The sequence below is a fragment of the Ischnura elegans genome, chromosome X (assembly GCF_921293095.1).
Source record: "Ischnura elegans chromosome X, ioIscEleg1.1, whole genome shotgun sequence".
Taxonomy (NCBI): domain Eukaryota; kingdom Metazoa; phylum Arthropoda; class Insecta; order Odonata; family Coenagrionidae; genus Ischnura; species Ischnura elegans.
Genome location: NC_060259.1, coordinates 43,698,970 through 43,829,624, shown reverse-complemented (window position 1 = coordinate 43,829,624; position 130,655 = coordinate 43,698,970). Strand labels below are relative to the sequence as shown.

The 130,655-nt window shown below is 37.9% G+C and overlaps 2 protein-coding genes across 3 annotated transcripts; one reads left to right on the top strand and one right to left on the bottom strand.

Annotated features, from left to right (window-relative positions):
- Window positions 1–33,511: 33,511 nt before the first annotated feature.
- On the bottom strand, window positions 33,512–73,301 carry LOC124170874. Of its 2 annotated transcripts, none has more exons than XM_046549887.1 (10): window positions 73,200–73,301; window positions 72,774–72,976; window positions 72,458–72,503; window positions 65,519–65,620; window positions 63,471–63,599; window positions 63,152–63,302; window positions 57,825–58,033; window positions 56,347–57,212; window positions 52,357–54,377; window positions 33,512–34,115 (listed from the first exon to the last, which is right to left on the bottom strand). In XM_046549887.1, the coding sequence occupies exons 2-9, from the start codon at window positions 72,828–72,830 to the stop codon at window positions 52,362–52,364; spliced, it is 3,576 nt and encodes a 1,191-aa protein (XP_046405843.1). In that variant the 5' UTR covers window positions 72,831–72,976; window positions 73,200–73,301; the 3' UTR covers window positions 33,512–34,115; window positions 52,357–52,361. The 2 variants fall into 2 exon arrangements, with proteins under 2 accessions (XP_046405843.1, XP_046405844.1); XM_046549888.1 differs by having other exon boundaries at window positions 56,347–57,209.
- A 92-nt stretch (window positions 73,302–73,393) lies between these two features.
- On the top strand, window positions 73,394–75,767 carry LOC124171658. Its single transcript, XM_046550883.1, has 2 exons — window positions 73,394–73,652; window positions 74,032–75,767. The coding sequence occupies exon 2, from the start codon at window positions 74,142–74,144 to the stop codon at window positions 75,210–75,212; it is 1,071 nt and encodes a 356-aa protein (XP_046406839.1). The 5' UTR covers window positions 73,394–73,652; window positions 74,032–74,141; the 3' UTR covers window positions 75,213–75,767.
- The last annotated feature ends 54,888 nt before the right edge of the window (window positions 75,768–130,655 follow it).

Below are 130,655 nucleotides of genomic sequence, written 5' to 3'. Positions count from 1 at the left end.
GCAGAGGCCTCACTTTGGTCCGCCTATGTTCCTGGTAATTCTTCATCAGTTTCGTACTATAGAAAATGATAATTGTCATCAAAAAGAGTAACTCATTCATTTGTTCTTTCACATGAAAATGTCCATAAGTTCACTTACAATTTCGTCAGACGTACCCGTATAGTCGTTTACAGAAGTTTTAGGACAAAGTTTGTGGCACTCTTTCTGCTTCTCAAGGAAATTTAGTATCCCCTTTCGTAGTTTTCGACTATCAACTACACCACTACTTCATCTACTAAATGACATACTCTTATTTGGGAATACTGCGGTTAGTATCTTTCTTATTATTTCCGATGAAGCGTTCGCGAGCATATGAACCGAAAAAACAAGTTTTCTCAGGAAATCCATCACCTTTATATGCTCAGAACAACAGAACTCTCACGGTAACACAACCGCTTGCCAGACAAAAGCTTCGCGATTCATTCAAATGCAAACCCACTTTTAATCCCATCTATTGAATTACGTAGAACGACAAGACAAGTGAAACAGCACACAAGTTGTATGCCAAGCATTTGAATAACAATTAAAGTAACTGGGATCAAAAATATAACATAATAATGGTGTATAGCAGTAATTAAATCACGAGTCGTTCTCTCATCAATTCTTTCTCCAAGTCGCTAGACTTCACTGCCGTCGCTAGCGAAATTTGCTCTTGGCGAATGTTTACATTCGTTACATGCTCGCCAGACAGAACGAGAATAACTTTTTCGTAGCTAGAGGGACGAAGCGAAGCTTTTCTGGCGAAATAGCTAGCCAGTGAAAATGAGAATACGAATTCAGTCACCGTTTGCCAATCTTTTCGACAAATCGCGTTGGCTGTAGCTAGAAAGAACCAGAATCAGGCCCCTGTTGTCAATTGTGCTTATTTCCAGTGTTGTATGGTTCTGGAAGGCGCCGGAACGCCGTTCCGGCAGTGGTTAGCTAAAGACATAATACTCAAATAACATTTTTATCAAATTTGTTGCCACAAAATTTCTAAAATATAATTCGTAACAAAAAAAAAAAAAACTGTCATAAAATCTAAGTAATAACTTGTAATAAAAAACAAAGTAATATTTCACTCCTGAAAACAAATTAAGGTAATTTATTTAGGCTATTTTGGTCCTAAGCTGTACTTATCCACGACATACGCTCTCATGCGGATCCGAGATATGCCTCCTCGTACTTGCGCATTTGAAATGAGGCCCAAAGAGGAAAAATGGCGACTTTTGTCTTAGCATAATATGCATGCTTATTTTGATATTAAACGCAATATTTCTATGACCATGCGATGTGCATGAGGCGGTTCTCTTGCATGCTACATGTTGTTGATTGATCACCTGTCAAACACCCTAGAAGTGGCTCGCAGGGTATTATGTGGCTATAGATTATTTAGGTCGCCACAAAATGAAATAGGGTTCAAAATAACCAGAAACTCTATCTGCTAATACGTAATTACCTACACTTCTAAAGGGATAACGACCCAGCCTCATCAGAAGAATTATTTCGCTCTTTCTAATAAAATCAGAAGAACTAAACGTGATGGAGTGGAATTTTTCCATATTGAAAGAAACACATCCAGTTTTACCGTTACTGCATCTACCGCTACCACTTCAAGGTACCAAATAATTCAAAATGGTGTGTTCTGCATTCAATTTATACATTTCTGTTACTTACTGACCACCACCACCTTTTTCTCCGGTTTTTCCGGGCGTCATCTTCCCTCTCGATCTCGTACTCTCCTCTCCATTCCGTTCACTTTTTTCTTCCGATTGTTCCATCTCCTCCCATCCTCTCCTACAGCTGAAGTCGACAGTGGGTGAATTCACTTCGTGGAAGCTCTAAAAGTAATAATAAAAGTCACTTTGAACTTTCCACTGATTTAATACTCGGCAACCGGTATCAACGTATTCTGCGTCATTATCAAGCACAACTGCGTTGTGAATTTTGTCAGTTAACAATATCAGTCATAGTCAATAGTAGCAGGTGTAACTTTGCGGAAATCCTTTATCGTAGGGAATTGAAGAAACAAAAACTTGGCTATTTCCTCATGGAGTTTATTTGTGACCGACCATGTGGCCGACCTCGGTGGAAATAGCTGTGTTTTTATTTCTTCAATTCCTTATAACAATCAATAAACGAAGTTGTGCTTGATGATGACGTAGAATACGTCAAAACCGGTTGCCGAGTATTAAATCAGTGTGGAAAGTACAAAGTTCCTTTATTATTACCCATTATAGATAACAAAAATTTATGAATGCACATCGCACCATTTTGAACTATTTGGTACGTTGAAGATAATGTAGTAACATCGAAACCTAGATCGGGAGTAAAAGTTGCAATCGTGGAAAGTGAATATCAAAGTAAAAATCGTGGAAAATTGCATGTGCTTCCTACTCATTCTAAATTGCTTTATGTTTTACACGGTGATCTTCCATAGTTCGTCGGTGACCGCATTTTCAGTTTCAATGCCCAGCTTTCGCTTCTTATTCCCTGCGTGCTTCGACTTCAAAATTCGGATACGAGCACGACAGCTAAGTCCATATGCCGAGTTATGGCCTATGCAGGTCATTGCTATCTGGCACACATTCAATAAACAATACGTTAAGCATTCGCCGAATGGAAATGAAAAGCAATAGATACGTAGACGAATTTCGTGCAGGTTAACGGCTAAAAAAATAAGAGTGCTTATATTAAAATAAAAAAAACTCATAGCTAACGAGAGTTTCGAGTGGAAAAAAATGAAAAAAAAATCCCCATCAATTTTCTCAAACGCAGCGATGACTATGAAGTGAATAAGATACAACTTTATGCCAAGCGTTATGACCAAGCACTGTGTAAAAGGAAATCAAACAAAAAATTATGTGGTTCTAAAATAAATAAAATATCGCCATGGTTACGCTCTCTACATGCCTTTACGATGATTTAGCCGTCATTGTCAACGCTAGCTAAACAGAAATTGTGGATCCTGAAGTAATCAACGATTTTTCTTAAAACAAAGTTTATAATAATGGCTAGGGCGCATTCTTAACCCGTTTCCCCAGTAAAGTTTTTGCCAGCAATATTGAAGATATTTATGTACTTATTTTGAAGCAATATTGAAGATATTTATGCACACATATAGATCCAGTAATTAAATTAATAAAGTGAAACCCTATTAACAAGTGATATATGAATATGAAACCATTTCCGCTAAATGAACCGTAACCATATAATCTTCTACGCTACGGAGGCTGGGAGGTGATGGGGACAAAATCTAGTGCTATACAGTTTTTACTTCTGCAAGAAGCTTCAATCTAAAATAGGTTAGCATTTAGGAATTAATTAATTAATTATTTCCTAATTATTTAATTAAATAGTAAATTAATTTCTTCGTTCAGTTCTGTATTTTCTCTTACTATACTTGCATTTATTGATCACAAAAAATGGCAGGAAACCCGGAAAAATGACGATTAAAGGTTATCCATGAAGAGCCTACATTTTTCATTCTGTATTTAAAAGATTCTACAGCTACATAATACCCTGCGAGCCACTTCTAGTGTGTTCGACAGGGGGTGATCAATCACCAGCATGCAGCATGCAAGAGGATTCCCACATGTACACCACACGGACTTAAAAATGTTACGCACAGTAACAAAAAATGCAAGCACATTCATGCATAGGGAAAATATGCCAAATACTCATGAAGGCAATCTGCCAATAAAGCCTAAACACACAAAAAATGCTGTTAGGAATACTAAAAAAATTCAGAAACATGCATTAAGGAATAATTTTGTTAATAGGCTAAATTACAAGTCAACTAACCTATTTTTATGTTCTGACGCTGCCATTTTAGTCTCTTATTGATTGTGAAAAAATGACATTCTGACTTTTTCTGTTCTACGCTCTGTTTCTCTTATTTATAAGACCTGATATACCGTAGTATGTTGGCGTTCGTAAGATATGGAATAATTAATAAGAATGCTTAAGTGAACGTGTTATTTTCAGGCTAGACGAATGAGTTTTGATATTTTTCACGGCGAATCCATCAGGAAGCGCAACGTACAGACAACATTATGTGCGTTGATGCCTCATCATTGATAGAGCCCCTAAGTTAGATGTCATGTTTTCAAAACAAAATAACACTATGCCACAAAGAAAACACTGTATATCTTTAAACGTGACATTTAGAGCCTCATAAAATATCTTTCGCACATTTGGTGAGTCTTCGGATGGAACAGACGCGGTCAAAAAGGAAGTCTAGCTGGGCAGTGCTTGATTCATGCGGCACAAGTGGATGAAATACGGCAGGAAAACTAATTTTCATCGTGCAACTTCGATCAAAAGATGCGGGTCACTGTTTCGGGTTCATCGATGCGGCGACAAATTAAATTTTATGGCAACTGCGTTTCACGTTCAGTTTTTTTTTCAAGTGAGTTAGCTTTGTGTCCGCCTCTTGGGTATCTTCCCTCAGCGTGGGTCTGACGTTTACGAGGGACGAGGGACCGGCAAAGGTTCAGACTATTTAGGGCGACGGCAGGGAGAAACCCTCCCGAAGTACAGCGGCCGTGGGATCACAGACGGCCGGAATGTGACCAAAAAGTCTTCCGACCAAAGCTAAGAAATGGGATCCTGAAGGAGAGCACGGCCGGCAAAGCACGGATGACGACTCAAACAAAACAGTCGAAAATTGTAAGTTTATAAGTCACCCCAACAAAAAAGTTTAAAAGACTATAAAAAACATGACAGAAATATATGCAAGAAAAAAGTAATAAAAAAACGTATGATTTACATTTAATTCCGCTGACTTTTTTACCAAGAGAGGTTGAATTGTTGAGGACGTTGCGTCGTGCATAAATGTCTGAGCACATCCCGTGAGATTCAAACAGATTCTATGAATGGCATTACACGAGGAAGATAATAATAATCTTAATCATTCATCAATCATACGCCATACATTTACAATACAGCATCTAACTTCTGTAAAACCCGTACACAAAATAGACGTTACCAACCGAAAAAGTTAATGATTCATTTTGTCTGCCAAGAACAAATCTCTAATTATATACTCATATCCAAACGCTCTGAATCAGATCCTTTGAACTATTTTTTATCAACGTCAGAGGGTAGATGGGCTTGAACTAAACTACAAAGGCTTCGTCCAATTTGACGGTGGTTGCCACAATCTGACTGTGGAGTGAATAGGGAGCAGTTTCAGCATATTTATAGCATAATATAATGATAAAAAATTTATATTGCCTTAAGTTAGAGTTTTTTTAACTTGGAGAATCCAATAAATTACACGATATTTCCTAATCAGGTAGGAAATTTCATAATGAAAATTACAAAAAATAACAATTTCATAGATTGTATTTATCAAAGAAATACATAAAATACACCCGTAAATTATCAATACACCTAAGTAAAAGTATAAGCCATAGATTTGAAGGTACTTGAATATTCCGTTGAGTTAAGCCTCTTGCAGCAAATGGCTCCTAATCTCACTTAGAGGACATCCCTAGAGATTCAAACAGGGCCCAGGAATAGTATTATACCAGTAAAATAAAAATATTCGGACCAATGCTAAGAAATAGGAGCCTGAAACAGGTTGTAGATGGCAAAGCACGGATGACGACGAGTCAATGTTGACTGAATGAGATAAATTAATTGCGTATGCATGATTATCACGAAAGTTGTGTGCGATTACTCAATCCTATCTTACTCAAAGGCACACATTTAACGGGATAAACTGATTTAGAAGGTAAAGAATTAAACAGACAACGCCCATGAAAGCGAAAAACTAACCTGACAGTAACCCATTATAACCCAATGTTGCTTCTAAGTAACATCAAAAATGTATAAATTTTCAGCTCAATCCAGGAAAGATTTAAACTACATTTTGTGCTGTAAAGTTTAAAGGCGAAATATTTAATTTTTCAAATATTATTAGGTCACATAATTCTCCTATTTATAGTTTAGGTGTCCTATTTATAGTTTAAATTTTACTTCCGTCTTTTATAAATTTTTTCTTAAACACAATTTAACCATGGTTTACTGTTTTTAAAATAGCTTTTCTGAGGTGACAATGAATATAGACTTAACTTTTATCACATTATTAACATAAATACATGTTATTTCAGGATCCAGAATTTCTCACCAATAATTAAGTTACTATTAGGATGTCAAAGTAATCTTACTTTTGTGTTCATCAATCAAGTTCTTGTTGATCAAGGTGCGTTTATGGTGTACAAATGAAGAACTGCAAAACTTTGTTCTATTAAGAAATTTTTACGTTCATTCAATAGGAATGATTTGTGATCCAGTTTCTTTCTTGTAGCCAATTTTGAATAACTGTGTTAGGCACCTCATTTCCGTAGTAACTCCTCTTACTGGCAGTAATGTGCTAAAAATTGGGCCAGAAATACACAGGTCTTGTGTCTTTTTGATAGTGCCACTGGGACAGGTAAGCATGCAACCGGTCTTATGGTTGATTCTCGGAGTGAGGGTAAGTGAGGTAAAAAATTACCGCTTCATTTGCTTTCAAGGCCGTTTTTCATGGGGCACGTAATTTTGCAGGTTAGAACTGCATTAATCTCTCATTATTGCGTGCAATTGCTCGAATGGACGACCGACATTAGAACAGGCTAGTTTCCCATCTCACGTCCACGCACACGCTCGCACGCACGTCCGTCGCATGCGTTCTAGCAATTCACCGCTTTACACAACGCAATTTTGACTGCGCCTTCGTACACTCGTCAGATTGCGCAATTACGTGCCCCGTGTAAACCGGCCTAAAGATGACGTATCACTTCCACTCGACTGTACATTGCTTGTGCCCTATTTATAATTAAAAATTATTGATATCATCTTAGGTATATTAGGCGGACCCTTATTAATATTTTATAGTATCTCACATTTGAAAATTTTATATATGTTATTTCTCATATGTAATATTTTTAGGTTTGTGATACTGAGGAATGGTCTATCCTAAAAATTTCAATATAGCAACCTGGGTTTGTAAAGAGGAATTCGTCGTTAAAATGGATGTCGAACGGTCAAGATAGGAGTGGCGCGTCCTCTTAACATTCTCACACTTTTAGCTCTTGACTGAGCTGCACCAAGGAGCTCCGACCTCTCTGCGTTTTGAGTTTGGTTTGTACAGCCCCGAGGGGAGTTCATCGAACCAGACGGGCGGTGAGGCGTTAGCCCATTGGAGTCGGCTAGAAAGGCTCCCTTGTCACCAGCAACTTCTTATTTGTTCATTTTCGAAAGGGCCCGCTCAATGGTTTCCAGATGTGAAGGGCTATGTGGGAATGCAAAGGAAGGAAGCCTGAACTTCGATGAAGGCTTACCCGGACAAGGGCGTACCCAGGATCAAAACTAGAGGGGGGGGCAAGCCTTGATCGTTCAAGTTGTAACATTTTAGCATGTATAAGGTGCATGAAACCAACATTTTTCATTTATTTATTATATTATTAAAAAACAGCCAAAATGGCCTTTACATTGAATAAAAAACATAAAATCTGCAGCTTTAACAAATATAAACTATAAAAAAGATATAAAAAAGAAAAAAAAAAGGGATTCAGAAGATGGCTTTTCGAAGCTGCCTCTTGAATAATCTGATGGGCATTGTAAGATCCCGGGAAGGGTGAGTACTCGAAATGGTATTGAAGGAGGTAGGGAGTCTGTAAAAAAGTGATCTCTGAGAGAAGAGAGATTTTAAGAAAATTATAACAGCGCTTTACAATTTTGAAAAAGTATTTGCTTGACAAAAATTATTTTAGCTACATGTATTATCCCAATATTATTTTTCGTGAGTTTAAAGAAAATTTGTTGAAAACTTTCGTTTTAATCCAGCCCTGATTCTCCTTTGAGAGTTTTGCTATTTTTTGCTTCTAGAGGGGGGGGGGGCAGCTCCAGGAGTACTATTACGGCTTTCAAGTTTAAAGAGCTTAACAAATTCATCAAATCAAAGACAAAGTTCTCATTCATTGGTGAGGACATCCGTTTTCTAAAAAATTGTAAACATAACAATATTTTCCCTGAATTCATATTTCTCTTCCTCTTTACGAAAAACGTAACGAATCTGACACTAAAATACGGAGGAAGATCTTACTTGATGAGATTAATTTCCTCTTCGTTACCCCCCACGTTACGGCTGTTGGAGCATTTCATCTTACAATTACTATACGAAAGTAATTACGGCAACTATCTGGGTATCGCGAAAAATGTAATAGAATAGTCTGTTGTGCTTAGATTAACGTTTTTTGCGTGTGATTTATTTTTCGTGACATGGAACGTATTTACTATTGTTAAAACAAGAAGTGGTTTCTAATATTGTTTTCTCCTTCGAATTTCTATGCCATGTAATTCGTTTGTGGGTTGGGTTTTTTTAGGTAAACATGATACCACTCATACTGTCACCTAGTCGCGGATGAAACCTTGGAATTCTGGGGGAAAAGCGTCATTCAGGCTATTCGCCTTTTACCTTGGCTAAGCATATTTAATTATGGTGATCCAATTTTTTCTTCGTATGCTGATGCTTGCCTTTTTAGGCTTGATTGAGCTTGGTATTCTCCAGAAAATTTGATTGATTACGTAGGTGTATAAGCAATTTCGACAGTTATGCGATTTTTGTAATAGTTTAGTTGACGCTGCATGGTAAATTTATGGTCAATGGATGATAAATGATAGACACTATTTTTATCTTACTAGTGTAATGTTATTAATGGACCCTATTTGAATCTCAAGGGATGTTTTCTAAGTGGAATAAGGAGCCATTTGCTCAAAGAGGATTAAGCTCAACTGAGTATTCAAGTACTTTAAATTCAATGATTTATGCTTTTATGTACTTACTTTTCATTATATTATCGGTTATATTGTTATTATGCTTCATATTCCCATGATAGCGAATAAAAAATTGTTAAATTCTTCTCTTTTTACCATTTCTAACCCTGAGCTGCTTCTGAGAGAAATTAAATTTCAAGAATTTTCATTTTTTTTAAATCGAAAATTTTCAACTAAATCATAGATATTGTGCAGCTACATAATTAGAAAAGTTAAGCCAGAAAAGTCAAGTGTATATTCATTGTCACCCCATTCAAAGCAAAGCAATTAAAAAAACCGTAAATTATGGTTGAATTATTTTTAAGAAAAAAGTTATAAAAGACGGAAGTAAAATTTATACTGTAAATAGGACAAACTAAAATTTTGAAATTTTAATTTGTTACCTAATTTTATTTGAAAAACAAACCAAAAATAGTTAACAATTTCCAAGAAAATAGTTAAAACTTCAAGGCAAGTTTGGATTAAAAACCCCATCGACCAACGATGATGGTGATTCATGTCATTAATAATTTTTTTCAACAATTAGCGCATATGCTTCCCCTAATGCAAAACATTCGTTATTTAACCCCGGAGTAGTTAGCTTTGATGTTATCCTAAAATATTCCTTCAACATAATTATTATGCAATTTATATTTAATACCAGCACACCCAATGCACATGAATTGAAACGAGAAAAAATTCCCCTGAACTGCGAATGGAACCACGGACCTTCGTTTTTCCGTAGCGCACTACGTTATTCAGGTTTCTGATCTCCCATGGCAATTATACCGATAGCGTAGTGGTCTACGCAGTGGCTCGGAAAGCTTAAGGTCCGTGATTCGATTCCCGGTCCTGGGGAATTTTTTCCCATGGAAATTTATGTATATTTCACCACCACGCGGCAGGTTTTGAAATATTACACACCCAATGTAATTTCAAACTTGAAGTTATATTCCACTGAATGCTGTAATACTTTCATTTGGGCTTTCCTTGTGCTCCTTCCATTCACAGAGTATCGCCCAGAGTCCACTAACTTTTTCGTTTCCCATGCAGCTTCACTATACTGATTAAATACTGACTATGGATCATGTTAGCAGTAAGTGGAACAAAGAAAGCATTATTGACCCATAATATTCGATATTCGCATTCACTGACAATGAGTGTAGACAGAAGGTACCCAATGTGATCATCGCCAGGCAATTTGCAACCACGAAAAAAATAGTGCCATCTCTTGCGCCGCTATACAACGGCCTTCTTTCGTCTCCGTTTTACGAAGGATTGCGGCATCAGCGAAGAGCATAGAATCCTATCCACCTCATGACATAAGAATATTAGGTCATAGTAAAAAATAGATGGGACCGTTTGCTAGAAACTCCCTGGGACGAAAGCAAACAGAGAAGAAAAATTATTTTGCAGATGTTGCTGGAATTATCCTTCATAAAAGTCGCACCGATGATACTGCTTGTGAAGGTATACCGATATTTCTGATAACTTGAAATATGAAAACAGCATAAAAAGTACGGAGAAGTCTTCAGGAGAGATTTTTTGGCTTGAAATAGAAGAATACGTTATTTTGAACGGTATTTGGGTTGCAGCTTAAATATTTGTAGTGTGAAGCCCATCCATTAAGTCCTTCACAAATCTTAGAATGAATGCTTAGAGTCTTTTAAAATAACACTTGGGAACATGCAATTTGTTGTCTTAGATCCGAGATTCGTTTTTGACGAACTTTTGGACTCTGGGTAAGAAAATAACCTCAGTTTTTATCAATCACGTCAAATTTTTAAGCTATTGGATACCCTCTCTTTGCATCATGTCACACAAATTTTGCATGTGAATGACTATTAAGGGAAATCTTACCTCATATACTGGCCATACAGAATGATTACCGATGAATTTTTTGGCACAGATGAATGATAGGATTACCGATGCGTGTGGATTGACAACAAAACATCAGTGCATGCAAACCGCTCACCACCGGAGCTCCCCACGAAGCAAATTTTGGACTACGTGCCAGCGTCAAACTATTGTTAGAGATACGTGAAAATAGCACTTTCATTTTAATTTTAAAGCACTTTCAATCACAGTATATAGCATTTTGTAGCATCTATTTTTTCTTTATTTCCAGTATTTATCACTAGTAGTTGACGACAAAGTGGGATGAAACACATTTATTTATGAAAGAATACGAAATAGTTTAAATAATTATGGGGCATAAAAATAATAAATTAAAGAATAAGATATAAAGTAAATGGTTAAAAATAATATCAGTAGACTGAATATAATTTACACTAATTGAACATCAACATTGAACAAGTTACAACACTTTCCTCCTTCAACTAGCTGCGTTTGTCAGCCACAACTAAATTGTACTGGCTGAAAAACCTCTATGCATCCACGACGCTAACTAGTGTTCATATTGTGTGGAGTGCAGAATTACAAAACTCAGTTTTTTCTTGGCAGATGACAAGATATATTTGCTTAACATCGCAGAATCTACCAGGGTTCTCTCTCAACCTCTCTAGTAACTGCCGACGAAAATACATCTATGAAGCAGTAAGGCCCAACATCCAGTAACGTACAGAGGGTCGGGCTCGACTCTAAATTTACGAATTTTGCCATCGAAAAGGCAAATTTGCGGTTTAAATACCATAAAAGTCCAGTCATCGCGCCTATGTCGCATTTATTCACGTGTATCGCATTAATATCGCATATGCGATTTTCACGTATCACTAACTATACTATGTCCTGCATATTTAGATAACCTGTCGCTGGTCTTCTACAGCTTTAATCACTTGTCGCGAAAGTTAAACGTCAGCCAATTGAAGAGAAATGACGCATCTTGTGATCGATCCAGAGCGTGGTCACAATCGCACTAGGTGTAGTGAAAAAACTTGACGTGGTTGAAGAAAACTAACTACAATTGTGAAATCAGCATGCCTATTTCACCCTAAAGCAACTCAAAAATTGAAGCCAGCGGAAAATATGTTGAAAATTGTTCCTCAGTGCATTCCTTTTGAAAAAAACCTCTCGTAGAGGGTTCTTGCAGTTGAAACAAACATTGGAGCACAACGCCACAAAATTATGGCAAAATTAGCAATCGCAAATTGCAAAGGGAGCGGGGAAGAGGATATAACGGGGGAAATCGAGGGAAATAAATGGTTTCCAAAAAAAGGTTTGCTTGGATTCAAGGGCCCAACCGATTCGTAACAAATTTGATAAAAAAATAAAGAAACGTTAATTCGCGCTATCCAGAGTAAACGGGATGAATGCATGGGTAATTGACGATATCTACTAGTGCATAATCCTGTTGCGTGCTGCATGCCAGTACTGATCTATATGTGTATAATATGTAGTACCTCTTTGAATATGTTTTGAATATGTTGTATTTTGAATGTATCATAACATTAGTTTTCACTCAGTAGGTTTTAGCAGGTTTTTTACGCCCCTCCTTCTTGTGTGGGCGTTTTCTTACAGTGGATTTTTTGGATGAAGAATATTAATTCCTTATCCTCATCTTTTTTTCCCACAAAACAAATCTTTTTTACACATAATTTCCACATATACTTGTTTATCTTGTTTGACATTTCACTAATAATGTATGTTGTAATTGTACGTTTTGCTATTGCAAATGTGTATTTTTATATTGAAAATGTTTATGTACATTTATATATGTGTTTGTATTGACGCTAACGAGGGGTTCGGTTGAAGAGGGGACTTTTCAGTCTCAAAATCGCCCAAATAAAGGCATATATTATTATTATTATTGGTCACCCCATGGCCAACACAGAGGCGGCTCGCACGGTATTATGAAGATTTCGATGTATATGTGGAGAACATTTCCAAATTACCGTTGTTTCGCGTGATAAATCGAGAAGCAAGGGACAAATCATCATTTTAATTTGAAAAATGCATTTCTACGATCAACACATTCAATGGCGTTTCGGTCATTATGACCGAATCGAGTACTTCATCTTCACGCCGCTTCGGTCATAATGACCGAAGAATGAGTCACTTTTTCTGGCCTCTCCCGGTGCGCCGTTGATCATTGCTGCTTCAGTGCCGCGTGACCGACACGGCGCACGTGGCCGAATACACACGGAAACTCAAATGGAAATGATCCAAGTATTAAAACGAAAGAAAAATGAAAAACACTTCTGCACAATGGGTGAATTCGTCTAAATATTCGCGGCAGGGAACGTGTTAAAATGCAGGAATGGGAAGTTGAAAAACATTGGGGGTCAAAGCTATTTGTCAATTCAATCGGAAATACTCAGACGTGATGACCACGCATTGGAAACCAGGCGAGGAAATATGCTTACTGGAGGCGATAGGAAGGATATTTTACGTGACGCAGACCAGTAAGTATTTCCAGTAAATATTTCAGTTACAGCGTTAGTAAGTATTGAGTGCGCCACATAGCAAGAGGATTTCTCATCGGTGAATGGGAAGGAATTTTTCTCGGGGGAGTAATAAGCTAGAAATAATGAGAAACTAGGTAGCCCGTGCGAAAATTTCGCTCTTTCACGCTATCAGGGAATAAGTAAGGTGCATCATAAAGCACTTTATTTATTCTTGTTGTCTTGCAAAAATATACAAAACATATGAATACAACATAGGCAAGAGAGTTTGGTACCAGTAGGAACAATAACGTCGCCTGTTATTGAATAATGGCACGCAATAAACACAACATCTTCAAATATAAAATTTAATATCATTCATTAATACCATGTACAATGGCTATGTGCATTTCGTACTATTTTCATTTTTTTAGTCAATTTCTATTGATAATAATTCTTGAATACTTTCAACACGATATTTTTACTTATTCGTGATACACGTTATCTTTTAAGTTCCTTACACACCATTTCTCAATTAGAGAACGTTTAACATCCTCCACACTTCTTAGATTTTATTCTAAAAAATTTTTCCTGCTTATCGTTACCTCCACTGCATACACGCTCAACAATCGCCCATCGAATCAAATCCGCTCATCCAGTACTATAAGGGCTATCTATATGAGCAGATTTGATTCGGTGGGCGATTGTTGAGCGTTTATGCAGTGGAGATATCGTTATGTTACGTTTATTTGGTTTAGTTATGGATTGAACGGGTTTTTAAATTTTTTATTTAAAGTTTAGAATAATAAAAAGTGTGGAGGCGATATTCCTCGAGTGAGTAATCGACATGGAAAAATCGAAAATTTTGATTCAAATTAATATGTAAATATTGAATTTTGAGGTTGAGACTGTATTTTTCATCAAAAGCCCTTGATTCAACGTTTTAAATGATACCTCATTTATCACTGTAGGTGCAGTATTCATGGAACATACACGGAATGACAGAAAACGATCATTTATATATGATGAATAAAGGGAACAATTTTCACGCAGCCTTCTTCGGGATGAAACGCTTTCTTTCAGAAATCAATTCAATTAAAGTTATCATCGAGCGATCATATAATACGAGGAACCAGTGATCGAATTGAAGCTGGGCCTTTAATTTCAGTAAAGATACAGTTATGAAAGACACAAGACATCATACGCTCGTAGGACAACATGGGAAGGCAGATTAAGTGCGATTCAAAGTTTTTGAGCGTCAATTTTGACAGTGAGGGCTGGATAACCTCTGGCAATGCCTTTAGTGAGAAGTCAGGGGTGCCAAACGAGTACCCACGATAAAAAACTACAAATGGTTCTTTCCATAATTCAATACAAAACTCTACTGCCAGAGTGAAAGAACGTAGAAGTTTTATATACAATGACGGAAAATCTTGTTTTGAAAATCATTTGTGCAGGAGCAATCATTTTAGCAATTTTGACAAAGATATTTTACATTTTAACGGCAAAGAGCTTAAGGTGGATTTAACAAAAAAAATTGAAATTGACCAAAACCCGGATGGACTTTGTAGTGACGTTTTATTCAGTACCGAATCAACTTTGTAAAGCAACCCCACGACACAAAACTTTGACCTTCACTTACACATCACTTATTGTCTGTTTCTTGGTATCGGCCTTCATCCATTTGTTCACCCAAAGTATTCCCCCTACCCCTCCCTTCACGCCACTTCCATATACCCCCACCTCCTACCATGGCTCTGGGTATAAATACTGAGAGAGTGCTGGTCATAATACAAGATGACTACTTCACAATAGGGTAGTTTCCTTCATCAGAGAAAACGAAAGGCATTGATTGCGATTCCTTACTCACCATTAGTGTATTCATAATATACAAATTATTTGGTTTTTGAAATCCCAGTTTAGACGAATGTTAATGGCCAATTTTAACCTCATTTGAAAAAGGCCGGATTGACGCCCATGCGATGCCACTCCACGTGACGTCACAGGGACCTAGTTTCTATACGAGTAGATAGGAGTTTTAAATCGTATGATATTACCAACGCATGCATGAGGTACTCAGGGAAACATCTCTTAATGATCACCTATTAAAACTGCCTAAGGTCGGAAAGTTTCCTTCGTTTGATATTGTAATAATAATCCTTATTTAAGCCAAGCGCTACCTGATAGCTGGGTACTCTGCTACCTGCTAGCATCCTGCATCGTAGCGGCGCTCATTGCCTCGCACCAAGGTCACCCCACACAACGGCAGCGGGAACCAGAAATACGTCACACGGGCTTTTCCCATCATTCATACTTAGCCGTCGCGTTTTCGCGCGCTTGAAAATGTTCACTTTTCATTTAATAGCGAAAAATAGATATCGTCATTTAAAAATCTAAGAGCGTGAAATGCGTACTCCAGGAGTACTAATATTTCGATTAAGGCAATAAAAAAATAATAGGAAACCACCCAATTGAGTTTCAGATGGATGGATTGTATCACATTGAAAATGACATGCCTAGAATATCGAAACGATGGTATTTTAAAGTAGTTAAGTTTGGTTTAAAGCGTGGGAATTACTATTTTTAGTTTTTAACGCGGACACTTCCACCAAGTCAAGCATAAAATGATTTTGTTCGCCAAGCGAAGGTTTCACGGAGGAAAGTGCAAAAGTTTTCTGAGGGTAGAATCTCGTGAAAATGCTTTTTTTTAGAGGAGGTACCAAATTGGGATGGGTCGTTCACGATCGATCCGTTCAAAGTTATTGAATCACCGAGTATATATAAAGACTCATGAGCAGTGGTGGATCGAGGCTTGGACCAAGTTGGGGAGAGGAAGGGGGGCAAACCGGGGAATTCCCCTCAGCCGAGATGGGGCTCGAGGATTTTAGAAATTTTGGATTTTCGAGAATAAAAAATGACGGTTTTAAACTAATCTGTCGATATGGGAAAGAAGATGTTTTTCTGGTCACTATGCGTTTCCATACGGCTGCACGGATTGCAACCAAAGTTAGTGCGAAGGTTTATCTCATGCTCCCTAACCCCGAAGTACTACTTTCGGTTACGTCCGACGCGTGATTATTTCTCCGGCTTCGCAAGTAGGCAAGTTTCGATTCCGACTCCAACATACCAAAATCGTGTAAAATAGGCCCAAAACCTAAAACTAATTCGTATTTAATTCATTATGGTAGTTAGACTTATACATAATTTTATAAACACACTTTCAGGTCTGAAGAGATAACATGATTCTCTTTGCCCTTGGATTATATACTGCTATATCGGTCTTAAAATAACACTTAAAAGCTATGGAAAAAGCAGGCATGGATAAAAAATGGTTCACCATTACGTTTGAACGAAAAGAAAATGATTATGGCGATGAAAATTTTCGCTCACGGTTCATGTATCTCATAGAAAATCTAATATATCATCACAGTTTCTCCATTTGAATAAATATAATTTTCATACCCTCCAATTAGCAAAATTGCTCAGCCGTAGAGAAAAAGGGGGGGATGAAAGAAACGGGGAGAGCCTACATCCGCAACACCTGATGGCGGAAAGTGGTTTATGGGTTCAAGACTAGGATTGGAAGGTTGTAAAAATACTGTAAGGGAGTGGAAAGATAGATCCCAATCAGAAGAGGATATTCATCGGATATCTAAATAAGGATATATGAATTTTTATTTGAGACAATTAAATAATCTGTTCGATTAATTGCTTAAACTTATTTTGTTACAAAATTCATTATAATTTCAGTTCATGTTAATTTTCCTATTACCCTATTCTAATCGTATTTTGTATGTTTTCAAGACTGTTTACATGCACATGGACAAATGTTTCTATGAAGGACTCATAGAAGAGCCACTTTTGTTTAAAGGTTATTATAAAATGTACTGCCGAGCATTGCCTTATTTGTATGTAATGGCAACCCCTAATCAAGACTTATCTTAAGGGGTGTCTAATTTCACTGTTAATGTATGCATATGTTGTAATATTTTGGGGCAGTGAAATAAATATCTTTATCTTTATCTTATATCCAAAACACATTGTTATCACGCGGTGGATATTTTGACAACCTTATCATGCACCTTATCAACATTATATATCATATTTCCAACATCCAATATGAGTTATGAAAATAACGTTACAAAGATATCCAAGTTGTAATATCTGGGATAAATAAAACAGTAGTTCTAAATAGTATCCATGGGTAGCATATGTTCTGTATAAAATTGAACAGCACGCATGCTTGCATGTATGTCTTGGGATTGCCAAAAACCATTATAAGAAGAGAGATCTGATGTTTTCCCGGAGTATGCTGGTAGTGAAGGCTGTTCGGGTCCTCCACCGGGTAATCTCCTTCATGGCTGCTTTTGACGTTTCGGGGTACGAGTCGTACTCCACCCTCAGGGCTGAATGTCGTTTCTCGGAAAGTGTTCGTCTTGTATAGCGGTGCCGGGATCTCAGGTTCCATGCAAGAAGGAGATTACCCGGTGGAGAACCCGAACAGCCTTTACTACCGCAATAAGCACACACACTCATTAGATGCTGCGAATATATTCAAGAGATGTTGTAATATGGACCTCAATATCCACTGTAGGACATCCCTGCAACGTTTGGCGGGTCCTTTGTATATTTGACAGATATCTATAAAACTTTGATTGAATTAACGTGGATATTGCACGAATGCTATATCCTAACGCCGACAAGGCTGTCTGGATGTTTTTGGGATATTGATTGCTGCTTGATATAGATATTACAACACTTTGTGTGAAATGAGCGTAATATTACGCCACGGGAAATCCTTCGATTTCTGCTAAAATAATAATACTATTTTTGCACAAATCAAAGGGCGTAATATTACGACATTCGTCTCCTGAAAAATCATACTTTGCCATTTTTTAACAAAGCGATTTTTTAAATTTTGGTTCTAAACTCTAAATAGACAAATGAAAAAACAAAAGCAATATTCATTCTTTAAAATGATGCCAAACACCTATTCCTCACATCAAAGGTTGTCTTTTAAGAAGTAATATAAAAGTATTGAAAATGGACTGCACTGGGGTATAGATCTACAGTACAGCACGTAAGTTGCTGTAAGTGTAGGTCAGCACGGTAAGTTATATGGGAGATATATGCATCATCATTTACTTAATGCATTCATTTCTATGGGAGAGAAGAATTGATAACACATGATGAAATATAAAATTAGTAATGTACAGGTCAAATAATAGTGCAAGTACTTCTTCTTTACACCAATTGAATATATTTGTGCTCTTTTTAACAATGAAGCGATAACTCCGAAAGGTCATGCGATTTACAGCGCGATGTCAGTGAGCTGACGTCACAAAATTATTGATTCTCAGCTCCATGCGCACTTCAACAGCGTGTTTACGTCACCGAATAACTTTTTTCCGGTCATACTGTCTCAGGAGCAGCAAGAAACGAGATCAGAGAAGGATTTAATACATTCAAATAATGAAATAATTGCATTTCAAATGCTTGACTCTGCTTTAGATATCCTATCTGTTACATCTACGACAAGCTGTAAAAATAACTTTACACAGATATCGAAGTTATAATATTCACGATATTCTTAATTGACATGAATAGATGAATTGACATGAATAGAGTCCATGCGTATTAAACCAAGGAAAAACCAAGGAGATATAAAGTGTTAACACAATGAGGATTGATAAAATAATTAACGTGGAAAAAAATGTGCTTAATTTTACTTTTTCATCACCTTTACTAACAATTCAAGAATTAGTAACTATTACCTTGAAAAAAATTATTTCAAACAATATCCATAGTTAACATATGTTCTGTATAGGATTGAAGAGCACAAATGTTTTGTCTGTATGTCTGGAGATTGTCAAAAACCATAATGAGCACACCCATTATCTACTAATTAGATGTTGTGAAGATATCTAAAAGATGTTGTAATATGGACCTCGATGCCCAGTGTTGGACATCGCAGCAACGTTGTATTGTGGATCCTTTGGATATCTGACACACATCCATACAACGCTAACTGTATTAACAAGGATATTGCACGGATGCCATATGTTAACGCCAACAATGTTGTCTAGATGTTTTTGGGATTGATTGCTGCTTGAGAAGCGTACATTCTAGGGTAAAAGAGTAATTTTTTTTTAAATCACCGATAAATAAATAAAACCAAATGAAACTTCACTCCTACCGCTCATACGTGACATTTATATTTACTGATTGTGAACTATTTACTGATAAAAAAGTTATCTGGAGGATTGGTACATTCGATTGATATGGCCAGAAGAAAGTTCAACCAAAGCTGAAATGAAAGGTGAAGGTTAAAGTATAAATAAAGTTCGGTCAAGAGAAAATTTTAATTATTTCTAAGAAAGGTTAAGAAATACTCGAAACCAATTTATAGGACATCGGCTTCATTTTTTACAGTCGGTAAAAATTAAAAAGCATGCGCTAATGTCTAAAACCGTATTATTCAATATCGCAGGACGATCGGGTTTTAGTGAATATACTTTCCACGGCTTTTTTGATGCAGGCCTTCAGTCATCTCACATCATGTGTGTCAGATTCATCGTAGACCTTCGCTGGGATGAACACATTTCCCCTCACAAAGAAAAATTTAACTGGCTGGATATTTCCTCTCAGCGGAAATACCTCCTGTGTATCTTTTTATTTGCTCTGTTCAAAAACAAAACACCAAAATATTATTTTACCTCTTGCAGTCATCATCATCATCACTGGTCAACAATCCTAGGATTGGTTTGACGCAGCTCTCCACTCAGTTCTCCTATCAGCTAATCTTTTTACTCCTACGTATTTCTTCTCTTTCACATCTCTCTTTACTTGTTCCATATATTTTGTCCGAGGTCTTCCTTTTCCATTCTTACCTTCCACTTGCCATTCGACGATTGTCTTCATCAGGCCATCATGTCTCAAGATGTGGCCTATAAGGTTGTTCCGTCTTCTTATTAAGGTTTTCATGAGGCTTCTCTTCTCTCCTACCCTTCTTAGGACTTCCTCGTTACTAACTCGGTCGATCCATTTGATTTTCATCATTCTTCTGTAGCACCACATTTCAAAGGCCTCTATCCTTGCTTTCTCCGCTGCGGTCATTGTCCATACCTCACTTCCGTATAGGAGAATACTCCAGATGTAGGTTCTTATAAATTGTTTCTTTACTTCCATATTTAAGTTTCCCGCTGTAAGCAGGTCTCTATTTTGGTGGAATGCTCTCTTCGCCTGGGCTATTCTGCTGATAATTTCTTTCTTGCTTCTCCCCCGTCACTAGTTATCTTGCTTCCCAATTAACAGAATTCATCCACCTCCATCAGTTTTTGCCTCCCTATTTTAATGTTGGTCTTGACTTCTTCTCTTCTGCTGCATACTAAGATCTTGGTTTTCTTCGTGCTTATTTTCAGCAACCTCTTGCAGTACGCGGCTAAAACCAGATCAATGATAACGCGGGGTGAACCGTCTAACCCTTACTTACCGTTACATAAAACTACAAATTACGATAAATCGTTCGCAGCCAGATCTAAAATTGCGCAGAATAAAATTTGCAGCTATACGAAAACATGTGCGAACGTGGAATCTTTTAAGAAAAAAAATGTTACAAATATTTGCTGCATCATTAATCAAATTTGTTATTTTTACTTTAAGTCACGGTTATATTAAGAGTATGTAATCATGCATGTTCTTCATTATTTACATTATATTACGTTATTCAGCATTTCTTTACCTAACATTAACTCAAATATCATGTTACAACATGTATTTGTTGTTTTAGGGGTATGCACCCAGAACATTGAATAAATTCCATTTCATTTTTGACAAAAATTGAAGCTATGAAACGGATAACTTCAGCTTCGTTGCCTGAATCAGGTACACATTCGAACCGGTTTGTCCGGAATTCCTGCTCATATGAACTGCCCCGTGCTAGCGATCAACCATGGCATGGATAGTGAAGGCGCGCCACGCAGGTTGCGGCAACCGCAGGAGCCGACTCTCTAATCATTGGCGATTGAACCCAAGGCTGGGCAATATTTCAAAAACAACTTCTCTGAAACACGCATTTGAAATACATTTTTAATTTGTGCTTGGTATTTCAAATGTACGACTTGAATGTATTTTGCATTTCAAGCTCAGATTTTTGGCATTTCCCTATTCTCTTTTCCTATTTCTTTTTAAATAATACTTTTGAAGTAGCTGTGATAACACTTTTGTAACATAATGCTTCAGAGATTATTTCGTTTTCGTTACAATCGTTTTCTTCATGTTTGCAACAATATCCGTAACGTATCAAGGCAGGTTATAATTTTTTAAGATCTTTTAGTTTCCATACTAATATATATTTTTATTTTAAAAGGTATTTAAAATACTATTATGTAGTTTGGTTTTCGAATAGCCAAGTCAAAGGTTTATTTCCAATAAAAGTTTATTTTGCATTTCAAATACTCCTCGGCTCGTATTTTTCCCTGCCCTGGTCGAACCTCGGTATGAGACAACATTTAATTATCGTTATTCAATCTCCAGGGGGTCTCATTGAAGAATGAAAGGACAAACACTAGGGATAAAATAAGTAAATTAAAACACAATCTGCAAAAATAATTACAACAGGATATTCCCAATATATTTCTCACCTCGTTTTTAAGGATAACTTCGATTTGAAATGTTTTTAGTAGCGAAATCCTTATGATTCTTGCGGATATGATTCAATTCGCTCACCCTAATAGTTTTTCAAATTTGGATCACATGCTGCCTTTAAAAGCAAGGGTGAGGACAATTTGGTGGCCAAAATTCTCATTATTCCTAACCATGGAAAATTTCTTCCATTTCACAAATGCTTGTTAAAAAGGGGCAACTTTGAAATGTATTTATCTTCCTTCGAACTAAAAAATGTATAATGAATTTTGAAAATAATTAAATGCTAACCTATATTGATCCAGAAGATATGCAGGTGAAGACCAAGAAGCATTTTGAGAGAAAATTCACGGGAAGGTAAAATATGGCAATCTATTTCCGTCAAAATATGAAGGAGTGGTAACTCGAGTCAGCCTTTAATTATCATATTTTCACTAAAGAGATAATACCAAAGCAGCAATCAATATCCCAAAAATCATCCAGTCAACGTTTTCGGCGATAACATATAACATCCAAGCAACATCCATGTTAATCCAATTCACGTTGCGTGGATATCTGTCAAATATCCAGCGGACACGCCAAACAACGTTGCAGGGATATCCAACAGTGGACATGGAGGCCCATATTACAACATATCTTAGGGATCTTCACGGCATCTAATGAGTAGGTAGATAATGGGTGCACTTATTATGGTTTTTGGTAGTCCGCAGATAGACAGACAACACATTTAAGCTCTTCAATACTATGCAGAACGTATGCTACCTATGGATACTCTTTGGAATAACAATATTTTAATCTCACGAATTTTACAGCTTGGATATCCATGTAATGTTGTCAAAATATCCATCGTGAAATAACAACACATTTTGGATATATCAACCTTATTCATGTATTCGATTGATATCGTCTGCTGCTTGGGTAAGGTTTCCGAATGCCCTCCAAGTAGATTCTTCCTCCGTGAATGCGGTCTATAGGTGTTATAGCGCTTGTTTTAACATGTGTGTTATTCCACTTCAATTCAACAAACGATTGACTCTTAGGGTGTTAAATTTAGATCAAAAAGCCAATGTTGGTACACAGTTAATATCCCGAGATAGCTTTTTGAAAAAATGTGCTATTTATGTACATAAATATTTTGTCACATTTTTTCAAAAATGTTCCCTGAATCATACGAATTCTCTCGTATCTCTCCACTGATTAGTAGTGAAGAAATTATTTATCTCTCATTTTAAATCTAATATTTTTCTTGAGATATTAAATATCTATCAAATGAATTAAATTCTATTATAAATTATTACCGACTCAAATGAGGAGACGAGGCAACTCAATTGACCACATCATGAGACATGAATACCCGTTGAAGAATTTCATCGAGGAACTAGTGTAAGGGAAGAAGTGCAAAGGACGGCCCCGAATGAATTGCATGCGGTGTGTCAAGGATTTTAAAAAGAAGAAATATATAAATAACAAAAGGTTAGCAGGAACCAGTGGAGAGGTGGGAGAACTAGCATTTCTTAAATATTCCATCTAAGATTCGGCGAAATACTTTATTTTATATTCTAAATTTAACCTCCTCTATTGCCCAACAATAAGTAAAATGGCTGCTCGTAAATGAATATTTTTTCATTATTTGAACCCCTACATTTTTCTCCAGCGCGGTACCTTGGTGCCGCCTTTGGATATAAATGCGATAGACGTCCTGAGGAGCTGTAACTGAAAACTTGAGTGACTTTTCCCAAGAAATTATAGCCTTAATTCCTTCTGATCAAATTCTACTAAAAAACTAACTCCGCGAAAGCATTCATCGAAATTTGAAGGTAGATAATATAAAAGAATTTATGCGTAAACTTCTCCAAATTCAGTAATTCACGCGTGATTTGAAAACAAAAGCTCGATAAAATTGCTGTCACCTCGAAAAGTTCATGGCACCTTGAGCGATGATGGATGGGAGAGGGAGGGAGACGGCTGCCCGACGATTGGCCGGAATCAGCGAGTGACGTCAAAAACTCTCCGTGAAATGGAACGAACTCAAGATGTTTCCCTGCCGTTGGCCCAAAGAGATAGAATTCGGATCAAAAAATGAAAAAACCCTATTTTTTCAATGTTTCAAACTATATAAGTTTCAAAATTGAAAGCATAAGGCAGAAGGGCCGACTCATTCATCCAACATCCTATTTATAATTCCTATCTTTTTTGCCACGGTTTCTACGAACTCATTGCATTCCATTTTTATTAATTTAAATGAAAAAATTCCGGGAAATTATCATGATCGTGATTCCATCTCTGAACTAGTTTCCCAGGTACTGCATCCACAGCAATCCATCCATCTGAACTCACTTATCTCTAGTTTGATATCTGTCAGCACTCCGCGCCTAATATTTACCCTCTAACATATCATGATAAATTTCTGAACACTTTTTTCCTTACAATAATTCGAATCAGTTTCCTTTGCTAATTTCTCTTGTAGCTAGGCTTCTTCCCCTCTGAATCTCAAAGCATTCTACTCCTTCAATCTTAATTTTATCTTTCCATCGAATCTTCTCTGAACGTCACCGTGCCAAAAATTGAAAAAATGTCTTGGTCCGCTCTTGATTGCGAGGAATAAAGCGAAATTATCCGCTATCAGAATAAGAATTAAGATAAATATAACGGGCTTAGGAGTAACTAAGGATCCTTCGCTGCAGGGGCGGATTTAGGCCCCCCCAAACGCTTAAAGCTATACAAGATTTTTAATACTGTTATCATAACGCTCCTTTTTGTATTTTACGGAACCTCAGTATGTTAATTTTATATAAATACATTTCATATTGAAATAAGAGAATATTTCGTACTCTAATAGTTGTATGTTATTTTTAATCTCCAATATAACAAGACCGTTTGCTTGTCAGACCCTTGTGCCTCACCCCTCCCAGAAAAAATCCTACATATACACTCTTGCTTCATTGTATAATAAGAAGAGTTAGAATCAAAACAAGTAGCTATGAAATGAGGTTGATGAAATTCCCCTGTGGCAGGAAAATGAAATGAACTAACTTTGGAAATTCCTTCCTCGTCTATCTGGAATCGAAATTTTCCACAAAGTATGCCAGTATACATATTTAGTCCATGGTTTTACTAAACCATCATAACACATTGCTAGTAGTTATATTATCCTATGTAAAGGCGGCATTGTGCTGCTTTCAGGAGTCTTGGAAACAAATATATAAATAAACAAAAGATAGTGAATAGGCTTAGAGTCGCAGAAAAAATATTCAGCTCGGTATAAAACAATAAATCAAAGATAGATATAGAAGCGGTGAAATGATGTGATCCATCGCATTCATCTTCGAGTTCTCTGATAAATTATGAAGCCAATGTGAAGGGGGAAAGCAACCATAAAGGATTTACACGAGCCCGGGAAAAAGATGACGTAGAAAGGATGGCGATTTGATTCAAAAAGGAAAAAGACACAAACGAGATGCGCAAGAAGATAAAAGTAAAATATTCAGAGATTTGAATTGTTATGTGTGAACTGTATCGTAAAGAAAGACACACAGGAAGAAACTTCATAACGATTCATCGAGAAGCCCTTCCCATAAAAACCGATAACATTTGGTAATTTTTAACCCTCCAACTTTATGGGATTCTTAGCAGATGGTCCATTTACTGCTCCACTTTTATAGGGAAAAGGGCCTACTTCAATCAAAGGCTACTAAATTTACCCAGTCATTTCACAATAAAAATGCTCAAAGTGATTGCTCTACGAGAGAAATACTACGGAAAGGGAGAATATATAAGTCATTAATAGTCAAATCAAAATTGATTTATCACTATTATCTTCAAGACTTTTCAACGAAATATTGTGGAGATAGGGTTGGTATGGCGGCTATGTAAAACTGGTTTCCCACACTGTAGGTCAGGATTCGAGTCCCAGGGATGACGGAGATTTTTTAGTGACACTCAGATTAAGTGATATGTGGAGGTAACCAATCTTGGTTTTGTTGACAGGTGATGACGATTGACAGGGCTGGGTAGAATTTCAAAATACTTATTAAAAATATATTTGTACTTTGTTCTTAAAATATTCCTCGGCCAATATTTTTCCCAGCCCTGATGATGGATACATTCTCTGCTGGTTGCTTTCACCTTCAACGTCACTACGGAACGACAATAGGGTAGTTTCCTTCATCAAAGAAAACGAAATGCATTGATTGCGATTCCTTACCCACCATTAGTGTATTCATAATATACACTTTATTTGGTTTTAAAAGTCCCAGTTTAGACAAATGGCAATGGTCAATTTTAACCTCATTTCAAAAAGGCCAGATTGGCGCCCATGCGATTCTACTCCACGTGACGTCACAGGGACCCGGTTTCTATAAGAGTAGATAAGAGTTTTACATCGTCTGAGATAACCAATGCATGCATGAGGCACAGAGCTCAGGGAAACATCTCTTAATAATCACCCATTAAAATTACCTAAGTTCGGAAAGTTTCCTTCGTTTGATATGGCAATAATAATCCTTATTTAATCCAAGTTCTACCTGCTAGCAGGGTACTCTGCTACCTGCTGGCAGCCTGCGTCGTATCAGCGCTCCAAGCCTCGCCCCAAGGTCACCTCACTTGCGGCAGCGGGAACCAGAGCGACGTCACATGGACTTTTCCCATCATTCCTACTTAGCCATCGCGTTTTCGCGCGCTTGAAAATGTTCACTTTTCATTTAATCGCGAAAAATAGATATCGTAATTTAAAAATCTAAGAGCGAGAAATACGTACTCCAGGAGTAATAAACTTTCGATTTAGGCAATAAAAAAATAATAGGAAACCACCCTATTAAGGTATTGTAAATTGTATACATTAGATTTCACGATCGCAATTCCATAATTCTTGGGAAAATAAATAATAATACTTTAAAATCATTTGATATGTCAGAGACGAAAATGAGGATAATGTAAGTGAAAATTATAAAGTTACAAATACGTAGCCAAATAGAATAAAAGTTTTACAGTGGTGCGTGGCTAATTCAAACATCACTCGGTCCCTAGCATTTTATGTAAAAAATGCTAAAAAATCGTGATTAATTCGAATTTTGCGCTGGATAATTAGAAATTTTTATGTGTTAAAATATTGTAAAAATATGAATAGTCGCATAAGGAATTTCCGAGAAACTACGTTCGGAGTTTCCGGGTGGAAGGCAGGCCAGATACGCAGGCAATATGTTATTTTATTTAAGGCGTCTACTGCAATTTTTTAAAGTTAATTTACAGATAAAGCGACTGTATATTGTAAAAAATTCCTCTATTAAGATATTTATGTTTAAAATTGAACTTTGAGTGTTTTTCATAGCCTTTATAATTAACTTCCCTAATTGGAATTTTTGACTGGTCCTTTGAGGTCCGAAGTATTCAAGCTCCACGGTATTACATGTAGCTAATATATCAGTAATTATTATGATATGAAAGGAAATTGCTTTATAGAATCATAAGAGAAATTTATCCCTAAAATCGGGTTGACACATTCGAAAAGCAACAATCACATTAGTGTAAAGAAGGAAAATATTCTTAGAAAAACGAAAAGAAAAGATACCCTATCTTATGTGCATGTTAAATATTAGTCAAGCTTTACCGGGAAGCTTTCATATCTCATTATGACTCCATAACTGTGACGACTGATGAATGCATCTAAAGCCAGTGAAAGCATTCTCTTTCTTGGTTCCATAAAATACGAGCGAGATTGAGGATGGGATAGATATGTTCTAAGCACGAGGCAGGAATGATTAAAACGCTCATGGTTTACTCATGCCGCCATAGCCAGAATCAGAAATGCATCAAGTTCCACTTCATTTTCAAGTAGATACTCAGAACGCCACTGCTATGAATGTTAACATCATGAGTTATCTCCCGTCATATCGCGGCAGAAGGCTTAAGCGTGACTCTCGCGTCTCCCAGCCCAAGTCACCGAGGTCTGTTAACATTCCGTGCACTCGCTTGCTTCCGAGTGTGTGTGGACAAGGGTATCTCCCTCACATGAAAATAGGTGCGCTTACCCCTTCCCTTTCGGTCCCTCCACCCCCGACTCACCCAGAACTTATGTATGAGAAGATCTATCAAATGGGAAAGTAAATCAGCTGATTACCCCAACTCACCACACACCCCAGGGCAAAGGGTTCGGGGGTCCTCCGGTTAATTTTGATGATGACAACGTGATTTTCACGACTTAAAAACTCAAAATTTTTGCGAGTATATATTTTGCAATAAAGTATCATCATCATTAGTCCATAATCCTAACATTGGTTTGACGCAGCTCTCTTTTCCTCTCTCCTATCCTTTTCATAGCGGCGTATTTCTTATCTGTAACATCCTGTATAACCTGTCCTATGTAACTCATTCGGGGCAGTTCCTTGTCCTTCTTCCCTTCCACCTGTCCTACGATTGCTTTCATCAGCCCATCATGTCTCAGAATGTGGCCAACTAAGTTGTTCCGTCTTCTGCCTACGGCTTTTAGGAGACTTCTCTTTTCTCCCACTCTTCTTAGCACTTCCTCATTACTTACACGGTCAATCCATTTTATATTCATCATTCTTCGGTAGCATCACATTTCAAATGCTTCCACTCTTCACTTCTATGCTGCTGTCAATGTCCAAGTCTCGCTTCCATCGAGAAATATGCTCCATATGTAGCATCTGATGAATTGTATCCTTACTTCTAAGTTTGTATTCTCTGCTGTAAGAAGATTCTTCTTTTTGTAGAAAGCCCTCTTCGCCTGCGCTATTCCACTGCCTATTTCTTTCTTGCTTCGTCCATCGTTGGTAATTCGGCTTCCCAGGTAAGAGAACTCGTTCACCTCTTCAAGCTTATGCTTTCCTAAGTTAATGTTTGTCTTACAATTAGCCTCCTCTCTTTTGCTGCATTCTAATATCTTAGTCCTCTTTTTGTCGATTTTCAGCTGATATCTGGCCATTATCCTCTTCACATATAATATATATAAAATAAGGTAATAAAGGCTCATTGGGGGTTTATAACCCGGAAGCCACCCCTGTGGCTACGTCACTCCCCCGAAATATTTGTAGTTCAACCTGTCAATCTCCTGCCGCTTAGGTCTATCATATTAAATCCATCCATTCGACTAGCGCATCGATATCCTTATTTAAATAAGAGGCATTTAATAAGAGTCCGAACTTTAAGTTAACAAATCGTAACGATTAAATAATTACTGAACACCTTTCTGCGCTATATTTTTCAAATGCTACATTTTTAAATGCGGTTGGTGTGGTGGATAGAGCGCTGGCTTCCTACTTAATGGAACTGGGTTCAAATCCCGGCGGTAGCAGAGATTTTTCAGAGGCTGCCCGATCCCTGCTTAAATGCCTAGTGGAGGGCATTTCTAGTGCAGCACTTACTTAGCCCGTCAGATGGGACGCTAAGCCTTGGTCCCAAGGAAGTTGTAAATATACTGGAGGGGGCATAACTGGTTCCGAGCGTTGAGCGCAGTGTGGCAGGAATGGCGGTGCTTGGCTAGGATAGCCACGCCTACTTTGACCAAAACATTGATAATCCCATATTTGGTGAAATAATCGGTCATGATCGTTTTTATGCTAAAATAAACCATCGCAAACGAGCACAGTAAACATTTTTTCTATAAGTATGGGAAGGCTTCGTGAAAATATGCCTCAAATATCTTTTCCCAAGGAAAAATTATTGTCAATCACTACGGTTCCGCTGCGCAACTAGCTTAGCCGAAAATAACATTTTACAATTGTAAAATATCCATTCCCCTGCACTTCTACTGGTAATTAATAAGATTACAGCCCAAGGAATAGAATACTTGATTATATATCTGAACTGTTTGAGAATAAGTCCGAAAATTGTCAAACCAAGATGGCGGAATTCTGACCACGCTAAAAACTCTTATAAAGTGCCTCCAGATATTTACAACCTCCTTGCTTGGTCCTCTTGGCACCTTCCGTTGAGAGTAGGCTAATGGCGATGCTGGATTTCACTCCACCCTTCCTTCCCTAATGGCGCATATGACCTTACCTGTCGGTCGCCTTCTCCAAATACCATACTATACCTTTTTCATGCATTTATATGCTGCCTATGCGCGCAGTAAATGTGTAATATCCGCAGCTAAGGAAGCAAAAAGGACGTCAACGGCTTCCTCAGTACTACATGGCGCGTTGTAAACGTGATTTCCGGGGATTATATAAATACAAGAAAACTTGCAACTTTCGATCTTCCATGCGATATATTAAATGAGAGAAATTTATCAACATCGATTCAGCCCGAAACCTAACTTTTAGGGTTTCTGATGAGTAGCTTATTTATTCTACGTGTCATCACGATATGTTACCCACCTTTTAAAATCAGTTGATGTATCCAGCCTTCTGTATTTTTATGTTGTTTACATTTTGATTGAGCACTTACTTTTTTGTGCTACGCTGGAAATTTATTTAAAGTATTCTTAGCATTCTCCGAAATGCTGAGATTTGTGTATTATCTGCTATTACCCTTATATGATTAAATTTCACCATGTTACATTTCCGTAAATATTCTCTCACTAATTATGTGCTTCATACTATTCGGTGCATGAATTGTATTTGTTCTTTACATATTCCTGGATGTATCAATTAATGATGTTTGTTATATGCATTCTTCAATGAACCACCATCAATACAGTGTGTGCAAGACCAAAAATCTACTTTACATATCCTTAAGATAATTCTTAATTGACAAGTTTTGTTCTGTTTTGATGACTTTGGTTTTATACTGTACCTACTCCTTTATTTTTAGTTACTTTTTAAGGCATTTTTTCCTCATTTTATTATTTACAGTACCCTACATTTTCATTTACGTAGTTAAATTATGTAAATTCATACTTCATATGTTCTAGAGGATATTATCCTAGGACAATAAACCTATTATTATTATTACGGTAGAGCAGTGATATATCGAAACTAATTAGTAGGCATTGATAGCAATCTTACCAGATTTCCTCCAGAGATACTCATTTAAGCGACAAGGTTTTCAAAACGGCATCGGTATCCGAAGCTTACAGGGTAATTTTGATGCTTGACCGGCGGAATACCCAACAGGAATTCACCCATGGCACCGACAACTGGAGTAACTTCGGCCCTTTCCAGGTAACTTTAGCTCAGAAACGTAAAAAGATTTATTGTTCTGCATTTAAATACTTGCATTGAGATATCGACTTAGTTCTTGTAGTAGTCGACAAACATCCTCACCAGCTTCACTCCTCAATCGTCCCATAAATGGAGCAGAATAAATTAAATGTATAGGTTAAAATCAGTGAGCACTTGAAAACAGTGTACTAAGAGATATTTTGCCGGGGGTATATTTGCTCCGACTCATGCTCGAGAACTAGATTTGCATGTTTTTATTAGACTGGGTCAAAGTTACCAGAATTTAAGATAACTTTGGCCCAAATAAAAAAATCCCCGGTTGTTTAGAGAGTTAGAGGTTCATATACAGCCTTAACTTGAAGGTTCATGATCTATTAATTAGTTTAACCACTTTATATGCATCAAATAATAATTCTAAAGTAAGATAAGTTTGTTTCTTTCAAAGAAATCATAAAAAGTTGGGCCAAGTTGATGGTACCCTTATACCCAGGGTCGGTAACGACAAGAGATAGCATAGATATAAGCGGTAGAATCAAAGGAGAAGCCTTAAGATAATTCGAGAGACTACGCAACCAAAATGAGTAAAAAACTTCCAAACCCAAAGTATTTCAAAGAAAAATAATAAATAAATAACTAATAAAATATCAAATCGTAAAGCTGAAATCACAGGATAAGACATTTCGCTCCATGTTAATTGCTTTTCCCACGAAATGAAACCGAAGTCTTTACTAATTTTAATTAACCCCACTTTGGAGGACAGCAAAGATTCTTCCATTGGAAAAAACTCGTATACAAACAAGGCTACCTACAAAAAGGTCACATGCACGTTAAATTACGGAATTAAGTGATTTGTCCACGACCCATGTTCCCCAACTCTCTGTCCCGTTTGCGAGAGGCAAAACATACTTGTATGACATCCCAGCTGAACTCGCTTGATTAAGAATTTGAAAATATGCAATTCGACACATCCACTAGTTACGCAAAAATGGATTTTGGGTTGTAGCATATTCTGCCTGTGGATACGCACAAAAATTATTTCTGCGAATATAAGGACGGCCTTAGAAAACTTCGTTCCTTGACCCCGTAAAGGCTATTTTACACGAAGCACGTAAATGCGCAGGTTAGAATTGCATTAATTTCTCATTATGTCGTGCAATAGCACGAATGAAATTATAACGGGCTATTTTGCCAGCTCTCGTCCATGCATTCTCGTAATTCACCGGTTTACACGGCGCAATCTTGACTGCAACTTCGCGTTCACACGTCAGATTGTGTTATTACGTGCAGGGCCGGATACAGCATCAAATGGAATATTTCCGGGCAGAGAAGAGACGAACTCCCGTGTAAATTTTTTTCAGGGAATGCTACGCTCTGCGATAAATACAGCTCAAATTTCTCTCACGACTGGGACTTGAAGCCATGCATCTGCAGATGCACTCCCAGTAATCCTTCGCTAGGATACAAAAAATTCAACATTTTTGATTAAATTTGGGGAGGGGCATAACCCCTGTGATCCCCCCTGAATCAACCACTGATTACGTACCCTGTGTAAAACGGCCTAAAAAATTCTCACACGCGCCGGAGGTGAGAGTTTCGGCCCTCAATCCGTCATTATAATCGCAGGTCTAAACTTCTTCCTTCGTGGGCTTTTTCACCGACAAGTGAGAAGGCCCTCGATCGACGCTCCAAGTGTTTGCTATACTCTGCAGCGGGGATGTGGTTCAGCGGCATTGCCAATTCGGGACTTGGACATTTTTCGGCTTCCGGGTAGTTAGATTTTTCTGTCAGGTACTGTGCCTCCAATACCACGGCAAACATTAAACGTTAATACACATTAATTTTGGTCCCGTCAATTTCATATTACGTAAAACCCTGCGCTGGAAACAAAATTAGTTGCTGGTAGAAATTAAATGTAACGCTGTATGACCTATATCATGATTGATTCCTGTTCACTCATAGAGATAAAATAATCTATTTCCACTCCCTTTGATCATCAAAAAATAACAAGGCGTGAGGACGAAACAAACTTTTGTCAAGAAGAGACTAGAACTGATAAGAGATTTTTCTTCCGCATTTCCTTTCATCGATCATGATTCAGACAACCTTACCTCCCAGTTTTCTACTACAAACAAAACCATCAAAAATGATACGCAGATGGTTGGATCGATTGATAGCATTATTTCCTCGAGTTCATTCAAAAATTCAATTCATTCAGGGGTTCGTGCTGGTGAGGTGGCTTGAGTGTTGACTTCCCATTTAGTCGGACCAGGTTCAAATATCAGCAGTGGCAGAGATTTCTCAGAGACTGCCCAATCCCTGCTTTAGTGTTAAGCGTAGGGCACTTCAAGTACAGCAGCATTCCGTCCGCCAGATGAGACGTTAAGCCGTGGGCCCCTTGGCGCCTCTCCTTGAGAGCAGGCTAATGCTGACGCCGGGTTTCTCTCCACCCTACCTTCGTATCAAAAATGACCAGTTGTTCCGAGGCCTCCTCCATATACCATAGCAACATTTCATTTAGTCAGAATTACCAAATCAGTACAATAACTTAGATTAGGAGGGTGAATTAATACTATATTAAAGACACAATAAAGACAGTAAAAATGTATTTAGTTACAAATGGGGTTGAGAGCTGCCAGCACAGAAAATGCATATCAATGCTGTAAAAAATTCTCAAGATACCTAATAAATACCAGCTTCCTAACAGACTACTCGGCACAAATAATTTGACTAGAATTATACCCTCAAATAAAAAGGATATCAAATTTTACCCTACACATTTCAGGTACCGACACAAACACTTAACACCTCGAACTAAACACTGAAAGTAGGAATGTTTGACATGCAGAGAAATGAAAAATTTACTCATTTCTGATATACCACACTCAAAGTCATTCCAATACACCTGTCACAAAAGTTGATATGTTGACTTTCTAAAGTTCATTAACATTGATAGCTTTCATATTTTAGTTTAAGCATAAAGGAACCAAAAAAATTAGAAAATTCAATGGCTTCTTTTTTATGGTCACAAAGTAGAGACTAATGCCAATTGGCTGAATTTGAAATACTACAACATAGAGGTTATAGGTCGCTGAAGTGACAAGAAGTAACCAACCATTCAGTCCACTGAATGTGTATCATCGTGGCTGGGTTCCTCCTCACAATAAGTACAGCTGCTGAAGATATTCACGACCTGAAATGGATAAACGTACTTTTATTCCCAAGTTTCAGCAGATAGCATCCAAAAGCCCAATAGAAACACCTTTTAAAATAATAATAACATGTAATAGACACAACACTGATAGCGAATACCATCCATATATTTTGATCCAATAAATTAAGAATTCATGCCACAGATAAGGATAAAGCTGTATTGCACTCATTTTCCAGCGTTCCTCCACTTGTTAAGTCCACTACTCTTCATTTTAGTCATAACGAAAACGAACCATTAACTCAAAATAAAATATGTACATGTTAAAATTGTGCCAGCATATTATTATTCATGAGAGTAGCAGATGAAACTCGACCTGAAACATTGACAGAAGTAACCATGAATCAATCGACAACAGCTGTTAGTTACTAAGAGTGTCACCATAGTATTCATACAGCCCATCCCATGAAATAATTGACCATTAAAAATGCTGGAACAATCTCATACGTCAAAAATGGATCATTATATAAATAGGATGTACATTAGGGCGGATCGCAAAAATCGATTTTTTTCAAATCCATCTGGCCCAATGAAAAAAAGTTGTGGGACCGATCAAAAATAAGGCCTGAAAAATTTGAGACCTGTACTTGAACCCCTGACCCTCGCTCAAATGCAATTTAGGGGGGGAGGGTCAAAATTCGAAAAGTACAATATTTTATGGTCATTCCCTATAGATTTTGTCGAGTTACTGTCCTTCTAGGACAAAAATTTCGTGCATTTTGACGTATCTGCCACCGTTTAGCCACAAAATGCCTAATTTGAGTCCGCGTCCGCGAAGAAAATATTCCAACGCCCACGCAGCGTCGCGGATACCAGAGCCGCAGGCCGATCCCTTCCCCTCCACGCTCGCTTCTCCCCCTCCCACGCCTCTAACACAGCAAAATTCATCCCGCGCATGCTGCTAGGAGGTCGTTTATCTTTGATAATATAAATCAGAATATGGTAGAAGGTAAAAAACGATGCGTAGTGAGACGACTTGTCCCTCATTTGGCGCCTCGTCGGCGTTAAACAAATAGATGTTACCAACTTTTAGAGAAGTGATGAAATAATTTTAGACCTGCGCACGCAGGAAAGGAGACTACGGTCTTGAAGACGCCTCTCGAGTGGCTATGAAGGTTTGGGAACTTAGGTTATGCACTTCTATTCCGGTACTGTCCGACAGCTGTGACTAAATGGATGAATAAGGGTGAAGGCCGCCGGCGTACCCTCCCCGCTCCCCTCTCGAACGCCCCAGATGCAACAAAATTCACACCAAGTGCGTCTTTCTTCGTTAGTCTTACTAATATTTGATGTATCAGCATCGTCCATTGAGGAACAATCACGAAGGAATTACTCAGTTACCTGCTTTCCAGTCTGTATTTCTTATGTTAGTGTCATTCCTCGTCTTTTGCTGCTGTCAACAAAGTTTTGGTAAATTCTTTCGCGAATCTCTCGTCCGTATGTATAATAAAAGGAATATTGAAATTTAAATTTGAACTTTCATCAATAGATTTTTAAATTCCACAGTGCTAAGCTCAGATATAGCCGAAGGAACCGGAGTCTCTCTCCAATATATCATCAGCCTTTAAGTCGTTATTAAAATCCAGCAATTAAAAAAATCTCGGATTGGTCGCCAAACGCATCCTTGCAGAAACGCAAATTGGGTCCCTAGATTTCCCTCCCAACGTTTATGTCGCCAATCCAAGTCAACATAGTGCAATTAGCAAATAGACCACTGTAAGGGATGAAATACGATTTGATGCTTTCCCGGCGAATGATGTGGGTAAACTCTTTTCGGGGTTCAACAAAATTTATCCCTTAGGATGAGCCCCCTGTCGGAGCTTGAAATGTTGGCCATTATGGAAAAATTAACCCGGTGGGAATCCCGAGAAGAGTCTACCCACACTGCAAGGGATGTTGGAATTATGCTTATAGCAAAGGGATGATGCCTCCTTTTTGGGCGGTATTCGCTTGGTACCATCATAATCAAATCCTATTTAATTCTGTGTATCTGATTTTCACTCAGAAAGGAATCGATAATAGCATATTTTATAACTTTTGCTAATCCTCCGACGGGGGAGGCAAACCTCCAAAAGTGGGACCCTGTTTCTTCAACTAACACCACACATTCCCCTCTAAACTTGTATTGATAAGTCCTCTTCCCTTTTTTCATCACACAAGAGAATAGTCTTTCATTCCAATAAAAAAAGGCCCTTTAATGACACCTCTCTTTTCTCATTCACAGTAATTTGCATCTTTTTCTGTCTACGTAAGTAATTCTGGTACAGTAGCTCTGATATATCTTACGAAGTTATGACTTTTGCGTCAGCTAAAGTTGCGGGAAAGATCATTGCTGTTGCTTGGTTCTTGCATATACCTCTATCACAGTTGGAAGACGCATTTTCCCCGAAGAAGTTCCAATTTGAGGTTATAGTCCTTAATGTTTATTTCATGAGGAAAGTAGAGATACAAATTAATTTCTAATTTCTCGCCAGTTTAATTTTCTTCGGATGAATTGATGAAGAAAATTTTTGATACTATTTTCCCGTACAAGAATTGACGATGATGACTCAACGCTGTCCTACGATTCCCTTTTTTCCTCAGTTGTTGAGTTTCTTTAGGGTTCAATCCAGCAGCCATCATCTTTCTTTTCGTCAGATTGTCTCTCAAAATACTTCTCATTGGGGGAACCTTATGCTCCTCCATGCACTTACACGCAAAAATATCGCATAATTTAAAATGTTCCTTTAAAATTTTTTGAGTCTTATACTTCAATAAAACCCTACTTTTGGCCTATTATTAGTATTAGATTTTCCGTAAGTTTTAGTACTTCCTGTGGTACCGCTAAATCTATTTAGTCATATTCATAATGGAAGAGAAGCGCGTCACCATAGTTCGCACACCTTCATAGCCACTCGAGAGGCGTCTTCATAGACCGTAGTCTCCTTTCCTGCGTACGCAGGTTTAAATTATTTCATCACTTCTCTAAAAGTTGGTAACATCTATTTGTTTAACGCCGACGAGGCGCCAAATGAGGGACAAGTCGTCTCACTACGCATCGTTTTTTACCTTCTACCATATTCTGATTTATATTATCAAAGATAAACGACCTCCTAGCAGCATGCGCGGGATGAATTTTGCTGTGTTAGAGGCGTGGGAGGGGGAGAAGCGAGCGTGGAGGGGAAGGGATCGGCCTGCGGCTCTGGTATCCGCGACGCTGCGTGGGCGTTGGAATATTTTCTTCGCGGACGCGGACTCAAATTAGGCATTTTGTGGCTAAACGGTGGCAGATACGTCAAAATGCACGAAATTTTTGTCCTAGAAGAACAGTAACTCGACGAAATCTATAGGGAATGACCATAAAATATTGTACTTTTCGAATTTTGACCCTCCCCCCCTAAATTGCATTTGAGCGAGGGTCAGGGGTTCACGTACAGGTCTCAAATTTTTCAGGCCTTATTTTTGATCGGTCCCACAACTGTTTTTCATTGGGCCAGATTGATTTGAAAAAAATCGATTTTTGCGATCCGCCCTAATGTACATATGTATCAGGAAAAAGCTGAGGTCCAAGAGGGCAGAGCGTTAAGGCCGTTTTACACGGTACACGGAATTGCGCAATCTGACGTACGTGCGAAGGCGTAATCAAAATTGCGTCGTGTAAAGCGGTGAATTGCTAGAACACATGCGGGAATGCGTGGATGTGAGACGGCAAAATAGCCCCTGCTCTCATTTCGTTCATGCATTCGCGCAATTCCACGCCATTTTAGAAATTAATGCAGCTCTAACCTGCGCAATTCCGTGCCCCGTGTAAAACGGCCTTTAGGCGACAGACAGAAGGGTTCCGAGTTCAAACCCCAGGCGAAGCCTTCAGACACTCCGAATATAATTTCTTGGCCCAGAGAAAAGACCTTCAACTCCACCCTGAATGTGTAAAATTCACATGCCTTTGGCGTAGTCTGCGGCAAGCTCAACCCTTTCAGATCCAAAACACCTTCAGGTCGAATCACTGAAAGCCTATGCACAACTCTTCTGGAACAAAAATCGTCATATCCATCACAACGTCACTTGAATCATCGTATTAATTGACTCCCAAAGAAGAATGCCATTAACGAAGCTTAATTTGCGAGCAAAAATTGTGTATATAGCTCACTCCATATTCGTATTGAGGAAAGAAATACGCGTTCTGTTGATAAACGATGGCAGCTAATAGAAAAGTCAATCCAAAGCTTGAAAATAGCCAATATTCTCATTTGAGAGAGATATCGGCATTTACGGAGACTGGTTAAAAACATTTTACCCAATTCTCCACTCAATTCAAAGTTCTGGTATGGGAGTTTGAGAATAGATCAGTCGTGATTCGTCGCGTACTCGGGGGTGGTCAGGTCGGCTAACGCCGAAGGCCCCGGCCTTCGACCCTCCCCCCCACAACGCTCGCGACTATCGTGAAGCGATAATTAAAAGTGCAAAAAAAGACGCAGATTACTTGAAACAAAGTTTTTTTACAATTATAAAATCCTACGTTTCCATTAGTTCCTTTCACTGCATGCATACTCAGTGTAAAAATATTTTGCAAAATAAAAAAGTATCAGAAGATAAAAGAGAACCAGTTGCTTTTATGTAAGGATTATTCTAAAAGGTAATTTTAGAGTTTTTTAGATTTCAGCAAAGTTTCAAAGAACAAATTCACTAATTAATATACAATGGGACCATAGCACATGAATAAAATTTATGAGCTGTGAAATTCTCACTTTTCATTGTATTTTTTTACAAAATTGCATTTTTTTACTAAATTTAATCCAGTTTTTAAGAGCCAGAACAGCGTCAAAATCCATTTCAGGACATGAAATTTCCTGAAATTTCCCGAGAGAGGACCCCCAAATCCCCTGATATGGGGGGCCGCCCCATCATGAACCCCAGCCGAGGGCCCTCAATCAACCCACACCGCCCCTGCGCGTAGTGAATACGAAAGTTAGGTTTCTAAAAGAAAGGCAGACAAAGATTCACTTAAAAGCATCCAATGACAAAACAAGATTCAGAGAAAAACTCAGATTCAAACGTAGCTTTTCACCACGACGAATATCGGGGGCAAAAGCTTCTACTTCGTAAATTATATCTCGTAATAAGAAAATAGCTTTAAATACTAGACCTGTACGCCGCTGACACTGACAACAGAGAAACGATGACACCCAGAATCGGCTCAAAATAATATCGTATATCTCCCAAAATTTACTCACACAAGGATGAATGCTCATTGTTTTGCCTTTATTGAGCACAAAATAACGATTGAAACTCAACTTTTGGTCGTCACTGCCTACATTGAGCAGTGGACACCACCGACGTGGAACCCGGATCGGTCTACACTAGGGGAACAACATAGAGGATGGCCAATTCAATTCAACGAAAGGCAGATTTATGTAGTCACTTCCGTCGCAATTTAATCGGTTTTCAAAATTATCCACGGCGCGGTGAAGAGTGCAATGCAATAAACTTTTTTTCCCAATGTTTGTTGTCGCGAGGAATAGTATACTAAAGTTATGAGTTTATATGTTACATCATCATTAATATAAATTTCAGTTTACACCCCTAATTATACCATATTTCCCGTGAAACTTGGATAAATTGGCCCGTCAGCGACGCGAGTGGCGACTTTAGTAAGCCCATTTAAATTCGCGGTGGTCGACCAGGGGCGCAGCTATGAATAAAGGCTGAGGGGGGTTTAGGCACAACTAATACTTAAGGTTGTGGGGGGACTGCATCCTCGCCAGGTTAAGCGGGAGTTGCGGGGGCCCTTCAGAAAAATTTTAAGATTGATGGTTGAAAATGGCGAGTTTTACGGCTTTCTGAGGGATATTTGATTAATCCTAACTATATTCCGTAAGTAATATGAATCCAGTTAAGTCATATGGAATAAACTTAAAAATTTCTCTGCGGCCTGGGGTGGGTTTTATCTCCCAAAACCCCTCCTTCGCTGCACCACTGTGGGTGACAACACTTTCAGAGGCCGACTTGAGGATCCTCTTTTGTAATGTTCGTGGGTCTACAGTTGGCGCAGAGATCCCGGCACAGATCTCACATACCATCATGGTGATGAGCAATGAAAATGACAGACACACAGGGGCGGTCTGGTCATGTCGGCAGGTCGGCAATCGGCGAGGGCTCCGAGCTTAGTGGCCCCCTAAAACGCTCGTGTCTATCTTGAGGCGAAGGTGAAAGGTGTAATACAAAGACTCGGATTATGTTATCCAAAGTTTTTTTTGTTGCGATTATACAATTCTACGTTTTAATTAGCTGCTTTACACTGTATGCATACTCACTGTAAAAATACAGGGACCGGAAACATGATTTCCCTTTTTCAAAACTTATTAAATCCCATTGTATCAATCAGACATTATCTACTTGTTCATTACAATGTAGGCACACATCTACAGTTCTGTTTCACACAATTTTGAAGACCATGCCAGGTAGGTGACTTCCCCCATCTTCCAGATACTGAGTACACCGTTCTCTGGCATTTGGCATGACTGTTACCAGCATATCAGAGGTTATGCTGGCTAATTCATCCCGAATGTTGGTATTCAAAGCTTGCAGGGTCCTTGGACTGTGCACAAAAGCACGGAATATCAAAACATTCCAGAGAAAAAATCACAAGGCGCCAAATCAGGAGAGAGGGGTGGCCACTTCTAATCGCCCCTAGTTGAGATGAAGCGCTCAGGGTTCCTTCAAAACAGCCATCTATGCTTTTGAAGTGTGAGACGACTGATCGACGCATGATAGCGATTGAATTTTGTAGAAACAAAACTTTATAGTCACGCCTCTCGGACGAGACCACTGGCGCTCCGCTACGACAACAACCGACTGAATGGCACCCATTTTAAAAATAGAAGTTATGTTGCCGCACACTGTATTATATAAAAAGTACATAAAATAAAAGTGTCAGAAGATAAAATAGGGCCTGATGCTTTTTCGAAAGGATTATTCGAAAACGATTATTTTAGTTATTTTTTTCAGATTTCAGCCCAATGTCAAGGAACAAATTCACTAAATACCTAATTGATATTATATCCATCGTTCTTTTAACTATTGTATAAGCTGTGAAATTCTCATTGTTCATAGCATTTTTCTCACGAAATGGCTGTTTTTAAACATTAACCTGTGTTGTTTTTGAGAGTAAGAATAGCGTCAAAATCCACTTCCAGGCATGCAATTTCTTGAAATTTTCAGAAGGAGAACCCTCAAATCCCCCGGTAAGGGGGGCCCCATCATGAACCCCAGCCGAGGGCTCTCAATCAACCCAGACCACCCCCGTACAGACATACGAAATTTAAATGCTCAATTCTTACATCTATTTCACATTTTTTTGAATCAATTAGACTAATACAAGCTAATACACCTTACGCTGAACGCGACAAATTTCGATAGATAGCGCACCTATTGCCAAACAAAAAAATATTATAATATCCATGTTAAGAAAGCGTCAGTACGAGCTCTCGTGGCTCCTTATATTCTCCTTCCGCGTTTTCTAGCCGCGTGGGTTGTCTGAGGCGACAAGAGGTTTCTCACAAGATATGCCTTCAGGGAGGCTTAATCTGCGCTGCAATTCTGTACGCTAAGGAGAAGGCGTGATGGCTGGTAGCGAGCGCTCTAATTGACTGTAAATTTACTACGCAAATCACAGATAACGGCAGGCTACCATTACTGGATTAGATGGGGAGCTCTGGAATATCTGGAAAGCTTAGGTAGACTGAACTACGACGATAACTTGGCGGGAAATATCACAAAAAATACTCTGACATTAATAGCAATGATAAAATTAAACCAATTTCACTATAAATGACTTTTTGACTCCGACATAGATTGCCATCTTGAGGCAGGAGTATAGAGCTTGGTCTCAATACATCGTCAAAGAAGAATGGGCAGGGGTCGAGTTCTTGATTGACTGATTCAAACGATAGGAAAATCTGTACCTGGACCTGAAGATGACATGAATTTTTTAAGGTCGAGCTGTCAATAAATATTTATAAGTGAAATTAGCACAATTTTATCATTGCCATCATGGGAAAATTCTACACTGATTCCCCTAAAACCAAACGTTTTGTATTGAACGGGTTTTATATCCACCAATCAACGAAATTCCCGGCAATAAGACGGGCATAATATTTCGTTCAATTGAAGGAAGTTTTGGGTAGAGGACATGCTTAACAATTGAGGTTGAACCTTAAAGAGAGAATCACCTGAAAGATTCTCAAAACTCCCTATATCACATCTCAAGCATGTTTGAAAAGGTTATTTTTATGAAAAGGTTATTTGGGTACGTAACATAAATATTCACTCAGAGAAAAAAGTATAAATATAATAAGAGGCAGAGCAAGTCGTTAAAACTTCAACGAGTGGATTGAGCGCGTTACAATGAAGAAATAACTCTAGCTGTTGTTGCGAGGAATAGTGTACAAAAGTTTTGAGTTTATAAATCACAAATCATTTCCATACATTTCGGTTTACGCCCCCAATTATACCTTATTTCCTCGTGAAACTCGGATCAATTCGTCCGTTAGCGACGAGAGGTGACTTTTGTAAACCCATTTAAATGCGCGGTGGGTGACAACACTTTTAGAGGCCGACTTGAGGATCCTCTTTTGTAATATTTGTAGACAAAATATTGGTGTCATCGTCAAAACTTTTCCTTGAGGAGCTACCACCCTGACACACTAACGCCACGCACCTCATGATTACCTACTTGAAACTACCCGAAACAACTAGCCAAAAATTATACCATGAATGGGCTCCTCAGGAGCACGCTTCAGGGGATAGGGAAGATTCATCACCGCGAAGAAGTACATGCAAGAATTCATTATTCCAACGCGTAACCACAATCAAAATTAACCCTCACGACATATTTACCCTTCAATCATGTAATAAGCAGATGCGTTACCAGGACAAAAAATGGTCACGGAATGAAAATTTGTTCAAGAGAGCCCAGAAAAAATATAAAAAGTAAGATGACGTCAATGATCTGGGTTTACGTCGGGGTCAAATGCCTTAAAGGCCGTTTTACACGGGGCACGTCATTGCGCAATCTGATGTATGCACGAAGGTGTAGTCAAAATTTCATCATGTACAGCGGTGAATTGCTAAAACGCATACGAGCATAGGCCAGAGTCCTCTGGATTGTCGATATAACACTACATATACCCTATGAGGGAGCAGTATCGAGAACTGCCATCCAGGGGATTTTGACATAGGAGGGGCACGTGCCCTCACAGACGCAAACAAATAGACGAGCTGTTATTACAATATTACTATTATTATTAATACAAGTATTAATACATTTTATATTTAATATAAAAGTTATCGATACTTACATATTAATAACTTTTACATTAAAATTAAGAGTATATTTTGTAGAGTAATTGTTGAATGTACTTCACTTTTTATCCCAAATATGAGAAGACCGTTTGCCAGTTAGACCCCACAAAAAATCCTGGAACCGCCCTTGCATGAGAGAATGCATGGTACGAGATGGCAAAAAAGCCAGCCACTGCTCTGATTGCGAGCTCACATTCTCGCAATTTCAAAACTGTTTTCAGGGCAAACCTGCGCAATGACATGCCCCGTGTAAAACGGCCTTAAAAGAACATACTCGTCCTCGGCGGAAATCAACGCACCAAAAGAAACGTCAGCGACTGTTCCTGTATTTTTTGTATGTAATTTCTAAGCAACACTGCATTTATAACATCATCATTGGTCAACAATCCTAGGATTGGTTTGACGCAGCTCTCCACTCTATTCTCCTATCAGCTAATCTTTTCACACCTACGTATTTCTTCTCTTTCACATCTCTCTTTACTTGTTCCATATATTTTGTTCGGAGTCTTCCTTTTCCATTCTTGCCTTCCACTTGTCCTTCGACGATTGTCTTCATCAGGCCATCATGTCTCAAGATGTGGCCTATAAGGTTGTTCCGTCTTCTTATTAAGGTTTTCATGAGGCTTCTCTTCTCTCCTACTCTTCTTAGGACTTCCTCGTTACTGACTCGGTCGATCCATTTGATTTTCATCATTCTTCTGTAGCACCACATTTCGAAGGCCTCTATCCTTGCTTTCTCCACTGCGGTCATCGTCCATGCCTCACTTCCGTATAGAAGCATACTCCAGATATAGGTTCTTATAAATTGTTTCTTTACTTCCATATTTAAGTTTCCCGCTGTAAGCAGATCTCTCTTTTGGTGGAATGCTCTCTTCGCCTGGGCTATTCTGCTGATAATTTCTTTCTTGCTTCTCCCGTCACTAGTTATCTTGCTTCCCAAATAACAGAATTCATCCACCTCTATCAGTTTTTGCTTCCCTATTTTAATGTTAGTCTTGACTTCTTCTCTTCTGCTGCATACTAAGATCTTGGTTTTCTTCGTGCTTATTTTCAGTTGATCTCTACCCATTACCCTACCCATATTAACCAGAATATTTTTCAAATCCTTCTCTGTTTCTGCTATAACGGCTATGTCATCGGCAAATTCTAGCATGCTAATTTTTTCTCCATGGATATTCACTCCCAATGCATTTTCTTTGATTTCATTAATGACTTTATCAATGTAAACGTTGAAAATTACGGGTGACAATGTACAGCCTTGTCGCACTCCTTTCCTAATTCTTGCTTCTTCACAGCTGGGCCCTGATTTTATCACGGCTACTGGGTTTTTGCATAAACTGTGGACGATTCTTCAGTCATTATAAAGAAATGAATATGAAATATAGAAATAGTAGCACATACTTGGAGCACTGACGAAAACATCGCATAAAATTCGGAGAAAATACAAAAATAATCTTTGGCATTTACATTGATACCGCTATTAATTCATAAAAGAAGAAATTTATATTATTTTGATTGGACGAACAAGGTCCAATATTTGGAGGTATTACGTATAGTTTTTATCTGTGGGGTCGAAACGGTATAAATGTATTATGGAAAAACGGAAACAAACGTTATTTAAAAGTATACTTCTGCTCACTGTAAACTCAGGAATGAACACTATCTCATAAGTACTCCGTAACTTCATCCTTACCGATAGGCCTGTTTAATCGGTAAATTAACCCGTATGAGTGAATGTCTAAATGTATGAACGCGTGAATGAACACTAAAATGCACGGAGGAGATATAACCTGCTCCAATTAGATTCATCCATTCGTACATATTCCGCTCCGGTTCACCAATATCGTTCATGCATTTATATATTAACTCGTACGTGTTAATTTAACACGCAAACTGGCATTAAAATTAAATAAATCGTTCAAGTGCACCCTGGAAAAGCGTACATGGCGAAATGGGAAATCAAGATGGTCCGTAGTGACGCTTTCCGCCGAGGTAGTGATTACCGTAATGTTGAAGTGCATGAAGGGGGGTTTCTGTTTGAACGAGGACATATCTGTTTGAATACTGGTGCATGATCAAAGTGAATTCCAGAAAACGAAGGAATAATCTTCTACGCTGCAGACGCGATCAATGCGAGACTCGAGCAGTCCCGACGCCCTACATCAACGGGGGATGACCCTTCCGCCGAGTTCATAGAGGAGAAAGTCACTCAAAATGTTGACTAGGGTAAAGAACATTAGGGCTACGAATCGAGAAAATACCCAGCATCTGTTTACTTGACCACAAGTGGGAACCGTTGCATTCCATGATGGGCTCAATCTCGATTTTTTTAAGTGCCTATTGCGATTGTGCATAAATTAAGAAGATCTGTATTTCGTGACATTAAGATCCGTCGGATGCTTCTTGAGCTATTCGCGAGAAAAACAGTTTTCCGTAACGCTTTCGCAAAAAAGGTCAATGAAGTCATGAGCTCATGCAAGTCACCGCTGCCTGGACAATCCTCTCCTCCTCGCGTGGTACGTAATTGCTTAACACATTCATGACGTAACATCTACGTCATGGCGGCCGCTAGCGAGTGACAAGAGTGCTTAGGCGTATTATCCAAAATAAAAATAAAAACATTTCGTAAAAATATCCGTAAAGCTCGTAATATTTGCTTTCGTGCAACAAAACTTAGAAAATGATATCCTATCATTTCCTGGCTAATAATTTTTTTATGTCATGATGTTGCTAAGAGTTTATTCACAAAATTACGAGGCTTGATTGGATTTTCTCCAAAATACTGATTAAGAGCGAAAAATAGCGGATATAAGGACGTATTTTGCGGGAAATTATCACCAAGTTAGGCAGGATAAGTGCAACAATGTAATTTCAAAATTTTGAATTAATGTGTATTATTAAAAAAAAAGAACGGAAATAAATATCCCAGCATCAAATCTCAGGTGTTCCCTTTGCTAAAATAAAATTGAAAAATATAAAAAAATTTACCAAAATTTCAGTCACGGAGGATTGTCTTTCAAAATATGGTGAGTATTGAATGTGTTTAACTATTGATAGAGACAGGTTTTCTCTACCAGGGGCATTATTTTGGGGTTAGAGATGTGCACTACCTACCGTGGCGCCATGATGGGATGCAGTGCATGTAAACGATAATGTCACTACTTACGGACAAGTGACTTTTTAGATACTCTCTAATTATTTAAAACATAGCTTGTGGAGCTGTTGAAATAAAAATTCGCATTAGAGAGCCACAGGAAGGAGCTCATGAGAGGAACGTAATGTAAGAGTTTAAAGAAAAGGCTGGTAAAGAGTCTGATCTGGAGTGTAGCTCTCTACGGTATGGAAATGTGGAAACTTATGAAGGAGAAACGAGAGAAGACTGGAGGTGTTCAAGATGTGTGTGTGTGGAGAAGAATGGAGAAGGTGAAGCGGACAGAAAGGTAGAGGGACGAAGAAGTGCAATGCAACGAACGGACATGGTGGGTGAAGAGAGGCAGGTTTTAGATGAGATACGGAGGAGACAGAGGGTTTGGATGAAGCGCGTACTTAGCGTGGAGGGGATATTGAAAACGGTGCTGGAGGGTAGAATGTTGGGTAAACGAGGGAGAGAAAGAAGAGAATAGGATGTTTAGATAGAATGAAAGGGAGTAGGCTTCCTTTTGAATTGAAGGAGGAAGTCCATGAAGGGAGGGGAGACAGCCAGAATGCTTCGTGAAGCTACATACAAACCTACCTTAATTAGCAGAATACTTTAATAATAGTAATAATTGCAGAGCCACCTGAATGATGACCAATTTACCCTAATTTACTAGGGATTACAGGACGGGCCACCCATCAATCTTCCACTGTCCTGATCAACTAAAAGAACCAAAATTCTAATGACTTCACCAAATCATGTAAAGCGGTCAGCAACATTTACGTTTCTCTAATTTAAACTAGCGAGGGAGTGGTTTATTGGGCAAATTTTTTTTCACTGTGTCTTTCCGGATGAGATGCCTATGATGGGTTTTGCAAATATTTTTGCTGAGGGAGGAAACCTAAAAAATAGTAAAGTTCTCCTAAAAAGAAAAACGCATTTTTATGGACAGAAGGAGGTAGATAATCCATTTCCATACGCTGAGAAGGGCTGAAGGTAAATTCTGGGGTGGGAGCGATATTTGGATCCTTCGGCCAACATTTTCCAAGACTGATGAATGATGCACCTCTAGCCAACAATGACAGAGGTCCTGCAGAAAAGTATACAAGGGAAAATATGAGGGCCAAATGTAGGAACATAGCCAGAGTGACTCGGTCCCCATCTACATTGGGCCCACTGGTCCATCGAAGGAATCAGTGACCATACGGTCATAACTGCTAAGTTTTCTTTAAATATCGCCAAAAAATCATCTGAAAATTACTTTCTCCTGGTTTCAAGAATCAATAGTTAAGTTAAAGGTAGAGGGTACTTGGAAATCTTTTCTTTCGCTCATAACTTCAGAAATAATAAGCTACATCGCTTGTACAATAAAAAAGAGAAGGTAGCGAACCGAGATGGTATGACAGTAGCGAACCGAGATGGTATGACACGGAAGAGAGAAAAACATTGAGGCAGCAGAGAGCGTGCCATGCTAAAATGAAAAATGTCAGCACTGATTTATCCGCTAATGAATGCAAGTCATTAATTAAACAGGGTTCCCAATCAAACTAAATTATAAAATTCACGGTTTTTTCAGGTTTTCATGGTCCAAATGCCGTCAAATTCACGGTTTGTAGATAAACCATCTTACGCAGAAATATTGATCACGCATTCATCGGCTGCACGTTAACTAAAAAGTTAACAAACGTGACAGATGCTGTGAATGCAAACGCAGAAATGAAATTGCTATCTCTCCTGACGTCATATTCACATATCGTTTGCAAAATTCAGCTCCGGCTAAAGGCTGCAAGTGGGAAAGTGGAGGGACCAGTGGAGGGAAGTTAAGAAGTTTCTGAATTTTCGCCAGGGTTAATGAACACTTTCGTTACCAGTTTTATGGCTTTGGTACAGGCTTAAGATCATTGTGTTATCATGGCACATGGACCCCTAATTGCACTTAGAATATACTTGTGCAGATATATGCATAAACAGTGTCGTGACTGACCTTGAAATGTGATCGACAAACCGATTTTTCTTTTGATCTGTCAATCGTAGATCTAAAATCAAGTTTGACAGATTTTTAAAGGTTTAATGACGAAATTCACGGCCTTTTCCAGGTTATTTCACGGTAGACGAAATCCACGGCTTATTCACGGTTTTAAGGTTTTCACACCGTTGAGTGAGAGCCCTGTTAACAAATATAAGAAGCCTAAAGCCACCTTAAAGGAAGCGTTTAGGAATGCATTAACGAATTATAAAAGAAAAAAACTTGTAATGCAGTTACGAGATAACACAAAAGCATTTTGGTCTCATGCTATGGAGGTTCAAGGTAAAACATCTACTGTCAGTTGATCTCAGGTTTCCTATCAGTTGACTCCAGTAGTCACTGCTTTTGGCTCATTCACTTGTACATTTGGATTACACAGACAATTTATATTCATAGATGGTCGAGTCTTGAAGATTTACAAACCTTTAATACACACTGGAAGTAAGGAAATAAAACTTTGTAAGGTTCACTGTTATTTAATTATGGGCACGACCCAGGTTTCGTAACTTGGTTACATCGTCAGGTGACTGATCTTGCACACATCATACATTTATACACAAAGTACACAAGTGACTGTGAGGACATCTATCGGAAGGAAAAGGACTGGTTGAAAGAGCAGGGGTGAGGGTTAAACACGGACTGAAATAGGGGGAGGGGGTGGGGGAAAGGGGCAGCCTTGATTTGGGACGAGGGTTTTTCCTGTGAGGGTAGGTATCTGACCAGCCAGGGGAGGGCAGGGTTAAAGTGGGTGAGGAGATGAGAGCTAAAGAAGGTGGCGGTGTTGGGGAAGAAAGAGAGGATTAGCGGGGTACATTGAGTTTTCTAAATCACTATAGTCTATGGAAGATCGTTGAGTCCGGCTGTGGAAGGTGCTGGTATGGGTTAATGATTTTCCCGAAGGACATGGGTCACTGGGGGAATTTTGGTAAAGGCACTGCTTAGTATTCGTTCTTGGAAAGTTTAATGGCACACAGGTGGATAGGCACTAGAAAATTTAAAGGCTGTCACTGTAGGAGTTCATTGATGGGGATATAAAAGAGAGGGGAGAGGGAGGGGAGCACTTGTTCGTTGGCAAGGGGGGTGTTGTTCTTTAAATGTTGTATAATCTCCAACGTTTCCAGGGCATCGAATCTCCTCCTGTTTCCTTCTGAGTGTAGGATATCCCGCTTAAAATCACTATTGTGTTTGCCATCTATTTTGCCCATAATTAAATAACAGTGAACCTTACAAAGTTTTATTTCCTTACTTCCAATATGGAGAGGTTTCACAAAGTAAAGCCTGAAGTTATTAGTTATATTTAATAGACACTTTTTAGTCTCAAGCAGCATTAAGCCAAAAATACTTACCTAAGATGTAAAGCATGTTAGATCACTGGGCTTAAGGCTTTGACAACCCAAGATATTAGGCTCTTATGTAAGAAAATTTCCTCATATTTTAATGACTGCCATCACCATTAATGGAGGTGCAAATGATAATTAATCAACCTATTGCAATATTTGCTGAGAATTCAATCATGCTGGCTAGAACAAGGCCACGCAATCTAGAAGATGCAGCCTCCAAAATCTTTATTTTGTTCAAATGGACTCTCACATGAGTCATCAGAAATGAAATAAAAACAATTTGAGGAAAATATTTTCCAATCAAAAGCCCGAGATTTATGACTATGACCCTAATGTACAGTGCAACCTCAATAAAACGAGACCACACTCTAATAAACACTTGCTATAGTGCATTGCCATAGATATTCAAAAGTGTCATTGCTAACTGTGCATTACCTGCCTCTAGAAGCATCATTACTAGTAACACCCCGTACTTCAAGGGTTTTGTCGGGGAGTAGGTAGTAAAAAGAGTTCCATTTTGTTTGCACTATATCACGTGGAGAATACTACTTAAGATATTCCGCTAGGATAGGAGTCCTTGCTTCCACAGCTTCATGTTTACTGCGCAGACATTTATGAAGGGAGATAACGCTTTCGTGCTTTAAATTACCTAATACAACCAACCTTCCCAACACTTGAAGTTCTTGATTCTCAATTCATCACTGAAATACTCCCCTTAAGCCTTACACCTAGCCCCTTTTTCAGGAGTTCCCGTAGATTGAAGTGGGCAATATCACCCAAACAAAGCACCTTCTAACTCTACATGTTCTGCATTCCTCAGGTGCTTTTGCTGTGATGGTTTACCCTCCCGCACCATGGCAGACCTAATCTTCTCTTTGTTTTTTAAATTTGTGAAGAGCGAATATGATAAGATAAATTAATCACACCACTCTTGTATTGCTCTATTATTTTCATTTTCTTTTAGACAAGTTTTGCGTTTTCTGGCCATGGTGTCTACCTTCAAATGCTCTCTATTCACACAACTCACGGAAGTACGCATATACTGTCGACTGCTTATTGCCGCCCGAGAAATAAAAGAAGATCAAGCATTCGCAAATGTTAATGGCACAATATTTTCACCAAAATGAACTTCTGATTTATCGAACGACAGCTTACCACATGAATTTGAGTGTGACAATTCCACGTTAACTTCATTTCTAACAGATCGCCAGCAATTAAAGATATTAGGGACTCAAGGTGAAGATTTTCCAGCGATGGAAACTCTCGCTATGGCGAGTGGTAACATCAAAAGGGCCTTCTAAAAAGCGAGTTTTTTGCATGCTAATTATAGGGTCAATTGACGATGCTTCGGATATCTCTCGTAATGGCGGGGGTCTCGCAATAGCCCGTAATTGCTTTAACGAGGTTCCACTGTATTATAGTAATGAATATAATGGAGTACTAATTCTCAAATGTAGCACACAGGGGTACATATGTATAAAATAGAAAGATCGTAACTGTGACCATATTAACCACAGCCAAATGTTCCACAAATTGATGACAGTATTGAGGATCACTGCAGGCTTGTATATAGCAGTCTCTGTAAAATTTAACGACTCCAGATAATCTAAACAATATTTTAAATGGTAAAATGTTTAAGGGAAGTAAATGATATTCTTTTTTTGGCAAAATGGTAGGAAACAATGGTGCATATAACAGGTACCTAATACATTCTGAACCCATTCTCTCTCTGAATACAATGAAATTCCTTGACCTCCACAGAATTTAGTCATTATTTTTAGATTTTTGTGTAAAAACATTGACTATGATTGTTAAAAAACTTAAATGAAGTCTGCTGGTTTGATCTTTACCCTCAGAACAATCTTAAAATTTGAACATTTATCCCATGTGGTAAAGGGAAAATACCTCCTGAGGATCGCACTGTGTTATAATTTACTAAATATGTACTCACAAGGTACTCTATTCTTGAACTTTCGTTGCACATTTCCCAACACATTCTCAACAAATTTGGCGTTTAGGATTTGCTTCACCAGATCAACTAAAGCAGCATGATGGTACTGAATAATTTAATTTCTAAGGACTTCAGTGAGTGAAAAACAACTGTCAATTATATTTTACTCAATGTCGGCTTCATCTGCTCTTGTCACGTACTTTAGGGCAAATTTACTCATTGCATTCTTAAGCTAACACTCATATTCAACAACAGCAGCCCAGAAATAAATGTGTTAAGTTATCTGCTATTTTCCATCGCTTTTGATGGAGGCTTTTCCCAGATTCTTTTCACAAAACTTTGGTAAGAACAAAGTTGTTTTGATTACAGATTTTAAACAACTGAAGGGGCAAGGTCTCAGGAGCCCCAATGGAGCAAAGTATACTTGCCTTCTTCAGTCCTTGGGTTTCACGGAGCCTGATGAATCTGAGGACTCACTACAAGTTGCCATTACTGCCATTCCACTGGATGGAGACGATGGCGAAGAGCAAGCCAGTGTGCGAAGAGGGTCTGAGCACGACCTGGACCGAAGGGTTTCCAGATGAGGATGCGAGTGCACCGAAGATGACCTGAGGCTGCAAGTGGACCTGGGATGTGGCAGAGAGGCGTGGAAGCACCAAGGTGATGGATGCGTCAGCACCCGACTTCGGCGGCATCGTGAGTGTGATGGCGATGGTGGCCTATTGGGGCATTGAGGGGGTGCTGCAGCAGGCACCAGGCTACCACCACCGCCCACCGACCCAGTGGAGGAGACACCAGAATCATTTGACCCAGATGAGTCTCGATTACCACCATTGCCAGCTGCGATAGGCCTTCCTGGGTGAGCAGATGATCGCCTAACTATCTGCACAGCATTATTTGCAGGAGCATGAACTTTGTTGCTTTCTGCTGCTGCTTGGTGACAGCTGGATGAGGGCTCAGCACACTCCTCTGCACTGGATGGCAAAGTATTATTGTCGTCGATAGTGTTTTTGGGTTGGAGACATGACTCAGTCCTGGAACTTGATGGAAGCTGGAGGGATACAGCAGAGGCAGTAGTTGAGGATACCACTGACGAATTAAGTGATGTGGGGCCAGTTGACTGCAGATGTGGAGTAAACTTTCCTCCAGATTGAGAGATAATACGCTTACCCCTCTGAATGCAGCCAGTCATTAAGTCTCGACACGTGCACGGGTAATACCCAACCATGGAGAACAAATCTTCCCCAAGTAAATTCCGGTGACCTCTCACGCCCAATTGCTGATGAGAAAAATCCCAGATGCTTGAGAAGTTCTCTTCTGCCTTACAGAGAGCTGGAGCAGAGCTGTGCCGCCACACGTGGTACCTCGATTTGTGTGGAAGCAATCTATTTTCAAACAGCGAACTAACATGATGAAGACTAGGAATGCTGGCTGACTTCTCCGAGACTCTCCCTACAAGGAAACTTCTTTTAGGAGAATGACCTGCGCTCTCAGTATCTGTGTTACAAGCACCTGCTAGACTCTGGTTGAGCACACTCAAATTTGAGTAGAGTTCACCTGATGCATTACAGGGTCTTGTTTCCATATCTTTGAGCGGACACCAAAAACTATGTCCACACTTTTTACACAACTTGACACCATCTTTCTCATAAATCAATTGGGAAAAATTCTGGGAACTGTTGCCACCATGATAAGTACCACTTGGATGGTTCTCACTTCCAGAATCCCCATGATCTTGCATCCCTAGGCATCCTGTCTGATCACGGTCACTGTCCACATCAGACCTCACCAACAATTCCTTAAGATTTTCATAGTGCTCCAACGACTGTGCAAAATTGAGATTCTCATACAAATTTGAGCTCTTCCCAGGAGATTTACTCTTAAATTTAGCATGTTCTCGATTTTCAGCCTTGCCCATACCTACAGGCCAATTCCCCATGCAGCAGCTGGACTCTGCATGACAGCATGATCTTGACATGCAATGAGAAATTTCTTGGGCATTGGGATATTTGTAATAATCAGACATGGAGACGACACCACATCTGCTTTTGTGTGCTGATTTCATGTCCAAGGCAGAAGACTCATTCATACTCATTCTCACTGGGGATGGGGAATGGGAATCAGAACATTCCAAGCGATGGGACTTCACGGTTAGACATTTCTCATCAGACCCTTGCCTGCCATCACCTTTCCCGTCATGTTGCATACTGCAGGCATTTGAAGAGCCGGCATTGTGGCCAGCACAACAACAGGGAATGTGATGGAAACGCAATGGAATGTCATAGTTGCCAGCAGCAGGTACATGGTCACTTCCAGAGGCTCCACTGGGGCATACACCTGAGAGTGCTTCCTTGAATTTGCGTGGGGTATCATAATGCTCACAATGCATGCCGGCAGAGGAATGGCATGGATTATCCGCAAGATGATGGACAGATTTATGATTTCCTTCCTGCAATGATACATCAACATAAGATAAGATACACATGTATGAATTTTCATTTTGAAGAACTCACCAAGCAAAATAAATTAATATTTATAAAATGGACTATATTGATAATATGGAAAAATGTTTAACCAAATCTCACTTCGAGCAGGGGTTTTGTTAAGACGAAATTTAAAAGATAAATCAACAAATCACAACAATATATACTACAATGGACTTTCATAAAAAAATTAGTTTTAAAACCAAATAATAAGTGATGAAAATTACAAACATTAAGTTTCGAAAACAAAACACTTGTTAGAAGTTAATAAAAATGGTTACGTGCATATAATATTTCAAAAGAAATTTGCATGACGAGCCAGCCTTTGCACTGCACCAATTATATACATAAGCATGTATTATAAATTCAGTAACACCATAATATTTCCCAAGAAATACTGCCACACACTTTTTACCAACTTCGCCTTCAATATATTCTCTATTTCTTCCTGAATCAATCAACATCAAATAAACATTTCTTTCTTCACTGATTACAACCATTCTAAACCCTTACCTAATTTTCTGTGACTGATACTATTTTATTCTATTCATTCTGTTTGGGTGAACACCTTCCCTCAAAATCCAAACCCATTCAACTGATTCAGGTGAGATATGGTGGAAGCTCAACATATGAAAATAAAACACAATAGGAGAAAAACGCTTTCATTTTACAACCCTGGTAGTCTTAGAAAAATTCTGCTCTGTAACAAAGTAGACACCTACATCAATCCACCATATACAAACTAAATTGTGATTTACGTAACATGTGTTACACAGGACAGACCAGTACAAGCTTCAATACTAGTATGAAAGAACACAAAAAGTGTTGGAAAAATTGTGATGAAATATTACTTCCATCCAAACACTTGCTACAAAATTCTCATCCTTAAAATTCTGTCTGGAAATTCTCCACCTTAAAAATAAGGGCAAAAAGCTAAAAATTTTGGAATTTGAAATAGTAAAAATAGATATGAATTTGCTCATGAATGAAATAATTTTTATCACCCACTCGCCTCTCCCCTATATCCCCTCCTGGAAAACAAATGTTCAAATTCCTACTTCGCCCTCTCTTTATCACGTTCCTTGCTGCGAATTTGAATTCACTAATCGCTCCAAAGCGTTTTTCTTTTTCCTTTCGCTTTATTACTTTGATCCTTTCAATTTGAGTTTCTGTGTGCATTCGGCTATATATGCCGTGTTGGTCACATCATATACAAGGCACTGAAGTCACTGTGAACAACAGCATGGTATGAGAGGCCAAAAAAGTGACCACTTCTTTGCTCATTATGAGCGAAACAACAGTGAACGTGTTAGCAGACTTCAACCTCTATGGGCTTTTTTTCTCGTCCACCCACCCACTTCCCTCTGTCTTGTCCTGACCATTTTTTCACCAGCTATCCCTTCCCTGAACTCCTGCTGAACCCATCCTCACTCCTTTCCTGGTTACCCTTTCAGGGACTTCCCTACCCCACCTCCTTGCCTCCATACCTACAACTCCCACCTCTCCCTTTCAAATGACATGTGCAACTTTCTTTCACCCCATCCATTCTATTCTTCCCCCTTGACTTCCCCTTTCCCTGATTTTTTCACCATGCTATTCCAAGGGTCCCACTAACACTGGATTTTCTGCATCTCCTTTGTTTCCCATTTTCTTAATGTCTCTCCACTGAACTTCTGTTTTGCGCCTCTCCCTCAAACGAAATGTTCTACTGCACTGTGATGTCTTGTACCAAATGATGGCACTGTGAGCCAAAACACAGAGTACGCACTATAATAATTGTGGAAAAGTGCAATTATATTTTACTCTAATATTTACCTTAAAGTTAAAGCTGGCTTTTTTCACACTCAGCAAGGGGAAAGGCTACCACTAAAATTATATCAAATGACAACAATCAAATGCTCAAGACAACTACCTTAATAGGAAGAAATAACTCACCACAGCTGCACATGAATGACTAGCAACATTTTTTGGGGTGTCATAGATGTCCACGTTGTCTCCTGAATTAGTAGCCATTGCGGAGGCATGATGGTGGTGGTGATGGTGATGATGATGGTGGAGATGCTTTGCACATGCCACGGTAGTGCCACCTGCCACTCTCGGCAGACTAGGTGATACCATGTGTGAAGAATCATCCCCAGTGGCCAGCGATGTCACTCCACCTACTTGGCCAGGCTTTGGCTTATCATACCATGAACAGGATAGAGATGAACAAGTTGAGTTGGAGGCTGTAGATGCTGACGATGATGAAGAGTTGGATTTGGCTTGTGTGCACGGAGTATACCGAGCCGGTACACAATATTCACTCTCACCACCACTTCCCTGTGAGCAAATAGAAGTGCCATCACCTGCTCCACTCATCAGGGCCCCACCCCTCCCCTCACCATCAGTCACAAACCCTGCGAACATGTCCCTGCCAGACACCTCGCCACCAATGGCACCCTCATGGCCGTGCACTGGGATAGGGGGCGAGGAAGGGCCAGGGGCATTGGATGTCCTCAGGGATATGTTGCAGGGGTGATGGTGTACGTGATGATGCAGGGAGAAACACCAGTGGGAGGTAGATGGGGAGAAACAGGACTCCATTGATGAGTTCCACGCCCATGACTCAACTGTCGGCCTCATGGTGGACATTCGACAGGCGGACAAACTCGAGTTTGCTCCCCTCTCCGAGCACATCTCCCCAAGGCTCTGCACCAGCCTCGCATTCGAGCTGCATAGCACCGCGTGCTGCTCTGACAGGCCATCGCCATATCCAACATCTGACATCATGGAGTGCACATGCCTCTGAGGACTTTCTGCTGCTGCAAACAAGGGGAAAATTGCATCAAACTGATGTCAACTCCAGAAATGCACTTACACACACCATAATAACAAAGATCAGCCAAACTTTTGACAGCCAGAAAATAGAAAAGGTTCCATTTTCTGCTAATGAATTATTTCAAGTTTGGTGATAACACAGTGCATTTTTGCATTCATACATTTAGAAATCAACTCATTTGTTTACTAAAGTACTATGTAGTTAGGCCTTTAACAAAATAAATAATTTTTTATGCAACAATCTGTAAAACTTACATAGCCAGAGGGTAATAAGTGATTGCGTAACATTTTCATAAATAATTTACATGTCTAAGTCAACAAAAGACTTACATTGCTGATCTTGAAAAGACAGTATTGAGCTAACATAGAAAAGCAGAGGATACCAGTGAAATACTACATACGTATAGCCTAAAAAAATAATCACAATGGATATTCCAGACAGCTGCATGCCCAAAGTAATTTCCTATGCAGATAAAATATTTGAACTCCACTTGTGAGCAATTACTTATTAACTGAAGGTAAACATTTCCATAAGAAGCTGTAATTGGAGTACTACCACAACTAAAATTAAGTGCACATAAAATTAAACTACCTACCAGAAAAGTTGTGAACATGATGTCTCGATAAGGTAGGTGATGACTGAGCAGGTAGGCTAAGGAGTCGTCCTTGCGAGCCCAATCGAAGGGCTTGAGCAATGACTTCCCCTTGGCCATCAGCGGTGGCCAATACGTGGACACCCTCTCCCTTGCCACAGCGAGAGCCACCCTCAAAGCAGAATCGGCCCCCATCCACAACACCATAGCGCCTGTAAAAGCATAATCAATATTAGACAAAACCACCACAAGGTAACATATTATAAGCATAGAACAAAGTGCTGATTCTTCCTCATGATTTTCCTATACTGCCAACACAGACATTGCCTTGTTTGCACACCATTGTTAAAATGCGCACCATCTTGTTTACTATTGATGAAAAATTTGATGACCAGAATGTATGGAACTCTGAGCATAATTTTTACAGGCACATAATTATGGATCACCAAAAAGATTTGAGAATACAGGAATGATTTTAATAATCATATTTTGTAAATATAATACACATAAAATATTCTACATCCATGAATATTTAGCTAATTTTGTTTCCAAGTACTTAAACCCATTCCTAAAACTTTACGAGAAAAATAGATCTTTACAAGACTTCTGATACTTCTATAGATGTATTATGTATAGAGATCCTTACCCTCAAAAATTGTACCTTCATTGAAAATCAATAAAATAGAATCCGAACCTTGATTTAATTTTCAAACCCATAACATCTTCTTCATCGACCTCTAATTACACATTAGCCAACATTAATCATATGCTGTCAATTTTATGCAAAACATTCACTTTAAAAAATATCACTTTCCTTTCAAATACTAGAACTGATGTGTTGTTCAAGTTTTCAACCACAAAATTTTAGTGAAATAATCTGGATTCCTCTTCAGAATGAATGTTTAGATTCCGTACAATGCAGAGCAGTGTTGTTCGCAGTCCATTCTTTCATTTCCAAGGATAACTTTGTCACAGGGTGTCCAGCCAATCAAAGCAGAAAAATTCATGCACAACTCCCGCTTTTCCAGGGAAATTTTTTTTACAAAATACCAGGTTAATCTTACGTGATTAATGTGATAGAAAATAATTTTAAAACACCCAAAATTACTTCAATACTGGTAAATAGTATTATATTTAATCGTTAACAAGGGCAAGGAATAGGTTAGTGAACACACAATGCATGTAAAATTTAAATTTTTTCAATTAAAAAATTCATGAATAATTCCAGGGACTCAAAATTCACGCATAATTCCCTATTTTCCCTATCGCTGGACACCCTCTGTCACCTCCTTCTATCAGCTTGGTTTTTACCGCAGAGTTCACATATGTAATGGATAAAATTCCTCATTTGAAAAAATTCTACTTGATAGCCATGATCTGGATATCCTCTGCGGATTTGATAAGATCGTTGAAGCATGAACTATGCAATCGTTGAATGCATTTTGAATGGTGCTCTCTGTTTTGTTAAGGCCGTTTTACACGGTACACGGAATTGCGCAGGCTAGAGCTGCATTAATTTCTAAAATGGCGTGGAATTGCGCGAATGCATGAACGAAATTAGAACAGGGGCTATTTTGCCGTCTCGCATCCACGCATTCTCGCATGTGTTCTAGCAATTCACCGCTTTACACGACGCAATTTTGATTGCGCCTTCACACGTACGTCAGACTGCGCAATTACGTGTACCGTGTAAAACGTCCTTTAAGGTTAACGAAGCTGCATTCACAAGGAATGCTTGATGTACCAGGCCTTTTTAGGTTGTAGTAGGTCTTGCTGGCAAGCCAGGATATTTTCTGGTTTACCCTAGAGCTTATTTTATGCCAATATTACTAGACAACAACCTATGTGTAGGCTTATGATGAGATGAAGAAGTAGGTATCTGACAAGCTAAAAATCATTTATGAGATGAACATAGGAAAAGAAAAAAAATATCCAAGAAATACTTAAACATCTACAATAATGAACATTAACCCAAAAATACAAGGTAACACTGATGCATACCACAACTTCATTCATTCCAACACTCATTTATTATCACAGCTGAATTGCAATAAGATTCAGAATCAGTGGAAAATGATCTCATAGGTGAGGATACATGAACGTTACACATTTTTTCACCAATTAAATGGAATAAAAAAGCCACTGAAGTACATAAAATTTCCTTTTTAGTATTAACTTATACATACATACTTATTACAATCTCAAGAAATACATTCCAACAAATGATATGAATTCAGTATTCTATCAATGATACCACATGGAGGATGCCATGGCATTACTTGGATAAACCTAATTTCTCAAAGACACAGTTCATAAGAAGCACAGTCTTGGACAAAAAAATGAGCCTCTTGGAGCTCCAGGGGCACCACTCTAGAAAGCTCTGCAAGCAGCCCTCATTTCTTAATGCTGCTCCCTCAACCCTAGCCTTTGGAGGGCTCATTCATATAAGTCCCACCCCAAACATATCTGCAAGGAAAGGACTTGTTGGAGGAATAGAAAATCATCCAGGGTTAATGATTGAAAATTTTCTTAGTGAAAAGAACTTGGTGAAGAAGGCTTGAGTGAAATTTTGGAAACATTAACATCCATTTCAAATGACTGATTTCCATTTTTCCATCACATACGCTCATTATCTCGAATCTACCAATGCATTACATCAATTATTTTTGATCGTCATATGGATTACATATTAGAGCATAATTTCATTAAAGGACTTACACTTAAAGGGATATACTATTGATGCTAACAAGTTTGGAAGACAATAGATGAAAACAATCTTTGTAATAAGATGTGAATATTATGAAATTCAGTTTTTATCACATATGTTGCATAAAAAAAATTTCATCCAACTGAAAATTTACTTGTACACCGAATCACATGATCAACTAATTGGAAGTTTTCTATTAGTGCTGTAACTAGCAATGTCAGTATACTTTAGGGTAAGAATAATTTTCTGCCTTTCATTTGCTCTGATTAGTTTTTCTGACTGGTGATAGTCTTCCATGACAATAGGCTCCAAAGAATGAGTGTTATCTAAGCAAAGTAGAAGCTAACCATGGATTTTATTACTATCCTCAACCTATGGCAAATAATGCAGACTCCCGATTCTCCGGCTGTGGTTTATCTATGTTGCAGCTTATCTGTGCACAAGTTTTACACTCCTTTGATATTTTCCGCTATCTTTATAAAAAAATTAATCGGATGCAAAGGCACCAGGATATTTTCATTTTAATGCAGGGCTACACCAGGATTATTATTTCCAATAGAAACCTCTTTGCAATGGGGAATAAATGATTTACTTTTGGACAAAGAATATTTCAAGTTCACTTGGACACCTGCCCTAGCATGCAGGCAACGATAAGAGGCAAAAAAAAGCTCTAGATTAATTTTAGAAGATTCTTCAATAGTTAACCAATTGCAAATTAAGAGAAATGTTGTCCATGATCTATTATTGCATATTTCATATCACAAATGCGAAATCATTGCCATGGCCTTGCATTCGGTTGAATATGGCCTGAAGGAACCGGAGATTTCTTCGCACTCGGACATATTTATGCCATGACAAGTCAAGGTCAAACTGGATAGGAAGGGAATAGTAGAAGTGAAGGCAGAGGGGGAAGTGGAAGAAGAGATAGCATGAGCTATAGCCAGGCACTCGCCTGGGTCTAAGACAAATTGCCAAAAGTCCTGGTTTTCTTATAACCGCTGCAGCACGATGGGATGATCATGCGCCCATTACCTTCACAGAAGCACCATGTTTATGTTATCTAAAAATCAAGGAGTGGGATTGTGTTCAGTGATCACGAGATGCACCCCGCAGCAGTTGCATACCAGGCTACTTGTGCGAGACGCAACTATGCAGTGTGGTGCCTCACAGTGTAGTTTCAGACGTCGCACAGCAGTTTTGAAGCATTCATGCCAACCAATTTTCTGTATCCGTGATCTAGCAGACACGAGTGCGCAGTCTTCGGAAACCAAGCATTACATGGAACGGTAGGAATAAGAGTGTGACCACATTATCGCCGCTAAAATGATTGTGGTCAGGAAAAGGTAGCCGTGAATGATACCAGAAGGGAGCCTAAAATAACAGACAATGAGCATAAATAATAATAAATCGTTCGATTGACGTGAAATATGAAAATTACATGAAATTAAAGTGAAAGTATGGATTATTCATGCTCTTCAATTATTCGTGCCACCTCTCCCCTTCATTAGCCCATATAATAGGGTGGTTTCCCATTATTTTTTTATTGCCTTAATCAAAAGATTATTACTCCTGGAGTACGTATTTCATGCTTTTAGATTTATAAATGACGATATCTATTTTACGCGATCACATGAAAAGTGAAAAATTTCAAGCGCGCTAAAACGCGACCCTGGGAAAACCCCGTGTGACGTCGTTCTGGTTCCCGCTGCTGCAAGTGAGGTGACATTGGGCCGAGGCTTTGAGTGTTGATACGACGCAGGATGCTAGCAGGTAGCAGAGTACCCTGCAAGCAGGTAGTGCTTGGCTTAAATAAGGATTATTAATACCTTATCAAACGAAGGAAACTTTCCGACCATAGGCAGTTTTAATAGGTGATTATTAAGACATGTTTCCCTGAGCTCTGTGCCTCATGCATGCATTGGTAATCTCAGACGATGTAAAACTCCTATCTACTCGTATAGAAACTAGGTCCCTGTGATGTCACGTGGAGTGGAATCGCATGGGCGCCAATCTGGACTTTTTCAACTGAGGATAAAATTGACCATTGCCATTCGTGTTAACTTGGATTTCTAAAACCAAATAATTTGTATATTATGAATACACTAATGGTAGGTAACGAATCGCAATCAATGCCTTTCGTTTTCTTTGATGAAGGAAACTACCCTATTGGGAGTATGCTGTGCTTTGGATTTTTGATCAATGTACCACAATTAATAAAAGTGATTTCACATACATATTTTGAGAGTCATCAAAACTACAGCAACTGAGTCTGAAACATGAAAGGAATACAAACAGGTATATTAAATTTCCCTCATACTTGAGGCAAGTCCCTACACAGCTGCTCATTGCCCAAACAAGAGCCATTTATTGCCCCAGCAGGTTGCAAATGAAGTGGGCGCGCAGTTGTCATTTCCTCTATGGCACAATTTTCTGTGGAAGTTCTACCTTTTGCCATGTTGATCATTTTTTTGTCCAAGACTATACACACACAGTTAAGAAATGTTATTAGAATGATTATTGCTTTGAAATACTTTTGAAGTAATGTGAAAAAGTTGGCCAATATTAAAACACATATATTCAGAAAATCAGACAAAAGTATAAGAAATGTTAGTCAAGGACAAACCTGAGATGGGAAATATTCCACGAGCCAAGGACTCGAGGATGTAAGCCAGATGTTAGGGAGAAGCAATGATCTCTGACATGCAGTCGTGCTGGACCAAGAGGTAACTTAGACTTGGGAGGCGCACTAACAATCTGCACAGTGAACTTCTGACCTGAACCATCAAAACATCATGTTAAAAGCATGCTAAAGAAGTTAAAAACAAGTATAATTTGAATGGCAGTTAGTAAAAATGGATAATAGTAGTTATTGAGGCAATCATGCATTGTTAGATACAATTTACAAGGTAATTCTTCAAAGATATTAGTTCAAAGCAACTCACCTTCACCCAAATTCTTAGCAATCTTTACTTGCCACTGGACAAGCCTTTCTCTAGAGTCAAATCCTAATATTACAGTCGAGTCTTGGCATATAATCGCTATAGTATTGGATTCCTTGTCCAAGGTAAAACCTATGAAAAAAATAATCTTCATAGATCTAAAACTTTCCTCTGCTCGGGGTAATTATGTATCAGTAAGTATTAGTAAACAACAGCTTTATACATCTGGTCCAGCATTAGACATTTTATGTGACACTGCCTATTCTAGAACATACTGCATCACAAAATAAGCGGTAAGTATAAAGATAGTATAATCTCTAGATGGAATGAAAAATTTATGAGATGGATGATATAGGTATACATTAAATAACCACATTAGCAATCATAAGGACAGATAGAAGGCTGATCACAGCACACCCTTTGATTTAAATTCACTTACTCAAACAAGAAATCAATCATCAATTCAGAACATATGAGAGAAAATAGAATGTGGAGGATAGCATACTTACACGGAGCCATTTGCTTACAAAAAATAAACAAAAACTTTATCCTGATTTGCAGACTGAACAAAATATGAGGCAGCTTCATTTACCCAATGGTTCACCATATTTCTTGGGAGTTACCTACCCAGAAATATCATTATATTTTGATGTTAACAATGAATTATCATCTTTATAACGGGTTAACTGCTCAAAACTTCAGATAGGAAATGGAAAGGGGGATTTTGAATGTTCAGATTTTTTTTACTAGGGGCAACTTAAGCACATGATTGCCTAGATCCACATGTTCAGAGCAGCTTCAATTCCAAAAGTCACACATTCACTGCATTCTTCTATTTTCTCTCAATTTTTACTCTCCTTGAGGTACTGAGTAAAATCTCATACTTTTTTCAGTCATTAGTCTTATTCATCTCATCATCCATGTCCACAAACATTACTCATTTGGTATTTAAATTTAAATGACATCTAAACACTTTTTTTTCATCTTTTATCACATTCCATAGTGATCAATATCACAAGACCGTCTATCAGCACTGGATACAGGAAAGGGACGGGGGGGGGGGGGGGGTTTAGGACAAAATTACCATTTCATCTAGTGGAAATAGGATAGCCAAAGAGGGGGCTATAGCCCCCGAGACCCTCTCTGGAATCGCCACTTAGGTATGTCTATACAATTGTGCACTTAGGTAACACAGAACTAGGGTTGGGCCACTGATCATACTGACAATGGTTTCAAAGAAATTATATGGAAGGGTCAATGCTGGAATCGGGGAGGGAGTTGCCCAGCACATTACAGGGGTAGGTTTAGCCCAGCCTATGGCAGTTTGGGTGTTTTTCTCTTCTAGTCTGAGAAGAGGAGTTCTGGTGTACATGATAGATTTCTCATCAAGCATTTGTGGGTGAAAATAATTGGATAATGTTAGAGTTGTCAGCGTATTAAAGCGAACATGACATTGCCATAATGTTTTATACGCATCATCTTAGGAAAGGATGAAAGTATACCTTGTCATGAGCCAACTTCATTATAAGCTGGACTCATTTCAATAGGCCTTCACGAAAAGTGAGATTTTTTTTACACGGAAAAAAGCCTTTCTTGATGGAGAACAGCTTATACATGTTTACTGACTATTGTGCAGGCCAAGTGATGTCTTCCACTTATAAACCAGAACCTTATCATACAATGTCAACACTTGGATGTCAATCATGAGGAATAAATGAAAATACCCTTTCTTTCAACACCTCTTTCCTTGGCAAGATTTTTCGTATCAATCCTCTCTTCAATAAATTATGTGTAATTACAAAGTCATAGCTTTTCATTTACAATGATTAGCAAGCTCCACCAAGACATGCCAGAGAAAACTTCTTTCACTTTCAATAGAAACATCTTTTACTAACATAAGCATGAAAAATCTATCAAATGCTCTTATTTCAAGTATTCAAGCATACCAAGTGCTGTAGAAGAATTGATAAAGACTATAAGCTTAAAGCACCTATTAAACATGATAAAAAGTGGCTGGTGTAATTTGCTAAATAATGCTTAAAACACTTCACCTGTTTCAATTCCCAGGAAGTGCTGGAGAGAAAGGGATGTCTTTGCCTGGCCTAGTTTCCATCGATCTTTACTATCTCGGTAGAGCTGAAGATGCAAACAATCTAGAAGAAAACACAATCCAAGTAAAAAATCACAAAATAAGGAAATGTTGATGATGGTGATGAAAATAGAAGGAATCACAATAAGTGAACGACTATCATCACAACTCATACAGTCAACGGTCTCAAACACATTAGTAAAAAATCAAAAGAGGAAATGCTTATGAATTTTTTGGAAATTCATCCATATGCTAATACCCAATAAAAAAATTCAAGTAACAGCACAACCTCATTCAGCTAAATAGAAAAAAAGACTGCAGTCAATCTTGCATAAAAAGTGTTCTAAAGAATAATTTTTATAAATCAATGACTGATAGGTAAGAAATGGCTGGTTTATAGAAATAATTAGCAATTAACTAATATCCTAGTTAACTATTATACACTGGGAGCACTTAGCGTGAGACTCCAGTACCTATGTATCAATAGTGATCTCGTCATGGAAAAAATTAAGATACAACCTGATAATATCAATGGGAAAATTGGCGAGAAACTTTGGAATGGACAGTGTCGCACTCCTCTTTTTCCTGCGCTTTTCATTCGTTTTTTGCACTAACAGCAGTGGCGGCTGGTGGTAATATATCTAGGGTGTGCATTAGAGCAGATATAGGATGCTTTAATTATATTACGTTAATACTAATCCATGAGCATCATATTTCGTCGTAGAATACATGACAAGCAAAACATATCACTGGTATATTCTACCCTTAAAATTGCATGAACAGAAATAATATTAGCATGCATGAAAATAATTATTCTAAACACGCCTTTACAAGTGACGGTAGGTGAAATTCATTCTCCTTTCCTTACACCCTATGAGGAAGTAGTGTAGAAAACGACCATACAGATGACTCTGTTGACGGACTAGGATCCTGGGCGCAGGTAGTGTAGGTGGCTGCTACACCACTACACTACCTGCGAGTCGGTCACCAAAAATATGCGCGTGCGCATTCGCATCGTTTTGAGTCTGCTCCCATCACCCATTTGAACAGCACATACCCCCCCGCTTACCTCGTCCTGCCAGAGCACCCTCAAGCGATCACACAGACCGAAAATGCGCCCGGCACGATGCCACGGGATCGCACACTTGTAGAGCGGTGAATTCGAAAAGGAGGCAGTTGTAGCGTTCGGAGGCTCATGTTTCTTGCATATGCAGACAGGATTTTTATACTCCTCGATGCAAAGGAATAGTTTTCTTTTATAATTCATTCATCTTTGGGTGTGCACTTGCTAACATGCGTATACGCACGCGCCGCCACTGACTAACAGTGAATAATGGAAGAAGACATCTCATCATCATCACGGGTCAACAATCTTAGGATTGATGGATTTCTCCATTTTTCGGGTTATCGCCGCGTTTCGTGGTCAGAGGTGACGACAGTTTCGCCAGGATTCCACCAGGCGTCTTCAGGTCGAAGTGGTGCTTTCGGTGTTTTTGCTGCGTATATATAGCTCTCCCTCCTGGCGGCCGCGGTGTTGTTGGCCGGTTACCCTTGCTGTTGCACCGTGATTGGTTGGATTTCTAAACACTCTCTTCCAGGCTTTGGTTATATTGTATCCGTCTTCTCTAATGAAATTTTTGGGCGTTTTGATGATCTCTATTGCCTCCCTTATCAGCCTGGGGTAATGCCTCTTTTCTTTTGCGATGATTTTCGCTTCGTCAAATATTATATTATGCCCAGGCTCACTCCACGCATGCTCGGCAACTGCTGAGAGGTCGAATTTCTTGTTCTGTGTGGCCCTCTTGTGCTCCTGCAGGCGGATCATCATGGATCTGCATGTTTCACCAATGTATGATTTACCGCATGAGCATGGTATGCGGTATACCCCTTCGTTGAGATTATTTGGAATCTTGTCTTTCGGTTTTGGAATCATCTGGTTTATTTTTGTCACGACTTTGAATCTCGTGACGATATTCTTCTTCTTTAGGATTTTAGAGATCTTTTCACTTGTGCCGGTGACATACGGGATGGTAGCGTATGTTTCTGGCTTTTCATTTGGCTGCTTCTCCTTGTCTAGTGTCCTGTTGCGTTTCTCTACTTGCGCTGTCCTTTTCAGGATCATTTCTCATGACAACCCTCAAGAGGAATAGATACAACAGAGAATCATCGTTCATGCCTCACTCCGTATAGGAGCATACTACAAATGTAGGTCCTTATAAATTGTTTCTTTACTTCCATATTTAAGTTTCCCGCTTAAAGCAAGTCTTTCTTTTGGTGGAATGCTCTCTTTGCCTTGGCTATTTTGCTGATAATTTCTTTCTTGCTTCTCCCTTCACTAGTTGATATACTATACACAAGCTAATACTAAGAGGGGCACTTTACAGAGGTTCTAAAATGTATGCTCTGAAGCACACAGTTATTCCTGCGGTCTGGTAAACCTGAGAAATATCAAAACATTTTATGACTATTTTGTCAGCTTATGTTCACTTAAATGTTTATCATCCAGAAAAGTCACTTTACATGGTGAACTTTTCACAGCCAATTGGCACATTCACCAGAACATACAAAGGGAAAAATGGTATCCTGAATGAATATATTTAGGCCAAATTCAAGACGAAGGAAATTCAAATATGCCGATATTTCACCTTGCTACCAGGAGATGGAACACCACAAGCTTGCCTGTTCTGGGAGCAATTTACACTAGTCACCTGAATGTTGGCACATTAGATAATCCATGTTTAATTTGTTTGAAACATTCTATTTATTCATCCACCACAAATTCCCTGTATCTTTCCTCTTTCACAACTTTTCTCTTACACTATGACGAGGTTCCATGATTCAATGACTGTTCATCTCTACTTCCAACCTCCTTAACCTGTATCTGTTGGATTTAAATTCTCAGTCGCTCTTCACTGCTGAATTTAATTCTAATTCACCCTTCAAATTTGCATGCACATATTAGCACGTCAGGCACCGAGTCGAGCATTTTCCCAGAGCCTGTAAGGATAGGCTCAGCGTTTAAATTTATATTCAAGAAAGCGGTGAAGGTGATACTCCCCAGACATCATAGGGAATGACACCATGACATGCATTTCTATCAAGCTGGGGGTATTTAGTTTCAAACTAATAAGGTGAAAAGAGGAACACGCTGCAACCAGATAGAATTTTTCAAGTTACATTTTGGCCCAAGAACGACAGGCTATCAGAAAAAATGATTTTATTGCACACCGATATGATTTCTACTTGTGATACTGGAGGCAAAACTTAGCCCAGATTTACACAATAATGCTCAAAACCTCTTCAGAACATCATGATGCAAAAGAGAAGTTCTTTAAAAGAAGACATTCTACAAGTCAGAAGTAAATTAAAATAAACTCATGAACTTGATGTAATGACAGGATATTTGTAAGATTACCTCTGTAATCTAGTCTGTTTAATTCATCAATTGAAATTAAATAAAATTTACAGCCCTTTAATATAGTGTTTTCTCTGTTTTCAGTGATACTCCAAACATTTCCCATTCCATATAAATGTAGACTTAGTGTGCAACCACAGAAATGAGCAAAATATTTTGAGTAGCACATTCAAAAAATCTGTTATATGAAGGCCACAGAATTGGATATCCAGTTTTCATTTTAATTGAAAACACACACATAAAAAACAGAATAATACAAAAACATAAACATTATAATACAAAAGAACTTTATTTGATCGTAACACAATAGAAGATGCAAAATGAAAACAAAAATAAGTTATTCCTCTTCCTTTTTTTCTCAAAAATCACCTCATACAATTAAAAAATATCTGATGAAATTTTGAGATGAAGATTTTGGTGACAAGTAGCCCACACGCTTTGGTAAGTTTATTACCACATTTGCATTGTAATGTGAAAATTAGCGATGGGTCAATACAATTATTCAATTCTATGCTAAGAATTGGAATCAAAAGTAAGTATTTACCACGGTGAAAAATTGATTCCATTAGTGCTTCAAACCACAAACACTACCGTACTTCCAACAGTCATTTGAATTTTCGAGCCACGTAATTGTAAAAAAAAAACATATTCGAAGCAGCTTAGTGACCTTTACTTCCATGCCGTAGTCCCATAGAGACATTCAAGTACAAGTTTTCTAGGTTCACAACATTGTCGTTAACTTCTACTAAGCATTGTAATGTCGATACTGTGGAATCGTTGAGTGGAATGTGTGGAATTAATGTGGTTGTCTTGTTGCTTGGAATTTAATGATATTTTTCTTGGAGCCTGAGGCATAAGAATCAACTGAAATGTCAGAACTGGAACCAGGATTGCTAAAATTTTGGAATCGACCAATCACAACTAAAGACAGGGAAGAACCAGAAACCAACATAATGGCCCGAATAAAATTTTAGGTACGCAGCCATGAAATGCCCTCTCACAAAAACAACATATTATGGCTACTTAAAATATATTAAAACATTGCATTGAGAAAGATATGAGCATGCATTACCATCAATTACTACTAATTCTAACAAAAGGATTAAAAAGTAAATCATTTGCACTGGGGCTTAGGGCAAGAAATATCCCAGTGAAAGATTAAAATTTTTATCCAACTAATATTTTAACAATTAAACCTTAACTACGAGAAATATTCCACTAATTGATGAAGTCTCCACCTGAGAGGCAATCAAGGAGCCTATATTATTGCTAATGGGCATGAATAAATTTCAAATACATTCTGTTATGACATAGTTAATTGTGACACTGACCCCACTAAGCAGTCAAGGTTTGATTACTTCTTAAATGCCTGCTTCAAGTAGTAATCTTTTGCCAAGTCCAGTAAACACTGATTATTCAAGTTAAATCCCTGGGAGTCAATTGTAGTTACTAATATTTGGGTATTTAAAAATTCATACAACTGGTATTTCTGAGGGAAATGACCTCTGTGTTAATTTTTCCTCAAACACCATTTGGCCAAAAAAGCTTTTTGTTTGCTGAATTAAAAACTCACATCACATCTTCAACGAACATGCACAGTATTCACAAGTGTTAATTATCTGGGCATAAAAATGACGCAATAGATCTCCTTGTCATTGCTATTTTGCCTGCAAATTGGTAATGGAAAAGAGTGTTGGTTGTGCTGATAGTTAGCTTACATATTTAAAAAAAATATATCCACCAATCTTATAAATAGTAATTTAAATAGTATGGAAGTAAGAAAATAAAACTTTGTAAGGTTCACTGTTATATAATTATGGGCACGACCCGGGTTTCGTAACTTGGTTACATCGTCAGGTGACTGATCTTGCATGCATCATATATTTATACAAAAAGTACACAAGTAAAGCCTGAAGTTATTAGTTATAAATAGTATGGTAACAAAATATTACATAAAAACACTCCCATTGTGCCAATGAATATACTGGTATTCGTTTTATAAATGGAATCCACATTCATTCACTATCATGGATTGCCACCCTATACTTTGGCAATGGGAAAGTGGCCGTTTTTAAAAAACTGCGATGAGCGAACACAGAAAATTACACAGTCTTTTACATGAATTTAGTGGGAGCCATTATGGCCTAAGAGGCAACATGCTCAGATAGCTTGAGAAATTGAGAACGGGTATCTTTCAGAGGGATGCACAACATTATTCAAGAAATTCACTTTATTTCCACATAAAACGGTAAAAATCAAATAAGAGAGATATTTTGTGGAATGAATAGGTAGAGGAATATTGTTTTTCCATTAACATTAAGGACTTTAATAAATATTAGATGAAACTTCAGGAGTCAAATCACTCCAATGCACACTATCTATCTCGTAAGCAGCTGCTGTCCCAGCCACAAGTCTATTGAGTTACCTATTTTAAATGCAGGAAACAAGATCCTTTTTTAGAGCCTTGGAATAAAGATGAAACAAAATCAATAATCAACAAGCTATGATGTTAAGTACATTTGATACATCCAACCTTGCTGGATCCATTATGCACCATTATAAAGCCTTCAGGCAATATTTTAAAGGTATTTAGTCGTTGTTATAAATGAAAATAACAAAAACTACTTTTCAATAACTTTCACTACTACGAGCAGTACCCAGAAAAATAATTTCACTCTGTACCAAGTTTCAGATTTCAAAGGACATTGGTGTTCACTGCAAACTTTCCCATCTATCACTAAATGCTACGATACTAACAAATGCTAAAAAAAGGCAGATCAGCAAACTAAATTACAACGGCAGGTGACAACCCTTTTCTCAGAAAAATTTCATAGGACTTAATGAAAAATAAGCATGGAACTGTCTTCTCATCAAAATTGGGACTGAATAACTATCATAATACTGCTACTGTCAACCTACATGATGCTACTGAGTTTTAAGTAAAGAGTTACGCAGAGATATGGAGCCCATATAACTATTTTCTTCATTACGGTCCCTCAACAATCAAGAAGGCTATTTGAAACTCCAAAATTTTATCCGGAAATATAAGAGAAAAGATTAATCACGTTCCTATCGATTATAAAACACCTAAAGGTCCCAGAAAATTTAGAAGATCTGCATGCGCGCACATGATTATCAACCAATGGTTTCGAGTACACACAATCCACAATTAAAATACACTAAAGACTATTCCTAACCAACGCATAAATATAATACCGCTAAGTTCATGATTAAAAACACAGCTTATGCCGATCGAGTTTTATCCCAACCACGAGAGAATTAAAACGCGTGGACTGACGGCCACTAAGTTTTATAGCAACAATAAACCAAATATAGGCAGTTGTACGACCTAGAGATCATCATCGTACATAAGAATGGATAACCAATTCAAATTACTGGATCTGTCTTATTTATAATGCATAACCATTGATGGCCATGAGATAGTTTACCTTCCAGATAGGTTACAGTTATGCTAATTATTCTTACCGGCAACAGGGGAGAGTTTGGTCATTAGACACCACCGTGACTTCCACTGAAAGAATTGTAAACAGGAGATGTTAGTACCCATGGACCAACAAGAAATGGCATTAAATTACTTGCCAACCCGAGCTAAGTCAAAAATACACATAAAATAGCTTGAAAAGATAGAGTAGGCTTTAAGGTTGACATATAAAAGGTTGCAGACACTAGACATATGCATGGGGGTGTGACAAAGGAAACCCCTTGTGTTGTTTAACATGATACAAGCACTATATACACGACAGTGAACAACACGTTAGCTGTAATGTTGATACTCCCTCACCTTTTTTCCATCGCGTATCTTCACTGCTCCCTCAATTATAGCATTGCAATCCACCATCACGAGGAATAAATGGTAACTTTAAACGTCACATTCATCCACGACGGGCGAAACAAAATTCTCACCAATTCCCCTCTTGAATGTAAAATCAATTACGTTGCAAATATCTTCATCACCGCCCCAAATTATTCAGATGCAACATGTTCCTAAGGAAAACCAGCAATAACCACAGTTAAAATAATTTCGGAATATCAAATATTTCCATCGCATAGCCTCAAGTAAGCAACGCAAGACTGGAAAGCTGACTACGTGAAATAGCTTAGGGGTAATACTAATTGAGGCAACTTAACAGTCCCTGAATAATGATTATTCGACAATCTAATACAGTAAATAATTACAGATAATGAATAGAGGGATGATTTTATTCACCTTTCGTCAGTGTAAGGGCTACAAAAATTCGACGCCCCTCGCGCGCACGCGCGATGGCCATGATTTACTGTACCGGTATTCAAGCGACCACTTGCATTCCATTGATGCATCAAGCCTGCTAACTTTTCCAAAATTCGCCGCTAGGGGCACTGCCTCATACTGAACCGTAGGTGTTCGATGCATCCAAGGGTAGTAAGGTAAAACCACCAGTAGTTGACACTGCACTAGTAGTTGACACTTATAATAAAAAAATACAATAACAAGAGGAATAAAGGTGCCAGATGATTAATATTTTTCTGTCTGTGTAGTGTAGCTCTCTAGTGGTGTGTATGTGAACTACTGTACCGCCATCTTTAACAGCAGTCTAACCACAATCATCTGATGACAACAGCCCATGTTTTTCAATTGATTAATGTGATTTCGTTGTGGAGTTTGCTAAGAACAAGCTAAAAGGTAAGCATTGAAAATTTAAACACCAATTATAATTTTGATTAAGGAGATGTTTAATACTTTGTTTTAGACTCTAAAGTATACAAACAGTTTTCAAAATAACCTGTAAATTAAAAAAAAATGGCTGTTTGGCATCATGTCAACTACTGAAACTTTAGATGACATAGTATTGAGTGGTTGACACCGTGTGTCAACTACTCAGGAGTAATATAATTTAATAATTCTGCTTTATTTGAGTGTTATTTAACTGCTTACATTGTTGAACTGTGTATTATAACCTCTAAAACATTTTCAAAGTATTGTATCCAATAGTTGACAGGGGGTGTCAACTATTGGAGTTACAATGTGTCAACTTCTGAATTACTCCCTCTTTCATTTTCAGATGCCTCCAACAAAGGGAAATTTTAGAAATTATACTCAAGAGGTAATGGAAGCAGCTATGGCATCATTCTCATTGCACTGTACCCAAATGCGACGCATCTCTTGCAACCGATGGATGTTTCGGTTTTCAGGACTCTTAAAGAGCACTGGAAGAAGAAAGTACATGAATGGAGGTTATCCAATTTGGAGGCTCCAGTCTTAAAGAAGAAAGAATTTCCAAAACTTTTGAAAGAAGTTATAGACAATGTGCTACAAGTGACTATCCTGGAAAATGGTTTTAGAAAATGTGGATTGTTTCCATGGAACCCAGAAGCTATCACTCTCCCATTAAACATTGAAGGTGATAATCAAGTCACAAAAGCCAAAGAACGTGGACAATTTTTAAAAGAAGGACTTCGATTTCTCAATGAGAGTATTCCAGAAAGCAAGCTCAAAATATTTTGTAACAGGGATACAAATAAAGAGTTGGAGGAAAAAGATATTTCACTCTTTGAACTGTGGCAGAAGACAAAATTAGAACTGGAAAGTAATTTGTTAAATGCATCTGGTGCTACTAATGAGCCAGACAACCTAAGCATTGTGGATGGGGACCTGTCATCTGCAACACTCACTCCTAGTGCTATCGATGAGTCCACTTATCATACCACTGATGATTACAATATGCCATCTGGAACGAACAACCTTACTTGTATCGATAAGCCTGCTAGAGATAGTATTAATCATACTGATCTTTGTCAAGCTGGAACTTCTAAAGTATCTGCAGAAATCCCCAGCCCATTCAAAAGACACTTTTTTTTCCAGAAAGACAAGAATGAACCAAAACAAAAACGATCAATGAAGGAGAAAATGCCTGCCATTGTCTCAGGACAGCTGTGTCAAGATTATTTTAGAAAGAAGTTGGCAAAAAAGGAAGAATTAGAAAAAAGAAAACTGGAACGTGCTGCCGAGAGACAAAGGAAAAAAGATGAAAAAGAAAGAGCGAAACAAGATAAAGTTCGGCAGCATAAGAAAAGGACTGCAAAGCGGGTGCTTCATTACAAAGACAGCTCTAACTCTGGCATAGAAGAGGTGCCATCAGACAGTGATTTTAAAGATGAGAGCGATGAGGAAAACATACATGAGAAAAACAATAAAAAAACCAGTAGAGAGGAAAGTAGGGGAGTATGTAGTTTTTTCTTATGAAGAAGAGTTATTTCCGGGGGTTATAACTGATGTTTGTGAAACAGCTGCTACTATTACAGCTATGAAAAAATCTGGGAGACTCTGGAAATGGCCAGAAAAAGAGGATAAATTGGACTACGAATGGGAAACTGTATTATACCACATTGACGAGCCTTTAAAAATGAGTACCACGAGAAATGTTTACTCAGTCCCGGAACTTGAATTTTTATGGGATTAACTTCTTGCATTCTGATAGCTTAGCACAATTTATATTCATTTTTTTTAACTTAATTAACCCAGAGAATGAGCCTAAGTTATGTAATACGTTAACATTCAATTTTTGTATTTTTCTACAACTTTTATCATTCATTTCATCCCTGTATTCATACAAAGTAGGCAAAAATTCATTTATTAAACCTTTTCTCATTTAAAACATATGTAAACTACTAAAGAGTGTCAATAAATAAAGAGTGTATTGAAATAAAGAGTTTTATAAAGTATGTCAACTACTGAAAATAAAATGTGTCAACTACTAAATATTCTTGTTTTCGCTTGGTGTCAACTACTAGACCTGTGCCCGTTAACAAAAAAAAAATAATAATAATTCACATTCATTTTATTAATGTTATTCTTGTGACAGTACGATATAGGAATACTTTGTACAGCTATCAGTAACTTTAAGTTTCCCCTACAGTGAATTCGGTTTAAGTAATGTTAACAAACAGACATATAAATCCTTAAGGTGTCAACTACTGGTGGTTTTACCTTAAATGAGTTGTCTGTTCAATTTTGGATTTTCTAACATGGTATGGAAGGTTCAATTTTCTAACATGGTATTCCTATTGCATGTAAAATTGACCCCTATTAGCTCAGTATCGAGAGAAAATTTCTTAATTCACTCATTCATTTTATTTGCAGCATATCATTTATAACCTCCGAAGCCTTTCATCAATGAACAAAAATTTTGATTGTCGTTTAGGACAGAGTTTCAATGTATACATAGAAAGCGCCGAAGTATGGCGTCTCTGATTCTGAACGTAGTGGTTACCACTCTCGAAATAGACTCGACCCTGCATCAAGAGGGATCATGCAAGGGCATACCCAGGATCATAACTACTAGGGTGAGGCAAGCCATGGTCTAAGGGGGGGGGAGGGGAGGGCAAGCCAATTTGTGGCATTAGTTTATGAGATTATTTCCTTGAAAAAATTGTTTTATTTTAGTCACATATCTTATACAAATACATATAATTTTTCGTGGGTTTAAAGAAAATTTATTGAATACTTTCGTTTCAATAGGGTAGTTTCCTTCATCAAAGAAAACGAAAGGCATTGATTGCGATTCGTTACCCACCATTAGTGTATTCATAATACACAAATTATTTGGTTTTTGAAATACCGGTTTCGACGAATGGCAAGGGTCAAATTTTATCCTCATTTGAAAAAGGCCAGATTGGCGCCCATGCGATTCCACTCCACGTGACGTCACAGGGACCTAGTTTCTACACGAGAGGATAGGAGTTATACATCGTCTGAGGTTACCAATGCATGCATGAGGCACAGAACTCAGGGAAACATTTCTTAATAATCACCTATTAAAACTGGCTAAGGTCGGAAAGTTTTCTTCGTTTGAAAAGGCATTAATAAACCTTTTTTTAAGCCAAGCGCTACCAGCCAGCAAGGTACTCGGCTACCCGCTAGCATCCTGCGTCCTATCAGCGCTCAGAGCCTCGATCAAGGTCACCTCACAAGGCGGGAGGGGGAACCAGAAATGCGTCGCACGGACTTTTTCCCATCATTCCTACTTACACGTCGCGTTTTCGCGCGCTTGAAAATTTTCACTTTTCATTTAATCGCGAAAAATAGGTATCGTAATTTAAAAATCTAAAAGCGTGAAATACGTACTCCAGGAGTAATAATCTTTCGATTTAGGCAATAAAAAAATAATAGGAAACCACCCTATTCAGTACTGATTTTTCTTAAAGACTTACCGATTTTTGTTTCTAGGGGGGTAGCTGCCCCCCCCCTGCCCCTCGCTGGGTACGCCCATGATCATATGGAATTTCTGAAATAATGATCTTTTCGACCTACGCAATATTATATAAAGTATGAAAAAGATTGTCGATCCTTGACTCACATATTCATCAATTCTCGAATATTAATAGCGAAATGATCTTTCCTTAAGCTGAAAAACCCACCAAATAAACTACATTGCTAGTTCACCATTCATGGTATAGGGGAGCGAGAGGTAATTTTCCCTTCGAAAGCAACTGAAAAAATGGAGTGCTGCCGCAAATTATTCCTATAACTTGAAAACCGCGCGCTAAGAGCAGCATCCAGACTTCCTCCTAATGTTTAGCCCCTCGAAATGGGACCTTCACCATGATTTCTGGATACGGCCTCGCCGAGCGCATTCTGTTGACGATGGGACGATTTCTCAGGTATCCGTCCTGTCATCGCTAGCTATCCTGGATCCTGCCATCAGCAGCTAGGAGTCCAAGATGTGGAGGCCAACCCATTCGTCCACGGTACCTATCGCCTTACCTATGTCCCCAGTCGCCGACACTTCGTTTTATGAACTCAGTTCTTCTTTATGATTCAACTAAGCTTTGCTCTACAGAAATTTTTCATCTCCGCAAAAGTACATTTTATTATAGGAATAGGTACTCAAAAGAACCATTTAGATCCTAGGCATTCCGCTTCCTAAACGCTCCTCGGAAGTTCCAGCCCTCAGGATACGTCAAAAAACGCAGAAGCTCCCATTGCCAGGAACAAAATCACACTTCCACCATATGCTATTAGACTAATATAAATTTTTATCTGCATTAGCACTCCTTATTCATTGCCATTACAGGATAAAGGGAATTTGGCCTGGCTACAGCGTAATGGTGTGGAATGGGGGCTTCTCTGTTCTTTGAGGTCCGTCCTCACTGAGCAAAAAAATGGAGGGCAGTTATAGAAGAACAAAGAACCCCAAGAAAAGGAAAGCCCTTTCAATCCCCCCCTAGGACGTTTCAAGAGATTAATTTTAGCCCCGTTTGCTGACATAGAACTCGTTACAACAATGATTGGTATTAACCCCAGACGACTTCCATCCTCACGTCGTATATACCTTTCCTAACGTCGTATATATCTTTCCTAAGACTTTTATTAGACCAATCACATCGATCATCAGCATACCCTTGCACTTGCTGACGCTACGGTCACATCCTCTGCCTCAGCCTTATTCCGCATAAAATTCGCCTCCTCAACACGGCAACAGGATGACCTCCCAAGACCATGGCGGAATCCAAAATGAAGTTTCCCTTCTCATCCAGGGTTCCAGACACATAGATGTACTCTTATAGGTAGAAATTTCCCTATCCTATTGGGGAAACCAAAGGCCGAAATATGACAATAGTTTCACAGATAGGCGGATTTAGGGGGGTGGGCACGGTGGGCCAAGACGCTTAAAAAATAGACGAGATTTTCAATACACATATTAGCAAATTTTATATTTTATAATAATAGTTATTAATGTTTAGATATAAATTACTTTTACATTAAAATTAAGATTATATTTCTTAGAATATTTGTTGCATGTATTTTTTATCCCAAATATGAGTAGACCGTTTGGCAGTTAAACCCTAGTGCCCCCCTTAGAAAACTCCTGGATCCGCCCTTGGTTCCACTTCTTACCGAGGATTCTATAGGTACACGCAGAATTTGGAGAAATGCTTAATATTTTTCAGGGATTCATGACACGAGGATTCTAGACTGAAGTCTCATTTCCTGCAGAGCATTCATGTCTGGCGTAATGAAGAAAAAGGTCAGGTATTTCATCGGGAATTCTAGCCTTGACGCATCTAGAGTGAAGCCTACCTTCTCTTTGGAGATTGTAGAATTAAGTAGAAATTTTAATGGAAGACCTGATCTGCCTGAATTGAGACAGATATTTCACATCTTATCAGTAAATTTATACTGCCGGAATCAATACCACATCCGGCCTTCGTTTTGGGAAATCCAGCGAGTAAGATTTATGAATGAAACATACTTTCTAATTGGTAATTCTAAGGTAATTGTGTCTATAATAATGCCCCTCTTTTCACCATGCATTTTAAAAAGATAAATAACGAATGAGATACCCCTTTTTATTAGGGATTCAGACTGGCGGATAATCAATGGCTATATATTATGAATTCTCAACTCTTACTGGGAATTCCAGGCATGAGGATCGAGAATCATGCCTCACTTGTCGTTGAGTATTATACAGTCCGGGATTGTAGAATAAAGCCTTCTTGCCGACTAGCTATTGTAAACCCACGCATTCAAGATAATTTCCTCCGTCTTTCCAGGAATAGGGTAGTTTACTTCATCAAAGAAAACGAAATGCATTGATTGCGATTCCTTACACACCATTAGTGTATTCATAATATGCAAATTATTTGGTTTCACAAATCCCAGTTTAGACGAATGGCAATGATCAATTTTAACCTCATTAGAAAAATGCCTGATTGGTGCCCATGCGATGCCACTCCACGTGACGTCACAGGGAGCTAGAATCTACACGAGTAGATAGGAGTTTTACATCGTCTGAGATTACCAATGCATGCATGAGGCACCGAGATCAGGGAAACATCTCTTAATAATCACCCGTTAAAATTACCTAAGTTCGGAAAGTTTCCTTCGTTTGATAGGGTATTAATAATCCTTATTTAAGCCAAGCGCTACCTGCTAGCAGGGCACTCAGCTACCTGCTAGCAGCCTGCGTCGTATCAGCTCTTAAGCCTCGCCCCAACGTCACCCCACACGCCGACTGCTGGAATCAGAAACACGTCACGCGGACTTTTCCCAGCATTCCTACTTAGCCGTCGCATTTTCGCGCGCTTGAATATTTTCGCTTTTCGTTTAATCGTGAAAAATAGATATAGTCATTCGAAAATCTAAGAGCGTGAAATGCGTACTCCGGGAGTAATAATCTTTCGATTTAGGCAATAAAAAAATAATAGGAAACCACCCTATTCAAAAGAGGTGGAATCAATGATAAATATTTCTTTTCCATCGGAGCTTCCAGACAGTCGAGATCTAGTATAATTCCTACCCAGATAGCAATGCAAGCTGGAATCAAGCTTGATTCAAGCTTGACTGATCAAGGCTGCAAGCTTGCAGCAACCTGGAAAAAACAAGCCTGTTAGCTTGATTCAAGCTTGAATCAAGCTAACTAGTCTCCACCAGTCAAGGTTGTTGCAAGCTTGAAAAAACAAGCCTGAATCAAGGGTATGACACCTTCCCACATAGCAATGCAAGCTGGTAATAAAAGGTGGTATAACACTGTGTGCTCTTGCTAGCCACAGGTGAGTGGGTTAGTGTTTTAGATGAGTGGTGAGTTGTAAGTGAGTTTTGTGAGTGACTGAGCTTTCTGACCAGAAAATATTTCAAACTTGACACGACAAGGGAAAATCAAGTTTGGCAGCTTGACATAGGCTGGACTCAGGCTTGAAAAATTCAACCTTGACATGGCAAGGAAAAATCAAGCTTGACATAAGCTAACATGCTATGTGGGTACCTTCTTATTGGGGATTCAGACGGGCGAGATCCGAAATGAAGACTACCTACCTATCGGAGATTCTGGACTGTGGGAATCTAGAAAGACGCCCACCATCTTATGGAGGATTTCAGCTTGGTCTATCTAAAATGAACCCTAATTTTATGTCAGGTAGGCTAAAAAGGTGCAATTTCGAACTACGCCAGTCTTCCTATCGGAGGCTCAAGACTGGCGGAACATAAAATGAAGTTAAACTTTTCAATGGGAATTCTTCACTGAATATATCAATAATGAAACCTACCTCCTTATTCTGATTCAGGTTCTGGACTGTCGAATTCTCGACAGTAGCGGATGCAGAAAAAAAAACTCATTGGGGGACGCAAAAGATATCTTGAGTTACCTTTACGTTTATCGTAATGAAAACAATCATGTCAAATGAAAAGTTTAAGAAAGCTTTAATGGGCGTGATTATGAACCCATTCAAGACAGTGCCATCTTTTGATTTTAAAAAAGTTACAATTGTGGTTCTGCAATGTTTGGCAATACGGGCGGCCCCGCAAGGGGGGGGGGCCCAAAGCATCCCCTCATATGTATCCGCCACTGATTCTAGAATGAAGCCTCCTGCCAAACACCCTAGAGATGACTCTCAGGGTATTATGTAAATGTAGGTATGAGATTTTAGACTAGTTCAATTCGCATTGAAGGATATTTTAATCGTGAATAGGGTAGTTTCCTTCATCAAAGAAAACGAAATGCATTGATTGAGATTCCTTACCCACCATTACTGTATTCATAATATACAAATTATTTGGTTTTAGAAATCCCAGTTTAGACGAATGGCAACGGTCAATTTTAACCTCATTAGAAAAAGGCCAGATTGGTGCCAATATGATTCCACTCCACGTGACGTCACAGGGACCTAGTTTCTATACGAGTAGATAGGAGTTTTACATTGTCTGAGATTACTAATGCATGCATGAGGCACAGAGATCAGGGAGACATGTCTTAATAATCACCTATTAAAACTGGCTAAGGTCGAAAAGTTTTCTTCGTTTGATAAGGTACTAATAATCCTTATTTAAGCCAAGCGCTACCTGCTAGCAGCCTGCGTCGTATTAGCGCTCATGCCTCGCCCCAAGGTCACCTCACAAGGCAGCAGGGGGAACCAGAATGACGTCACACGGACTTTTCCCATCATTCCTAATTAGACGTTGCGTTTTCGCGCGCTTGAAATGTTTCACTTTTCGTTTAATCGCGAAAAATAGATATCGTCATTCGAAAATCTAAGAGCGTGAAATGCGCACTCCAGGAGTAATAATCTTTCGATTTCAGCAATAAAAAATAATAGGAAACCACCCTATTCTATGCTGGCAAAATTTGGAATGAAAAGTATCCTTTTTCTGGGGTTTTATAGAGACAGAATTCAGAATAAAACCTGATTCTTGTGGTGAAATATTAACAAGCATATAAGGATATTATAAAATGTGACCTCCTTTATCGTTGGCGGCTTTGGGAAAGAAAAAATAACCTTCTTGATACGGTGATGGAACATTTTTAATATGATGTACAGTATGGGTTTCACGGGCATTTTAACCAATTTTATCATAATATTACTAATTAACCTTGGGTTTAGTCGAGAGAATGGCCGCGTTCCTTTAGTATCTGTTCTCCAAAATAAAAATTAGATTGTAGGCATAAAACTGCTTTCGATCACCATCAGCTGTACTGATGACTGCATATGAATACCGGTAATGGAATCCTTATCTGTTTATAACCTCTTAATTTCTGCGAGTTGTCTTCATTCGCCCATGCTGCATATATAAATCAATAAATACCACCAAACTGAGCGATAAAGCTAAGAGAAACGGGCATCGTTTCTGACTGTATACATTTTTATATATTCCATGTTATTATGCTTGCGACACAGAAAAATTATATACTTGGTATCTTGCCGATATCTAGGCATGGTTTAATACCGTACATTGAATGCTTCAGAAGCATGTAGAATAACTGGATAAAAAGCGTCGTTGTAGCTTATTCTTTAAGTATTTAAACAACGCAACGCGGATCACGGATCAAACGAGTATGACCCAATCGTGCACCGGCTTCTGCTGATGCTTCGTTGCTTCCCTTGGTTACCAAGCAGCGTTGGGGGAGATAATCAACTCACGATCAGGCCACCCGGCGTTGCTCGGTAGGGATGTTACCCATAGAGGCAGGATTTTTAGGCAAAGGAACCAAGCAGGTATGGTGACAGCATATCGACATCGATTTCCGTATACTGCGAATGAGTTCAACTTATATCCCACTCCACAACATTTACCGTTATATATGTATGTACGTGAGTAGACCAAAAATGTCGTGTGAACGCATATCCCAGTGAAAATGTTTGCACCGAGAGGATTGTATGCAGGTGAGTGTATTATCCTTTGCGCTGTTTTCCCTTTGAGAGTGTCAAGAGGTGCAGTGGCGCAGCGAAGGGGGGGTTTTAGGGGATAATGCCCCCCCCAAGAGCTTAGAGAAATTTTTTAGTTTAATCTATTTTACTTATTTGGATCAGTATTACTTATAGAATTAGGGTTATATACTGTTAGTATTAATCAAATATCCCTCAGAAAGCCGTAAAACTCGCCATTTTGAACCATTATTCTTAAAAATTTTCTGGAGGAAAGCCCCCGCAACTCCTACTCACCCTGGTGGGTATGCAAGACCCCACACCCTTAAGTATTAGTTGCGCCTAAAACGCAACTTATATGTGCGTTACATTTATGCCAAATAAATACAGACGTGGGCAGTAATGCGTTATATTTCCCAACCGACCACTTCCTTGCAAACCCTTAATCGCAGTTCACTATTCTACTTCTGTTCACAATCAATATTATTCATACCATCAAGTGGTAAAGGTCGCAGTCGGCCCAAAAACTGCTGTTTGATTGTTAATACGACCCTCGGGCAGAAAAGTTAGGAGACACATGCTCTCCTCCAGAAGTATCATGATGGGGAAGTTCCTTGTTATTTCTGCTATGTACATGTTCAATTGACGAATCGTCTGCCTTTTATATTATTGCCTAGCCCCTTCCCAAACCTTCTGGATTCTGAAGATCCTATTCTTCCCATGTAATTTCCTCCGCATTTCCTCTGCCGAACACCCTGAAGTCTGTTAGCGATGCAACTGAATTTCCTGATATTCCCTTCCTCTATTTCCACATTTAACGTCCTCATCATTTTCACCTTTTCTCAGCCTTTCAAATCTAACGCGAAATTACATAGGCACTAACAGGGGCGGTCTCCCTAGGTCGGCTGATAAGCAATCGCCGAGGGCCCCCAGCCAAGGGGCCCCCCTCAACGCTCGCGTATATTGTGAAGCGTATATGAAAGCCGTTATAAAAAAACTCAGATTACTCGAACCAAAGTTTTTTTTTGTAATTATCAAATTCTACGTACTCATTAGATGCTTTACTTAAAAATTACTCTGAAAAAATATTATATGAAAAAATGAAGTTGTCAGAACATAAAAGAGAACCTGACGATTTTTTGAGAGGGTACTCAATTCCAAAAATGTTATTTCCGAGGTATTTTAGATTTCAGTGCAGTTTAAAAGGAGCAAATTCATTAAATATATAATAGAACCATAATTAATAGTTAAATTTTATAAACTGTTAAAATATCACTTTTCAGTGTATATTTACTGACGAAATTTCTATTTTTAATTGAATTTTATCTAGTTTTTAAGAGCCAAAATAGCGTCAAAATCCGTTTACAGGCATGAAATTTCCTAAATATTTCCGGAGGAGGACCCCCTTATTCCCTATTAAGATGGACCCCATCATGAGACCTAGCCGAGGGCTCACAATCACCCCAGACCGCCCCTGATTCTGCCTATTGAATCGAATAGGCAGGAATGAAGAAGAATTTAGGTTCATAATACTGCATATGTAATGCAGCAGGAGCCGTACCTAGATTATGAATTTGAATTGTTGCACTTGATTTAATGATAGCGGTCACCGATTCCGATGCCCTATCCGCATTCTCAATTTCCTCGCTTTTCAACCCCTTCGATATCGATTAATGGAAAATATCACTGGCAAATGGTGCTGGTCTTCGGTAGCAGGTGTCTCTAGCAGCAATCCAGTCCTATCTCATGAAGTCCTCTACAGAGTATTCCCCATACTTCTTGTAGTTCTTGCGTATCAACAGTTATCAATGTAGTTCAGGCGAGGTCCTCCAGAGGATTTTACCCCATTCTTACGACATTGATCGCCACAAGCGTCCGTGCTTGCGTTCGCCAAAACCGTCGTGTGAACGCATATCCTTATGCGCGTAACTCGGTAGTTCCCAGCCCTGCCATTTTACGATGGTAAGCGCTATCGTTGCAGTCCAAACCGGAAAAAAAGTGACAGTAGTTATTCATTTCGGCGTCAACATCGAGTGAATAAAGCATGATAATTGTAATGATATAAACTACAATTAATGAAGTTCAATCCAGATGGAGAAAGAGAATTACAAAATTGATGCATAACTTCTAAATTGTATTGCATTTTTCTCCTTCACCACTACTTTTACGCACCGAACTGTGATAAAATTGACTGATCCGGTCCAAGCTGGAAACGCAGCGGTCTTACTAGAACGATCCGTGAGCGGGCCGAGTAAGCTCACTTTCGAAACTAATATGAAATCTTGGCTCGGGCCGACAAGGTCTGGTCTGAGTGGTAAACACATCGAGCTAACCCAGCTCAGTTATAATTAGCGATTCTTCTTTGCCATCTGACGAACACAATTTTTTCAACATATTTGCGCGGAATCGTCCATGCCAGGTTGTAGTGCTCAAACATGAGGCAAAAATGTTCAAAGGAAGCTTTGAACATCAGAAACGTACTATTCAATCATTTTAATTGAAATGGTTGGCAACAATAATATCCCACCAATAATGATAATTCGACTTTATTGGCCGAGATTGGGATTAGAAAGTCCCATCTTTCATCTAGCCCCGCATGGCCACTCTTGACTTCTTTAGGCGCTCTCATCCTACGCTACGCCGACGAACGGATAAAGAATCTTTCATTTAGATATTAACATGGAAATTGACCGAGTAAATTGCCTTAAAAGGGTAAATAATCTCGGCCGGTTTTCCCGTTTACTTCCGATTGACAGGCAGCCGATATTGGATTAAATTTGCCATTATCAGTGTCTGAGGGATCGGGTTGGTGTGGTGGCTATTTTGTTGGCTTCCAACCTCACGGGCTCGGGTTAAAACCTTGGCGGTGGCAGAACATTTTCAGGGAGTGCCCGATCCCTTCTTGAATGTTGTGTGGAGGATATTTCAAGGACAACACTCCGTCCTTCGGAAGGGACGTTGAGCCGTGGTCCCCTTGGCGCCTTTCGTTAAGAGCAGGCTAATGCCGGCGCCGAGTTTCTCTCCACCCTTCCTTCCGTATCCTTCCCCCACGGCGTAAATAACCTCAGATTTCGGTCGCCTCCTCCAAATTCCATACCGCCAATAGTGTCACGCTATTATGATAAAACATTTATGCTATCGTCTCTAATTCCATGTGTAGAAACTAGATTCACTACACTCCATAAAGCGGTGTACTGTAGGAAGGCAAACGGAAGGACGGCAGAATCGATAGGTGAAGATCGATATGTTAAATCAATGCTGGTGAGCGCAACGCGTCGAGTCAGCTCGTTTTCTCTTAACAGAACAGTGTGAGTTTAGACCGATTTGAGCTCGGTTGGTAAGCGTAGTGAACGTCTATTGGGGTGAAAGAAGGGTCATACTCTCCCGTTGACGATGTTCATCATTCTCCAATAAGGGACACTAAATATAGCATCTTCTTGATTGAGCAATACGAAAATTAAAGTTTCAATTTAGTGTATTATATCATATCATGCTGAACTTCATCATCATCACTAGTCAACAATCCTAAGATTGGTTTGATGCAGTTCTCCACTCAGTTCTCCTATGTGCTACTCTTTTCACACCCACGTATTTATTCTCCTTTAACATCCTTCTTAACCTGTTCCCAGTGGCGGCTCGTGAGCCAAATGCTGGGAGGGGCACATTCCTCCTGGGGGTTAATTTTTTTAACATTTCGTTTCTTTTAGTGACTTTTTAAGGCAATCTAAAGTCCATTATGACTCACTAATTCACAGAACAATCACTAGCACTAAAACACTAACAATCACTTACTCGATTAACTCAACTACAACTAGGCCTAGTTATATTTAACACTAGAAGGACGGCATGGGTCATTTGACCCATTTTCAGAATTCAAATTTATTTTTCTCTTATTAAAATATTTTTTTAAATCTTGAAACTTTTTGACTTTGTTCATTTTGGTCTATATTTTGATAAATTAGTAAAAATTCAACAATAATGTTTTGTTTTAAATTTTTATCACGTGTTATACCTAGAAGGACGGCTAGGGGTCATTTGACCCACAACTGGTTTTCGCGCTATTTTCTTGCCCGTGTGCACTTTAGTGCCATGTATATATCATATAATCAGCAAGAGGCTAGTGTGGTAGATGATTTGCTTCATTTTGAACCTGGAAGTACCCGGTTCAATGCCAGTTTCGTCCCAAGGGCTCCTATCTGTATTCAAAAACCCAGGCATAGCGACTTGTTGTGCTCAATCATTCGATTTTTTCGGGCAGCAAAGGGAAATAAAACGTTTTCAAACCTTGATTGGCGTAAATTCATGTAATTATGATATTTTAATTTTATTTTATTTATTGTTCAATGATAATTGTATATTCCACACCGGAAAATCGTCACGTATCCCATGACTGTTTTCTGTCGGCCAAGATTCAGAGCTCCTAGAGACATTATTTTCAATATCGCCTCATCAAGTTTACGAATAACTGTTTCATTTTTCTGGCCTGACGGCACTATCACTTAGCCTTGCCCCTTTGCCGTGTGTCCAGCATTAGTGCCGCCTGACCCCGTCGGGGTTTGGGGCGGGTTGACTGCACACTGCGCCCTGGGGAAAAATTCTGTCTCCTTTTGAGAGAGCGGAGGAATTGGGTGGACTGTAAAATTCCACTGTAAATATTACCTTGGAATATACCTTGGAATCCGCACGTAGGCTGGAGGAAAAGCATTACTGCAAGTTCTTGGAAGATACGAATCAGGATACGGTTGGTGGTTGAATCCCTGCCTTTCGAACGGCAATTATCGATAGCGCTTTTGAAATTTTTGTCCCTTTGTACGAATTTCTAATGCTCTCCAGCTCTTTATACCTCCAATGCAACTTGAGAAGATTCTACCATGATGAGCTTTGATTTGTTAATTTTTTCGCATGCATATCAGTAGCGAGTTGAGGAAGAAAGTAAGAAATCGAGAAATATATCATAAGAAGAGAATCGTCGCGATTCGAATAGCTGTAGGGAATATTGAAGATCAGTCTTGAAGTGAATCGTAAACATCAGTTCAAGGACATTCTGACCAATCCATCATCATCTGCGTGTGATGGAAGTGACGAAGTCCAAGATAGTGAATTCGATGGTAACTTTGGCGTAACAGCAAATGCACAGCTCTATCCAACAAAATGCAGCTGTCCTTTTATGATGTAAATTCCAAATAAACTAGACAAATTTGGAGTACTGGGTTTTGACAGATGTGAAATGAAAATACAGCCTAAATGAATATCCATATTGTGGCAAAGATGATGAATGGCCATCAAATCAAGTGTTGGGTAAATAAATAGTTACTAAGGTGACCGTAGCATACAAGAATCCAGGAATAAATGTAACTTGTAACAATTATTTTCTATTTATCCAGCTGGCAGAAAATCATAAAAAAATGGAAAACTTCTCTTGCACGGACAATCTGAAAAAACAGGCGTGTCGCACGAATATCCGTGACCCCTAAAATAGCCATGTAATCCATTCAAAGCGAGTGTTCAAAAATACCTTAGGCCAAAGTCTTACGTAGAATCAGGCAAACTAGAACAATAATGTACTTTTACTCAGCAGCATGATCTCAGACGACACTATTTCTGAAACGAATAAAAGAATACCAGAGACCATCCTATTTCATAATAAAAACAAAGCGGAAGTAGATATAATGAATATCATGCATCAATTTATTTACACGTCTCCAAATCCAACAGCCATATCTCCACGGGCACAAAAAAGAAAAAGGTGCCAATTACCATCAAATAGAAGAAATGCCTCAATTTCCTTTGCATTTTCCAAATTCCTTTTCATGTGCAAACAGCTGGTGTCCTAACACCCCCTGCCACACGTTTTAAAGCGGCTTGCGTGTTAGAGTGTAGATTAAAATGTAGATGAATAAATCGTCCAATGTACGTATTCATTGCAAAAAAAATATTTTGTGGAATCAGCGCTGAAAAAATACTGTCTGTCTGAGTTTTACAACAAAGTAATGTTTTAAAAATTTTAATTGAAATTTTGTAAACGCAGTACGCCTATTGTTTAAACATGTAACACAAATTTTGTATTGAGCGTATGTTTTTCATTATTAGATTTGCAATCGACTACTAAATACGGTTGAATTCATGATTCTTTATAATAATTGTTATTAACTTTTGACGATGGAAATAACATTTAATAATGTTAAATAATTTGTTTTATGAACTGATTCAACTATTAATACGATTAAACTGAACATTGGATAAATATTAGGCGTTTTATTCCTAAATACATTTTAGGGGTCAAATGACCCCTATTCGTCCTTCTAGGTAGCGCGAAACTCCCGTCCTCCTAGTGTTAAACAATTTACATATAATAAACCAACTGGTCACCAAAACAAGGTATTCTGCAACGCTGCAACACCAAGATTATACGGCCGCCGGGCGGCGCGGCGATGTCAACGCACTAGGATAGGCACTCTGCGCGTGCTCGGGCGGCGCGGCGTCCCAAGACTTCCATAAGGTACAAGCTTAGACGCGTCATAGCACCAGCAACCCCCACCACTACCACTCTTCATATAACTGCATGGCGATGGATTGGGACGTTTTGGCCAGCGCCCCGCGGCTACAAATGCGAACTTCTCGCGCTATTTTTGGGTGTTTTTCCTACATTTTCTATGTATTCGATTGAAAAAATGCTTTGGCTAATTAGATATATAATTATAATGGAATGGGTATTGAATTTTTTTCTTTTTCAAATCTTTGGGAGGGGCGTCGTCCGAGAGTCCTTAAGGGCCAGCCGCCACTGCCTGTTCCATATATTTTGCTCGAAGTCTATTATACTGAACAGACAAGCAAAATACCAAATACTTCACATATACAAGCACCAGGGCATGGATAAAGGCCAACAAGGTCACAAGAGATGATATTAGGTAGAGGGGCTAGAAATGGTGGGTCACTCATGGAGGATTTCTTTAAAGTTATGGAAAGTTAACGCACAGCAATGGTGGGCAGAAAGCAGTAACATGGCCGTTTAACATGGAAACTCCCTAAATGACCGTCGTTCCTTGTTGAAAGATCATGTAATTTTAGGCAAAGTTTGGAAAAAATGTGTGCTCTTCTAACATCATGATTAAAAAATTCTACCAAATTTACAGCTGAGTCAAATGTTTATATTCAAAATGGTGTTACGCCGCTTAAAATTCTTTTAAACCGGTAGTCACTCATCCTAAGCTTTTAGCAACGTAGTATGCCAATGTTAATCAAATTTAGTTGTTGCACTGACGTGGCCTACACCGGAGGCGAGGTAATTAAAGTTGAGATCATCGGTTGACGTAGGTGGATGCTTAATTTGTATCTGATAAATATATTGAGAAATAAGACATCAAAGAAAAGAGGACCCGTTAAAAATTACTATGGGGGGACGTTAGCGCTATACAGTTTCAGCACAAATTTAGTTGGAAGCCACCTGTGATTCAGCGGTTACGTTATATCATTAGATTGCTTGGAAAATTGGGGATAAAATCTATCAATAGTGAAAAAGAGGATTTAATGGAAAAAACGATCTATATTTCCCCAGGCTTGTACCTTTAATAGGTCTTTCGCAGTGCATGGTGGCAAATTATGGAATGCCTTATCCAGTGAAATACTCAGTTCACAAAGTAGCCGAATATTTAGGCAAATACTCTTTAACTACTTGTTTCTCAAACAAAGACAACGCTCTGATCTGGCCTTACCATTAAAAATGTACTTTAATGCAATTTTCGGTATATTTGAACAATAATATGTTTCTGTATTAGTTTATAAATGTATATAAAATGAATGTAGTTAATGCACTGCACAAGTGGCATATTTTTGCGATTTTTTTCTGCAATAGTTTATAAATTGTCTTGTTGATTTGATTGTACCTCTTTATCTTTTTTCTTTTGTTTGTATTACTTAAAAATGGTCCACTACATACTGATATTTTTGCACGATTCGGACTACTATTCCCTCGTAAATTTATAAAATGCTCATATGAGGCTGAGTAGCCTACGAGTATGTGACAAATTTTTGTTCAATATTTTATGTTGGGATCACGAAATAAAATATTTTCTCTCTATCTCAATCTATATTTTCAGGTTGGATAGGAGAGATACATCACTGAACAGATAGGCTAGGGAGTTCGATTTCCCGCGAACAATTAAGTAGTTGTTGGAAAAAATGGGCCATCATCAATGCACCCAACGCACACAATCAAATATATCATAAAGGTTCATGTTTATTTGAAGCCTTATAACCCCCCACCACGCGGCTATTGTGGTGTAACTTCGGTTCTGAGGCAATGCCTGATCAATTTGTATCCTCTACGCAACAAATGTCCTACACCATTTCCGTTATCTAATCATACCTGGCCCAGTAATCTCCTTACAATCTGGCAAGTCTGCCGAAAAACAGCTTTTTACCCGAGGTTAGTCTATTGTTTTTAAATTCCCAAGTTTCAAATTTGTTTTTTTAACCTTTTTAATAACACTCCCTCCGCGGGAGGATAAAGACTTTTTTCAATTTCTAAATATTTTTTATTTCACCGGCCAAATGCTGATATTTTTGCACATTCTCTCTATTCGTGGACTTAAAGTTGAGATTCAGGGGCACTGCTGCCTCAGCGAAATTGCTGCGATTCAGTGGCACTGTTAAATTAACTAAATTTGCGTTTTGCTCTGACTTTCGGATCAATAAAATTCTGGGTATATTATAATCTGTGGCTTTGTCTATGAGTGTCGTTCAGTCCGACTTAAATATCCGTATTTGTTTCTAGTTCCGCAGGAGGCTGGCATTTGTAACATGGTGGGAAATTTTTCAAAAATCATCATTAGTTGATAGGTTCTAGTGGACAAATTTTCCCAACTGGTTGTATTTACAAAGGTAGCGGTGCTGCTTGAAGTTATATGTACACTCTATGGATTCACCAGCTTGCCCATATATTATAATTTTGTCAACAATTTCTAATTTTTTGACGCTATTTTCGTAATGTGAGTTCGTATAACTCTTGTCTTATATTGAAATTGCATACCCTTCAGTCTCCCAGGTATTTCATGTTATTTCAAGACAATTCAGAAACTTTCACTGTCTAATTACATGCCAAGTAGTTGTGATAAAATCTGGGCCAACCTGTTCATGAAGAAGAATAGGGAAAGGAACGAGACAAATTTGTACTCCCATCCCCGTAAATTTAATGCTAAGTCAAGAAAGCTGCCGAAGACATTAAAGAGAAGGCTTCAGGAGACAACAATCAGGGAGAAAGAATTAGTATGCTGAGATTTTCTGTCGAAAAGTCTGTTATAGGAGAGACAGCTTTTTATAAGACCCTGATAAAAAAGAAAAATGACAACTACACCTCAAAATCGATAAAATGAAATGCATGATAAGCATCATAGGAGGGGATACAAGGAAAAAACATTTGGTTAGGTTAAGTAAATAAAATCAAAAGAATATGCAATATTTTTCGAATTTCCATCACGCAAGTACATTTTACAACATGGTGCTTCAGAGTAACATAGGACCGATAGGGAGCTTTTTCAGATTTATCCACTTTACATGAATGTTTATTCAATCATCATTCTTTCAAGCTCTAAATATTGTTAATTATCCAAGTAAATAAACATGTTATTTTCTCGTAATTATTATCCAATTAATTTATCAAAAATGCACCGAGCCACAAGATATTCGACAATAGAAGGCCATAGACAAAGAAACATTTAAAAATAAATTAATAATAAACAGAAGTTATGGTAATAGGATCACTAGAATGGAATTGAACGAAGCAATTTATCCTGTCGTAAACCACGAATTGAGATAAAAATTCGAATATTTGACCGCAGTTAATCTTTTTCTGCAAAATTCACACCTTGCTCTTGGAAGATACTGAGGTCAGAGAAGGTGAATTTTATAGGGTACATCTTTTACCGGCTATGCAGCAAATACTCTTTTCTGGGTCTTTTCGCTCCAAGGTGTAATGCTGTTTCCTACATTTTCCTCTCCAAGCTGATGTTAGGGAAGCCGCAATGTGTGCTTGGAATTTAGAATACTCACAAGGCAGTCCTCGCTGTTGCGCTTTTGTTGATGCCTCCGATACAACAGCCACGCATATACCGTTGCAATCGATGCATCATCTTATACATATTCTAGAAGCTTCAATTAGCATGTTAGCTAGGTGAACACCAACCGTAAAATAGTTTTACCCTGACAAGACTATAGGAAAACGGATTTAAATAAATTTCTTTTCGGATACAAGCCACCTTATGCATATAACTTCTGGTTCAATATCCACATAAGTTGAAACGAAATTCACAGCTTTTCTATCGAACCATCAAGCAGGCAACATTAAAATTCTTTTGAATTCGCCAGTTTGATATTCCTCTCCCAGATGACTTGAGGATAGCATCCGAGGACTGAGAATATTTGCACATTTTATCACTGCAAATTGTGCCCACGCATAATATTCCTCTTTCCTTAAGGGATATTGCTAGTTGAAGGGAAGAAAGCCAATTATAAAAATATAATTTGAAATTTTGGTACTCCGGAAACTCATTAGTGAGAGCCATTACAATGCCGTCCGACTAGCCAGCTCTCATCAAAACTTTGACATTCTACTTTTGAGGCTTGCTTTTCATATATTTTTTCTAGTCGCTCCTCCCCTTGTAAGGAATCGTTTGCTCGTTAATATCATGTCGCTCTCTGGGGGGGTGTTTGTTGTATGTTGTGTCTAAAAATGTGGCTGCTGACCGCTGGAAAATGGCAACAGTGTTTTGGAATGGGTGAGTTAGCGGTCTATTTGAGTGAGTCTCGAGCATGATTTGGCCGTCTCGCACTGTTCATTGCCACTGTCATAAAAAATACTTGGGTTAATAGGGTATATCCCGGTTGAACTAAACCCAGATATAATATTGGAAGATGTAAACGCTTTTGTATATGCAGTGCCCACTAACTCAGCCACGTTGTAAATTGTTATTCTCTCTCCTAAGCCTTTAATGGCAATCACCATCATAGTTTTTTTCAAAGGGGCGAACCAATACTAATGTAATGGCTGCAGTTTGTGACTGCAATGAGGTGGCAAAGTAAATATTACCGCCCCATTCATTTTTGGAAGCTCAATAACATTGACAGAAATATGCGATTCGCGGTTGTGTAAAATTATCAATGACGAATTTTCTTTAGAACATTTCGCATGATCTATGGAATATTTTATGACCAATAAAAATAAATTGGAAGTCATCCATCCATAAGGGTTGGCCGGACCTACTGATCCTATGGGACATTTAAACAACATTTTTGGGAAGAAATCCACTCTAGGGAACACAAAAATGGAGGAATTGAATTACCATAAGCCTTTTTAATGTAGCACAATGTCATCGATGAGCCTATGTCATAGGAGGTAACTTCACCTACTTGTTTTTCACTTGTTGGGGGATATAAATTTTCCTAGGAGTTAAACGGTAGTGAAACCACTTTCATCATGGTCGTATACACTTCCAGTGAAAAATGCATGTTTCACATGTAAATTCCTGGCAAATTGAAAAAAATCAATTATCACTTTTCTGTTCAAGACAAGGCTCTCACCAATGAAGTTGCCTCTAATTTTTTTAAAGGCTAATCGAAGAATTTCGCTTCATAAAACCGTAAAACCAATCATCATCAGCGATTTTCTTCTGATCCCAAGATAGCGGGTATTTCTTTCAATTTCTCTGAGCTAACTCTTATGCTAATTTTTTCGTGTAAAAATCTGGTAAAAGTGTTTCATCCTCATCCGTATAAAGTCTGCGTGAATCATACTTGGATCTGAAGGAAGAGGCTCTCCTGAAGTATTCTTTCCACATTTTCCCTTGTATTTTATATGGTATCTGAAATATTACTAATTCAATTCGTAGAATAAGAAATTACATTATTCAATTTTTATGACGACTAGGGATACATCCCTTGATAATATGGACTTAGGAATTTTAAGGTCCTTGGTAACAGTTCTTAAACAAATGTTTTGTTCAAGAATAACTACTATCTTCATCACCAACTCGTTTTTCATTCGAATTGCTGTTTTTCTTTCTCTTACCATTATAGATCTAAAAATTAACAAATAAGATGAAATCCATGTTATAATTTAATTACCGGCAACTAACCGTTCTAAGTCACAGTTTACTATGGTCGTAATTTATTTTATAATCTATGAATTTAAAAATTTCAATTTATAAATAATTTGAATCCAATATATATTGCGTTGCAAATATTCTTACCTCAAAGTTCTCTTTAAGAATAAACTTCAATGGCCTGTTATTCTTCCTTTCACGCAAATCACTGAATGTTCTCTGAACAGGCCTGCACAAAGGAGATATGTTACAGTAACTAATATTTATGATACTCTCTTCACTGCTTCAAGCTTGCTTCTAGCTAAGACTGAACTGTTCGCTATAAAGAACACGTATGTATGTAACAGTAGCGGAATTCAGGCAATTTAAACAAATTGTCTTATACGTTTAAACGGGGCTCACACTAATGCTTCTTATGAAAAGATCACTTCCGCTTCATTTTTCATACGCGCATTACTGTTCCCATTCTGTATTTTTGTCCAAGCCTTGTTACATTGAAATATACTGCTTCAAATCCTAAAGTATCAATTTCGAACCGAAACACTACACAGTAAGCATGACATGAAATTTGAGCGCGTTTAGGCTACGGAGATGAAAGTTCAAAGCACCTGGGCTGTGAGTCGGCGTCCCAATGTGCCCCAATTTGACCTGTCTACAGTGCCCCGTATGTCCTGACGTCTTGTACTTGTCAGCAAAAATTTGAAACATGTTACTTTCGTAAAATATGTTCAGAAAAATATTACTAAGTCTCAAAAATATGTATTCGCCAAGTCTTTCCATATAAATCTTGCTACAATTAGGAGGACTGCATAAATATTCACAACATGAAAGCTAAGAAAATTAGAGCAAAAAAATATTTTACAGCATTTACGCAAAACTACTAAGGATAATGAAGTAAGATTTCTGTAAGTCATTTCTCGTGATATGACTTCCTTAATTTAAATTCATTTGCTTTTTTCAGATTATTTTGTTTAAATAAACCAATTGTCCCACTGTCCCCCGTTTTCCACTGTGCCCCAGTCTCTCCTACATGTACGTTATTTTTCCTCTTCTCGTTCATTTTATCACGATACATTTAGTTTTCTTGATGTTTATTTTAAGTTTACTAAAAAAATATTTTTCATTTCCAAGCACTCCAAGTAATTACTTCTCTGAGTCAGCTACTAGAGCTTTGTCATCTGCAAATCCAATAAAATGATTTTTTGCCATTTGTTTAGGCTATGGGAGAATATTATTTCTGGAATTTAATTCAAACGGGGCTGAGAACGTAGGGTATTCCTCAAGTAATGATAAAAAATGTTGTCCTCCCTTCCAATATTCGACTAGCCTTATTTGGTTTCTACTTCACGCCTTTCGCACTACCTAAGCTTTAATCTATTATCGAGGCTCATAATTAGGAAGTGCTGAGATGACTGGGTCTAAATTTACATTTTCTTTCTCAAACCAAGAGTAACTAGGTATCTAGGTACTAACTAAGTTTCATCTGATCAATTGCAACTTCTTTTTGTAGTTGAGGGTAGTTATCAACTTCGGTACAAAACATAAGTGGTAAATTCCTAATGTCGTGGAAGAACTATCGGTTCATTCTACGAAACAATATTTGTTTGCGGACAAAAAATTAATCGTGCTCTTAGTATAATAACCATAAATTATCCCTGTTGCGCGCCTGTTGTCTGCTGTGTATTGCATCCTATGATCTGCTTGGAAGCAAAATATTGAGTTGTACACGACTTAATAAGGGAATAAACTTCCATTGAAGGCCCCAAAAAAATTAAAAAAACCTTGAACTTTTGCGCATTGTATTCAACCCGAATCTTTCATTTTTTAGCATTACGAAATTTCAGAGTTTTTTTACACTTTCTTTACCGTGGAATTTTTACGAAGTGCTCAGTCTCACCCAACACAATAAAGGCCCAAGAAAAGGCCTCGGTGGCGGCCGGGTTAAGTCCTCGCCTGCGAAACCGAAGGTCGCAAGTTTGAATCCTGCCTGGGTAAGTTACCCTTATCCAGGGTACGAGCGTGTGTGAACGTCCTCCATTATTAATTGTTAATTCCCCATTGTAAAGGCCGTAAATGTGCTGTTTATGGGGTAATGGAAATTAATAAATAAATAAAAATAAATAAATTGACCTTCGTTGAGAATCTTTAAATAACCTTCAAAAACTGCGCACCCTTTTCATTAAGTGAAAGAATAACTTGCATTATAATTGCGAGAAAAAATATTGGCGATAACGAGAGGGAGGTGCTACGATAATCTTTCAATTACTCTTCTTATTTTCTTCAATTGTGTCTCAGTAGCTCTTTACATACCGCTGACTTGTAAAGCTTCACTGTTTTTTTACATTGCTTTAAGGCTTTTTACATTGCTTAAAGGATTAAATTACTGAATTGTTTTCTTACTTCACAAATACTTACTCTATAAACAAATTGCATTTTTGTATCCAGATTTTTGTGGCAGCTCTAAATACCACCTCTTATACCCTTCTTTCCGTCTTATATTATGTGTAATAAATACCTTTAGAAAATGGGGGGGTGAACAGTGTATTCATTCTTAAATTTTTTTTCTATTAGCTTTCATAGTTTACAGTAAAAAACGAAGAAAAATGGTTAATTCAATGGTTTTAATGTTTTTTCGATTTTCACCACCTAAATGTTTTCAACCCTAGTCAAGTTTGTCACTTTCATGACCCTGATAGCCTCAAAACGTCAGTTTTTTTTTAAATCAGAAGCAGACAGCGTTAGTAAAAGTCCCTTGTAAAGCGAAAAGTTTAAATACGGGGTTGGTTTCCTCAATTTTAGGGGTTTCTCGTAAAAATTGAGGGTGATAGAAAAAACGGACGTCATTTGCGGATTCAGCAACCCAAAGTTAGCCAGAAACACCCTAAATTGTAGCCGAGCATTTTTTGAATTTTATTTTGTAGAATAGTGGTATCATATCGGTATCAGTCACATACCCATCAATATTATTTTGATTGAGATATTCCGATTAATTAACCTTCAACGAAACATGAGGGTGATATTTTCCTGGATTTCATTTCTCTCTGAGCGATCGTAGTCTATTTTTCGGTCCCGTGACATTCACTGACAGGTATGAAAATGTGGATTAAATATCTCACAAAGTAAATGAAAAACTTGATTGGATATTTCCTTTAGCTCTCACAGATTGATACGGTTATAAAATTAGGAAAGAGAAATATTTCTGTACAATTTGTGGATGATAATAATTTTAACATTCGAAAATAAATGGTAATCGGTCATTTTCGTGGGGAATGGTTATATAGTTGGAGTTCAGCGCTGGAAAGTGAAGTGCTGATAATTTGCGTGCTCCATTTGAGGCCATCCTCATGTTTTTTTACTGTCACCGTAATTAGAATAAGCATATTTGAACGTGATGCCCACAATTTCATAACCAGGGAAAAAGAGAATAGGAACCTTCCCCCCTTTTAAAATTCACTTCATCATCACTTCACATCGACGTTACGAATGGCAGAAACCGGTATCAATTTTTTCTCAAGAGGAAGTTGGACTCTTCCCTTTCGCCTGTTGATTTAATTTTTTGTTACAAGTTTGGTCATATTTTCAATCACACGCATTGAAATAAATACTTGCTATTTTTCACGATTTTAATATTTATTACGGCCTAACTTACGATTAGTGGGAGTGTTAGAAGAGATGCAAGTGGGAAATAGGCTGAAAAGTGGTCGGAGATAAAAAGCATTCTTTTCTAATCAACGGAACGCCAAGTAGCCCAGCAACGATATTTTGATTCAGATCCCTAATGAAAACAATGTAATTGATTCCCCTTTCTAGATGAATATTACCTAATTAAACCTTAAATGCAAACAAAAAGGCTTGCTTGCATAAAATCATTGAATGTATTTAAAAAATACACGACACTCGCTCGCTTGAAAAAGTGCCTGCCGCAGAAAACCCCGAGCTGGAGTTTTTCCATGAGCATGAATTTCCTAATATCTCTTCATTTCTTACGCACGCTCTACCATACGTAGATTTAAAAAAATGTAGGCATTTTTAAGCAAATAAATTTTGAATACGAGAAAGGATGTCAAAGCATAGGAGGGTATATACTGAAGAAGTTGACGTGAAAACGACATTATGGCATATAAATAAAATATTCATGGATTAAAATTTTGCCGTTGATAAAATTCCTGACATAAGTGGAGACTATATGAACGATGAATATATGTATTTTTCTAATAATTTCGAAACTGCGTGTAACGTAGGGCACTTGCATCTGCCAAGCACCTTTTCAGTGGCTTACAGTATACTCTACAGCTACAAGTGTAAACACTCTCAAGGGCTCTTTCGGGTGTCATGGAAATGCTTTACATGGATTTTTCTTTGTTCTCGCGCGAATAAATGATTTAAAGTATGATGTTCACAGTATCGATTCTTTCTATTCGTGGTATGAACATAAATATCAAGTCCAGGTTTGTTCTGGTAATCTGACTGTTTCCCTATCGTAATGGAAAGAAATATTTCTTAACATGCATCTCCTTCAAGGGCGTCTGTGTTCTACCCGCTGGTATCTCCATACTGCAGCGATAGGATACTTCGCGTGCCGAAGGGATACTGCGCCCTGCTTGCGGAGGAAGCTCAGGTGCTCGATAGGGCCACCCGAAAGGTCAAAGGTGAGACTAGATCAAGCTTGGTCCACTATTTTTGTGCAAATAGATTCTGGTCACGCCGCATCTGGAATACGCGGTGATTTTGGAGAGGTTTAGTCCACGAATTACACAAAATACAAGGGAATACGGTACGACTCGGTGAAAACTTTTGCGAGCGAGTAAGTGAGTTACACAGTTTTTTTATACGGATTAAGCAGGGGGTATACAGGTAATCGAAAACTACGTGCTGGACTAGGATCGCTCGAATAATCGGGAAGACACATTTTCCAGTGTGACCCATGGTGTATCATTTTGGACCCATTGTATTAGTTAAGGCTTGATAAAAATGATGAAATGACATATCTAAAATCGCAAACAGCATATGTAGTACGAGGGTAAGTCAATTATTATTTGAAATGCAGTTATAAAATTTTATGACTACGAATTTTATGCTAAATTCGTAGGCAGAACCGTGACTGATTTGCAGGTGATGTGCCACTTCGTAAATAGTTACTCGTCAGCCTAAGAGAACCATTTCACGTGAACGCTCAATGCTTTCTTCATTTGTGGCGGTAAACGGCCGTTCGGTTCCCTCATCATGCTTTTGCGACCATTTTTTTTCAATCCATTTCTAGACACTCCGTTGTGGCAAGACACTGTTCCCGTACTTTACCGACAGACTTCGATGAATTTCGGCCCTTGATACGCCTTCTGAATACAAAAAACGGATCACTGAACGTTGTTCTTCTTCGGTGGAAGCAGAAAGCGGAGCAGTCAGGATTAACAGCACGAAAGCGATAGCGCAACTAACCTAGCTGCTTGGAACTTGCAAAGACATAACAAAAAATAAACATAGCATGCGTCATCAACATAAAAGAACAGTACTACTAAAATAAACAAATATATAACTAAAATGCGGATAATAACTGACTTGCCGTTGTAAATCCTCCCCAAGACGGAAAGGAGACGAATGAAATTGAAACTAAACTCGCTGCGGTCACTTCATAGATCAAACCTTCATCAACGGACAACTCTAACTAGCAGAGTGCTCCCATTTGCGACCAGTTTTCTAGCTCCCAGCTGAAAAACAAAGAACTTTGTGGAAAAAATACTTCCAAGCAGCGGAAACTTGATAACGGGCACGGTCAGCGGAAAATTTATATTTGCCCCCAATCAGCTCCAATAAAGGACTTACTATGCGTCATCCTATAAAGTATTTTTTGAAAGCATTATGCTTGAAAAAAATGTATCAAGGAAAAAAATGTCAAAAAATTAGGACCGCTTGCCCTTGTGCCCTACCAGACAAAAATCTGAATTAGGCCTTTTTTATCCATAATGGAGGGGTAAAGATAAACTCAGTTTTAGCACACTAAAGGCGCCAAAGGTATCATAGTTTAACATTGTATCCGACGGACGGAGTCAGTCTTGAAGTACCTACAGCATTAATTTAGCATACATTTCCTCCACCACGGGAATACTGGAAAACCTTAAAGCTATTGAATTCATTTATTTTTTTATTGGTTTTATGAGGAGAAATCACAGGTTAAATGGAAGAAGAATTTTATGGATTAATTTTGGAAAATCAGAGCATGGAAAACCTATTCTCCAGCCAACACATGTGCCGATAATTTATCCAGCCATTCAACCAAGGAATGCAATTGAAACGAAACGAAAGTGTTCCATTTCGACCCCGAGGGGAAAAAAAACAATATGAGGCCTAGGTTTAGTTTCATTCCCGCACGAAATTAAAATCACCAAGGAGTTTAGTTTCAACCCGGTACGAAACTTTACTCCCAGGAATGAATCTAAATTAATCGGAACTCCGCTGCTCATAGTTAAGTTTCGATCCCAGAAGATGAGTGGAGGGGGATAAGAGGGAATAGTTTCGACCCATTTCATGACAGAATGCAGAGTGGTTAAAACATTGAGCTTAAAAATCGAAATGCTAGTTTGCGTTCACCGTTCTCCTGCTTGCGGTCAGAATATGAGTGCACTATTCATCTAACGGCGGTAGGTCGAACCTATACAGGGACGCCGACTTACAAAAGATATTGGGGGGCCCAAACCGGGATCTTTCCCTGAGAAATTTTATTAGTAGTGAGTTTTAAGTTTTTTAAGCTTTTTAGAAGAGTCATATGATCAACATTAGAACCCTGATAACTCGAATCTCGATTTCTGGACACTCCGGGGAAAAACAACAAGCCAAACACATTTTTTCCTCACACCTTTAACGAATTTTTGAGGGGGCTCAGGCCCCCTCAGGCCCCATGGAGTCGGCGCCACTGACCCTATACATAATTCAACCATACTTTGTACTCGGTGTGTGGGTCGAAACTAAACTGTTTGGTGGTGAAGCACATGGGCCCTCCGGTACGAAACATTATTTGTGTTTCGTTTCGTCCCAGAGTTTTAGTGTAGTTTCGACTCGAAGTAGTTTTTACTCCGATTTCGTTTCGACCCCGAGCTTAGCTCCCCGGGTTTGAATCCATTTCTTTTTGTTCGTACATTTTGCTCCCGAGAACAAAACTATGAAATTTGACTAGTTATGACTTACTTTTAGTTTCGATTGTCCTCCCTGTATTCAACCCGAATTTTGGTAGTGATAGGTGAGGCTAGGCCTCATCTCAGACTATTCCACATGCGTATGGATTTCTCATATTTAGGGTAGCGGGGCCAATCCATTTCCCTGATCAATCTCAAACTTCGAGGCATTTATTTGGAATATCGGAAGGCCTCATTCGAAATTTGGATTCGGGACTCTTTGGGTCAGAAGGCAAGTGATCTACCCACTTGTATTCTACATCTACATAATATCCTGCGAGCCACCTCCAGGGTGTTTGACAGGAGACGATCAATCACCCGCATGCAGCATGGAAGAAGACCTCTTCATGCAAATCATATGGTCATAAAATATTACGAATACTAACAAAATATACGTCCACATTCATGAAAAGGTAAAACTTGTCAATAGTTAATAGTTTCTTTACCAAATACATGCAAGATTAAAAAAATGGAAAATATGAAAACCTGCAATGAGTCGACCTAGCGAGTGACGTCATCAATTGTATTAATCGAGATACCATTGCCATCCCAGATAGTACAAGGAAAGAAATAAATTTAAAATCTCTCTGTTATGCACTCTATTTCTTGATCACGTCTACCACTGTACGATGGTAGACGTGATCAAGAGGGTACGATGGTAAAGAATGTTTCACGTCGTCTGAGGAAAAAACTGCTCCGAATTTACCAAATAAATTTAGTCCCCATCTTGTTCTACACTCCTGTATAGATTCCAATCCTAAATACCCAAACATGGGAAAGGTTACAGTGAATGTATATGTATTGTATATAACATTCAAAGCGTGCCCAGCTTTAAGCCATTTTTACCCCCTTTTGTCCTAGCTCTATATACCGTAGTGACTAAATTGAAAAATATTGTTGTACTGTCAACTAGTTAATCGATATTAACAACGCGTTTCGACGCTAATCGTTGAAACGCGTTGGCATTATCATCAAACCATTAGACAGTACGATGAGTTTTTAATTTTATTCAGCATGCTGTTTCACCATATCTTGCCAAACACAGTTGAACCATAGTGGCGACAGCACCCGCCTTAACGAACTCCCAACCCGTTGAGACGCAAGCCTCTTCCCACCATCGACCGAGCGATTATGTTCCACAGTGGGCGGCAAAGCCATCTATCTACCTAGCGATATCTGAAAAGTCCAAATAGGAGAAAAATTTCTTGAGTTCTCCTCTGGGTCAAGTTGATAACTTCACTCTTTAGAGATCCCAACTTCAGATAGTTCTCCGGATATAGCCAGCGCACTTATATTCAAGCTGTAAAACTTATAACGGCGCATATGATACTTCAATTATCAAAACACCAGTGTGCTTCCTCGTAGAAATGATAGAAACAGTGGCGAAATATTGGACATACCTTTAAGAAATGCTTAAGGAAAAAGTTATTATAGAATACGCCTTAAGCACTTTGGATCAGTTACCACTCATGGCGTATGGGCATACTTATGGGCATGGACCATTAAGTTTTATAATGAATCTAAAAGTTCAGAGCACTTAAAGCAACGGAAACTACGGAGGGTATATGTATTTTCATTAAAAAACAATAAGAGGGGACAGGATATAATGGGGAGAAATTCCGTAAACTTGAAAGCTGGGACAAAAATATACGAAATATCGGGAAATTTAGAGCCTATGCCAAGTGGGTGGGCAAAAAAGCGGATGCCCAGAAGAATTTCGAGGGAAAAGTTTGAACACGTGAAAAATATGACGGTAGGTCAATGCCGAAGGCCTACCAATAGCCCAGGAGATGTAAAATACCTCAGCAGTTAATTTTCGCGTATTGAATACATGCTGTGGTTTTATACCCTCACGTTAGACAATTATCTATCCACGTGGGCAAGCTACGTTTCCAGCTTCTATTTTCGACGAATTATCGCATACATTAGAATTTCAAAAGCTTTGGAATCGGGAGTCTTTTAACCCCAGAAGGTTACGCTCCAAAAGCCTGGTTTTCAGTCAATCTACGGACTTTTTTTACTCTGAATCTTCTGAGCGGACTAAAACCTGGGAATAGATTAGGAAATGTGGGTTACGAAACGGATATCTCGCGCCGTACTCGCAAGTGAACTGCCACGAGTGAAATCTGGAGTAAATGTATGTAATATTAATAAAATAAAAAACAATCCAAAATTTTGAATTTTAATTTGGCCTGTGCTGCATATATATTTTCCATTTTTATACACATTCACCCAACTGCTGAGGCAAAAACAAAAAATACGAAACAGATATATAAAACATGAAAAAATATTGTGCCCTAAAATGAAAGTTAAGTATGCAAAGAGAAGAAAAAAAGTAAAAAAATAGCGACACTTCACAACATCCCTGCATCACTCCTCGTATGTGTTGGCTGTGGCTCCTATTGTAAAGAAGTGAGCGAAAACTCAATTTCTATACTATGGAGTAATACATCTCTTAATGAATTTAAGAAATACATTTTGCGATTTTTTTTGTTTTTCCATTATATCCTCTGTATCACTCTTGGTAGTTGTTATCCTAAAGGTTTCAAGCTATATAAGCCAATAACGCAGCCGCTGAATCAAATTTATTTAACTACTTATTATGATCGTATCCGGTTGTAGTGAGCAAAATATTTTGGTCCCAAATGATTAAAGGAATGAGTGACAGGTACATTTTAAAGGCAGTGAGCAGAACATAAATGCGTAAAAAACTTAACTGGTGTACTGTTGTTAAGGATTTGATTACTAATTTACATCAAGGATTAAATTTTATGTTTAAAATAAATCATTAGGCTTAGTTAGTATCAAAGTCAAAATTTACAAAATAACGTCTTCAGTTGGAAATAACTACATCCTTGAACTAATTTCCTTCTGTTACCGCTTTTAGATGTTCTGAATATTTTCCGAACTTGTTAAATTGAATTTGGCGTCATTTTAAGGAACTACCTTCTATTCTCGATAGTAAATTGGTCGTTCCAAATGAAATACAATACAGACAGACTCCATAAAAGCATGTAGCACTACCATTGTTAATGAATGTCTTTCCTAGAGCGTTGGTGGCTACAGGGACGATTTCAAGGGGAAGATGAAGACGCCTTCCAACTGTTATGGGGACACGTGGAAGTCCTAGCAAAAGGGACAAGTGGAATGCAGCAACTTCTCCATTATGACGATCTTTGCCACCAAATGAAGGTCCCCAAAGAACTTCATTCCTTTTTTACCATTGAGGCTTGAAAAGGCCTAACTTTCCACCTTCCAAAACCGCTTGCCGGTCTAAGATGCCATCATTTACACCATTAAGCCATCTTCAACCACCAATTCACTATCGTGGATAGAAGGTAGTTCCTTAAAATGACGCCCAATTAAATTAAAATAGTTCGGAAAATATTCAGAACATCTAAAAGCGATAATAGAAAGAAATTAGTTCAAGGATGTAGTTATTTCCAACTGAAGACGTTATTTTGTAATTTGTTGACGTATGAAGGGGCGTACCTAGCCATCACTTGCCATCACTGTCCCAGCTAAGAGTTCTATTGATCATCATTTTGTCTTTAAATCAAAATTATATCATAAATCAAACTATTGTTCGAGGCAATATTTATTCATACACGTCAACATAACGCTGATTGACATGTATGTTAAGAACGTTATTTCAATAATAGTTATCTAGTAATTTATTTCCTGCATTTTAAGTGTGTTCTATAACAAAAATTCATGAAAAAGGCGATTCAGAGGCTAGAAATAAATAAAATTCTATGAGTTTACTCATCTCGTAAAAACTCTACCTGAATAGTAAATAAAGATGGTGAGTAAATATTCTTACTTCAATTCCATATGTTTATGTATTCCATGTTTACCTTTTCAGTAGTGTTAAATATTTACCTACAAATTACTGCCGTAAATAAATACTTATTCAAATAATAAACTACGACAACAAGGAGTATCTATATTTCAAGAAAATGTCAGCATGGTTTTTTTTCAATAGCCTTTCGGTTTCTACGATCAATTATTTATTGTTAGCTTACTATGCTGCAGCCACCAAAGTCGACCATCTCTTCTAACATTGCTCTAAATATCATGGTCAACGTAATATTTTAAATGATAAATATTCAGCTTTATATTCGGCCAACTAAATATTTGAATGGCGAATCAATTTCATCCCATCATTTCAATAGAACGGGAGTTTGAGCTGCCATTCAAGCATACTTACTTATTTTATATTTTTTTATACAACATATACAGTTATTGATAAAGAATTAGAATTTTTGATTCCAAAAAAGCCTTACATAGGAAAAATTCATATATTTTTCGTTGTTGTGCGACTCAAATGAAGAATATTTTCGCGCTTTACAATGGGAAATCAATTAATTTCAAATCTCTCGCGTACATAGTTCTGTGGATTGCGGAGAGATGTCTCTGGCAGCAACTCGCGCTAAACGAGCTCACATGCTTGGGGAAAAGTTCTGGTACCCTAAATACGGACGTGATCGGTTGTATCGCCTTAACCCATTTTAACCCAATGCTGATTATAAATGTATAAATTTTCAGCTTTATTCAGGAAAGGTTTAAAGTACGTAATCTTTTATGCTGTAAAGATCAATGGCAAAATAATTATCTTCCAGATGAATTATGGTCGAGTAGAAAATTTTCCCATCTTTAAAATGAGAAACCTTGAAATTTAATTTTCCTCAGATGCAGCTCTGGGTTACTAAGGGTTAAAATTCGTATACAAGTGAATCACGTAATAATATCATTTAGTATCTGAATTTACAATTAAATAGCTCAAATAAAATTAAATGAAAGCGGTCGAGAAAGATTAAAAAAGGGTGGAAAATTAATGCATCCGTTACAATTACTACTATCCATGGACCTCCACAAAGGCGACCCGTCGACAATCAGTATAATTAAATAGCATTTACTAACAAAAAAAAGTGCTCGATGCAATGTTTTCGATGAACTGCTGGATTTAACAGCAAAATAAAGTACACCCTAATCAGATTTTAGGACTTGAGTATATTCACCCTTTGTTGAATATAGAGCAGAAATGATGAAAAAGAGACTTAAGATCTAAGGTACCAGCATTGGAAACTTGAACTTTTTTTCGAGGAGCCAGGAAGCTAGTGGTGGATTTCTCCGTTCTCCCAAAGCTAGGGCTACTATATTGATGAGTGCTGCTCGGGTTTCACACCCCGTGTTTCTGACAGCGGTTCGATGATCGATTCATCCATCGAAACTATGGCACGAATGAAAAATCGATTCTGAAGAGAGCCCAAAATCTTCACGAATAATATACGCCGAGAATGTCCAAGATATCCCCAGTGCTATACAAATGAGAAAGGAATCAAGCTGACAATCCACATGGAGCTCATGTGATTATAAAAACATTTTATACTCATAACCCTACAATAAGTTATTATTATTTACTTCGGATATTGGCATTTTATATTTTTTCGCCCGAAAACAATTGTCATCATAGTAACGATCAATTATCAGCCCGTGCAGCCGTAACCCACTCAGTCGATGAAATATTATTTTTTGGATAGGTATTTTTTTCTAATACTACTACATTTTTTTGCATAAAGCCACTTGGGTTTCGATGACTAATCATCATCATCAGCCATAAATTGATTTCCTTCTGATGATGATTATTTCTCATCGAAATCCGGGTCGCTTTATGTAAAACAAGTAGTGGTATTAGTAAAATTTAACTATCCAAGAAATCTTATGATGGGATACCACCCAGTTAAGAATGATGAAATATTGACCCACCTATCTTACTATAAAAAATTAATTCAACATAATTCGTATATTGCAGATACAAATGTTGAGTTTTACCCATAACCCTTCACATCAGAACTTACTTTGTTAATTGCCTTAAAGTGAGCCTGCGTGCTGTAGAGGGAGTAATTATTCTGTTGAGAGCCTCGATGATAATACTGCCTCCACCAAGTCTATTGAGCCCTTTCCATGGATTACACGATCAAAACATTTATTAAAAATAAATTGGTGCGAAGGCTTCCGCGGTGCGCTGGTACTGTAGGCTGCATTTTCCGGGTTTCACTGTGTCGTGGTTGCGTTGGTGACAACAGTTTCTCCTGCATTCCAGCAGGCGCCTTCAGGTCGAAGTGATTATGCCGTGTTTTGGCCGCCGTTATATAGGCAGCCCAGTGGTGTAGGTTTGCCCTGATTGGTCGCCTTGCGGCCAATAGCGTGGGGGTATGGGCGGCCAAAACACGGCATAATCACTTCGACCTGAAGACGCCTGCTGGAATGCAGGAGAAACTGTTGTCACCAACGCAACCACGACGCGGTGAAACCCGGAAAATGCAGCCAACAGTAAAAATAAATTATTTACTTTACATAATAGTTTCCGATGCTTGCTTCAAATTTCTCGCTTCTGTTCGTAAATGTGGGTCGCACGTGAGGAGAACTCATGTCTATTGCATTTAGAAGTTAAGGATATTGAAAAACAAATGAGAAATTAATAAGACAAAAAAATAAAAATACATTGATTAAATATGTACCAATTTAAATTCAAAATGCCACGTAATCATCCAGTGGATGGTCCCCCCTTTTGTAGGACCGCCCGCATTGCAGAACATTACGGAACCACAATAGGGTAGTTTCCTTCATCAAAGAAAACGAAATGCATTGATTGCGATTCGTTACCCACCATTAGTGTATTCATAATACACAAATTATTTGGTTTTTGAAATACCGGTTTAGACGAATGGCAAGGGTCAAATTTTATCCTCATTTGAAAAAGGCCAGATTGGCGCCCATACGATTCCACTCCACGTGACGTCAAAGGGACCTAGTTTCTACACGAGAGGATAGGAGTTATACATCGTCTGAGGTTACCAATGCATGCATGAGGCACAGAGCTCAGGGAAACATGTCTTAATAATCACCTATTAAAACTGGCTAAGGTCGGAAAGTTTTCTTCGTTTGATAAGGTATTAATAAACCTTTTTTAAGCCAAGCGCTACCAGCCAGCAAGGTACTCAGCTACAAGGCGGGAGGGGGAACCAGAAATGCGTCGCACGGACTTTTTCCCATCATTCCTACTTACGCGTCGCGTTTTCGCGCGCTTGAAATTTTTCACTTTTCATTTAATCACGAAAAATAGGTATCGTCATTTAAAAATCTAAAAGCGTGAAATACGTACTCCAGGAGTAATAATCTTTCGATTTAGGCAATAAAAAAATAATAGGAAACCACCCTATTGTAACTTTTTAAGTCATCAGATGGCATTGTCTTGATTAAGTATACTAATAGGTTAACCAAAACTTCCTCAAAAATTTCTTGTGGATTTTTTATTTATTATTACATAAAAGGAAAGGTAGCTCGAGATATCTTTTGCGCCTCCTTTGAGTTTTTTTCTGTATTCGGCACTGGAATCATCCGTTTACCATGTGCTACAACTTCGATTCAGGGAAAAGGCTTATGTGTTAAGTCACCTCGAGAGTTACATTGGCGGCTACATTTTTCTATTACTTTCATTAGGGCCACCCATAACAGGCAGGTTGAAGGGTAGGAGCCTGACGATTGGCCCACGTGATGGACTCACGTTAAAAACACTATTAGAATGGCAAATACGTCCAACAATCTCTTGAAGATGTGGGTCACAATGTAATGAGCCTCGGAAACTCATCAAACGGGACCTGGCTCCCATGAACGGGTGTCATTCAAAGCAGCCAAGTCGGCAAGGCTCACTCTTCTATTCCCTTTTTATGAAGATGGGTATTGGCTGAGGGACTTTGTGGCGATAGACCTAATTTCACAACCAAAAAGAGTAAAAATGAAAGAGATTACGAGACCATTAGCCACTTATTGAATGAGGTGAAAGCAATTGTGAGAATAATTGTAAGAGTGGAGAAAAATGAAGGGCGAACAATTATTTGGGACTCGGAGAAAATTTTCGAGAAAAAAATGTGTGCATTTGTGAGGATACCAAAAGTGAAGTGGAATAAGAGAAATATAACCGACAAGGTGCTAGACCGGTAGCGTAGCCAGGATTTTGAAATGGGGGTTTTCCGGAGATTTCGGGGCCCTTCCGGGGTGTATGGGAAACACCCAATGGCAAATGTTCGGGTCCTCTGCCGGAGAAGTTAGGGATTTTTGATGTTGAAAACGTGATTTTTAGAGCTCAAAAACAGCAATTTTGTACGAGCATTTACTATCATAAAGTAAATAAAGTTTTTGGCGCCTCTTTTAAAGGCTCGAGGGGGGAGGGCTGTGACCCGGAAATCCCGTACGAGAGAAAGGGAAAAATGCACCAGTCTTAATATTTTGAATGAAATGTGTGAAAGAAAACAGTTTTAAATACGTCTCTTCTTTTTTTGGAAATTTTGTTGCTACTCAAAGAAATTTCATGATTTGATGTAACATGACATGAGCTGATATAGCTTTGAGAACTGGAATTCATCTTCTCAATCCTGAGCAATAACTTGATCGTCAGAAATAAATGTATAAATACTAACCAATAGTGGGATATTTTGATCGCTATTGATGTAGTGATGATTCGTTGAAAAAGCTTCGACATGAAATTCCTATGGGGTAATGAAGATGAAAAAATATGAGTAAATAAATGATAAATATCATGTTCCCTTTTATGCGTATGACGCAATAATTTATTCTCTCCATTTCCTTGAGGAGCCATTTACATGTAGGATAAACAAAGTTGGCGTTTTATTGCAATCCCGCCTAAAACTTAATCAGTGGCAATTTATAGAGTTATCTGTTTTCCAGTATTAATCACTATTCTGATACGCCTGTATAGGCTCTAAGAAACCTATATGAAATAGTCAGGAAGGTCTCTTCTCTCTGCAATTAGCAAAAATATCTCCATTAAATTGATCAAGCTATATCATAACCTATGAAAGCAAAGAGAATCTCAAGGTTAATTCTTCTCTTTTATAAAACAAAACTAAATCTACGAATGAAAATAATTGTATTATTGATTTCCTGTGAACGCTAGAATTTTGACTGAAATAATTTTTTTTGAGTGTAAAACCGGATGGATTAATATCATCAGAACAAAAAATACATTTTGCCATGCAGGTATAAAATGTTGTTGATTTTTCACAGCATAGCTCGGACTGTTGTGATGAGAATGCTGATTGATACTGCTAAGTAAAAAACGATGTGAGAGAGAAGAAAGACGGTGATGATTAATTATAATTTGAGAGAAAACAATGTTTTGTGTTAGATGCGAGGTAAATATCGTATGGCAAGATTAATTCATGAACAGAGCATACGGTAGTAACTGGTTACAATTAGTCATTACGTATGGGACGATGATGGGATTAACTCTATGTACTTAACAAGAAGCCTGACAAAATATTCTTAACAAGAGCTTGGGAATCGGTGACAAAGTATTTTTAACGTTTTGTGCTAAAAATGCAAGTAGGACAGGCAATGCCAATGCATGAGTAAAGATTTGAAGGCATTTGCGCTATCCTTAATGTTACCCATTGTAGAAATTATTTTTACCATCCTTTACTTGGTAAAATTAAATAGCAAGGAATAGAATAGGGCATTATTTCCTAAAATTTGTTCTACAGAAAGATACAATAGAGTGTATTGGAATCGTAGGATATATTAGACATTTTATGAACAGACGATCCACAAAAATAAATCATTGATTTTTGGTTTGCTTCAAAATGGAGACAAAATATTTCTTTGCTCACTATATCGGGATGGGGTGACCTTTCACGACGCAAATGTCAAAATGACGTTCCATTCACCAGAGAGAATCAAGTGACGACAAAAACTACTACCTATGGAATTATATCCATGCGTATACAATTGGGTAAAAGTTTCACATCAAGAGCTTCACATCGAGTACTAACTAACAAGGCAAGCCAATAACAGAAAAAAAACATATTGACAATCATTCTAGCATTATTGTCGTTTCATGGAATTTATTTCGCTTCGGCTGCTATGCCAAAGGAATGGAATCTCAAGTATTTCCATGCTGAAATCTAGTTTTTCATTTGTTCGTGAATTTTACAGCCGATTCTCAAAGTAAGCTATAAAATGGATAGAAATTTACTAGAAATACCTCCATTTCGAATCACTTCAGTTGTTTAAACTACATTTTTCTCTTGGCTTAGGAAGATATTCCCAATATTAGCTTCTCTGGAATCTTGAAAACGCATCTCTGCATTACTACGTTACTCTTACCAGCTACTCCACCCCACTACCTCTTCTCTTCTATCCTTATCGACCTCTTTCCAAACTACTTTGCCTTAGTATGAGTTCGGAATGGTACCTATATATCTTTAGCCATTTCATTCAAGAGATAAGTGTAATTTTTATTCTTTTCCTGGAATTCTTCAACTTTGTACTGCTATTTTTTTTAAGGAATTTTTAGTGGAGAATATGCATGGAATTTTAGCAATGATAGCTGTATATTTGAAAAGCCGAATATTTGCCGATCTGAGACATGTTCCGCAATCCAAATGAAGATCAAGTTTACGATGATAGCCATCACCCACCATAACGTCAGTTGATGAAATACTGACCCACCTGACCTGCTGCGAAAACTTTATTCATCTTATTTCTTACTTTTTCCGTGGAAACTGCTCTTAACTTTTTTCATAATTCTGGTATTTAGTTTTTTTTAAATTCTAAAATATAGTTTTTAATTTGCTCGTGAATTTTACCGCTGAATAACAAAGGAAGTAATGAAATAAACTGCGTTTTTAGTAACATGGTACTCCTCTGTACCTTTTTGACCTTTTTCGAAATAATGTTCCTTTATTCCGTGATCGGAATGGTACCCTAATAATTAAAGAAGTAGGTGTCCGATATTTCGTGTATACCAAGAGTTTGCTCCTTTTTTATTACTTAAATTCTCTTCTCCAAGTTTTTATTGTGTACTATTCATCCAGGAGAGTCCTGATTAAGAGTCACCCCTAAGTATTTAAGAGACTCAACGGAAGAGCAAAGAATGAGAGCAATCAAAGAAACGATAGAGACATAACCTCAAGACTTAAGGCGGAATAGGCAAATTATCCTAATTATTCCAGGAGTTCTTTCTGGCATAATAAAAACTAGCCATAATTAGAATTGATTAGCTAAAATTATTAATTTATTCTTATAAAAAATGCATAATATGTTATTCAAAGTTATCCATTTATTAAACACTTCGAATGCCGTTCAATTATAACTGAATGAATATTTACCATGCATTGTGATGGTAAAACTATCGGCATAAACATTAGTCGTTATGAGATCTGAGACAAGTATTTATCATCTCAAAAATATTTGTTGTTGTCCTTGTTTTAGATCCTTGAATTTTGATTTATAGTCTACAGAAATTAATTTATATAATATAATTCAGTCACGAACTTTAAAACATACATTCACGTTTGACGTAAACTTTAATATGTTCACGTTTCAGAAATACATGTGCCCGAATCTTCCCCGACATTAACATTTAATTTAATTTAATTCATTCGAAGCATCAAACAACATATAATGTACTAAATTGCATAAGCCCATATTATTTTTTCTGGTGGTCAGTCGAAAGTTTATCCTCAGCCATTTATCCATAACTTTGCAGCCTAGTTTTTAATTCAGAAGCTGCAGCATATATAAAAATAAACAAAAAAATGACATTTTCAAAGGCAAAGGATTTCATAAAAATACAGAACTATATGATTCCATTACGATTTCATACATTCTCAAATTAGGTAAACAGAAATAACAAGTTGAAGAGGGTATCGTATCAAATTTGTGTTTCACGAGTACAATGTGCATGAGAATTCATCTGACTATGAGTAGCCATTCCCAGTGGTTGTCTTTGTGCAACACACTGAGATTTTTAAGAAATGGAATACATTAAAAATATTAATGAGTAAATTATTTATTTGCGGTAGAGACTTTAAGGAAACATTTGTAACGGTAGAGTACAAAAACCTTTTATATAAATTATCATGTCATTCGGGTTAAGCGAAAGAATAGATATGGTATAAGCGACTTTTTGAGTGATCGCAAGCAAAAAGCAGTTCTTGACGGAATTAGATTTTATCTAGTTAAAATGACATCTGGTGTCCCAAAAGGACGTATTTTGGCCCCCATTCCTTCATCATGCATAAAAATTATTTCTGTTCACGAATTAGCTGAAAAATACGTTCCATTGCTGAAGACGCTGTAACCTATCGCATCATTAGTAATCACACAGACTTAAATACCCTATCATCGGATATCAACAACTTTTATACGTGGTGCCAAGAAGGAGACTGGAATTAAATTTGAGAAAATGCACGGCAGTAGTATACACCTGCATAGGTCGTCCAACCATCCCCATATTTATGGCGTGGATGGTATTAACATAAAGGCAGCAGTTGAAGTCCAATATCTGGGATAAACGATACTTAATCGAGGTACTTCATCACACTAGTCAGGCACAAACTTGAATACGCAGCGAGAATATGGTACCTGGTGCAGAAATACTTAATCCATCAACTCCATTAAGTACAAATGACAGCTTCACGATATGTAAGACAGCTAAGAGCAAAAAGAAAACCTTACTTGCATTTTGCCCAATGACTTTGAATAAATATTTTGTAGCCAGCATTGACCATCTGAGAAATGCCTATGAGATGGTTGCCAATTAAAGATGTACCGTGTAGCGTCCCTAAATCTACTAGATTTTCTGATCATCCGTGGTACCGAGGCTTTCTAATGCCTTTGAAGGTATTCCATTATCCTCTAACTTCGTGAGAGATCTTAAAAGAAGGAAACATGGAGTGGAAACTGCTATCCGCTCATCTGCACTGTGCAAATCCCGTTGCCATTTGAAATTGGGGGTCCCTAATGTGAGAAAACACTCGATCGCCAAGATCTCAACTGAAGAGAAGGGGGCGCGGCATGAAAAGAAAGCTTGCGTCTCAATAGCGGATTTACAGCATTGCATTCCTGAGATATGCCCCGAACCTCTTGCCTGGCGCTATATTTATTGTGGGAGGAAAACAGATGGGATGCTTGTATTTTATTTGGTTGCATGAACCAAATAATTGCTGAGTCACTAGTCTCCCACCATATTTGGCGCGTGTAGCTAAAATTGCAATTTTCGATAAAAGGGTTTGATGCTTTCCTGCTGAACACGAGTAGCTATATTAAGGTTCCATCCATGTGTGCGTATTCCTCCCTGAGGACGTTTTAATGAGACGTAGCTTGTTAGCTACAATTTACTCAGTGTTTTTCCAGCATATTCGGTGAAATTGTCAATGCCTTACTAGCAAGTTCGGAGTAAATTTAATTTTCTCAAGAAGTAAGCTAATATTTCCATGAACAAGTTAGTTTAAGTGGCAAAATTTACCAGAATTTCCTTCTGTCTCTGCTACAGTTGCCTTTTTATGCCATTAATCTACTCCATATCCATTTTACCTTCACTGAAATGATAGTTACAATATCTGTCACTCTAAAAATAGGCATCAAAATTTTTCAAATACCCCCTAACACTTTATTATGGCGTATATGGCTAATATTGCGTATATTTTAGACGCGAAATCGAATTATTAAAGTAACAGCATGAAAATTACCATTAATGGAAATATGTTTTAACGTAGCACGTCTTGGGGACAAAAAGAGCCCTAGGAAAAGAGTGGAAACATATAAGAACATTGCAAATATCGAAAAATTACTAAAACATAAATGGAAACAAAAAAAACTAAAACTTAAGAGAAAAAAGAAGTGGGAATAAACTTACTTACACAGAAACGCGAAGGAGACGGGAAAGAAGGCACAGTTAAGGAAATGAAAGGAGTAATTAAAAAGAGGAGCAATTTTAAAAAATCTTGGAATTCTTGGAATTGGAGTTGAGAGACGAGAAAAAGTTAAGACGGCTGATGACCAACATACGACGAGTTAGATTTATGAAAAAGAAATTTCTATAAAAAATAATTATTAAAAATTAGGATACATTTTTCTCTCAAAGGAGTTTTTCGTGAGAAGAGCCAGGATCAATGGCCAAGTTTTCCGAGCATAAAAAAATTGATGTAGTTTCCAAGAAAAAATCACCGTTTTGAAACTATTTTACTTAAAATTACTTCGATTCGATGGCATTTTCTGACGGTGGAAAAAAAACTAGCCTATTACAATCAAAGGCACCATGATTAACGTTTTTGGGATGAGAATTTTGGAGTTGTTTTTCAAATTCAAGTTTTCGAGGGGATCTAATGTTTCTATTCTGGATGGATCTAATAACACGTTGCGTCTTCCTATCAGAGTGTGAGATTTTATGAATGCACCATTTTACTAATAGATTAACAAATTTTCTCAATTGTAAATTTCACTGAGTGCCATACCTGGCCCTGGATAACATTCTCTCTTTCAGGTTTGTCAAGTGTTTCATCTAGGAATCTCATCTTATTTGGATTCAATGGCTAATCATGATCTGAAAATTTTCTATTGCGAAGAAAAAGAGATCTTTTTGTAAAATAGCAGACTTTAGTCACTACAGTTGATGTTTGGTGCCAATTATATCAGCAACTATTTAAAATCCATTGGCTGGAATAAAAATGATTACATCAACAACAGAAAGCGTTTTCAGACTAGATGGCGCAACATGCCGGCCTCGGTGGCGGCGGGTTAAAGTCCTCGCCTGCCAAACCGAAGGTCGCGGGTTCGAGTCCCGCCTGGGTAGGTTGCCCCTATCCAGGGCATGGTTGTGTGTGATAGTTGTTGTTTCATGTTACACCCTCCAATGTAAAAGGCCTTGTGAGCTCTTTTCGGGGCGATGGAAATAAATAAATAAATAAATTACCTCGTACACCAGTAAACGCAGATGATCCTTAGTCAGGTAAACTATCGTTTAGAATCAAAACTTGACACCAATGCACTTAAATGACATTCGAAAAGAATTTAGTGAGTTTCTCAACAAGAAATTATTTTCACGGGAAGTTCCTTTCCTTTGAGCCCTGCCGAGGTGGAAACGCATGGACACCTGGAGCTGCACTGGCGGGATTATTGTCAGTTTCTGCGGGAAAGACAACCCATGAGATCGAAGGGTTCGAGCCAAATGAAAGGTAATTCTTATGTAAATTCATGAACAAAACATTGTAAGAATTTAAAAGTAAATCATTTCTTCTCCCTGAAGTAATGGGGAACAATCATACAAGCCTCGCAAACACATCAAATGGAACATTGCTCCTTAGCACGGGTATCGTTAAAGGCAGCTAGGTCGGCAAGTCAATTCAGGTATTTTCAAAGTACTTTCCTTAGGAGTGCCTTATCCAAATTTTACTTCTCATGAAACAAATGCCCACTTCCAGTCAAAGAAACCATTTATCACGCTCTTGTTCATTCCAAAATCTCTTATGGTATAATCTGCTGGGGCAGTGCATAGATGAACACATTTGAGAGTGCACTCATTTTGCGAAAAAGAAAATAATTCGGGTTATATCTTCCAAAAATTCTTATGAACACTCATTTCCGTTAAATGTGGGGGAGAAGGAAGCAAAATTAAAAGAGAGTGAGAGCTCGTGTTGGGTACCATTTAGGGACACAAATAATCATTAATTAGGAATTTTGACCTAAACGACCAACTTACCCCATTAATCATCAAATTTCTGACGATAGAACGACGCTTGAACTTTTTAATTACCCTGTGTCTGTGGTGATACCTAGCATATTTGGAAAAATGTTTAAAGAAATTCGCAAAGTTAATAAAAGTAAGTAAGAATTAAAAAGTAAGAAATAGAAAAGAAATATACTAAATATCTCGGAATAAATTATCTATTCCCTCTATTTCCAGTATTAAACCCATAGCTGTAGCTAATATGTAATTGCGGGCATGGTGGACAGTTGTGCCTTTCCCATTCATATCGACGATTCTTAAATGCGGGGTGTTCTATTAGAGTGGAGTGGAGAAAGCACAAATGAATGAATGGCCCATTTTTGAGAAAAAATAAGGAAATGAACACAGCAAGGGAAGTGAATGAAAAGTGAAATAAACAATGGATTATGGTGGGAAACTGGGAAGGAGAAAGAGGTTTGTTGGTGAAAGCAACGCGAAAAAGTGATAAAAAATCAGGAGGAAGAAGTTGGCGCGCTGCACGTTGAGGTGAAGTCGTTAAAACAGAGCGCAAAAGAATAAGCCATTCGATAAATTATTGCTCAGAATGGATAAATATCAACAGGAGAAGATGTAGTTCAGAGAAGGTAGGAGGAAAACTTCGAGGATCCGTTTAGTGATGGGAAAATGTCGTTCAATATCGATTTTCGAGCAATCGATATTTAATCGAAATGAAGAGCTCGACTTTTTAATAAAAATCGAAATTTGAACCAAAAGGTCGATTGATCGAAAAATCGACTTCGATTTAAAAATAACAGTTTGCACGAAAACATGTTTATTATTCATTCGAAAAACCCTTAAAAAACACGTTTTAGCAGCAGAAATAATCTACTTAGAATACTAGCCTGAATAATGAAGAGTTAAAATTTACAAATGCGCACACGTTAAAATTTGGAACCATTTGGCTTCAATAAATTATTTAAAAGCAATATCAATTGATTTAGATGATTTCTAAATGATTGAGGGCGTACATTTTCAATTTTACCGGCCTTTGAGAAAAGTATTTCACATGGGTCGGATGAAGTTGTAGCGAAGTTGTAGAGGAATCGACATCGTCAGGATCGAAGTTATTTGTGGTAGAGTAGATCGAAGTGAATTGATTTTGGATGGCCAGTTACTCGAAGATCATGGCTTGTTATCGATTTCCTCGATATTTGATTCTCAAAACTCGATTTTCGATTTTAGTCGAAATCGATTTTTTCATCAATAGATGCGTTTGACAGAGGTGATTGACTAGCACATAGGGGGAGAAAGGAATAGCTGGATGAGGATGGACCCAGACCATGGAGATGGAAAAAGATCTTAGGGATACGAAGGCAAGGGAAGCATTGGGCAGGGTATGTATATTCCGCCTAAACTTAAGGCTGAGAGGAGAAAGATAGCTAGCACATAGGACCTGTGACGAGTCATGGCGGGATGATTACGTGAAGGTGATTCTAATTTCACTTCCGAAAAAGAAGCAAGGAACCGAATACGAAGGCTATTATTAAGACCACGAATTTTACATTGGAGAATTCTCAAGTCTGCCAATAGAATTGTTGTCACTTTGCGTGTATAAAAATCACATTTCAATCAAATCGTCACCCGCGGCAGTACCAGTCATCCATTTCCACCTTTCAAAAATTAATACACAGCAGTAATACGTAAATGACCCAATTAATCATATAAACAACACTTTTAACGCACGCGAGACGATTACCAACTAAAAAAGACCTCTTCCACTGCGGTTAATGGCGAAAGTAGCACTGAACGAGATTCCGCTGCTTAGTGGCGCCGCCGAATAAATTTGAGCGCGAAACGGCAACAGAGTTAACGCTTTACCGCCATGTTATCCGGCCTCTTTTAATGGAGTGACCTTGCGTAAGAATATTAGCCTAAAATGTGGTAAAAGTGGTACCAATAATTTTAATTAGTGGATATGGTATACTTAAAGGGATTAATTTGACAATAATGAGTTTGGTATCAGGGATGAAAAATCAACCCGCCAGTATTATATCGAGAGCTGAGCAGTAAAGACTATATTCCAAGTACGAGCGCTCCTACAAATCGTTCTTCAATGTCACGCGTGAACGCTGGCATAGTAATACTAGTTTTCGTTTACAATTAAACTGTGTCTATTATTTAAACATTTAAAATGTCGACATGCAATTAAAATGTCACAAAAATCAACAGAAGTAAGAATTACAGCGAATTCTGACTATGTTCTCACGTTATTTCGTGAAAAAAGGTGCTGAAGACTCGATACGGGAAGATTTGAAAGTATTAAGTCTGCCACGAGTTTTCTACGCTCCAAGGAAGCGTTCGTTCCGCGAATACAAAAGTTACGAAAGAGCGTTTACTGAAAGCGTTGAATAATTCTGAAAGTGAAGTTTTAGAAGACCTCAAGAATATCCGTATTGAGATTATGGAGCTAACAATAACCCTATACGATCTTCCCGACAAAATGGACCCTGACGTAATTTTATAGAGGAGCTAAAAAATAAAGTAAAATGAAATTATAGGTAAAATGGATATTTCTAACCCAAAAATAAACCAATTAACTCTGCCTTAAGGGATTTGCAGGATTGGCTTCATGTTAGAGAGCAATACAAACGCAGAATTAATGAAGATATTAGTGATATCTCAGAAACCAGTACAGAAAGAATGAAGTATTTTAATCGGAATAGTGAAAGATGTGGGTGCGGTGCATCTTGTTTAATTAGAGGAGACACAGAGACGCAACTAGAGTACCAAGCTATCGTAAGGAACATGCGCCCTACCTTAGTCATGAAATTCAACTCAAAAGAATGAGGGGATACCTGCATTGAAAAAATTACAGAAGAAAAGGATTTAATAGCTAACAAGGCAAATGCCTCTTTTCTGGTGAAAAACTAAAATGTGAATGAATACACCTCACCGTCAAGCAAACTTGTCTTTGCAAAATGCTTAGAGCCTGCATAAGATGTGTAGTATTCGTGACTATCTATTTGACGGAGAGAGCGTGAGAGAGTATCTAATAAAGTAAATCAGGAATACAAATAATTATGACGTAATTTCGTATTAGGAGCTTTAATTTTATATTAAGGCATTGCATAATATAGTTTTAGCAGTTCTCTTTATTTAAGTGTCAATGGATCCCAGAAGTTTGACCAATTTATTATTATCACCATCATTAGTCGACAATCCAAAGATTGGCTTGACGCAGCTCTCCTTTCCTCTCTCCTTTCTGCTAGCCTTTTTAGAGGGGCGTATTTCTTATATTTAACATCCTTTATAACCTGTCCTATGTAACCCATTCGGGGCCCTCCCTTGCCCTTCTTCCCCTCCACCTGTCCTTATACGATTGCTGTCATTAGGCCATCATGCCTCATAATGTGGCCAACTAAGTTGTCCCGTCTTCTGGTTAATGCTTTTAGAAGGCTTTTCTTTTCTCCAAGTGTTCTTAGCGCTTCTTAATTACGTACACGGTTGATCCATTTTATATCCATCATTCTTCGGTCGCATCACAATTCAAATGCTTCTACTCTTGACTCCTCTGTTGCTGCCAATGTCCATAGAGAAACATGCTCCATTTGTGGCATCTGATGAATTGTTTCCATACTTCTGTGCTTGCATTCTCAGCTGTGAGAAGATTCTTTTTTTCGTAGAAAGGCCTCTTCATCTGCACTCTTCTACTCTCTATTTCTTTCTTGCTTCGTCCATCGCTGATAATTCGGCATCCCAGGTAAGAAAACTCTTTCGTCTCTTCAAGCTTATGCTTTCTTAGGTTAAATAATTATTTGTCTTAGTCTCCACTTTTCGCTGCATACGATCTTCTTTTTGTTAATTAACAGCTAATATCTTTGACCAATTTAAAATGCTTCACTTTGAAAAAAATTAAGCTAAATGTGAAGAACGATTACAGATTCATAAAAATGACATTTTTTCAAAATAACTCCAAAAATACTGGAAACGTGAAAAATACTAGAGCAAAAAATGTAGCTACTTTGATTCAAAAGAGTTTGATTAGGGTAGATTTTTCACAATAAGTGTTTCGTGAGATATAACCGTTATTAACCTCTAATTACAAGTAAGCACCACCTTATTTTGGCTCTTTAAACTCACTCCCCCTCAAAACTAGGGGTTTAAAAAGAATTCAATTTACATAGTCACGTAGCCCTTAAAAATCCTCGCCTGTGACGTGTGTGCATGTGTATGGCGGAATGACTGGAAGCCATAGAATCTCCGGTGTTATATGTATGTAATACATACATAAATTTACATTTAGTTGTTTACGTTATCATGGCGAAGTTTTTTATGCTTGTTTTATCTCTTCAGCTTCACGCCATCATAGAATAAAAGTTGAAGTGGAAAGAAAGGAGTAAGGGTTGATAATTATGATGTTAACTTTACAACAGATTGAATATGAAGATACACTTTGAGTATTTTTTGAACGCCACGTAAATCCCGTCAGCCCTTCGATGACGACGGTGATTATAAAAAAAATGATTTTTTCCTGATTTTATATGTTTTTTTTTATCTATGCATTTATACATTCTATGCGTTTTTTAAAATTTATGTTTGCACGTAATTTTACTTTTTTTCCTTTTATACCAATTTTGGAAGTATTACAATGCTTCATAGGGTGTTTTTAAGGGTTATAAAGTTAGAAAATGAAATTAGGATATCTTTTAAGCATTTTAGATTCTTATATTTAAAAAAATATGATGAATAATTATTTTGACGGTAAAATTTTCACATTAACCCTTAATAAATATGGATTTTTAAGGGTTGCAATATTCTGAAATTACCATTTCTTAGGGTAAAAATTATTTAACTAATACAAAAAATACCCATATTAAGCTTAAAAATGTAGTTATATAAAATTTGGCATTTAGAGGTACTTTTCACCCCTAAAAAATATAAAGCGCCCACCTCCATGATGTAGGCGTTGAAGATGAGGGTATGATTGGCCCAATCCCAAATTTTTCATGCAAATAGATTCGATTAGAAAAAATGGAAGGTTTGACCTGTTTTAAGCTTCATTTCCTGGACTGGAGAGGAAAAATAGTTTTTCTAATAATTTTTAGTTTTCACTACAAATGCCCAATAAAACTAAAATTATTCATACTGAAACAGAAAAAGAATTCCTTTCAATCAAGGCATTCAATACTTTGGACGCTGCATACAATATGCCTTTTGTAACTTAACGTTAGTTCCTGGTCGGATTTCTTATTCAATTTGTATATGTAAAATTTGTATTCAAATGTAGATCTTGCAGTTTTTATATTTCTCGAAGATATTTTTCATTACTCGAAAAGAGCTCATTTTAAGGTGAACATTTTTATGCCAGCGTAATTTTCTTTTAAAAATCATAGGGATGCATTACACGACCGAAAAAAAGTAACTCGTGTAATTAATACATTTTGGGACTTTTTCTTCTTATGAAAGCAGTGAAAGTGAACCTCATTTATTTATAGAAACCTACCTAAGGAACATATTAATATTTTAAATTCTTTTCCTTGGTGGCAGTGAGGAAAACTGCGCACATACATTCCATATACAGATACTTATAAATGTAGTATAGAACACTGTTTACGTAAAAAAGATAAAGGCTGAATCGCTCCACTAAATGTCGAGCTTTTTTTCACCAAGATTTATAAAAAAGGATAAAAATTTGCGGAACAAATTTTACTCCGAGAAATGTTAGTTCCACCATTAGGGATGAAATTGTAGACTCAGATATCTTTCTCCTGATTACCTCAGAGATTTAACATTGGAGACTACATACAAAAGTAGCATTAGATGAGGCTGCAATGGGACGAAATGCGATAAACAAGTATACTAACGAATACGGCTACTGATGGAAATCTTTAAATAGATTTCAGCAACGATGGCGTTCAGATATGCAAAAAACATCAGCTTACAAGTAGCAACATTATAATGAGTAGGCATAGGAATATAAACCTCGACATTAGAGAAAACGTATAGAAAGACGGAACATATTTTACTACCATTACAAATATGAAAGGAATCACGGAAACTGTGGCATTTAGTCAAAAAGGGAATGAAATGGAGATGAAGACAACCAATCTCCGAATTGATGACTCTCAAAGATGATGAAAATCCCTTTCCAAAGAAACGACCGATTCTTTTCCATTCTAGAATGGTTTTCGTCCCGTCATCGATAATGTTTCCGCGCTTTTCATTCCCTTAAAAATCAATTATTGGAAAAGCCGAGTAGCTGATGCTTCCCTTGGTCACTGCTAGATGCCTCTGCCTGTGAGTGGCAAGAGGACGGAGCAAAATAAGGGTAAATTTTGAGATGAAAGAAATATTAACTCTAACTTTGGCCGCGTCCTGACCTATTCAGGAAGGAGCGACATGTAAAATCAAAGCCAAAAACTATATCGCTTCATTGACGTGGTAATGCTAATTATTACTCTATCCATAGTTAATTTATATTTTTGATGTCTTCTAACTCTATTATACGAACCACGGTTGTAATCTATGTACGTACTTGTTTCAATTCAAATGTTGTGCTTGCTTCAATTCAAATGTTTATATGTCAGCATGACCCTATGCAAATGATGGTAGCCAAAAAAACAGGTTGTCCTTAATGGCTACCTAAAGTTACTCCATTTTATGTAATTAATTCTATTCTGTACTTTTATTTTTTGGAGTAATAAACAATTATTATATATTAATCTTATTACTGAAATTCAAATGATGAGGAGTTTATTGTAAATCAGTACACATATTTACTACATTTTTTTTTAGATAAATGTAGCTTTTACTGATAAATCTAGGGTACAAAGGCGTCTCATCACAAATGAGAGCCTTTTTTCCTTTAGAAGTAAAGAGAGAACGATATGGAAAATAAAATACGGTTAAAAACCTGAATATAAAAAAAGAGCTGGTTTCTAAACTGAATGACAACAATTACTGTTGGATATTAGAAACAAAATATTACCAATTGTCTGATACGTATGTCATGGTATGTTACTGGCAGGAGGCGATACACAGCTGGAGTCATTTGCACCATAAGGGAAGGGCAAGGAAGGATGGATGGAGATAAACCAGGCGTCACAATTAGTCAGCCTGGTCTCATCGATAGGAGCTAAGGACGGCTTAGCGTCCGATTCGACGGACGGAAAGATGTTGTACTTGACATGCCCTCCACAATGCATTCAAGCAGGTATTGGCGAGTATTTGAACAATATTTGCCACTTTTGGGATTTGAACCCGGGCCTCATGGGTAGGAAACTGTAGCCACCAAACCAATCCAAGCCCCTCTCGTCCAGTAGTCTATCTTAATAACAATTTTGACTTTAAAGCCTATCATAGTAGCTGTGACGTTTGAATTTTATTGCGTTTTCCCACTCATTGACTAAAAAAAACATTGTTTCATTTGCACAGGGTAAACCTCAAATTGACAGTTGGTACGAATTCTAGTGTCTTTGACAGTTACAGAAAAGATTATGATAGATTTGACTTGCAAAACTATATTCCTTAGTATGAAGCGAAGTGCTTGGTTTAAGATGTCACGAAATGTTGACTAACTGTTTTTTATGCGTACTTATAAAGTAACGGAGAACTGTATTTTTCTTTCTGTTGCGATGATATTGAGTTAACATAACACTTAAAATCGTATACCAATCAGGCTAAAATATTATCTCTGGGATTGGGATTTATTCATGAAATGTGTCATTGATTGAAATATAATTCTATTAACAAAATTTCGAATGTCATATTTAACTGCTACATCTATGATTAGAAGTATGTTCCCCAGTAAGCTACGCCACCGCCTGGAATTGAACCCAGGTGCAGGGGTGAGATTCCGACACTAGCTATAACACCAAAACGATCTGTGGCACCAATTTGACCATTTCATGTACTCCTTCACGAAAATATCACAGGCGAGGGAAGATAAATGGTACGCCTGAAAATGCCGGAACACCCAATACACACCTGCATCGCCACGAAACTCAAACTCAGGGGCAGTGGCTACGGCCAGATGATTGCAGCCGAAATATTTCGCACGAACAACATGTGTGTCATGCCTTTATCACGCTGTTACACAGACATACATTTTATTTAAAGATATATAAATTTATGCTAATATTTCACATTATGTGTAATTTCTACAAAGGTTAGATGTAATGACCTAAACTCTTGTAATAATATGGAAAAGTATTCAATATTAAAGGAAGTAGATGGGCAATTTTTTTTCAACTGTTGATGGCAAACAGTCTGCTATTCTTATGAACTCCAAAAAACAAAACCCTGCTTTAGGTTATTAGAAACCCCTTTATTTTCTAAATCTTATACCCACGGAATTACTTTTTTTATCTCCACATATAAACTCATTTAATGTAATTAATTCTTTCTCGTTCAATCAATGAATTTCCACCCAGACTTGGTAAATTTTTAAATGCATTTATATAAAACTAGGGCGTGTTTTGATGGCGATCAAATAATAGATAGCTTAAAACCAAAGATATCTTTAGTGAAACGTCACGGTAAAGAAACGTTCAAAAATCAGTGCAATAAACCTATTACTAGTCAAATGAGGCTGGTATTCAATGCATTAATGCGTAAATTACCTTATTTAAGAGTAAGAACAGGTTAAATAAGAGAATAAAAAATATCGAGACATTTTTCATTTAAAACATTATTTTCAGACCCCACTGCAGGAACTAAAAAAACCTAATAAGAACCTTTATCATAAATTTGAAATATCGGCGAACAACAAAATATGTTTAAGAAAATTTCCTCTCTTCCATGCAAACGGATACCAGAAAATTTTTTTTATTTCATTGAATTCCAGGAAAAATAGCAAATTTTATTCTTAGATAGTAATAAACGTATTTAGCAATATTAAGCATGCCTGACGCATTTCAGCACATAAAAGTATTTATAAAACCGTAAAGTTCATTTGCGCATTTTTGTAAGAGACAACGATCGCAAAATTTTTAAAACTTATTGATTATCGACAGGAAAACGTCATATGTGACTTAGTAGCTACTATCATTTTTTCAAAATATGCATGAAGTGAAATACCAATATATTTTCCACCTATTTTCCCTGTTGAAAAGAAGAAATTCCTAACATGCTTCCATTCATATTTGATAGTTCATTAAAATTGAAAATCAATATATTCATTTCTGATGTTGGTAAAAATAAAGCAATAGAAATTGAATCCAGGTGCATTGTAATCCTCGCACCACCTGCATTACCACAGCTATTTTTGTCCACGAAGTTTTTGCCTCAACTCCCGATACAGATGCTCATACCTTCCCTTTTTGAAAATATTTCATTGTTAAAATAAAAAAAAACTCATTCAAATGATATCCAATAAGTGTATTAAAAAATATAGCATAAGTCACAGGAAACTCGCAGTAACTTGATTCGTTTCCTTACTTTTCTCAATAATTGGGCCATGTATTCATTTGGGCTTTCTCCACTCCACTGTAAGAGGGCACCCTGCATTTGAAAATATTTAGAATGAATGAAAAAGGCAGAACTGTCCAATATGTCTGCAATAACATGTTAGCTACAGCCATGGGTTTAATACTGGAATTGCAGGGAATAGATCATTTCTTCTGAGATACATTGTCATCTAAATGTTAAGATATCACTGTGTACAAGCGGATTTAAAAAGCTCAAGCTTAGTGCTTTCGTCAGAAATTTTATGATAAACCCATTAGTGCATAGCGTCCGATATATCGAACGCGAGTATTTCTTTTTTTTCTGGGCTCAAATGGGCATGCGCTACATTGCGATTCTTTATTAAGTTCAAATGAATGTCATTTTTCACCGCTTAGCTAACATTTTAGTTGTTTCCTTCAATTTATAATGCTAAAAGCATTTATGTGAGACATAGCGTTGAAAGAATTGTCAGCCACCCGCGCCGGGCAAGTACATTTTTTTATCGATGTATTTTGCTTAACATATTAATAATTTCTATTTCAATTTAGTTCCTATGATTGATCTTGTTATTTTATATTTTTTTCAAGCTTTTCTGTTCTATCTTGTATCTGCTATCAACACTGAAAACTGACCGTCCGATACATCGGACGCCATGCACGGGGGTCAGTTCTCGCAGCTTATCTAATGATGGCTGTTCTTATACTTTAACTATAAAATTTGATTTTAGTACTGTGTATTTAATTATAAAAATAAATTCACCATAAAAATAATTAAAATAATAAAAAAATATCCATAAAAAATTTATTGGCCTTGGCAGTGAATAAATATAAACACCCAATGGTACCTCTGGAGGTGACTAATGGCGCAAGCTTACCCTCAAATGTAATTGTATATAAATTATATGTAAGTGGAGAAAGAGGAATCTTATATTCAACCTGTAATGCATTTCTTTATTCTGAAGAGGCATTAACATGCGAAAGCCACAGGAATTTTTCTTTATTTTTCTCGGATAAACTGATAAATCTCATTTGGAGATTAGTTGCATATATGCTAAATTATAAAAATGTGAACCTCGGAGAAGGAGGAACTTATGGCATTTCTCGCTGATATGATAATTTCAGGCCACGCTAAATCTTTTATATATATTCCGTCTGTTTGTCTGACCCATATGCTTTCCATACGGCTTCATGGATTGCGGCCAAAGCTTGTACATAGGTGCATCTCATGCTCCCGAACCCCGTAGTGCTACTTTTGGTCGCGTCCGACGCATCCTTTGCATCGTTTTCTCATTACTGAACACTCCTACTGCGTTTAGCACCACCTAGCACCCATTCCCCACCCTTTGCATACTCTCCCACCTTCCGATAACATCCCCATTCACTCTGCAATATTTTTTATATCCTTACGCGCGCTGTGCGCGAGGTGAAGGCCGATTTGGTGACTTCCAGTTCCAATTCTGCCTTTTCTCGCAACTTCACCGCTTATATGTAAATGGTCCACGAATATCCTTGCTGTCCATTTAGCCGAGTACTTCGAAAAATCGTGTTTCTTCTTACGCTCTTTCATATTTTCCCATTGAGAGGTCAATATGACCATGAGTTCCAAGTTTGAAGTTTCCCTTCTCTTGGTACTATCCTTCCTGAGCAACGGAGGGTGGCCGGCTAGTATCCTAATGAACGTATATTATGGTACAAAGAGAATGATGTGCCCACGAATTTATGGGTATTAATTTGCTGCAACCGACTTGAAATTGGATTACGATATTTAATCCTGAATGACAACTCACAAATGAAGGAGGTGACCGTTATTCAAAATCAGACTATTTTTGACGATGCTTGAAACTGTCTTCGAATATCTTGCCGGCCTTGAAGAAAACTTATCGATTGGTGAGAGCATTATGGGAAGAAATAAAAAAAATATCAGGGGAAAGCCTATTCATTTTGGCTTTAAAAATTTGCCATATGTACCATTGCTGACTATAAGGTCACATTTCAAGTGTACACAGTTAAAGATGCCCGCAAACCTCGAACCTCGGCAACTTGGTTGAGGTGGAGATGTTGTTGTGCCCCTTGTAAATGCTGCTAATGTCCCAAAATATGTAGGATACGAGATTTTTTATTATTACTTCACCTCGGTGAAACTCATTGGGCACCTTGCTTCTCTAAATATCTGCGCAAGTGGTACAATACTGGATAATAGGGTAGAAAATTATCCTCTCAAGACAAAGCTGATGACGAAGGAGGAAGAAAAAGGTGCCTATTGCTTTAAAAGTTGTGATAATGCTTTACTTGTCAGATTTAAAGGTAATTGTCTCGTCACCGATGCAACAAACTATGAAAAGTTTTCCGTCGGTGCCGCAAAAAGATGGTCAATAGAGAAAAAAGTAAGATTTCTGTACCTCAGCCAACAGTTATATCATCATATAGCCAAGGAATGGGTAGAGTTTATCAAATGGACCAGTTTATTGTTACATATAGGTCCAAAATAAGACAGAATAAATGGTGGTGGCTAATATTAACCAATTTTTTCCATGCTGCTGCGCTAAATGCGTAGCTTCCTAATTAAAAATAACAGACCAGAAAAGAGTCACTTTTGAAATTTCGAAGGTCACTTGCCTTGATTAAACTAGAAAAATTTGAAAACCATCTATCCAGGGAAAACGTACGCCTGTTCTCATTACTTCTTTTAGATTTGATCGCCCATACCTCTGACCAATATTTATTGTTACCGAAAGACGTAGCGTAGAGTGTAAAGGGAGAGCAAAATTCATTTGTAGCAAAAATGCAACGTTGGACTTCATCTAAAATGTTTCTAGGAATATCATGTAAAAGTATCAAAATAAATTATCTTTGTAATTTATTTGCTGTTTTATAATTGTCTTTGAATAGAAAATTACTCTCATCATTAATTTACTAATTTATTAAATCATTTTAGCAAACTTTACATAGGAATACACTGCAGTAACCCACACTACTGCTCTCCGTGCTTGACGTCCGATATCTTCGTCATAACAGGAATTTATTCAATATAAAAATAATATATATCCTGGTCGACTTGCAGTTGGATGAGGATACTATCTCTGACCAGACCATATTATCAATGCGATTAAAATATTTATCCTCGAATCAGGGTCAGATTCAGCGTCATATTTAGTGAGGGGTCATGAACTGAGTCCGGGGGAGTACGGAATACCTTCCGGAAGAGAGGGACTTTCGACCATGTAAATATTTCTAAAATACTAAAGGTTTTTGAATTTTGGTACATAAAATCACATTTTCACTGTTAGCAACGTATGAAATTGAACAATT

Bases quoted from the DNA above. Each gene is read 5' to 3' on its own strand.
- LOC124170874 (XM_046549887.1), bottom strand. From the start codon at position 72,830: ATGGTGGATTGCAATGCTATAATTGAGGGAGCAGTGAAGATACGCGAT. The intron at 63,303-63,470 runs GTGAGTTGCTTT...TTGATGGTTCAG, and splicing joins TGCTAAGAATTTGGGTGAAG to GTCAGAAGTTCACTGTGCAG. The intron at 58,034-63,151 runs GTTTGTCCTTGA...ATGCTTTTACAG, and splicing joins TGGAATATTTCCCATCTCAG to GCGCTATGGTGTTGTGGATG.
- LOC124171658 (XM_046550883.1), top strand. From the start codon at position 74,142: ATGGATGTTTCGGTTTTCAGGACTCTTAAAGAGCACTGGAAGAAGAAA.